This window comes from Protomyctophum parallelum (genome assembly GCF_964188405.1).
Source record: "Protomyctophum parallelum genome assembly, chromosome: 20".
NCBI lineage: Eukaryota > Metazoa > Chordata > Actinopteri > Myctophiformes > Myctophidae > Protomyctophum > Protomyctophum parallelum.
The window spans coordinates 26,223,212-26,367,390 of NC_139718.1; the positions used below are offsets into that span (position 1 = coordinate 26,223,212).

The 144,179-nt window shown below is 43.1% G+C and overlaps 3 protein-coding genes across 4 annotated transcripts in view; 2 read left to right on the plus strand and 1 right to left on the minus strand.

Moving 5' to 3' along the window:
* crip2 (cysteine-rich protein 2) overlaps window positions 1-3,200 on the minus strand; it is a 23,208-nt gene extending 20,008 nt beyond the window's left edge. Inside the window, exon 1 of the mRNA XM_083792083.1 lies at window positions 3,038-3,200. Within this exon, the coding sequence (XP_083648209.1) occupies window positions 3,038-3,080 (43 nt within the window). The 5' untranslated portion in view covers window positions 3,081-3,200. The remainder of the gene's footprint in view (window positions 1-3,037) is intronic.
* A 23,137-nt stretch (window positions 3,201-26,337) lies between these two features.
* mta1 (metastasis associated 1) lies at window positions 26,338-96,057 on the plus strand. Of its 2 annotated transcripts, none has more exons than XM_083792143.1 (18): window positions 26,338-26,540; window positions 38,225-38,292; window positions 46,394-46,487; window positions 57,056-57,182; window positions 59,767-59,830; window positions 60,165-60,282; window positions 62,162-62,264; window positions 66,900-66,999; window positions 68,433-68,621; window positions 71,136-71,210; window positions 71,813-71,871; window positions 72,554-72,732; window positions 74,036-74,187; window positions 76,904-77,093; window positions 80,447-80,536; window positions 81,685-81,837; window positions 94,650-94,804; window positions 95,383-96,057. In XM_083792143.1, exons 1-17 carry the CDS (start codon window positions 26,513-26,515, stop codon window positions 94,757-94,759), a joined length of 1,899 nt encoding a protein of 632 aa, XP_083648269.1. In that variant the 5' UTR covers window positions 26,338-26,512; the 3' UTR covers window positions 94,760-94,804; window positions 95,383-96,057. The 2 variants fall into 2 exon arrangements, with proteins under 2 accessions (XP_083648269.1, XP_083648270.1); XM_083792144.1 differs by having other exon boundaries at window positions 94,650-94,741.
* A 4,882-nt stretch (window positions 96,058-100,939) lies between these two features.
* On the plus strand, window positions 100,940-111,538 carry tmem229b (transmembrane protein 229B; the record flags this gene model as incomplete). Its single annotated transcript, XM_083791664.1, has 2 exons — window positions 100,940-101,103; window positions 110,826-111,538. Exon 2 carries the CDS (start codon window positions 110,915-110,917, stop codon window positions 111,536-111,538), a length of 624 nt encoding a protein of 207 aa, XP_083647790.1. The 5' UTR covers window positions 100,940-101,103; window positions 110,826-110,914.
* Between the last annotated feature and the right edge of the window lie 32,641 nt (window positions 111,539-144,179).

The window sequence follows — 144,179 nt, forward strand, 5'->3', positions numbered from 1 at the left end:
CTCATTGCACAAAGAGCCACTGCCTTATTTTGCCATCCATGAGAGCCAAACAGTTCTATATTGAGCCACTCTCAAGTCTCAACCCAAATTCAAGGTTTTGTTTGGTTGAGCCATGCTGTGATGTGCTGCTGTGCTCTTAAGTGTGCGTTCTGTGCTCTCTCACATGCCATCAGTTATCTGGGTCTGTGACCCAGTAGTCACATGTCACTCGATAGTTCCCAGTGCAATTCCAATAGCAGAGAGAAGTGGGAATGACAGATGTGTAGCCACAATGTGTACTCTGGGGAACTGAAGTTCAACCGTCAATACTGAAAAAGCAATTCCTCAAATACCCTAGACTAGAGATCTTGTTTTGCATTCTTTTAATGCCAGCGCTAAGCCTGGGTTTCTTTTAGGTTTTTTTCTTCCTTTTGCAGAAAATAAATCTGTGAGTATTTTGCGGGTGAAAACATTCCTTGACGTTGGTCGAGCCGTGATTGAAAAGCTGCGAGAGCAGCTGTGAGGGAGGAACGGCAGTTTGATGATCCCACAGTCAACATTTTGCCTTTTAGTGGCAATGAAAGTAAGTCATCTGCCAGCAGCTGCCAAATAAAAGCGACTGACGGAAAATAATAAAACAGTTCCTTAAAACCTAAAACAATTTCCATCGTAGACGGTGGCTCACCGCTGCCGTTTGAAATGACGTTCATGCAGTAAGCTGTGGGGTGGAGTTTAGCGCCTCACCCTTTAATTCAGTATTGGCCAATGCCAGCTGGTCGGGCCAGGTGCGTATTCTGTGGGGCGGGCCTTTCAACGCTCTATATAGCACAGCATGAGTGCTTTTTTAAAAATAATTCTCCACAAGGAAAGGCACAATTTTATTATAAAGTTGAGGAATAAGACTTATTAAGAATTATGCCAAGAAACACACGTCTTAGTTCTAGATCAATAGATAATTTTACATCATCAATCCTTGAATCCTGACTTCCATCAGTCCAATCCCTTACAGGAATAAGCCTCACTTGCTTCTGTCTCCCTCTCTCTTCCTCCGGAATCAGGAAAAGGAAGAGTGAGACGTAGCGTAGGAGATTTGTGTAGAGCTGCTTCCACAGTAGCACTCTGGAATTCCTCAGTGACATCATGGTGATGATCTAAGCTGTGGGCAGTAAAAAATGTCCAAACGTCCAAATGACTCCCTCCCTGACCCCACCCATGCCTCATCGTAGCCACACCTTCCCTTTGCGATGACTGAAACCTTAATAACACAGCCTCTTTTACTCTCTTCACCATGTCTCTGTCAGTCTCATCCTCCCTATACTCTATGACGTCTGAGGCTAATTCTACAGTGGGCCAGCCAGCATCAACCCTGCTGCTCAAGTGTGGACTCAGCCCAAGGCACGTTCCGCCACAACACATTTTACACCCTAGCTCTGTAAAAATAACTTCCAATGAAAGATCGAATTATGTTATATAAAAAAGAGAGAAAAAAAAAATAAGCAGAGGAGTTATGACTCACTTGCTGGTGCATTGCTGTGAATTAAGGCCATAATCCGTACATTTATGTTCTCTCCCGAGTTGATGGAGAGAGATAATTGCAACTGTAAAAGTCTGACTAGGACTAAAAGAGCCAAAAGAGAATCGGCCCGACAAGGGAGATAATGTGCTTATGAACTCCAGACAGGGCTACGTGTCAAACAGTATGTCTCCCACCCGACATCAGGGGTTCCTCAATGTAGTAGTTAAGTAGGGAGACCACCTCCAACCACTTCAGATGTGCTGGTGATATTGTTTTAACACACTCTACCATACACGTCGGTTAAAAATAATGTTTCATTCAATAAAAGTAGTTACAGATGGAAGCTTACAAATGGTAAAAGAGGAATAAGTAGCAAAACGCTTTGCTATTGCAGGAGACTAAATCTTAATCTTACTTTCCGTGAACATTATTATAGCTCAGTGACTAGTGGGACCCACTGGATGAGCAGCAGCTGTGATGTGCACTCTGTGTCGTTGCCTCTTATGTAATAAAGGCTTCTCATCCACTCTCATAATTGATTTTGACCCCATGACAGCTCGCTGTGCCATGAACTGTACGGATGGATGACCGTTGCTGGAAATAATGAATTGTTTTTGATTACGTGTTGAGGGCATAAACATACAGTAAGCACAGCTGATCGGTCAGGGTTCAACAAGGTTACATTTCAACATACTACTCAAGACAATGTAGCCCATATAGAAGAGCACCTGAACACACAATTTATAATTAAATAGATAATTACTTTAACAGATCATTAGACCAATTATTATTATGGGAAGTTGTATTGCCACTGACACAGATAAGAGCATAACACCGTTACTTACCATGCTCGTCTATGAGTGGGCAAATACAGCATATGGTATTATTGCACTCTTGGCAAGGGTACCCACTACCCAGCAACTCCCAGTGCCAACTGTCATGCTTGTGAATATGCCAAAAACAACACATTAACTGGTATAGCACCCCCCCCCCCCCCCCTTATCTTATAAGCCTTTTTTAATATAGAAACAAATCTAAGGCTTTTGGGGTTGGGGGATTTAGCCCCTATATATCTGTTTACATTGAGCCAGCACAACTCTCCAGACAGAGGTTGTCTCTGTGAATCATTGACATTGAAGGTTTTGGGTTCATTCACTCTTGTTCTAAAATAATACATAATCCAAAGAATGCTGCGAACGTTATTTCTGAACATTTCCTTGAGTGAATGTGGCAAGCAAGGTTAGGGTACACATTTCCCCCACCATTTGTCACATCGACCGATCATTTAGCTTGATGCATTCAATATTGGGATGTTATGATGATAGTCACAAGGTATGCAACGAGAAGTGTGAAAACCACCACAAATTTGCAGCCTAGATTCAGATAATAACAAATAACAAGTTAATATGTTAAACAATAAGGCAATATCTAAAATATTGAGGTAGATAGATCGTCCACTCCACAAGGCAAGTGACGTTTTGCTACTCAACCAGATAAAGTAATTTCAGTGCTCTAGTAGTGAAAGTGAACAACATCACTTACCGAAGTACACCGTCTTCTCACACTTGGGACACTTCGATGACATGTTGCAATGTTTTGGTCGAATGAAACAAGTGAACTGTTTTGTTTACTATTGCAGCAGCTTCCACGAGGCTGAGGCTCTCTGTCTGTGTGTGACTGACTGACTGACTCTGACTGACTGTCGAGCAAGTGTTCTCTCTGTTGTGTCCCAGTTCACACAGGAGCGGGGAAGCATCTCTTTCAGATCATCTCATTTGCATAGTCCCTCCCCGCCACGCTGCCGGCAGAGCGCCCTGTCATCCCATAGTCCGTAAGGATGGACCCGAAAGACAGCTGCTCTGTGATTGGTTAGAGTTAGAGGCTGTCAGGAAGCCTTTGGAATTTGGATGTGTGCATGTGTGTAAGGCTGGTGTAAGGGTAAGGTAAGGTATACAGTTTTTGCTTTCTCTGACTTCTTTTACAATTTAGTTTGATTTATTTTTATTACCAACCTCTCAAAGTGCAACTACACTATTTATAATTCACAAGTTTATACAATCTTACCAAAAGTAACTGTCTTCTTATACCAAGTTACCTCTGAAAACGGTCTATGGTTAACTCAGACTACAGCAGGGAGTGGATTGATTGATTAATATGTTATTAACAGTTTATATAATGGGTACAGGTACATTTCAAAGAAAGTAGTCCAGCCAAAATATAGTCTAGGCCTATATCAATTTGAGGGTCTTTGATATGAAAAGGTTTTGACAAGCACTGAACTACAGCAACCATTTTCATATTAAAAAAGTGTGTGTGTGTGTGTGTGTGTGTGTGTGTGTGTGTGTGTGCGTGTGCGTGCGTGCGTGCATGCGTGCGTCTTTGTATCAGTTTATCTAGCAGGATTTATTATGCTGTTGCTGGTCATGATCAGTGGTTTAATGGACGTCGGTACATCGTTCACGTGACGTCTGCTATTAGGGAGACTAGAGGCCTTGTCCACCACCACCATGGTCCCTGGCTCCCTGGTCATGGCATTGTCACAGAGATACTTGAGCAACAGTGTGGACACGACTTCCAAAAGCTCCTTACGTCAAGTCGCCAATGTCCTTTTGACTGTGTGATCCCATCTCCTTGCAGCAGCATCTCAGGTAAAATCGTGTGTGTGTGTGTGTGTGTGTGTGTGTGTGACTCATGTATGCTATACTTGACACACCATTTTACAAAGCATACTGTACCATAATTTGTTTGGTCTTTGAGGATAATAATGGTGTATGTATGTATGATTATATACAGGACAGGGGTTGATATAGGATATGACAGAGGCTGTAAAGACACAAGGATGCTGATGAAACGTGTGTGTGTGTGTGTGTGTGTGTGTCTGTTTGTGTTCCATATATGGAGACACTAGATACTAGATATAACGGAGATATCTAGTGCTGACATCAGGTCAATGTAGGAACCCCTTTATGGGTATAAACGAGGGGTACCGTATGCCATTGTGACATCTTGACAAGCACCCAGTCGAACTCTATATAAAGAGAAATTTAGGGAGAAGTTAGCAAGATTTGCTATACGCCCCTCGAGAGAGACTTCATCATATGTCCATGACTCCTTCGGCCAATCGGGGATTGTGAATTTTTGGCTATGCAATACCCGTTGTACCCGTGTCAGAGTACCTGTTAGACCCATCTGTCTGTGTCCTTTTTTACCAACACAGTCAAATATGGCCATAAGAACCAGGTGGCCAAACTCACCTGTTGCAAATTTCACCATGTACTGTACATCTTCATGGTTTGACTTTGAATAATGATTTCTCTGTCGGTGAACCATGCCAAATACAGTTATGGCTGCTCAGTACATCGGTCATGTGTATACACCATGTACACCACCAATTTCTCTGCTTGACTTGATAATCTCCATCCCAAGCTTGTCTGGAGCAAACTGGAAGAAGTCCAGGAAGACTTTATGCATGCACCACATAGTGTTTGATGATCACCTTCTCTTTCTGTGCCATGTGAATAAAAGTATATATTTAATTTCTGAAAGGGAGGGAGCTCAGGGAGGTCCATATGTCTGACTTGGCCTTAGTCGGCATCGTCTATAAGCAAAGGCATTGCAGGCATACTCTATGTCTGAGGAAGGCAGAGCTGGAGTGATGGAGCAGCTGAAGAGCCACTCCTTTAAATGCCTGTATCACACCCGCAAAAACCTCCTTGTTACCAAGTGTAGGCATTTCTTTACCACATTTCAGCCATACTGTTGTTTACTCGGATTCACCAGATATTCTTTAAGTTCTTTAAACTTTTCTTGTCTGCCCATGATTGCTTGGCTGGACAAAACACTGCAGCACATGCATGAGTCATTGGAATATATGCTATTTCTTTCATCCTTTCACAGAATAGGTCATTTCAAGATTCAAAAATACTTTTATTGTTACATCCCATACTTTACAGACCTACAAAAGTTATGCCATATTTTACAGACATACAAAAGTTATGCTCCTCAACTTAATTAACACTTAATTCATGGTGAACTCATACACAAATTCATCATGCGGGTAAGATACCCTATGATGAGGCGTGATTATGAATCCCACCAACGTTCTAGGATAGACCTTGTGTCTAATTGGCTCCCGGACAAGCATAGTTCAGGGTTAAGGTTAGGTTTAGGTATAGTTTTTTTTTTTTTTTTAAGATATTTTTTTGTTGCTTACGCCTTTTATTGGTTTTTGAAGGGACAGACAGTAGGCTGACAGGAAACGGGAGAGAGATGGGGGAAGACATGCAGTAAAGGCCGTGTCGGGCTCGGGAGTCGAACCCGGGCACACTGCGACTGGATTACCAGTCGGGTGCCCAGACGGTTACGCCACCGCCTGGGCCAGGTTTAGGTATAGTTTTACTGAAGTTATATTTATTTAGTTTCTGTGTTAAAGATGGAGTGCCACCATTTTTTTCCACCCTAAAACATGATCATCAGGTATTATTACAATATAAGGGGGAATAACTTTTTCCAAAAAGTGTACAGTATTTGTTAAAATCATGCTTTTATGTGGACATGCCCACCAGTTCATTAAGTATGCCTGGTTTGCCTGGTGGGTGGTGATGGGTGGTGATCCACCTGAACTGAAGCCGCACCCACAGCTGTAGTTGTATGATAAAGGGGGAGGGGTTCAGGGGAGAGGCTGATAGTGTGGTGTCACTATATTACTGTTTACTTCATTGGCCCGTTTGACTGTCAAGGGTTCAGCCTCCAGGAAGAAACCCTAAATACAAAGTCAATACACCATTGCACATAAAAACAACTCCAGGGTGTCTAATGAAGTACTGTCACCTCATAGACACATGAATACAAAAATTGTGGCACTCCATCTTTAAGGACTTCAGTGTTCTGTACCAAATTTGTATAAGTGTTACTACAAGGTGGACAATGTTGTGTCCCAAAAACCAAGTAGCCTATCACAACATGACTGCCCTCGGCTATGGGATCTACTGTTGAATCTGCCCTTACTCTCTCTGGACCTTCCTGCGGTCACTCACAACCAACTCAGACGGGAGAGCACTCAGACGGCCAGTAGAATACTTTCCGGGGGCACACCCACTTTCCTTTTTCCTAACACGAGTAGGCAGTGTTTAGTTGAGTGACAATGCGCCCTTTCACAATGAGTGACCAGTAGGAATTTGTAGGGAAAAGCGAGACATTGAAACGTGGCTGGTGTAGATCATCTTTCTTATAGACTGCCTCCTCTTGCGTCTTGGCATTTAGACCATTTACCCACACAGAGTAGGGAGTATCATGAATTAATAAATTCCAGCCACATTACTTGTCATGATTTTCTATTGCCTAATTAAAGTAATGAACCAGTTGCATCTGTACTTTTGACATGATGAAAGAGAATATGACCCATTCACATGACTATCAGTTGTTCCCCGAGCAGTGTGCTGGATCTTACCATAGGGTCTTGTGAGTGTACGTGTCACTGAGGTCATTCTTTCACACATTGGTGCTGCTGTCTGTCTGCTTGGTGACAAAGTGCAGGTTCTGGTTGTACAGCAACGGACACATTCTTCTGTTATTTCCCACAGCTGTGTGTGAGTGTCCCGCCTGATTAGGCACCGGCTACATGCCTTTGACCATTTCCTCTTTATCTCTGCTTAGCTCACTGTTTTAAATACCTGTTACGTCTAACCGTCAACTGGGCAGTGGGCAGACTATACTGCAGAGGCTCTATTTAGGGAGGAATGTCGTGTGTAGTTTATTGTTCATTTTTAGGCATTTGGTGGGGGATGCAACCTCATAGGGTTTAAGGGTCTTGATCATGGGCAATTTATTATGTGACTATTAGTGGACACATATTTGTTCAAACACGTGATGTTTTCATCACTGGGCCATTACTTGAACCATTAAGTCACCCAGTGTACACAGCCATGTTTTTCAATGCAATTCTGACTGGTATAGTTCAGTTAAGTTCAGTTTTATTTTGGTCAAAAAGCAAAGACATTACATTACATGTATTATTATTGTTATATATATATATAATTTTTTTTGAGACCAAAAGGGTTTAGGCTGAAGCCAATGGCTTATTGTGCCTTATCGGGGGGGGGGGGGGGGGGGGGAGAGTGGGGGACATAAAACAGACAGAGAAAAAAAAACAGAAGAGAGAAGGAAAACTAAAAAACTAGACAAAAAAACAAACAACCAAACACAAAAGAGAACACAAGGAAAAGTAAAACAGAAAGATACACAGGAGAAGACAGATTTGATCACACAGAATCCAGAGTCGCACATGAGAAGAATGTTATATATATATGATTATTATATGGTTATTATATTACTTTGTCATACTAATATGATTTAGTAAAAATACTAGGTTTATAATGTTCTATACTTATCTATAATGTTAGATTTATACATTCTTTTAAATGTGTTAATTGAGCCGCACTTTTTCAATTCATTGTCTAAGCCGTTCCATAGTTTCACACCTCTTACGCTTATACATCTCGCCTTTTTGTTGATTCTTGCCTTAGTCCCCCTGAATATGCCGAATCCCCTGAGATTGTACCTGCTCTCTCGAGCCTCGAACAACTCCTGGACACAGGGCGGAAGCAGTCTGTTATGTGCTTTATACATTATAACTGCTGTTGAGAGGTCTACCAGATCATGCAATTTTAGGGTGTGAGACTGAATAAAAAGTGGATTTGTTGGTGTGTAATAATCAGCGTGATTTATAATTCGGATTGCTTTCTTTTGGAGAAGAAATATGGAGTTGATGTTTGTTTTATAGTTGCTCCCCCATACTTCCACACAATAACTGATGTGCGGAAGTACGAGGGAGCAATACAGTAAGTATAATGATTTCTGGTCCAAAATGAGTTTCATCTTATACAGTATTGCGATAGTTTTAGAGACTTTGGTTCTTAAATTGTTTATGTGTGTATGCCAGTTAAGTTTGTTGTCAATTATAATTCCTAGAAATTTACTGTCTTGTACTTTTCGACATCGGCAAACTTGATTTTGATCTGTTTGTCTATTTTCCTGTTTCCAAATATGATGAATTTGGTTTTGCTTAGATTTAGTGACAGTTTATTAATATCAAACCATTTTTTCAGAGTTATGAGCTCTTTTTCTACTGTGTCCAGGAGCTGCTCGAGGCTCCCCCCTGAGCAGTACAGACTTGTGTCATCCGCGAACAATACGCAATTTAAGTTTTCCATTATTTCACATATATCGTTTATGTACATTATGAACAGTTTTGGCCCAAGTACAGAGCCTTGTGGGACTCCATATGAGATGTTTTGTTTTTCAGACTCAACATTATTCATACATACATGTCTACATGTCTGTTGCCTAGGTAGCTCTCCAGCCATGCATTTGCAGTTCCTCGTATACCATATCTTTAGGAGCAGGCCATGATGTATGGTGTCAAATGCCTTGCTCAGATCAATAAAGACTCCTACAGTATATTCATTATTGTCAATTGCTGTTGATATATGTTCTACCAATTCCGTGACTGCCATAGAGGTGGACCTGTTTGATCTAAAACCATACTGGTGATTGCTTAATAAGTTGTGTTTTTCTATGAAGTTATCAAGCCTTAGCGCAAACAGTTTTTCTAGAATTTTTGAGAATTGTCACAGCAGAGAGATAGGTCGGTAGTTTGTGAAGTTATATTTGTCTCCATTTTTGAGGAACTACTTTAGAAGTCTTCATACTGTTTGGGAAGACCCCAGTTAAAAATGATTGATTGCAGATGTATGTGAATGGTGCAACTATACAATTTATGATGTCTTTAATTAGTGCCATATCTATGTCTGTACAGTCAGTTGACTTCTTGTTTTTGAGCTTCCGGACAATTTCCAGGATTTCACTTTCGTTTACAATCCTGATGAAGATTTGGATTCTGTTTTATTATACTTTCATTTAGACCTTCACTATCTCTCTGCTCTGGGATGTTTTTTGCAAGAGCAGGCCCGACATTTACAAAGAAGTTATTAAATTAATTTGCTATTTCTATGGTATTATTTATAATAGTGTCATCTTTAATAAAATGATTTGGGTAGTTGTTACTTACCTGGCCCTTTTTAATGATACTATTCAAAATCTTCCATGTAACTTGGATGTTACTTCGGTGCTGTTCCAATTGTTTATGATAATATTCCTTCTTTTTATATATAATAATATATTATAATACTAATTTATTTATTTGTATATGTTTTATATCTACTTTCTGCCTCCTTTGTTCTATGTTTCATATATAATCTATATAATGTGTCTATATAGTAGTAGCAGAACAGAATGTTCTTTAATAACATACTGTAGGAACATCATGTTGCCAGGAAACATTTCAATATATTTGTATATAAATGTTATATATAAATAATATATATTTGACTGTAGATCTAGGGGCTGTCTGCCTCCCTCAGCGATAACCATGTCTGTTCCGACGAGGCCTTTACTTTTCACCTCTAACGGTTTGCTGTGGTTGCACGTTTGCTGCCAATTCAGCTGCGGAGATATCAGAATCGGGCCCAGTGCAAGCTAAGGGAAGGTCAAATGCCCTATAAAGACAGACATACAGGGGCAGGGTATTGAGACTGAAGAGCCATCGTTTTCTGTAGTCCTCGCTTCACTGCACACAGTGCTCACACAGAGATAGGGGGAAAAGAAAGTGGTGATCACACGATTCCTGTTAGTAGCCATATTACTCAGAGGTCTAACTCTGCGTTAAAACACACTTTTGTGCGGCTGTCCCTCTGTAGTTGTTGAAAAAGAGTACGATGAATACAAAGTTAGCAAAAACACACTTTTTCAGTTTACACTTACAAAGAGTGTGCAAAATGGATGATGAGATCTGAGGATGATGAGGATGGATACTGGTAGCAGTAGGCTGCTCTGTGTTTCTTGATGCTGGTATAAGGAATGGGCAGATCCACGGGCAGATCCACGACATTGAGAGCATAGATATATATAAGAAAGGCTAGATAACATTAAGCAGATAAGCATCCTGAATCATAGCCACGTTGATAACGTTCGTAATAAACCAACCCGTTTGTAATAAACCAACCCGTTTGTAAATCTGTCAAGATTTGAGTGAGTTATGACTATTTTTGTTTGAGCTGCCATAGAACATACTGTACTGTAGCCCCAGGCCTGGCCTTGAACCACCTAGCCTTTATATATGTTGATTGATTGAGAGTGCCTTTCTCACTTTACATTTCAATTATATTTCACATGATTTTCTCTTACAGCCATTTACTTTACTGATGACTGTTTCAAACACTGTTCCAACATCCTCAGTGTTCTGTACAATTACCCAAATAATCCGTAAGAGTCCCATTTACAAATGATAAATTAACACAGGGTTCACTGCTGCTCCAGTAGAGCTACATCAGACAGAATAAGAGTCTTGTGCCAGTCTTTTTTTGTTTTGTTCCAGAGGCGTATTAGTATTCTGTAATATCTGTTGTAGTTAGAATAGGAAAATGTTCTTGATAAATAACATCATATACCATCTGCTGAATACCTATTCAGTTCCTATAGCATCTTTTAGCTTTTTTGTCCTGGGCCTCACTTGAATGAAAAGCCTCCCCACTCACTAATACCATGTGACCATGAAAATGGAATGTGTCTTATCCGATGCCCTTCTGGAAAAGGATCCAATTGCAGTTGCAAAGAAGGAATATTTCAAGTTAGTTTACACTATATGGACAGTATGGAGTTCCGAGTTACGCTATGCTATGCGGTATTAACATGTGCTCTACCAATTTAGTTATACAGGACTTTGGCACGGAGAGATGCTGGTTTAATTTATACTTAGTCATATGTATACATGTGACATGTATAATTTAAGTTTATGAATTCCTAGCACACCTGCCTTCAGACACTCCTCACCCCAGTAGCCATTATATAATCCATAGGGGCCAGGGGCCTAACAGGTGCCAAATCTCCCTCAGCTCCCAGACAGTGACTGATAGATATATTTGGTCTAGTTTGTGGGTGAATGGCCTTTTGACCTTTTGACCTTTTAATCTAATTGCCCTGTGACTGACATTTGATGTCCGGCTGTCCCACTGACGTTAAAATAGTATGGTTCTGGCCCTGCCGGAGTCTCGATAGTAGCCCTTTTCCCTAGCCAGCGTTGGTAGATAAGAATTGTTTTGTTTTCGTTGGCCAAAACACCCAGCCTCTGTGTTTTTGCCCTTGAAAGTTAGTATTCGCTCTAACAGACTGGTAAACTGCACTCAATGACGTTCTGCCTTGTCACCTGATTCCACTAACTGATATTCATATCAGGACTATCTCTGCCCCGTGAGATATTTTCTGTATGCAATATTCAGTGACGTCTTGCATTATCTGTCCATTTGTTAACAAATATGTTTTTTAACCTTGTTGTTCAACACATTGTCCGGTGTATTGATTACGGTATGCTATATCAACCATGTTTAATTGAACATGGTCAGAGATCGTTGTGAAACGCTGTCCGGATGACATGTCTTCTTCTCTCCCGGAACAATGGTGAATATATCTGATCGAACCTCCCTCTAAGTTCTGCTTGTCTGAGTTCTCTTTCTTGTGTCCGTCAATTCATTCTAAGGTATATTGGTTAACTCTGTTATACTCTGACTTTTACTCATCTTAGCCTAAATGGTTTTTATATCCATTTCTGTAAAGTTACAAGCCCTCTGCTTCTATTCTGGTAAAGAGTATTTATGGTACTTAGATTACTTTCTAGAGTATTTATTCAGTTCCGGTGCTCCGGAGTTCTTTCTAGCTCTAGCTCTCAAGCTATCGATCCTAAGCTATTGTTTAATATTATTAATACAGTCCTATACAGTCCTATACAGTCCTTACATAGTATCATTATTTTAAAGATGGATTCCATTTAAAATTATCCATCAGTGACAATCCAGCTTCTCCACTTTTGTTTCCTTCCTCCCTCCCTCCTGTTTCCTTCCACCACCCCATCCTCCCAACGGACATTCTCACATTCTGACTTCACAGATGCAAATGCAGGCATAATCCACGTGAGCCATGTGACACTCTACATAGCGTTTGCTCTGAGGAGCCCACATAACAGCCAGCCTGAGAGCACTGCTTGCTGATCCTTTTCAGCCAGCGGGCACAAGTATGAGAGACTAGAGAGGCTACCAGATAATTTAAGGCAGATTGTGGGGTTTTGGGACCTGTGTTTAACTGTAGAGAGACATAATTTAAAAAATCCACAAACAGTCGAGGAATTTCTAAACATCTAAGTGCCCACGTACGGCACGTGACTTGTGTGCGTGGTGTTTATGTATGGAATGCAATGCATGTGTGTGGTGTGCCTACATCATGTGTGTATGAGAGAGATCAAGAGAAAGGGAGACAATTAATTATTCAAATGTTCCCGTCATAAACACTGTAGTGTGTGGTGATGGTGATTGCTTCAGAGACAAAGATACTAGCCTAACTGTTAGTTTTAACTGTGGTGAGAATAGATGTACATTCCTAGCTGGGACCCTGTCATGATAGATATGGTGACTATCTTGACAACTACACAACTGTGTCTACTCCACTTATCAGGAGACTTCAGGGATTGAGTGCCTGGGAGGGAGGGAGGGGGGGTGGTTAAAGTATCTGTTCTTTTGGGCAAGACCTTGACCTTGAGTAGGACTGGGCCAATTTATAATCTGTCTTTGTGTCTCAGTACCATGTCTCCTAAAAAATACTTGATATTGATAGTCTGGCAGTAATTCTAAAGAGAGTATTTTAAGTTATATATTGATGTGTGATTGACATTTTTTATTGACAACAATAAATATATTTTACGCGCACGCACACACACTTGCACTCAAAGGACTACAGTGGAAATAAGCTCTCAAGCTTTATCAATTGTTATCAATTTGTACCTCTAAAGTGCTCTACAAATAAAGTTGAAATAGGTTAAAACACAAAAAAAGCTCACTGAGAGCTTTTGAGTGCAAATATGTGTGTAAACGGAGTGCCACATGTTTAAGGAAAATGGATATTGGAGCTGCTACAACTCAACTCGTTGATGGTTATTCAGCCAGATCTTTATATGAAGTACTTGAAGAAGAGCTAATCGGGTTAACCCATTCCACATAACCTCTGCAGAGCAAACAAAGGGATGGTATTGGTAAATGATTCTTATCCTTCCTGATGAACCCTTGAGTTGATCCATGAAGTTGTTTCATACAGTATATAGAGGCTAGATTTAATGTTAGGTAGTCATCCTGCTTGTTTGTTTTCTGTACAGGAGGGTAAGCCTCACAATCCAGGCGTGTAACTATGGGCTCTGTATGTATGTACAGTACCCACTGGGGCTGTGTGTGTCTGAGATTCCATCTAATGTAATTTTGAGTGATGTGGGTACTGTATATTGTTTCACTCAGCAGACGTCTTGCAGGCTTCTCCAGGGAGGTTCCCCCCTGCCCTCTCGCTGACTGCTCCCATGTCTTATCTGAAAGACTCTATTTTTAGTCAGACTACTTATAAATATGTCATTTTATTTTCTACTACACCGTTTGTTTTACAAAGCTTATGCAGGGGAAACTGAACATGTGACATGCCGTTTCCAACGGGCCCTGGTGGAAGGAGGGTTGGGTGGAGGTGGCAAGGTTTTGATCTAGAAGGTTTACTTTACAGCATATCACAAGCTCTGTGATCTTCCCTTCCACGGAGTTCCGTGTCATGTTTCACGTTTCGCCCCGGCTCCTTATAAGGCATGCTAGTAGACCATCATCACACTTTGTTTATTTATAAGCTGATAACTATAATTAATGATAGAATGCAAGGGCATTTGAAGGTCGCTGAACTTACTTACTTTATACTTACTTACTAGGTCACTGAAGCATCCAATATAATCTCAGAGGAGCCATTATTATTGCAACGTTTAACCTTCTAGTCATCTAGTATGATTACACACAGAAAGTCCTTGTGGTTTTGTCCAGCTGTTCAAATGTCCAATTAATCAAGGGTTTTCTTTTTTTTTTACAGTGGCATGTTGTTAAAGGGTAAGTAATTAGTACTCAATACCCCTGATCAGTGATTAATTGCTCTAGAAGACTCTGACTGACTCAGCCAAAGTTAACAGTAGTCTACTAATCGCACTCCGCGTAAGCATCATTTTATACTGCGCCTCTCAGCAAGCGACTCATTTAGTTCTGCCAAATGCTGACAGCGTGTGAGCCCCAATTACACAGTTTGTATGTAGAAATGGTATCTCAGATGATCACGCTGTGAAGATTTGATCACAAAACATAGTTTTGCACACAATACCTTGGGAGAGCTGCAGCTACTTTTAGCTAAAGTGGGGTGCAGAGAGGGATTTTGTCACAAGTAGTACTTTCTACACACATTGATGGATGCAAAATCCTTTGTGATAATTTGACTATGTAGAGATGCATGAAATCAGGGTTGGTGTCAAAAGCTTGTCATCAATACCATAGAGAGCGGACATCTCATTGCCTGTTTTTTCTGATAGGAACTTTGGTCGTTGGTCATGGTGACAGGACTTTTCCAGCATGGCACTTTAGGGTCCAGAATTAATTCATAAAAAAAAAAAGGAAGGATCAACATTGGAAAGTATCTTTAGCTCAGACTCAGAGTCAGACAAAGGCTGTCTGTTCCTGCCACACAAAATTACCCTGCAGTGCTTGGGACCAAGTCAAACATGTCTATATCCACATTTAGCGTTTTAACAATTTTGTTCCACTTCATGTAAAGAAGAACCTGCAGTACACCCTGAGCAGGGTCCACTGGTTTGTAATTAGGCCCTAGCGCTCAACTTGAGCCTGTGGTGCAATAGAAAAACAAAGCCTTGTTGTCCCAGAGAGGTGCTTACAGGTCCCATCCTGTTATTAGGAGGTTATGATTATAGGAGACCCCTGCCTGCCTCTGTTCCTTGCTGGATGATGAACCATTTTGTCCACCAATTACAATGGCAATCCCCCAAATTGCCAGTGACTTTTAATATTGTACAGTGGTACACCTCATAACCAACAACAGCCAAAGTGGATGATAGAATAGGCAACCACAGCATTAGTTTATTGTCTGGACATTTGTTTATCTACCCCCTTGGCTGGTGGAGACTGCTCTTCTGCTGCTAAATCTTTGTGTGGAGTACACTATGGGCTCCATCTTGCCATGCCATGCTTTATCCACAAGTAATAAACATTTTCCATGAATTATGCATTTAGAAGCTTCCTTCCACTATGCGTAAACGTTATCTTGTGGCCACACAACCCACTATTCATTTTGTCGACTCCTATATTTGCGGGTGGAGGTGTGTCTGTAGGCGTGTTGATGCGCTTTCCCTATATTTGCTATCTTATGCACACAGGTTTAGGACAACAGAAAGTGCTTCCTCAAACCACCCGTAATGCGAATTCTGTTTGATAAAAGAATGCGCTTCTGACTCTGAGACGGTGAGACCTGAGTTGGAGCTGCCTCGGCTTGAGTCATGTTGCACAATATTCACAGCTCAGAGGTCTCGTTCTCTCGTAATTCTCTGTGATTGGAATTTTACTATAATCAGCAGTGTCAATTCCTTGTGCTTATTGTGTTTAATTGTCTAGTCAAAGAAGTTATTATATTTGTGCCACAGTGCATTGTGCACGATCAGTTTCATCATCCTGTTGCGCAGCAACTATTTAATGGATTAAAGTAATATAAAATCCACAATAATCAGTAACACGTAGCTGATACTTGTGTCAACCAAATGTGGTTTTATTTAAAGACAAATGGCTAGATGGTAAGGAAAAAGCGGGTGTCGTTTCCAATGTTACTTCCCTCAGTTCAGTGCAAGTCTGTTTAATTTTCCGAAATTTCGTTTTCGCTTGATACTGTTTTGTAGAGAGGCAATAGACAAACTATGTCACAGGTTGTGACTTACTGAAATGATTAGTGTTCTGGGTGCATCCTCATGATGTGACTACTGAAATGATTAGTGTTCTGGGTGCATCCTCATGATGTGACTTACTGAAATGATTAGTGTTCTGGGTGCATGCTCATGATGTGACTTACTGAAATGATTAGTGTTCTGGGTGCATGCTCATGATGTGACTTACTGAAATGATTAGTGTTCTGGGTGCATGCTCATGATGTGACTTACTGAAATGATTAGTGTTCTGGGTGCATCCTCATGATGTGACTTACTGAAATGATTAGTGTTCTGGGTGCATCCTCATGATGTGACTTACTGAAATGATTAGTGTTCTGGGTGCATCCTCATGATGTGACTTACTGAAATGATTAGTGTTCTGGGTGCATCCTCATGATGTGACTTACTGAAATGATTAGTGTTCTGGGTGCATCCTCATGATGTGACTTACTGAAATGATTAGTGTTCTGGGTGCATCCTCATGATGTGACTTACTGAAATGATTAGTGTTCTGGGTGCATCCTCATGATGTGACTTACTGAAATGATTAGTGTTCTGGGTGCATCCTCATGATGTGCGTGGTAGAAAAAAAGAAAAGAAAAAGACAAACGGCAGGGGGGGGGGGGGGGGGGGGAGGGCAGCACGAGTGAGGCTGTGTTGGTGGAGCTACTGGACACAAAACAACCCTGCCTCTGTATCAAATATGAATAGGCTATATTTCAAGGCAGCAACGTGGTCCATGGCCATGGACCATATGCAGACCGCAACCATCTTACGATATAAGTTAATGGCAACTTCCCATTGGCAGCCCATTCATCCAAACAGAAAGGGAGGAAGGTCCTATCTGATTGTATTAAACAACGTCAAACTCATCAACATTGCAGCTGTACGAAAAGCTTGAATTGTTCTCTTTTTATCTTTTAAGTGTTTGTTTCATAAAAATCCACCGTAGACATGTCATGAGCTACTTTGTGTCCTTGCAGGTGATTCTTTTTCTAAGGCCCAGGCCTCACGTATATGGATCTTTTGCTAAACGGATATTTCCGTCCTTCGTTTTAGAAAAAAATCCCTGCCCATACGACAGAGATATCTGAGTCTACACACAAACGCAGAAATGCATTGAACACAGGATAAAATCACTGCAGTAGAAGGTTTCAATTGTAGGCTATATTATATTTGATTTTATATATACACTTCCAACTGCCAATCATATTTTTAAGGAATAAGTACCGCATTTTAAAAGCCACCTAAATTGTGAGTGGAAGTGGAACATGTTTCTTTCATTGTCTGTCAGCATGTCACACTATGTGCGTAAATCTCCAAATCCCGACTCTCGACTTTTCTCTCCATATAATTAAAAAATGATACACTTTAGACTTTACCATTGCTCTGGCGACTTGGCAAGTCCTGCACAGCAGGAATAGCAGAGTCAGACCTATATAGAAGTGTCCACAAGAACCACTTGTGAGCTTGTAGAGTGGCTATATTTTCGAGGTGTATAATAAATGTCACGTTATAATGTAGGCTAATAAAAGTTCACACGTGCACTTCGGCATGCAGGCACAGTGACAAATGCAGTCAAGGGTACGCCCTTTATTACCTAAACAGGACTACAGGAGAGAGCCATATATGCGCACGGCGACCCACTGTATAGCCTACCGGTACTTTCTTCTCACCATTCACACCTCTCTCTCTCTCTCTCTCTCCTCCATGACCATGAAATGGAGAGCAAAATACAGCACGAGAATATAGTTTCACATGGCTATGCACACACCACGCATAGACTTGTTGTTGCAGGTGTAGCCTTTGGCATTTGGCCTGGTCCTTATTTGATAGGTTAATATCCACAGTTTATCTGTAGCGGTCCGGCAATTAACCTCAAGCTTCGCACTCTGCACCAATACAAATTAAATCACCAGTCCGCACTGGACTAGTAGGCTGATATATTTATTATTGGATGCAGCAGAGCAGAGCCTTTGCTCGCTGCAGTTGATGCAACATATGATGAGTTTTAAAGTTGTTAACAGTGATATATAAACATGAACAATTGGATAGATAGACGAAGTTTCCGCATGCAGGCACAATTAAGCTGCATTTCTCACCTAATTATAGTAAAAATGATATGCACTAATAAGCGGTGACATCATCGTTTCTCAAAAGCTCTGTTTCGCATGATTACACAGCTCCACTGATCCGGATATTTTCGAAATTCTTCTTCCGTTTCCAAAAACCTCCGTTTGAGTGGCCGAAAATGCTGTTTCAGCCTGTGTGGCTGAAAGGCCCAAAAGCACAAAATAATGTGCGTTTAGCAAAAGATCCATATACATGTAGCCTGGGCCTAAGTGTTGCAGTTTGGAAGTGCTCGTTAGATATCACTCAACTGCCCTGCGTACCACCTGTTTTGAATTTGCACATAATGCAAGAGACAGCAGGACATTGCTTTACTAAAAACGAGTGCTTCCAAATTCTGATGGCAAGATGGCCGTGGTCTGCAAATGTGTAAATCACTGGGCATAATGTTAAATGGATAATGGATCTCTTAATGCATATGCCTATGCATAATGTAAAGGGTAATGGCGGTGTTTTAGGGACTTAGGCTGTGGCACAAGATAGCAAATTTTACGGGGCCACACCTCACACAATACTAAATCCCCAAATTAAGGAAAAAGGGCCCCTGCCGCAAGATGGAGCCCTAGATCTGTTGACATTGCAGTAGAACTGTTGAGGGTACAAATATTCCCACTTTGTTTTATGTGTATGGAAAGTGTACAAGTTTGTGTGGAATGATCAATTTACGATTTATAATTCAGGCATTTACACTTTACAGTAAGCATTCACTCTTATCCCGAGTGACTAAAGAGCTGAGTAAGCAGAGTAAGCACCCTAAATTGTCACCAAACAATTAAGTCTAGTGCAAAGAGAACAATGTAGTGCAAAGAAAATACTATATCAGGTAAACAAAAACAACATCTGTCTAAACAACATGCCATCTAAATGGCATTCTTGTTGAGTGGTGCAACCACATAGACAGCTATGTGTGTCCCTGGCTGTGTCCGTGGGTCCCTGGGTCTGTCCAAGCACGGAAATAGAATCACAGTAACTCTGTTATTTCTCAACCGTTTTGGACATGGGGCGGCTCGCCAGAACCGGCCCGGCCCCCTGGCCGCATTCCTGTGGGTCTGGAAGTTCCGGGGACCCCCACACGGAGTTGCACCACTGAGTTCACACAGGTGTGATTTTCTCCCCAGTTTAGTCAGGTTTTATTTGCCAATTCATTCTTCCACAGCATGTGACAGCATGTTGTCACAACAGCATGTTGTCACTGCTGTTGTTTCCAACTGACTCCAGTGAGGAGCTGAATCAACATTGACAGGTTCCGCCCTAGCCCGTAGGAATAAATGCAGTGATATCATATCACCCTCCCGCCCGTTTCCCCACCCCAGAACACCAGCCAATTGACGCTTGACAAAGTCGTATGCACCACGGTCGAATGATCTTGAATCGAACCTACAAGTTCTGTGGTGGTGTAGTCATGGTCAAGAAAAAACTAATTAAAACTAGAAAAAGTGTGCTCCTTTTGAGCACAGGTATCCATCCACCAGGCCAGGTTTGGAAGACTGTCATATTGCCAATTGTAATGGAATATGAGAACACTGGTATGACCTGATGATCACATGTCTTCAGAGATAATGTGTGCTGATTTGTGTGAGTTTTGGACAAAATCAGTAGGAGAAGTAGCAAAAGGTGTGAGTTTCCATAACACCATAACCAAGACCATAACAAAAACGTGAATAAGTGGCAAACCTATCTGATTACTAAACTAGCATCTATAAAGAAATGGTGAGAAGAAGGTGAGGTGGAGTCTGAATAGGTGAGTCTTCAGACTGCATTGGAAAATTGGATGTAAATGGTAAATGGTGCATTTATATAGCGCCTTTATCCAAGGTGCTGGATGTGAATCTGCAGTTCTGACTGCACAAGGGAGTTTATTCCACAGTTTGGGAGCCAGGAGGGGAAGAGTCTAGGATGTCAACTACTCAATGTGATTAGTTTATTGATTTGAGATGGTAGTCTCATGGACCGGTATACCCACATTCCATGCACAGTATGATCCTAATAATACCAGTAATTTGATACTATTCAGAAACAGTTAAGTCTTCAGTACTAGAATAGTAGAATTGAGGCTTCATTTGTGCATTTCAAGGGAATGCTATTCCTAAATAGCATTTCCTTGAAATGCAATTTAAGGTTTAGTCAGAAATGCCATGTGTTTTATTTGCACAATTAAAGACCATACTTTCTAATGGTGGGAATGATGCAGTTGGTCATTTCGAATCACTTATAGCGCTTAAAATAGCAACATGGCTCCACTTGTTTGGGCAAAAACCTCTCTGTGCTATTTTGATCGGTCAGCAGTTTAAGTGATTAATTTCAAGGTTTCATTCCAGTGGGTACAAGATAGAACTATATTGTCATGAATGATTGTCTGTTTGAAAGAGAGGGAGGGAGAAAGAATGAGAAAAAAAAGAAAAGAGAACAGGAGAGAAAGAAAAGACAGTAGGTTCATGTGCATACATGACCACCCTGAACTGAAGACACATACTAAAGAATGCTTCATAAGTTGCTGAGTATTTGACTTCTATTGTTGGCAGATCTGGCTCAAAGGCATCAACCAATAGAATGACAAACACGTCATACAGACATATGTATACTTTCTGGTGCCAGTTGCCATTCCACTGATGCCTTCTTCACATTCAGAATGCTGTGGTGCCAGTTGCCTTTCCACTAACTCCTTTTTTCTTTTTTACATTCAGAATGCTGTGGTTTCCCCACACTCAGTACTCGCCCCTCTCCAACTGCCAGCGAAAATTGAGAGGCATTTGGAAATTGACCAGCTGTTGCTCAGATGAACGCGTGCGTGGCTCTCTCCTGGTATTCTTGGCACACAGTGGTCCAGGAGTAGAGGGTGGTCACTCAGTAGCAGGATTCCCCTACTGGGCGGGGCAGATGGAGACACTGTTCCTTGGCTGCTCGGGTGACTAGAAGGGGTGTCTTTCCGGTTGCCACATACTTCACTGTCTGCCACTATGCCTTGTGCCGTCTCTACTAGGCCTCTGTGCCTCTTGTCTTACTATTCATGCATTTTCATTCAGGGAAGGTCAGAGTATCAATAGCCCACATGTACCGGTACACGACAGTTAATCCCTTTGGATTAAGACTATCATATTCTTCAGTGGCTTTTAAAGTGTGGCTGTTTCCAAGAGTCGGGGGCCAGGCCATGTAACACCAGTTATTGTGCAACAGAAGACTGTGCCAAATGAATTCTTCACAAAGCATCTCTCAATACAATGGCTGCTCTGTTTCAGAACGTTCTACAGAGATAATCAAGTCATGGTAGCTTACACACCTAAACTACCTGTGTTCATCTGCACAGACACACGCATGCTTTGAGGAAGGGTTCAGACATTGGTAGACTAGGCAGGGTTCAGCCCTATGTTCCCTAATTTAGGCTTGAGGCTGGGGTTGGTTTGGGGTTAGGTTATGGCTGAGGTTTAGGTTTGAGGGAACAAAGGACTGATCGATGGAACATATTACGCTCCCAGTCAAAACTCAGGCAGACATGCAAGCCTGTACCAGTCCAACATTTCTCAAATTAATAATATAGACAGTTGCAGAGAAACTGATGCTATAATGAGGGATGTTTGGTTTAGGTCGCGTTCTGATGTCTACAGGCTAAATTTATGTCAGTTGGCATGGAGTCTAAGCTCTGGGCGTCTGTCTGAGAATTCATAATGATCCAATTACCCAAGTGTCATTTCCGCCATTAAGAACAGACCACTTTTTAATTGCAAAATTGCAAAAAGAAGTCTTGAACATGAGTCTTGAACATGGAGTCTGGGACCCCTAGGGGGTCCTCAAAGATACTGCAGGGGGCCACCAAATCTTTGGGTGATAGGAACGTTTTACATTTTAATTTTTTAACCCTCACACTTAAACCCACTTGAACCCTCACATCCCTATTCTGGGGGCAACATTAGCCCCTGTCTGAAAACACACATTTAACATGAATCCAATATGTAGTGTGTGGGTCCCTGCTTCATTTCTATATTAGCTGATATTAACTGATCCTTGGCCTGAAAAACGTTGAAGACCCCTGATTTAAAGGGTGCATAATGGGGAAATGAAATAAATGTGTCAATAGCGCCATCGGCTGGTGAATATAGGATGTGCTCTTTTGACGCTATCATAACTGCAGGGTTTTTGACACGGAATAGGGTGTTTCCTGCTTCAGTTTGGTGTTTGATCTTAATTTGTAGGGGAAAACAAATATTTGAGCTAAAAGCTATGTTACATCGCATAGTAATTAATTTATCTGGGCATAGTGTCAAATCAAGTGATTGCCTGTACTTTGTGTATAATGTATCATAAAAATCAAACCAACAGTGCCCCCTGCAGTCAAATATATGAAAATGTAGATTTTGTTTTATGAATTATACCTGGCACAATAATAATAACATTAATATATGTGTTGTTTCTCACCAAGCAAGGAACAACATGAAAATAGAATTTGTTCAACTTCATTGCAGCCAACATTGGTTTGTAATCAATATGGTACTGTAGTATTACTATTTTATGAACATATACAGTAGGTATATATTGTCATATGCATTCAGTACTCATTGCAGAATTACTGTAGAGATGCCCCAGTAAGCTGTGTTGAGTAGATCTGAGTGGCTCCTGGAGTGAGAGGATAAATTGCTATTATGTGCACTGTATATGAATCCCATGGATTTGGAGGTTTATTTTCCAGTCAGAATAATACAGTAGCTCTGCATGAGTCAGAATATGGCATACAATTCCAACAAACAGCACAAGATCTGCTGAAACATCATTGCCCACTAACCTGGCTGACATCGGTTTCGTGGGCGGTAGGTAGACTCCATGTCAACGTGCCTGCTGCATCAGCCACAGAACGTTGTCACCAGTTTGTTAATGAAACAGGGTTTGGGCACAGGGACAAACTGTAATTGGGCAATTTTCCTTCTTTTTTTTCTACTGTTGGTGTACCCAATTGCACCCATGCTTGTCTGACAACATGCTATGAAAGGCAGGTTATTCTAACAATAGTCCCATTATTCCAATATACCTGTGTGTGTGTGGCTGGATTTAATCACAAGCACCCAGTGAGAGAACAAGAACACGAGGAAGCCCAATCAAAGCAATGAAATGGTTTCTTCTTGGCTTCCGTGAGCTGGGCTTTAATTGATTTCCTCTGCGTTTGTGTGTCTCCTGTGCATTTATCTGCTAGACGGAATAATGGAGGAGAGCTAGTGGGAGATGGAGATAGAGACTAAGCGAGAGACATTGATAGAGAGTTACTGGAGAGAAAGAGAGAAAAAGGGGGAGAGACCCTTAGTAAGAGAGAGAGAGGCCATCAAAGGTCATCCACCAGCACTGTAACCTAATCCAGCCTGGACGAGTCTCTAGAGTCAGAGTGTAGACAGTCCTGGTTTACAGGCCAATCCAGCTCTATGGATTGGGACTCATTAGGGAGAACACCTGCAGTGGCCTGCCTGCCTGTCTTCTTGACTATACAACATCTGGCAGAGGGGCAAGTGAATTCAAAAAGAAACATCTGCACAACAGCAAGCAGCCATAAGCAAACAAACAAACAGCCCATATACTGTAGTGCACTCATGCAAAAACAAGGATATATTGCTGTGCGTGGGCTGATCAGACTGTATTATGTTTTGGCATTTGGCATTTCTCTGTTTATTGATGAAGACTGGTAGACTATTATTTGTATTTCTTGTTGTGGAAATCATTCATTTTGTAAGACTGCATGGTTCAGAAAACATAGGGTGAGTTTCTGCATACACACTAGACAACGTGCTGAACGACCAGTGGCAAGTCAAAACATCCGCCAAATTGCAACATTCAGTATATGCTAACATTCATTCATGTGCTAATTGTTATGTCATCTGATACATGCCTTGTTGTAAGTCTATTTAAACATAATATACAGCACATGGCAACAGTTGAGAGGCATCTTCCATTAAGTTATTGCAAAAAAATATAGCCTATGATCACCGCACGCACAGGAGCTGAGCTGAGCAGCGGAAACATTTGCATCTTCAACCGCTTTATCCGTAGTCGGGTCGCGGGGGCAACAGCTCCACCAGAGAGCTCCAGACTTCCCTCTCCAGAGCAACATTAGTGTCTTCCTCCTGGGGATCCCGAGACGTTCCAAGGCCAGGGAGTCGATGTGTTTCCTCCAACTAGGTCTTGGTCTGCCCCGGGGTCTCCTTCCAGTGGGAAGTGCCTCGAGGTCCTCCCTAGGGAGACGCCCGAGAGGCATCCTAACGAGATGCCCGAACCACCTAAGCTGGCTCCTTTCCAGGTGAAGAAGCAACGACTCTACTCCGAGTCTCTCTTGCGTGACTGAACTTCTCACCCTATCTCTAAAGGAGATGCCAGCCACCCATCGAAGAAAACTCATTTCGTCTGCTTGTATTCGCGACCTTATTCTTTTGGTCATGACCCACACTGCAAATGTAAAAAACTTGAAATAACTATACTAACCTTTATGCCCCCCCCCCCCCCACACACACACACACACATGTGCGCATGACACACACACACGGCACACACAACACACACACACACACACACATGAGCGCACACACACACACACACACACACGGCACACACACACACACACACACACACACACACACACACACACACACACTGAGACAATATAATTGTTCCTATGCTGCACAAGAGTCAAACACTCAGAGTGCACACCACACTTGAGCAGCAGTGTACATACTGTAAGTACCACTGATTGGCTTACAGTGGTCATGTGACAGCAGACTGTAGTCCCCTGTGTAAGGCCGTGGTAATTGAGGCTTCCATATGGTATAGATCAGATGAAGCTTTCACCACAGCATTCCTCAAGCATGGAGGCTGTAAGCCTACATCCACATTGAAAAACCCCAGCTAATCAAACAGCTTCCTCTGGGGGAGACTACAGACCCCAGATTCAAATAATTTATCATTTGAACTGTATCTGTCTCCCTCTCCTCATCTCTGTGTCTTTCACTTGTCACTGTCATTGTCATCTTTGTCATTTCTTTGTCTCTCTAACCAAAAAAGTTAAATAAACACAGGCCAAATCTGTTGAACTCAAAATAATATGACCGTCTTTAACATGTGATTAAAGAGAGAAACCACACACAGGGTTCAGTTAGTCATTGTTGGGACATGCAATGTTACTTTCTTTAATAGCAGATTATGCTCACTGATGTAGTAGCCTGGGTTTTAACTGAGTAGGTGGTTATAATAGGCTAGGTTTGTTCCAACCTCATGCTGATGCTGCTTGAGTCCTGTGTAGGCCTATGTCCATATTACAATTTAATTTGATAAGGCTAGGCTAAACTGCACTACCACTTCAAGTGATCGCCTGATAAGACTAGTATGTAGGCCTATTGCAGGTTACTCATACTTTCAGTGTGTCTACATCAGGAACAAAACAATTTGGGCCTTGGACATTTGATTTTTGTCTTTACAAAAATATTGGAAAAATAAGCATAAAAACACTGCTAAAATGGTAATACACAAAATTCTACATTTGAATTAGACAGAAACAGTGGCGTTTTGATGTTTGAAATTGTTTTTACAGTTAGAAAATGTGGGGCTGAACAGCGTTGCTTTCACATTTAGGAGGCAGAGCGGGGAGCCGGGACGGGACAGAGAGAGGATGCTGCTGGCTGAACAGTGCCCCCCTTCCGCTGCTCCGTCCCCACTATTCCTCTCTCTGGCTGGTCCACAATCTTCCAGTGGAAACGGGCTTTGTAGTTGCCAACCGCGTCCAAATTTCCGCGGGTTACGTTGCGAACCAGGGCCGCGCGAATGCGCGATATAATAAAGGACGACGGGGCACCAAACTTAGGTAGTACAGGAATATAATATGTGCGCTGTCTCTTTAAGATCCCTTGGCTAGTCTGCTTCGTATTGATCAATCCACCATTTTCCAACACAGAGCGGCAGTAGGCAGTGGTAACACACACACACACACACACACACACACAGCTCCAGTACCCCTCTACCTGGAGACGCCAGGACCCGGGTCAGTCATGGCAGCGAACATGTACCGGGTTGGAGGTAAGGGGGACAACATTTCAGGATCTTTCCGTACTCGCACTCGCCATGATTCGTCGCTGGGCTTTTCGCAGCGGGGTCTCTATCCTTCCTCTTTTATTTCCTAAAGCTAAAACAACCTTGTGCTTTCAGAGAGGATGATGATGGTGACTGTGTGAGGAGGAGGATGGTGATGAAGAGTAGTGGTTCGCTAACAGAACCCCGTGGGTTCTCTTCTCGTTTTCTCTCTCTTTTGTGTTTGTGGTTTGTTTGGACGCGAATACCTAAACGAAATGCTTTAATGCATGTGCTAAGAAGGCGGCCATACAAAAAAGTAACAGCACATGTTTTCCCCTCAATATTAACCTTAAGTGAACAGTGTGCACAGCTTCTAAAAGTTTGGCGTCAGCTTTGGCTACACGCTACTGGTGGTACTGGTCGGATTTAGGTTACCCAAGTCTGAGCAGGACAGGGCAGGCCAGGCAGGCAGATGCCCACCTTTAGGTACTAAGCAAAAGAACTGCAGAAAAGTTAGGCGACCCCCCCCCCTCCCCATTTACCATACAGTATATATAGCCTACTTTACTTACCTGGTACAGCTAGAAATATAAGTTTGCGAGAATAATTCTGCAAACACTCAAATTAAGTTGTTGACTATTTGCCATGCATTGTCTTGAGCAGTCTTTTATTATTATTTATTTCTGTGATTTTGAAACAATAACAACAGTTAATTTCTAATGAAGATTTGACCCTACTTGTTCCCCCTTACCACATATAAGCATATACTGTTCTTATTATGCTTTTCTGACTCACTTCCCAGCTACACTATGTGTAATGGTTTTTTAATGTCATGAACACTGATAACAGTTGTGTAATAGCTGAAACTAGAAAAAGTGCCCTTCTGGGCACAGGTCTCCACCAGGTTATCCACAGATCCGTGCAGTTAGAGGTAAAAACACTTTGCGGCCAGTTATAGCGCCACCTTGAGGCTGAGTTGAAATTGTTCATGTGGCATTTCGTCCTCGGCCTAGTGGGAATGTGGGTGCACAATTTCACGGAAATCACGCGATGTGTTCATGATTTGCAGCATTTTGTTTGAAACTGAGCACTCCTGTGAACTTTGGAAGCCAATCTTAACCAATCAGGATGGAGTCTGATAAATCTGAAAGACCCGTTTCGTTGAATGGCTCTAGAGAGACTGTGTACCAATTTGCATGATGTTTGGACAAAATCTGTAGGTGTACTGTGCAAAAACTTGTTTTGCACAAAGCGGCCTCCTGGTGGCGCTATAACAGGCCGTTCTGGAAAGTTTGGGGCAGAGGTTCATGGTTGGCATCCAGGGAGTGTGTGTGCAAAATATGGCATCGACCGGGTTAACGGTGGCCGAGATTAGCTGTTCACGGACACACGGACGGACGGACGGACACGCGGACGGACGGAGTGCAAAACATACTCTCCCCACATGCCTTCGGCCTGGTGGAGACAATTAGGTGGTGGTTCATTCTAGGGGAGCTGAGAGGGTGACTTTAACTCACCTGGTTCATTCTGATAGGAGAAAGGACCAGAGAGGTCTTGGATGTCAATACAAATGGCTGGTGGTATGTTTTAATTTCAAAGCTGAAAGATACATAGTACTGACTGATATCACATCACATGAGGTTACAATGAAGATGTTTTTCTTTCACTTTGACCATGATACATTGTCAGCGTCACCAGACAAGTAGGAAGCGAACATGTCTTGTCAACATGGGAATTGCCTCAGGATGTAGCCAGCATAAAATGGACAATATGTGGATATACATGATGTGTTTTTTTTGTTTTTTACCAATCTGTTATCCTTGAAATGTGACAGCCAGCTAATTGTACATTCATATCTCGACTACAGAGGAAGTAGAAGACTTATACATTTTATTTTAGATGCAAATTCCTGGGGGTGCTCGCTGGACTAGCGGTCCAGGAGCATGCCACATAGGCTCTGGCCTGACAGCGTGTTGCGTGTTCAAGTCCCGTTCATGACGACCTTTGCTGCATGTCTCTCCCCTCTCCCCCTCCTTCTTTCCTGTCCATCTTCACTTCAACTGTCAATAAAGGCAGAAAAGCTAAAAAAATTATAAAAAAGTTTGTGGAATGACAGACATAGCCTGCAGTTAGCCCCATATGTGCCCTCTCCCTACGCTCATTCTGTAGCTCCGAGATGAGGTCACACCCTGGGCCCCTCCCACTGTGGTTCAGAAACGGCGCAAGTTTCCACAATACACGCTTCTTACCCTTTTCGGCACAATGAATCCAAAATGTGAAGGGGCAGAAAGGGTTTACACTAATTCAACCTTAACAACGCCCAAGAAAATCCAACTAGCGATTTGAACCGAGCCTTTACGTCCCGTCTTTTGTCAGTCGCTTCCATGTTTATCAAGGAAGTTGTGCGTGTGCGCGTGCATGTCGAGTGAACTGAGTCAGTTTGAAATTTTCGACCAGGGGAGGTGCCGGGGAGGCTTTTCAACTTCCTTGAAAAACATGGAAGCGACTGACAAAAGACGGGACGTAAAGGCTCGGTTCAAATCGCTAGTTGGATTTTCTTGGGCGTTGTTAAGGTTGAATTAGTGTAAACCCTTTCTGCCCCTTCACGTTTTGGATTCATTGTGCCGAAAAGGGTAAGAAGCCTGTATTGTGGAAACTTGCGCTGTTCCTGAACCGTGGTGGGAGGGGCCCAGGGTGTGACCTCATCTCGGAGCTACAGAATGAGCGTAGGGAGAGGGCACATATGGGGCTAAGCCTGCAGTGAAATGGAGAAATAGTGGAACGTTTCTTGGCAATACAGGTTGCATGAACCCTACAATGATCTTAATCTTAACACACAGTTCATTCAAATGCAAGATGGCCTTGCCTGAGTGAGAACGGGTTGGGTCTATGGACAGGTGGGGAATTAACACTTGCCTCCAGTCAAATTGGTGCTACATTTTGGTTCTGGCTGGCCAGTTTGCTGGCAGGTGAGCAAGCGTAGTTTTGAGGTCATGTTCCGTTCAAAAGATCTATTTAGTGTGGGACTCTGCTGGCCTGTATCTTATCCACAGGGATTGGAGGATCTGTACCACAGTGGTGAAAATAATAAAGCACCATTTAGTCTATGAGAGGTGTAGGTCACTCTATTTATAATGCGACAGTTTGACCATTTTCTGACAACTGGAGTTCAATTAGTGCTGGGATTTATGTCAAGTACTAGATCTAAGTTCACTTGTTCGTGGCCATGCTGGCATGCTCCACCTCAGGGCATCCCTTCCTCACAAGATAATTAATAAAGATTCATATTTTTGAATAGCCTAATCTTTCAACAGCATAAATTATGTAGTCAGAATTGAAAGTCATCTCTAAACCTCAGTTGCTTCCCTTGGAATTCACAGTAGTAAAAAATATAGTTTAGATATGCTATAACATGAATATAAACTATGTATATTTGATATTTTTGAGGGGCGACAGCTTTTGTCCCCACATCTCATATTTGCCATTGACAATAAAAGGAGAAATAAATTACATCATATGTGCCTCAAATATGACGTAAATTTGTGGCAACACAAACATTAAAGGCCATTGACAATGAAGGGAAAATTTACGTCATATGTAGACGAGCAAATCGGCTAACCAATTGCATAAATTCAGTTGTTCATGAGATGACGTATGATGTATAAATGATAAGAGCACCCCGCACTAAACATGGGTGTGATTAAAAGTAACTTCAATTTGTGAGAAACTTGTACTAATATATCCACTAATAATTTCACCCACCCTTTTACACTTTTACACAGCAATTTATAGCTGATGTTGAATTGTGTGATTTAATTTTATGCTTTGTTTGACTGTACTGATGAGAAAAGGGCAGTACAACACATGCTTTTTTTTAGGGGTGCTAGCCCCTCCTATACCCAGCTTTCCGGGTTTGTGTGAACACAAACACTGGCTTGTGATTGGCTGATCACCACATAGCGATGATTTGATTGGTAGTGCAAAGTACATATTGAAGATAGAAGTGAGAGCAGAAAATTGAAGACGCCAAGTGATTGGCCGGAATTACATTTGTGATGATTTCATTGGCTGAGAATGTTGTGATGTATGATGAATCAAGAGCGCCCTTCACTTCACACAAGTGTGATTTCCTTTTTTATTTTTTCAATACTGGCACAGTTGACAGTTTGGCTTTCTTGCAAAGTTTTGATAGAATTAATTGATTCGACAGGAAAGGTGACATTGTTTTGACATACACGACAGGAAAGGTGACGTTGTTTTGAAATACACTGACTGTATCTAAAATCTACAATAGCGGTTTTAGGCCATTCTTTTTAGGCTATGTTCAATTGGTCGATCTAATTGAAAGGCCACAAGTAGGCAGGCACACTGGCACAGGCCTCTTGTACCATAACGCAAAATCATCTGGTACTCAGAAGATCTCCAAGACTTGATATCATGATGTTACATGACAGTACTACTTTAACGTTATGCAATCAGTCATACAGTAGGACTTAGGCTTTGTTCTATACCAGATAGAAATACTGTTATGCTCCAAGATGCACTGCAGGTTCCCTGGTCTGGCCCTCCACTTCCCTGCGATCTGGCTTTGGCGGCTTGGCATCAAGACAATGCAGGCTCTTCTAAAGATGGCTGACACTTTGCAAGTCAATGCTGGATCATCGTAGAAAAGCAGTGACTTCCCTTGTGGGTGAAGCATGGACAAAGGCTGGCTCAGTAGGCCTTGATGTCTTTGTTTCACCGCATGGGCCACAGGCGATTCTTCCGGAGCTTGTGTGGCGCTTGTTCCTGAGCCCAGTGCTTTCCCTCCGTATACAGGGAAAGTATTGGTTACACAAAACATGTGAGTTTTGTCATCTCCCTTGTCAGAGCAGAAGAGAACCTCGATATGCGTGTCACTAATGGCTGCAGTAGCTTTGTCAAATGACCCTTCATGGAGGTTGAACAGTTGATCTACTACAGTTGGTCCTATCAAACATGTACCACACCTGCATGCTGACTGGTGCTCATTTCTTAACACCTAGTTGTTGTACTGTAATGGAGTAGCCAAGACTTGCGATTGCTTGCAGACATCCTCACAACAAGTAGTATTGTTTGTGTGTGTGTGATTGATTCAAGACATTAACTGGTGTTAATACTGGGGGTTAATTATTTTTGCTTTACCTACAAATGTACAGGTCTATCTCAATTAATTAGAATATTGTGTAAAAGTTAAATTTCTTCCGTAATATAATTAATGTTCTCAATTCATTGTGCATAAAGTGAAGTATTTAAAACCTTTTTTAGTTTTAATCTTAATGATTATGGCGTACAGCTCATGAAATTGAATATTTTACGAGACCACTAAAAATTATTTTTTTAAACGAGACATGTCGACCATCTGAAAAGTATATTAATGTAGGCAGTTAATACTTGGTCTGGGCTACTTTTGAACAAATTATTTCATCAATGGGGCGTGGCATGGTGGTGATCAGCCTGTGGCACTGTTGAGGTGTTATGGAAGCCCAGGTTTGCTTTGATAACAGCCGTAATTTAATTTATATTGTTCAGTCTTATGTCTCACACCTTCCTCTTGACAATACAACCTAGATTCTCTGTGGGGTTCAGGTCAGGCCAGATGGCTGGTCAGTTAAGCACAGTAATACCATGGTCAGTACACCAGTTACTACTAGTTTTGGCTCTGTGGGCAGGTGCCAAATCGAGCTGGAAAGGAAAATTAGCATCTCCATGAAGCTTGTCAAAATTCTGAAGCACAATGTACTAAAAAGATGGCTGTGTTGAAACCATTGTTAAGTTTTCACGGTCAGTGGATCAACACCATAGCAGATAACATGGCCTAAGTCATCACTGTGTTTTGTCATGTCCAGAGTCTCAACACACACTGCTGGAAAAGGAAGATCATCATAGTCCGGCAGCCGAGGTGGACGGGTGGGAAATTTGGTATAGACTTTTTTTTTTATTGGCCTAAAATATTGTCTATATACATACATTCATGAATCCACTTGCTGACCGGCTGAAAGTATTGGGCAATTTTTTATAGGGGTTTCTTGTGACCCTACCATTAACATCCTATGGCAGGCAAAAATGTCAAAAGTAGCATGTGACATGTCAAACTAGGGGGTTTTCATGGTTCTGAATCCATTCTAAGCATTAGTTTAGCACAAAATACACTCCTTGGGCTAAAAAAAATAGTCTAGAGTAGACATGACAAATGTGATGAGGTCGGCACATTGAGTGTGTATTTTGTTCAAAATTTAATGGATTCAGAATCATGAAAAACCCCTAGTTTGACATGTCACATGCTACTTAAAGCAAAAGGAAAATTTGACATTTTTGCCAGCCATAGGATGTTAATGGTAGGGTCACAAGAAATCCCTATAAAAAAGATTGCCCAATACTAAGAGCGGGGCAGCAAGTGGATTCATGAATGTATATATAGACAATATTTTATAATTTATACCAAAAAAAAAAGACTATACCAAATTTCCCACTTTAAACAAAAGAAGCCTGTCGGCTGCCGGACTAATTTTGCAAGCCGCCTTTTTAAATGTTTGTTTTTTAAGATTTTTAAATCTTTGTTTTAAATGGTCCCCCAAACTGTTCACACTTCACACCTATCGGCCGGGGGATGCGCTGTGAAAGTTTAACTTTTTGAATTATATTACGGAAGAAAACTTTTACACTATTCTAATTAATTGAGATGGACCTGTATGTACCCAAATTTGAATTTGTATTTTGTATTTGCTGCAGTGCCACGTCCTATTTTGAGAGAAACGATTTGGATTCTGATCACTTTGAACTTAAAGAAAGCACTAGAAATGCTCTGAGAGTCGCCCGCTTGGCATTGCAATTATTCCTGTTCAGTCCTAAAGTGCAATTTGAACAAGAACAAGTTGCATTACTGCTGCTGCAGCACTACTGCAGGAAAGAATGCATGGCTGCACAGTAAGATCGTCAGTGTTAATCTAAACCTTTACACCCAGGAGTTAAATTAAGACTGTGGACTTTACTGTGGGAAGAGGAGGCACTTATTACAGTGACTACCACTAGTATCTTGCCTCAACCCCTCTTTCCTCTCAAAACAAACACCTCCAAGTAGTAAACTGAAAGACTCTGTGACGAGGGTACATGGGTAGGTGGATCATTCAGCACTAATTCTGAAGTAGAAAACAAACCATATATCTTGACGATAACCATTGTCTGAAGTGAGATGGCCATGTTATGAGTCAGCCGAAATCCATGTGAGGAAATGGTAGAGAGCTAGTTTTGGGTGCAGTGATGGCCTTAATCTACAAACAAGACAGGTGGTGTGTGTGTGCAGCTCTATCTAGGTTGAACAGGCTTGTGAGGATGGAAGCGAGTGGTATGAAAGTGCGAAAAAGAGGTGTGCGATTGATTCAGCAGGGGATTGAATTACCTGCCCATTGCCATAGTAACCTCCATCCATACCATGCCCATGTCACACGGAGATGTAGTTTTTGTCCTGTGGTTCTTGCACGCAACAGGAACATCTGTGAATGTGAATGTATGTTTGCGTGAAGGTGGGTGCACACTTGTGTGCACCCACCTGTATTCATTTAGGCTTCACTATGTGCCAGCATGGCCAACTTCGGTATAGTTTACATCATGCTGGCCTGGCACATAGAAACACCTAAATGAAATTAAACTCTCCCAGAACCGATGTGCTCTGTTTTACCCATATAATTATACATACCTCAAAATATCTGCTGTGATAATGGTCTATTGCCTAAGTTTCTCAAAGTCTTGATTAGTCTTTTAGTTTGAGGCTACACATTAAAATACCTAATGTTAATTTTAGTCAATGCTGAGGATTGATTGTAGCCTGGCTCCAGCCCTGAATCGCTACCATTAAAAAAATATGTCCTCATGGCGATTCAGATCTGGTGACTTTGCCTACGGCGGCGTCAGTCAAATCTGATCACAGCAGCTGATTGGCCATCAGCCCTGTCACTCGACAGCGTCAAACAACAAACATGGCTGCCCCCACTGCGGTAACCTCGCGACCGTATCAATCTGGCTATTAAATCGACCTATGATAAATAGTTTCTTTACAGAAACGACAGGTTTTCTAAACGTCATCCGACATATTTTACCGCTTTTGTTTACATGCTAGTAGCTCTCATTGGCTATGTTTGTTTAGTTAGCAACCGGGTTAGCCATAGCCACATGATTGACAACGTCATCTGCTTTCCTACTATTCTGATTGGTTGGTATGAACCAACTGCCGAAGACTGCCGCTTTGCCCTCCCCAGAAACTGCTGCCGTGGGGAGGGCTTTCAGTCTGAATAATGAAGTGAAACAAAATGAAAATTCAGACTGAGTGTCAGGCTAGATTTATTGTGTACCCCTGTCATTTCAAAGGTATACAATACATGGCCCATTGCAGGGCAGATCTCTCTAGTGCACTCAGTGTACATAAGAGGTTATACTTAGCATTTTTAAATAAACTCTTGATTGTTATAATAATAATAATAATAGATTTTATTTATAATGCACTTTACATTCCTCAGAATCTCAAAGTGTTACAGTAGACAAAAGCGTAAAACGGCACGCAAAAAGCATAAAAGAACGTCACACGATTAATAACACAGAATTAAGCATCAAGGAAAACAAAACGGTTTTGAACCGTGAGGGCATGGGTCAAGGAATAAAATCTGTGGATTTAGAAGAAAGCCTTGTTAAAAAGTTAGGTCTTTAGTACTCTCTTGAAGGAGTCTATTGATTGTGGCGCTCAAGTGTGCTTGGAGGGTATTCCACAGTTCAGGGGCAACTGCGCAGAAGGCCCTGTCACCCATGGTGCGCAGGTTGGCCGTGACGGGGTTGAGGCAGTATGTGTTTGAGGTGCGGGTAGAGGGTTTCAGGGAGACTAATTCCTTGAGGGGGGTGTTGTCTCATTCACTCCATTACATTCACGTTTAACTCTTCTCATTCATTAATTCATTAATTCATTCATTAATTCATTCATTCATTCATTCATGGTCTATTTTTCTCGTATCCTTTTTTTTGTTCAGTTCTCCAACTAAGCCATTTCTCTCTCGCTAATATCTCTGTGTGCGGCCCAGGCCGTAGCGTAACGGTCTGGGCACCGGACTGGTGATCCAGTCGCGGTGTGCCGCGGGTTCGACTCCCGAACCCGACACGGCCTTTACCGCATGTCATCCCCCCATCTCTCTCCCGTTTCCTGTCAGCCTACTATCTGTCCCTTAACAAATCAATAAAAGGCGTAAGCCGCAAAAAAAATATCTTAAAAAAATATATATCTCTGTGTGCCTGCTGACTTGTCTGTCTGTCTGTCTGTCTGTCCGTCCGTCCGTCCGTCTGTCTCTGTCTCCCCTATTCAATCAGCACACATTTTTTTCCCTCATTCTCATCAGCACCCCTGTCTCGCTCTCGCTGTTTGTCTGTCTGTCTCTCTGTCTCTCTGGCCTGGTTTGATCTCACCCGGCAGACTCCCATCTTTTGGGGCTCAGCAACATGCCTTGATTGGCTCTCTCAAAATTCGACTGCACTGTGATGTCACAGGCGCCGGGGCCTGCCGATTGGTTGAGGCTGGCAGCGGGGGATGGGGGGCACAGTGAAGGCTGTGGGCACATGCAGACAGAGATGGCGGGAGGGCTGGCAGGAACGGAGAGACTGAGTGGCGCTGCCTAGTGCCTACAGGCCTCTCACTCACTCTCCCCCCCACATATAGACTCCCACTGTCTCTCGCTCACACTCTCTCCCTTTTGCTCACCACGAGGCTTCAGCTTTTCACATGGTGGAAACTCAACACTCATACAACCCAGACTCGATTCTCTCACACATACACAGCCATTAGCTTGCTGCTTCCCATATACATTTGTTTGCTGTCAGAAGGACTATAAGAGTGGAACTTCTCTAACTGTTAATTAAGAAGGGCTAGACTGTTTTTGTATCAAGTGCCAGTCGTAACTTGGTGTGTGTTGTTAGAAAGAGACGATGGGGATAGGCACCACTTCACCAAAGAGAAAGGGTGCATTGATGGTCACGTTTTCTTCGCACCCATTTCTCTGGTTTGTCATGAGCCCCAGTCCCTAAGATTGAGCGTGAAATTACCATTTTCTTTTGATCTGGGTACTTATGAACACTGAGAAGGTTGAAAGCGGAGCACGTCGGAGGATATATCTTCACTTCGCTCCCCAGTATCGGCATTGCTCAATTTCAAGTTGGCCTATTTGGCATTCATCATGTGGGACCGAGACGTCATGTTGGCAGCAGAGTCTAATGACAAGTTAATACAGGGTAAAGAGTAGGCAGGCATGCACTGATGAGCTCTCCCATCTCCTTCTCCCATTGTCTCTCTTTCTCTCTTAGCAATGTCAAGGGTAGTGAATGTGTCCATTTGTGTATCGATGCAGACATGATGGAAGTTATACTTTTACATGCCCACTCAGCTGAGCCGGAAACGTGACATAATGTAGGATTATAGGATATATTAACATCCGGGTCGGATTTTTGCAATGGGTTGGACTTGATGGCTACCAGTTATCCCAGTGTGTTGTGCTTGCATGATGACCTCGCACAGCATACGGCAAAGTTCGTTGTAATGAAACTGAGGAATGGAGACTAGAGCAGAGAGGCAGGATCATGGAGAATTCTGTTCCTCTGTGCATATACGTATGTATGCTTGTACACTACCAATGCATTGTGCATGCATATACTGTATGCGTTTACCCTTTTTATCTGAAGACCTTGTTTATCCTCTCGTTTGCCATCACAGTTCTTGTGAGATCTCGGGCCCGGGGCCTTGTGGGGGGTGGGGCTGGCGGGGTTTGGGGGGGTAGGGGTCTAGTGTGAGGGGAGGATATAGCTGCAGCTCCAGGCAGCCTACCAAGTGTGGTGTATAATCAGACAGTGCTCAGCCAAGATGCACGCAGGGCTAAGGCACCCTACCAAGCCTGGGGTCTGTGGGGACGTCCTGGGGAGGAGAGCTAAGCCTCCAATGGGCCTGGAGCAGTGCCAGTGGTCATGCACGCGCTCACACACACGCAGTGCAGCTACATTGCGCGCACGCACCAACTCACCCAAGGGGGTGCAATGAAAGGAGGTAGAGGACAAAGAAAGCATGTGGACCCAATGAGGAAATACAAGGCTACACTGTGAGTGGAGGGTTTGACGAGCTAGGACGGATTGGTTGGTTTGTGTGTTTTATTTGCGTGTCACTGTCTTGCGTGCTCACTCTTCCCAAACATCTTTCTGATATTCAGACCTCCCAGATGAAACTTCTGGCTATGGAATTAGCCTAATCAAGTCAAAGCCAACATTTGGTGGATGTCCGTAACTGCTTTTTCCTCTGCACTAATTGAGCTGTCGCAGTTTTGTTCCAACAAAATCAGCGCGGCTGGTTGGTGGTTGGATAACCTTCTAGTAGAGCCTGACCGATGCCAGATTTATGGCCCGGTCATGATTTTGGAGAGTCCACAGATCACCATTGTTTTAAGTTTAACCAATATTTTGTCAAAAGGCTGAGAGGCGCAACACACCAGCTCAGCTGTATAATTGCCAATACCTTATGTTGTCAAAAAAGTAAAATACTGGCCAATATCAGCCTGGCCTATATATCAGTCTGGTTCTGCCTTCTAGAATGAATCCTGACTGGCATTTTTTTCTTCTCACTCTTTCTGCCTCTTTCTCTCTCTGTTCCTCTACAGATTATGTTTATTTTGAGAACTCGTCCAGTAACCCCCTGCTGATCAGAAGGATAGAAGAGCTGAACAAGGTGAGTGTGTGTGTGTGTGTGTGTGCTATACTTGTCAAATTCCCCCACAAGTATAATAGAATTTGAGAAATAGTTGTTGAGGACCATTTCCCTTGTCATTTATTGATTGATTGAATACTTTATTAGTCAAAACTCTAAACGGCACATGGTACAGTCAAACATTAAGGCTAAAAGGATAACGCAAAAAGGTCCTGTACCACGTTTCCATTGTGGTACATCACAAGATACAGGTTAGGATTAGCATTTACAGGTCGGGGTAGGAGTTATGCCTGATTTATACAGTACTCCATTTTTGAAAATAGCAGGTCAAAAAGCTCAACGCGATGCACAATGACACCGCCGTGTTACAGGTCAGGGCTCAGTGTCAAAAGGTGATGCCTCTTGGTTCCGTATCGATGTCTCATTTAAAGCGAGATAAAGGGTTATTTTGGACGGGGAGTCATGTTTTCTTCTTATTGTGGGACTTGAGTTCCATTGTTTTTTACACTTAAGTAAAGTTAGCGAACGTTGTGGCAAATCTGGGATAGAAATTACCACTAGCTTTTTTTTCACAGATGTGTTCATAAAGGTCACTACTATCACATAATCCATTTGTTTCCCTTGGGAAACTTTGTGATAGCTGCTGAATGTTGGGGTACCATTAACAACTTATATAACGCAACATTCTCATTTTCATTACCAAAGAGGTCTAGGTGTTGTTTTGCGCGAAGGCGCATTATTGGCCATTTCCCCTACCTTAAGCCCTCAATTAATTGAATTGAATGGGGCTTTGGGGTGTTATGCTAATTCGCTTATTTCCATCGCTCAAAAATCAATATCCTCTCTTCATAATGTAAATAGTATCCCAAGCGGCACACTTTATTACTTATTTTGATGGAAATAAGGGAATTAGCACAAAAACCCAACCCCCATAGAGGGCTTATTTTAGGGGAAATAGCCAATAATGCACTTTTGCACAAAATAACACCTGGACCTCTTTGGTGGGGATGGGGACGTAACAACTACAAATAAAGGTAAGAAAGCTTTCTATCATGGAATTCTCCTTTAAGGAGCATGTGACATGCCAAACTAGGGGTTTTTCATGATTCTGAATCCATTGCAAGCATTGGTCTTGCACTAAAAACACTCCTTTGGCTAAAAACGGCCATAGCTGTCATCACAAATGTGATGAGGTCAGCACATTTGGGGTGTTTTCCGTACAAAACCAATGCTTGCAATGGATTCATGGATTGCAAAGCATTTCTTTCCCAGATTTGCCACAACCTTTTTTTTTGTGGCTTTTTCTGCCTTTTATTGATAGGTTGAAAGTAGACTGACAGGAAATTGGGGGGGAAGACACGTGGCAAAGGCCGTCGGGATCGGGAGTCAAACCCTCGGCACGCCGTCAGGCTGGCTCAGCAGCCTACAGTAGGTGCCCAGACGGTTGAGCTAACCGTCCGGGCCAACCGTCACCATCTTAACACTTGGTCTACCATTGGCGTAGATCTACGTCAATTAAAAGCAATGAATACATGTTATGCTTAACACCAATGCCGTAATTGGCAATTGGTCTTTTATAGTGCTTTTGATTGATTAAGTCATAATGCTACTCACGTTTGCAATTGCATCGGGTTGCGAGCTGGTGTTGTCAATAACACTGGATTGTGCCATCTTGATTGCCGCCCGTGCCCTTAAACAAGACTCTGCGGTTCTTCCTCAGGCACCTTAGTGAGTGTCAGGTTTACCACATATGATGTGTGTGTGTGTGTGTGTGTGACTGTGTCCTATTAATTATAATTATGATGCCCTAAACTAGCAAATTGTGTAGGCTACTTTTGTCCCTTTATGGGTAGATTAAATAACTACCTTTAGAGAGAGGTGTGGACTTTAATTGAGTATTTCTTCAGACAAGAGGGCCTAAGACATGCCCTCTATTAATCCATTTAAAACGTGTTTTCTAGTGGGTTTTATTGCTCAACCTGTCTTCTCAACAAAAAATAAGCCTTTTTGTAGCTTTGGTTTTTCTACTATTTGCAAATTGCAATGTAGTACAATGTAGTAATGAGTTAATGAGTTAATGAGTTAAGCAATGTAGTACTTAACTCCCCCCTGCCTGTTTAAAAACTCAGCCAGTTGTGCCCATTGAGCTCATTTAATTATTGATGTATTATATGTATCTTTAAAGCAAAAACTCACACCCGTGTGAAGTGAAGGGCGCTTTTATCATCCTACATCATCCATTTATTGTCAATGGGAATGTATGTGTAGGACAAAAATACAGATTTGCTCAGACACGTATGACGTAAATTCTCCATTCATTGTCAATGGCATTTAATGTTTGTGTTAGGACAGAAATCTACACTATAGCTGAATATAGGATGGGCTAGGTCAGATCCGATACTCGTATCGGAGATCGGCGCCGATCCAGGCTAAAATTCTAGATCGGGTATCGGATCGGTGGCCGATCCATTATCCGATCCGATCCGATAATTATGTGTAATTACAGTATGAAAACAACTCTACCTCCTCTGTGACACAGCAGTGTAGTATTGACAGTATAACATGTGGAATGCAGCCAGGCTAGCCTGCGCACACATTAACCTGGTCTAATTGTTGCATAGTTATTTAATAAATAATTCAGTGCATTTATATCTGTGTTTGTTACATTTTGTTTTACAAAGTTGGGAAAGTAATGTTTAAGTCAAGCCTTGATGTTGCCTTACACAAAATAATGATTCCAGACTCCACACAGTGAGGCATACAGCTTAATAGGTTATTACGTTTCTTTGTGGGGGGTATCGGATCGGTACTCTGTATCGGCAGATACTGGACCCCATGTATCGAAATCGGTATCGAATGCCAAAAAGCCGGATCGGTGCATCCCTAGGATGGGCTAGCGCCCCTCAAAAATATTATGGGGTTGTGATATGAAAAAGTTTGAGAACCCCTGCAGTACAGAATCAGGATAAGGCAGAATCAGATTACTACTCATTGTAGTAGCAAAAGCATCTGGGAAGGTATCATGTTTGCATCCATGTTCCGTTTCATGTGTCGAAGGCATGGGGAGAAAGTATGTTTTTTTTTTTTTTTTTTTTTTTTTTTTTTTTTTTTTTTTTTTTTTTGCGGCTTACGCCTTTTATTGATTTTTGAAGGGACAGACAGTAGGCTGACAGGAAACGGGAGAGAGATGGGGGGATGACATGCAGTAAAGGCCGTGTCGGGTCCGGGAGTCGAACCCGCGGCACACTGCGACTGGATTACCAGTCCGGTGCCCAGACCGTTACGCTACGGCCTGGGCCAGAAAGTATGTTTTGCACTCGTCCGTACATGCGTGTGTGTGAGTCCGTGTGTCTTACAAGCTAATATCCGGCACCGTTAAAACCCGGTCGATGCCAAATTTGCACACACACTCCCTGGATGCCAACGATGAACCTGTGAAAACACTTTTTCACACTTTGTCCAAAAATCCCGCAAATTGTTACACACTATCTCTATAGTCCTGTGTTCAAGACGGATCTGTCCTATATTTCATATTCCATCCTAATTGGCTAACATTGGCTTTGACAGTTTGCAGGATTGGCCTGTTTTGAACAAAAAGCCTCCAATCATGAACGCAGCGTGCAATTTGCGTGAAGTCTTTCACAGACCTTCCTACTAGGCTGAGGAATATATCCCACCCTTTTCACATTGGCCTGTTATAGCGCCACCAACAGGTGGACTTTTGCAAAACAAATTTTTGGAACAAAATGCCTCAAATCATCCAATAGCCATCCAAGGCGTAAGAAGAAATTGCACCTTTTTCACCCTTTTCACATTGGCTTATTATAGCGCCACCAGGAGGCTACAACCTGACCTGCCCTAGTGGAGACCTGTGCCCAGAGGGGCACTTATCTAGTTGATGTTGTTTCATAATGACTCTGATGTGTGCTGTTTGCATGGATGCTGACGCTAGTCACGCTACCACTCATGTTGTCATCTTGGCGACACGGCACAAATGTGACATGAAGCTCGGCCAATCAGTTAAGCAGACGGATTGGGTTAACAAACAGGACCAGCTAGATGTGTGGTTGTGATTTTGTGACCATCTTGCTATTAACATTTCCGTGGAAGTCTTAAATGCGTTGGAAATCTTTTCAGCTCAATCAGCTGCATATGTGACTTTCAGTCACTGAAAATGTATAATGTATGGCCTTTTCAGGATGTTGATGTATTTCTGAGAATGTAACATAAGGGTCGATACCTATTACCTATCAATCATTTAGCTGAGGAACCCCCTCAAGGACACCTGCTGGCCCCGGACTCATGCCCAACAATCATACTACATTTTTACTTAGTCACTTGCATCAAGTCACCTGTTCATTCTGATGTTAATGGTACTGTAACTGAACCTCTTGGACTTTTCAGCATACAATACTTGTATACTGACTGAGTTGCAGCCACATCACTTTCTGTTTTGGAGGAGTAGGTTGTTGCATTCATGTACATTGACCTATTAACATAGCCACTGATTGTATATACTAGTTGCTGAGCCACAGCAAACACACACCCGCTCATAAACGGTTCCAAAACACACGACCCGAACACATACCCGCATGCGTGACCCGTCGCGAACACAACACACACAGGACTCGTCCTGTCCATGCATTGTTGTGATGTCTGTAGGGTGCAGATGCATGTCTGCTCAATTGTAGCAGAACATGCTAACGCTGACGATGCTTGCAACACACGCACACTACAGTACTCAGCCCAATGAACACACACACACACACACACACACACACACACACGGAAGTGGGAGCTGCTGAGGGGGGAGGGGCAGCTGTTAAACTGACACACACACACTATACAGCCCAGCGAACAGACGGAGACATGCACACAAGGCGCACATGGCCACGCATGCACGGTAACGGCGAAAACCACGGCCATAGACTCTGGGGCTGTATTTTGCGCGTCTTAAGTACCAGGTCTTTTTACTTAACTTAAGACCTGGAGGCGTGGTCAATTCTCTTTGGCCACTCAGAATAGCCAAATGGCATTGATCACGCCTCCAGGTCTTAAGTTAAGTAATAAGACCTGGTACTTAAGACACGCAAAATACAGCCCTAAGAGTTTCCAAAATTTGATCGTTCGTCAGTGTCTGCACATGGTAATGGGCATTCACAACTTCAGATCAATTGCTGAACCGACAGAGTAGAATAAGTGGTTTAGCCCATTCAGGCCTGACGTCGAAATAAATAAAAAAGTTTTCTAAATCATGAAAATTTGAGGCATATTTTAACGATTTTTCAAAAAATAGCAGACCTACAAGTTCATAGCGTGCCACTCGGTGGCGCGCTATGAACTTGCTTGCTTGCTATTTTTCAATAGCTAAATTTTAACATAATTTAGGGGGGGGGGGGGGGGTTCCCGCCCAAAATGGGTTAGACAGAAGGACAGACAGAGAGCGGTTTATTGTTTTATAGTATGATGATGGCACATTTCAAGAACAAGAGTGTGCTTGACATAAAACATGAACTCACTCGCTGCCAAAAATGTCTTGGGGCGTCTTTTTTCCAATGGCGCTCGTTGCCAAGAACATCTTTTTATATATTTATTGGTTCAGAATGGTTTCTCTGATGTCCACCATCTGGAAGCATCCCTGTCGCTGGGTAATGCTCGGCTCGCCCGTAATCGAGGCTCAGATTGAGATTTTACTTCCTGTTCATTTTGGGGTGAATCTGGGAGTCTTCAAAATAAAGGACCCACATACAGTAAGGTGCTGCGCCAGAGTCAATGTTGGCAGCAAATGAGTAAAAGAAACAGGACATAGTATTAGATGGAATAGTGTAGCACAGATCCAGAATCAGATTCATACCCAGGACATCACAATTATTATTTGGCTGAACACAGAGTGGCCCTGGCTGTGTATATTTGCCTAAAGTTGCCCATAGCAGAAGTGCCGGTGTCTCATTTTACAAGATTGTAGCAACAGTTGGAGACATGTATCACTGCTGGAGACATCCACTGTTAGCATCCCTGAAAGCATCAGTTGCTGGGAAAATAATTAAATAAATCACAAATCTGCTTGTTTGCTTGCAAGTGCAATCACAACAGGGCTGCTGTCTGTCATTACCTCTGCCGCTTACAAACAAGGAAATGTTATTATAATGTTATTTAATTGATTTGATAGGAAGATGATATAATAGAATTTGATACACATCTTCATTCTCCAGTGGTGACAACTAAGGTATGTTTATACATATGCATTTAGATATGGCATTAGGCCCTTAGAGTACAGTATGTCTCTTCTGCCCAATAATAAATATAGCTGCTAACAGCAATACATTTGCGAGCTATGCAATAGAAACATAATGGACTGAACTTGAGAGAAAATATATTTTGCGATGAGCATTGGAAACAGCTGAGCAGAGTTCTGAGGGGTTGTGGATATTAAAATGCATATTATGATGTTTATAATGGCAGATTTTCCTGACCTGAGGGATCGTGACCTTCTGTTTCCCTGGCGTCCTATGTATTCCGCTACAACAGCCCTGTTTAAATAAGCTGAACAGCATAAAGTGTTGTCTTCTGTCATGCGCCATTCCCCTGTTAAAATATGTCAATTGAGTGCTATAGCCCTCTACCCTATTGCTGAGTTTTGAAAAAAGAACAACTGCACAGTTAAGCCAGAACTGCAAATTAAGGAAGAAGAATAACCATTACAATAGGGGTCCATGCTTGGCTCCCTAATAATAATACACTTTATTCATAGAGCACTTATTCAAATTAAACGTTATAAAGTGCTTTTCATAAAACTGAACAAAAACCAAACAATATAATACTCTCAGCCTTTTCTCCTGTGCCTTAAAGGGACACTTCACCCTTTTTGCAAAAAAAATATATGTTAATGACGTTTAGAAGCTTTAGATCACTTTCCTGTTTATGTGTGTAATATGTGGTTTTAGTTATTTTAGATTTTAGCAGTGAGCCTGTTGTCTCTGATGTTATGGACACTGGTCTCACTACCTTCCTGGACTACAATTCCCATAATTATTTGGTGCACTGCTCCTCCTTGCGGATAGGGGAAGAGCTGTCTTACTGAGACATGTAGTCCAGGAAGGAAGTGAGCCCAGTGTCCATGACATCAGAGACAACAGGCTCACTGCTACAATCTAAAATATCTAAAACCACATATTACATACATAAAGCCCCCCAGCAAAGTGTTCTAAAGCTTCTAAACGTCATTAACATATATTTTTTGCAAAAAGGGTGAAGTGTCCCTTTAAGTTCTCTATGCCATGTCCCTAGCAGTCTTCTCTCAATACGGAAAAAGTGGACTGGCCTGCCATCTTTCCGTTTTGAAATGTATGGAGAGCTATCGACGTGAGAAATATTGACTTTAAATATTCATTTTGTCCATTGCCTCTATTTTTTATTACGGTCATCACATATCTCTCATAATACTATGGACTGAGGGATACCAATCTGGTATTAACTGTGGTAATCTGGACAAGGTACTCAGATTATAGTATAGTTCTTAAAGCTACAATCAGAGTTGTGTATCTTTATTTTATATAAAAGAGGTGGAAGATATAAGTTCACACATCGCTTGTAGGTCTATTTTTTTATTTTATGTTTGAATATTTTAGAATATTTTAGCCCTTTTTTTGTCCTTTTATTTATGTCTCTGTGTGAGCAGCTAGAGCCTGGGTCAATTTGGCTATATTTGTACGCTCTCAGAGTTCTATTAACATTCAACATATTGCAGTGAGCATATGTCTATATTCAGCATGTCCATCCAGTCTCCAGTACTGTACATCTGTCTGTCTCCTCACTGGGCAGTGGGGACGCCTGCTTCCCTCCACCCACCACACTAGATGTGAATAGGCCTGTGCACATACACATTGTACCACACTGTTCTGACCACCGAAACACTATTGATTGTGATTGAGGGACTTGCTGTAGCCTAGTACTGTGTGTTCACACAAACTCGAACCCACTAGCCTCCGCGCGTGCGTGTGTGTGTGTGTGTGTGTGTGTGTGTGTGTGTGTGTGTGTGCGTGTGCGTGTGTGCGCGCGCATGCATGGATGTATCCCCCTTGTTTCCATGGTAACGCTGATTGTCTCTCTCTCTGTTTTCCAGACAGCCAATGGGAACGTGGAGGCCAAAGTGGTCTGTTTTTACCGGCGCAGGGACATCTCCAGCACACTCATTGCCCTGGCAGACAAACACGCAAGTGAGTGACTAACAGCCCCGCCCCCCCCTTTAAAAAATATTGAGCCAGCATTTAACACATTTCACCACCAGCATTCATTGATTAATTCACCCGCCAGGATTCTTTGGTGAAACCCTTATTTTTGAAGGATCCACTGGAAAACCGGAACCGGATGTAGACTATAGCCCACGCGGCACAGTGTAGCCGCGCGTCATAGCCGCACGTCATAGCCGCACGTCATAGCCGCACAGCAACACCCACAGGACGAGGTGCGCTACCGCGCGGCTGGCCAGCCACGCCCACGGATTCCCGGATGGAGGCAACGCCTGGAAAATAGAACAGCGGCGTATTGGAGCGTCAGGCGAGGCCAGCGCACCTCTGACGCCGCCGGTGTGTGATAGGTTCATTGAAAACAACGGAGTGTTTTGACGCACGGCATTCACAGACGGTGTGTGTTGGGCTTAACAGTGTGTGTTGTGATGGATGCTAATATATACTTTCACTTAGAGAAGACGTAGCGCTACCGCGACCGTCGGTTCAATGGCTGTGGGCCGTTGAATAAAGCAGATTTTGTGAATGCACATGGAAATCTTGCTTACGGTACAATTTCTGTTTACTTCATTGCCTAGCAACCCAATGCTAATGTATGTAGCATTACGACAGCTATCAATAAACCACTGAAGGAGACGTCAACGGCGGGGAATGTGATACCTCTTTCTTTGCTCTATCATTGCCCTCATTTAGTATTATAGGATCTATGAATATGTAAAAGTTTTAATCCAGAATTTGGGTTATCCAATCAGTTGCCAATACCCACAGAGAACATCCGAACAGAAATACCAACCATAACACGCCAGCCATAGATCACAAGCTCACGTGTCGTGTCATGGAAGGAGTGCTTGTTTTGTATCACTTAACATCCCTGCATAGTTTTTCATGGGACTAATGAGTCTGACTCTGATTGGCATTCGGCATGCGTCAAACCTGGATTGTATCTAAGATGAGATCAGTGTTAATGCTTTGTAGAAATGCAGAGTGCAAGAAACTATTGGGAGCTCCACAGGCTTCAAAATCAGCAGTACAAACAAAAAGCATGATTTAGAGTATGGGGAAGCAGGTCTTTCACATCAAGACCCTCCAAAACTTCATCCAACAACAAATCCCGCAAGTTTTTGAGTGGCCCATTGAATTATGTTCCCATTGTTCATTGCTGCAGTGAAATCCGTCCCAATCGGACAAGGTACAAAATTGATGAAAATGTAGCCTACTGTAATGACATTTCTGCCACTGTGACCAGCCACTCAGGAGGCTGGCCTGGTAACAGGGGCGGGGCCAAGAGTGAGGGCAGGGTCTGAGGCCCCTTTGAGGGAGTACTATGGATCTTGGTAGGGAAAATATTTGATTAGTGACTCAAGGCAACTGCACGGCATTTCCACTGATCTATAGCAGAACAGAATTGTTATTGTTTCTCCGACCGTGAATATAGTATCTCCGATTGAGAGACCAATGCAAACCGTATATTTTGAACAAAGGCAGACAGCGATGTATCTTTCGTCACTGACCGTTGTTTCCGTGTTGTTGTCTCTCTGTGAATAGAGAGACAGAGAGATAATCCAAGTGCGTGTTCATTGGGTACTTTTACTTTCCTTTTCAACACGGAGCGACAGACTGCTGGTTGTAGGAAAGGCCTGTTGTGATTGGCCAGTAGTCGCAGACTACAGTACTTAGGTAGAAGACACAGAGGTAACTCCAGACTACAGTACTTAGGTAGAAGACACAGAGGTAACTCCAGACTACAGTACTTAGGTAGAAGACACAGAGGTAACTCCAGACTACAGTACTTAGGTAGAAGACACAGAGGTAACACCAGACTACAGTACTTAGGTAGAAGACACAGAGGTAACGCCAGACTACAGTACTTAGGTAGAAGACACAGAGGTAACACCAGACTACAGTACTTAGGTAGAAGACACAGAGGTAACACCAGACTACAGTACTTAGGTAGAAGACACAGAGGTAACACCAGACTACAGTACTTAGGTAGAAGACACAGTGGTAACGCCAGACTACAGTACTTAGGTAGAAGACACAGAGGTAACGCCAGTGGCGTATCTCGGCCAGAAAGCACAGGCGTAAACACCACTTCCACATACTCTGTGTGTGTGTGTGTGTGTGTGTGTGTGTGTGTGTGTGTGTGTGTGTGTGTGTGTGTGTGTGTGTGTGTGTGTGTGTGTGTGTGTGTGTGTGTGTGTGTGTGTGTGTGTGTGTGTGTGTGTGTGTGTGTGTGTGTGTGTGTGTGTGTGTGTGTGTGTGTGTGCATGTGTGCATACACTTTCTTTGTTTAGTGTATGCGTCACTCTGTGTCGTAAGTGTGGGTGCGTTGCGTGTGCTGATCAGCGGTGCTCGGGAGAGGTTCCTGTAGCGTTCAACACATTGCTGCTGCACCACACCTCTACATCATGGATGTAGTCTGGACTCCTTTTCTCTGCCCAGATAGGCCACTTGTTCAAAGAGAGAATGAGAGACAGACAGACAGACAACTGAAAATCGTTTGGTTGGGGGTGGGGACGTGAGAGGCCCCAATGGACTGAGACTGAATCGAGAATGGCTGGAAAGAATGAGAGGGTGCGGAAGAACGAATGAGTGAGTCACAAGCAGGGGAGAGAGAGTGTGTTTGCGTGTGTGCGCGCGCACGTGTGTGTGTGTTAGTTCTCAGTGGAGAGAAGCCCTCCTGACTGCAGCAGTTCTTCTATCAGGACTGACTGCAGACAGCATCCAGCCAGAATGCATGCACTATGCTATGTTCAGTGTGCGCGCGCACACACACACACTCCATATGCCTGCAGACAGCATCCAGCTAGAATGCATGCACTATGCTATGTTCAGTTAACCTGACGCTGCCAGATCCAAGAAGCTTGCTACACACATTTGTTTCACAGCTTATTGGGATCTGGGATCTCGGAAGCCAATTCGATGACGGGGCTGTTCCTTTTTTTCAAGATACTTGGTAGATGATTGGATGGGACCGTCTGTCTATCACCGTGTGGGCGTGCAAACACAACCAATCACAACAGCCGCTTCTATATAGCGTCACATCCGGTTTCGCACATATCCCACCCTTAGCTCACGCTGATTGGTTCGAACCGGGAGCGGTTCGGTGTTAGCTCAACCCCCTGAGCGATCTCAGATGGATGCTGTCTTGGGGAACATGGTTACTCAATACCGCCCCCATCTGGCAGAGTCAGGTTAATGTTTAGTGTGTGTGCGCGCACACGCGCACACACACACACACACACACACACACTCCATATGACTACAGACAGCATCCAGCTAGAATGCATGCACTATGCTACGTTATGCTATGCATGCACTATGCTACGTGTGTGTGTGTGTGTGTGTGCGCACGCACACACACACACACTCTCCATATGACTGCAGACAGCATCCAGCTAGAATGCATGCACTATGCTATGTTCAGTGTACACACACACACACACACACACACACACACACACACACACACACACACACACACACACACACTCCATATGACTGCAGACAGCATCCAGCTAGAATGCATGCACTATGCTATGTTCAGTGTACGCGCGCACACACACACACACACACACACACACACACACACACACACACACACTCCATATGACTGCAGACAGCATCCAGCTAGAATGCATGCACTATGCTATGTTCAGTGTGCACTGTGCGCACGCACACACACACTCTCCATATGCTTCCTCTGCAGTGCAAGCAGCCTATCAGTCTCTTTGGCCTGCAACTGTCCACGGTTTGTTGGCCCTTTTTTGTTGTGCTCTCCTCCATTCTGCAGTATATTATCCACTCGTGAATGAGGGTATTTGATTTGATTTTATTAGACGTCATGCAAGAAAAAACAAGTTGCATCATGTTCATCATGTTCATCTAGGAAGAGTCAAGATTAACACACATCTTCATTGTGGTCCTTGGTCTGGGACAAACTTACATTGCAATCACAATGGCGTCTAGTAGCCAAGGCCATAGATCATATTATGCTGTTATTTTGGGTTCAATATCTAGTTGGCTGATACAATATATTTAATATTTGATATCTGCTACTGGGGCGGGGGGGGGGGTGGGAGTTCTCTAGCAAAATGTAATTTCACCAGTGAGATCATGTTGGCCCAAAGCGAAAATGTGTGACTATTCAGATCATAGGTTTCACTCTCTCCACTGTTCTATACTATACCTATAGTATGCACAGTTACATTTAATCTAACTAACAAATCTTATGTGGGTCCCTTTATAGAAAGTATTTTCAAATCCGCAGCTTAATGCCTATCAATTTGGTGGCTCTTGACATTAAGACGTTTGAGTAAATCTGGTCTAGGCAATTAAACCCATTAACCCAACCACTTGAACCTGTGTGGATGGTGGGCTGTATGTTGGCTCTTCTTGGAGTGTAATGTGCTGCTGTTTGCTTGATTGCGTTCATGTCTCTATTTGCGTTAACATGTGTACATTTTGTTCATTGGGTGTATTTGTCTTTCCAGCAATGTGTTTTGTGTTTGCATGTCTGCATCCTTGTGTGTGTGTGTGTGTGTGTGTGTGTGTGTGTGTGTGTGTGTGTGTGTGTGTGTGTGTGTGTGTGTGTGCGCGCGCGTGCGCAGTGCACGCACGTGCATGTGTGCTAGATATACGTTTTTGTGTGTGTGTGTTCACGACCGCAGTCACAGTGGGGGCCTGGGATCTTATCTGTAACTATCTGGCAGCAGGGGAGTGGGAGACCACACAGCAACCCTGCACAGTAAGAACCAGAGTTTGACATCAATTTAACTGTGTGTGTGTGTAGAGATGTAAGGGTCCATGAGTTGCAAATGGATAAATTATTTCTCAGGATTTAAGAACCACCATGCTTATCTAATGAGGACTGTGTGAGTTAATTGTATTGTAATGCATGCACAATGTTGTGTGTGTGTGTGTGTGTGTGTGTGTGTGTGAGAGTGTGAGTGTTCTCCTTAGCACTAGGCTATCTATCCTCACGTGTAGAATACGTGCATGCACAGCGGCCCCAGATTGGTGGTAGTGATGTTAACGGTACATCCCCATGCTTCGGCGACTATATAAAACGGTTCTTCTAGTGTGTTTTCCATATGGACCGCTTAGTTCTGCCTATGCTCTGCCACAGCACGCAGCAGTCGGGCCACGGGCTTCCAGACATTTGCAATATGTGAAAAATGCATGGCAGGAATGGCTGCACACCGCATGGGTGTGGGCTGTATCCTGTCTGTGTTTCTGCAGCCGCAGACTCTCTTGCCACCAAGGACAAGCAGAAGAGGAGGAGGGGGTCGGTAGAAGTGGTGACGATGAGACTGAATCGTTTTTGTATGCGTGTGTGTGAGAGAGAGAGAGAGAGAGTGTGCTTGTGTATGCATGGTGAACTTGGGTTTTTTGCACTGAGGCCTATAGCAGGAATTGCTCAAGCGTCTATTTTAATTCTGTTCTGCTATGGATCAGTGGAAATGGCGTGCGGTTGCCTTGAGTCACTGATCAAATATTTTCCCTACCAAGATCCATAGTACTCCCTCAAAGGGGCCTCAGACCCTGCCCTCACTCTTGGCCCCGCCCCTGTTACCAGGGCAGCCTCCTGAGTGGCTGGTCACAGTGGCAGAAATGTCATGTCAACCTCCCTTGCACCTCCCCTCAGATGTTTGAATTAGCTATGACTCAAACTTTGTCTATTTTTGAGGCATGGCTCCTAGTTCCCATAAACAAAAGACAACAGTGTTGCCAACTAACTGATTTATGAAAGTGCAACCAGTTATCAGGTTGAAGCATGGTCTGTGAGACAAAACACCACAGTGTGGAGTGGAAATGTATAGGTGAAAACATTTTGTCAATCTTTAGGTTGCATTCAAAGTGACTTGCTCCTCCTGGTGCACTGACAGGCAGTGACCAATGACGTCAGTGACCAATGACAGTCAGTGACCAATGACGTCAGTGACCAATGATGTCAGTGACCAATGACAGGCAGTGACCAATGACGTCACATAACTATGACGCATAACTCTTACACATTATAAAATGTAATTAAAATATTGAAAGATTGTATACACAATCTGTGAAAACAAAATGCATGGAGGTACTTCCTTGGCCTACTGGCGGCGTGCACAAGATATTTGGCACTGATTGATCCAGCTGTTTGTAAGATTAGCCCTGGGCAAACAAACACTCACACAGATATGTGTATACACACACACACACACACATATGTGTATACACACACACACACACACACACACACACACATGTGTATACACACACACACACCCGCACATATACGGACGGCGGTGGCTCAGGGGTAGAGTGGCCGGATGGGAACCACAAGGTTACCAGTTCGAACCTGGGCTCCCCCAGAGTTAGTGTCGAAGTGTCCTTGAGCAAGATACTGAACCCCTAATTGCTCCCGATGTGCAGGTTGGTGCCTTGCATGGTTTCCTCTGTAAATGCCTTGGTATATAAATTTACCATTTATACCCCGCGCACACACACACACACACACACGCACACACACACACACACACACACACACACACACACACACACACACACAACACGACACCCCATTTGTAGATGGCTCACATCCTCCAGAGCCACACTGAAAAATAAAAGAGCAAAGCCCATGCACTCATGAGTTCCCTGTATACACCTTTTTATCTACTGACAACTTCAGGGAGCTCTGATGAAGGTTCACATGGGATTAAAACGTCAATAGAGGAAGAGGTTCTGTGAATTCTTGCTTCACAAAGAAAACTGGTTAATTTAGAGCGGTAGACAGACAAACACACATGCTTCCCGGGCAGCTCAATATGCTATTCTCGCAAACATTTATGTAACATGTTTACCTTCGTCCCAGTGAAAACAGCAGCCAATGGTTTCTGCAACTGAACAAGGGAAAACTGGACAATCCTCAACTCAGTTTCACATCTGGTGTAGACAAGGTCATATCTGGGTCACACCATTAGGGATGACCTTAGTGATGATGATGTTAAAAGACAGTACTGTAAATTGTATGCACAAGCCAACATGTCTCGTAAATTTTATGTGATGTCAAGATCGCCCTTTTTTTAAAGCTTACTGTACACCAGGGGTTCTCAACGTTTTTGGCTGGGGACCCCCGGAAATGCTTTGGCCATGTCTCGCAAAAATAACCTTATTAATAGAGACAATATATAATAAATGAATACTTAAACCAGATATAAAGTTTATGCATGCACCACGTACTATGTAAACTCCATATTTCCATTTTCCAGCCATTCAGTTGCAAAAATGTATGTTTTTCTTTTGTTGCTGTTCCGGTTGTGTTGTCCCCTGTGTTGTTTTTTTAATGGACCTATTATGGTCTGAAATAAAGATTGATTGAATGTGTTTTCACACAGTTAAATCCTCAGTGTTGATTTACCCATTTTTAATGCCAAATTTGCCAATGTAACCAAATGGATCCTTAAGGGTCCTTTGCTTACATTTGTACACTCTGTGCCAATGTAACACTGAGGATTTGCAGTTGCACGTCAATCAAGCAACATCATTGCTGTCCCATTTCCAAGTTAGTGGACATATGCTCTAATTACACAAGTAGTACGTTCTATGGACATACTGCTGTTACCAAAAAAATACGATAATAGAGGGAGCACCTCTATCGATCGGTTATCGGACAATCTTCACTCCAAATGACTTGATCGGTGATCGTCACCTGAACTGGAGAAACCGATCTTTTACACCATTTAAGTGGTATAAACGTCAATCAGATATATAGTAGAATATCGTTTTCCATCTTTGTGACAGGCCTAAACATTCTCCCCTTCCTCCCCACACACAGGAACAGCTTGACGTGGGTTTTGACATACTAGAGTGGTACTCGTTGGGCACTGGCCTACTTGGAACGATGCAACTTGTAAATGCATGCCCCACCCAGTTAATGTCTATCTCTTTTATGCCCATATATGGAGTTATTTGTCAGGCATTCCCAAATATTGAGTATATGCAGATGACATAAGATTGTGATGTCGGAACAGGCTAGCTCCATATATGGAGATGTCCATAACCTGGGCAGGGGCCGTGTCCAGAGCCCGGGAAGAGGCTTTTGTGCCTCCGATGGACTTGACACCGGGCACTGCACTCCCTGTGGTGGTGTGGAACGCATGTGTCAAATTTGAAGTCGGTGGGGCGAACGGTTCTCGAGTTATATGGATTACAGGCGTACGCACACGCGTACGTACACACAGAGACGTGGTGCATTTATATTAGGATAATTATTTTGGTAATATTTAAAATTTAAGTTAAAGATCGGTATCGGCCGATCGTGAGAAAAACAATCGGTGATCGGGATCTGTCCCAAAAATCCTGATCGGAGCACCTCTAAACGGTATGAACAGTGGACATGAGTGAACCCCTCCTGCCATCTCCCGGTGCACTGTATCCTAGAGGTACCACCTCCTGATTTACTGTATCATGGAGCTCCTGCCACCTCCTGAACCCTGATGCTGCCACCTCCTGATGCACTGTATCCCGGAGGGGAAGTCATTCAGTTCTAGTAATCACGCTCTCCTTGCCTCCTCTCCTCTTCTCTCCCAGACCTCGGGTCTCCCCTTTCCTCTCTCCCTCTGCGTTCCCTTGCCCTGGCCCAGTAAGGCGACTCATTCATCAATAATTGATAATTGGTTGGGACAGGTGAGATGGAGAGGCAATTTGTGGAGAGTATGGTGTGGGTGCACTGCCAGGAGATTGTCTCAGAGAACAAGAGAGGAGGAGAGGGAGGGGGGGGGGGGGAAGAGAGGAAGGGGCTGAGGAAAGGACCAGCTGGGGTGAGAGGGTGAGTGAAGAGGGTACAGGAAAGGGGCAAAGAGGTGTGTGTGTTGGGGTGTTCCAAGGACTGTCTAAAGAGGACAAGAAGCGAAGACCGTACGGGCGACGCCATGTTGCTCACATGGTGCTCCATGGAAGGAAAGAAACATGCGCAGTTGCAGACCAAGGAAGCTGAACGCGGAAGTGTTGGCTGCATAAAGCCCATTGCGCATGTTTCTTTCCTTCCATGGAGCACCATGTGAGCAACATGGCGGCGCCCTTACGGTCTTCGCTTCCCGTCCTCTTTATACAGTCCTTGGGGTGTTCAAGGAAATGAGAATGGGGAAAGGGGGAGATGTCAGAGGCTTCCTGCTACATGGCCCTGCCCTGGAGGCATACATGTACTGTAAACACACACACATACACACACACACACACACACACACACACACACACACACACTTTATACTGCATTCAGACACACATGGCCATTAGACTCACCCATGAACTGTGACCCCATCCCCTGTTATCTACCTCTCATTTTACAACTCAACACATTCTCCCCTCTGGACCTGCTATTACCTGTCATCGCCTTTTTTTTCTTTTTCTTTTTCTTTCTACGTTTTAACTGACCCGTTATTTTGTGGAGGAAAATGGAAGCAGCTTGCGCTGTGGTGTGTGTGCGGGTGGGTGGGCTCATGCTGGGCAATGATGGTGTGTGTCTGAGCGAGTGAGCGAGTGAAGGAGTTTTTATTGATTTTGGTTGCACATCTCTTCTCCCTGAAAATCCCTTGATTGCTTTTGTTCTGCTCCCTGTCTCCCTCTCGCTCCCTCTAATGAAACTCCAAATGAATTGGAGCACGCTCTGACTAGTCTCTCTCTCTCGCTCGGTCTCTTTCGGTTTCCACAATGCTCTCCCTTCATGATTTCTGTCTTTTTCTGGTGTCTGTCTCTGTCTGTCTCTGTCTCTTGCTTCATCCCCATTCCTCCCTCTCTCTCTCCACTCTCGATTTGTCTCTTTCTGAATCTGATTTTGTCATCTCCTTTCTCCATCTCCGTCGCGCTTCCTTTCCGTCTCATCCTCTATCCGTGTGTTCTGTCTCCTCCGTCTTCCTCTCCTTTAAAGAGGAGGATGAGATGTGTAGGCTACCAACAGAAGCTGAACCTGTTCTCACCCCCAGTGACTCAGACACCTGACTGACTCATAAAGCTTTACCTCCCAACAACAACAACCAACCAGCATAGGGCTGTGAAGTTCTGTTCTCTTAAAGTTGTGTTCTGTTCTCTTAGTCTCTTACATGTGTGCTCCGTTTTCAATAAGTGCTCTACATTCAATTGTTTTCTTCTGCTGTAGGCGTGTGTGTGTGGGTGTGTTTGTGTGTCTGTATGTATAGGTGTGTCTGCTGCTTATAGGTTTTCCGGTAAAAAAATTCCCCCCCACCTTGGTAGCCACAGAAACGTCTCTACTTTTGCTTAAAAGAAAAGACATTTCATGCCATTGCCTGGCCCTGTATTTTAAATGGTCAAATAAATATTTCATTAAGGAATATAATATGCCTTTTGTATTCTTTCTGTAAATCAGCAAATAGTAATCGTCCAGCTTAGACCGCTCTCTGCCTCACCTGGTGGAGCGAGAGAGCGGCGCACACACACACACACACACACACACACACACACACACAAATGTTTAAAAACATGAAAATGTGTTGGATCTCAACGGTATGTTTGACTGTTTGACCCTTGAACCCACCTAGGGGAACTGGAGGAGGAGATGGAGAACCCAGAGATGGTGGACCTACCAGAGAAACAGAAACATCAGCTCAGGCACAGAGAGCTCTTTCTTTCCCGGCAGCTTGAGTCCCTACCTGCAACGCACATCAGGTAGGTGTCCATGTACAGTACTGTACAGTAGTCTCCTACCTGCCACACACATCAGGTAGGTGTCCATGTACAGTACTGTACAGTAGTCTCCTACCTGCCACACACATCAGGTAGGTGTCCATGTACAGTACTGTACAGTAGTCTCCTACCTGCCACACACATCAGGTAGGTGTCCATGTACAGTACTGTACAGTAGTCTCCTACCTGCAACACACATCAGGTAGGTGTCCATGTACAGTACTGTACAGTAGTCTCCTACCTGCCACACACATCAGGTAGGTGTCCATGTACAGTACTGTACAGTAGTCTCCTACCTGCAACACACATCAGGTAGGTGTCCATGTACAGTACTGTACAGTAGTCTCCTACCTGCCACACACATCAGGTAGGTGTCCATGTACAGTACTGTACAGTAGTCTCCTACCTGCAACACACATCAGGTAGGTGTCCATGTACAGTACTGTACAGTAGTCTCCTACCTGCCACACACATCAGGTAGGTGTCCATGTACAGTACTGTACAGTAGTCTCCTACCTGCAACACACATCAGGTAGGTGTCCATGTACAGTACTGTACAGTAGTCTCCTACCTGCCACACACATCAGGTAGGTGTCCATGTACAGTACTGTACAGTAGTCTCCTACCTGCCACGCATCACACAATGTAGGTTTCCATGTATTGTCATGTGCTTAGTCAGATGAGTGGTGAGTGCATAGGGCCATAAGCCACGTCATTGCAGCATTGGTCAAGACTGGATTAAAAGTGGGCAACTACCCCTGGAGTGGACCCCCAGGAGTCGCGTGACTATTGGGTTTGGCGAAATTTGATTAGATTTGATTAAATGCAAATGTGTTTGGATAATATGCACCAATCATACAGGCCTAAATAGTGGCATTGCCTTAGTTATTGTTCTTGAAGTGGTGTCAAGTAGAAGTAGAACAATCAAAGTCAGACAATGAACCCAAAAGTAAAAGCTCACCTCAAAACATACTCCTGCTGCTGTATACAGCATCACAATAATGGTAAATAAATCTCATCATGCTAAAATGTCTACATGTTTATGGCCATATAGTACCTATACAATAGGTGAAATAAGAGTGAAATAGCAGTCAATATGAGGTTGGTCAAGTTTGTTCATTATCTAAAAGGATGCTTGATAATGTCCACATGTAGCCCTTTGTTACAAAATAGCTGTGGAAACCTGGTTTTATTTACTGTGCAGGGCTTACATCTGGTCTAAATCCCACCCACTGTATGCACTAATTTCCATACACATACATACACGCACACAAACTGTTTCCGTATCCTCCCCACAACGGATGGTGATTTACTTAACAGTACTAACTAAGTAGCACTAACAGACGTATCTGTTCAATGTATTACACACATGCTGTCTATAAAAACACAAACACTGTGCCTATGTGTCTATCTCCATGCCCCGGGGAGCCATCCAGAAAATGTAACACTGTCTCTCTCTGTTAACGACGCACACAAACAGAAGCAACCATGTCTAAGACAGAGTAGCTAGGTTAGCTAGCTAGCTTCGAGAGAACACACACACACACACACACACCAAATCAGATGATGTGTTTTTCATTATCCTACAAACTAAAGAAACTCCTCCTATTTGGCGTTCAAAGGCCTCAAGTCCAGGGTCTTCGAAACAGGGGTTTGATTTATCATTTTGCCAAATTATATTTGCTCCGAGCTGGAAGTGGTGTGTCTAATCAGTTAAATAATTAAGGCCTATTCATAGTCTGGATTTTCGGTGGCGAGGTGACCACCGCTCCGGTGGTGAGCTGACCACCGGAGCTGAAATAACGTTGAGCGGTGGTGAGTAAAAACAGAGAGAAGGGCTGGAGCGGTGGCGGTGGTTTGCTCTTCACCGCGGCTCGTGACGTCATGTTGTAGTTCGGTGGTCACCCCACCACCGTAAATCCAGACTATGTATGAGCCTTTAGAATTTGAAACGGGAGCAGTTGGTGTTGGTGAAACAGACTGCTGATTGCTTGACTGAGTCAAATAGCTGGAGCTGCTCTGATCGGAACACAAAATCAATCTCACCACGGCAATCTAGAGAGATTGACATGTAAAGTCAACTCCCAGACGGTTTTACCTGAGAGTAGCTGCTTTCATCTCTTTCTACTTATATAATACTAATAACCTGCCGACCGGACCATAAGCCCATGAACTGTCTGATATTCTGTATTTAATGTCTTTCATGTCTTTCCTTCCTCTGCTTTTCTCCCTATATCTTTCCTTGGCCTCCTCATTCGTTCCTTTTCTTAATCTTATTTCCTGCTTCCTTCCCTCCTCCCTGTCACCCTTCCTTCCTTCGTCCATTCTTCCATTCCTTTTCTCAATCCTTCTCCCCTTTCCATCGCTCCTTTTTGCTTAATTCTGTTTCTCTCTGTTCTTGCTTTCCTTCTTTCCTCCCTTCCTTCGATCCTCCATCCTTCCCTTCTACAATTTCTTCCCATATTTTCTTCCACTTGTTGCATTGTTTCTTAATTCCTCCTTTTTTGCTCCCTCCCTCCCTCCCTCCTTATGCCCTCCGTTGCTCACTGTGATTGGCTGATTCCAGGGGGAAGTGCTGTGTGACCCTGCTAAATGAGACGGAGGCTCTGAAGTCTTACCTGGACAGAGAGGTATGCATGTAATACCAACTCCCCATCTGTATTATGCAGTGGCGTCTCTTCATTTGTAACAATTTGTATTAGTTTGTAGCACGTGTGTGTGTGTGTGTGTGTGTGTTTGAGAGTTTGGAGAGTCTCACTGGCCGATGAATTATTCAGCGTGTTGACCCAGAATGTTCTTTTCACGCACAGTAATGAGGAGACAGGAGACTAGCAGAGTGGGAAAACACACACACACACACACACACACACAGTCACACTTTTCTCTACTCCTGCAAATATCTCTCTGTCTGTCTGTACGTCCTCGCATGTTTAAAAAAAAATCACACCATCTTTATTTTCCCAGGATGCCTTCTTCTACTCGCTAGTGTACGACCCTCAGCAGAAGACGCTGCTGGCTGATAAGGGGGAGATACGCGTAGGGAACAAATACCAGGCTGACATCACAGACTTCCTAAAAGAAGGTATGTGTACATTTTCTACAAGTACCGAAGTCCTGACGTCACTTGCTTATCCCCTGGGTTGCGGAAGTAATTTCTCTAGAATCATCATCTTAGAATTGTCTTATAAAAGTTGTGGTCGAAATATAAACAAACTGTCTCTGCGATATTATTAGGGAGTTAGTAGACGGTAGTTAGTCACTCATATTCTTTTTACTGGTGAAAATTTAACTTAATTCCGTGGCAGTAACCATGACTATTCTCGCCGTCAGTTTATTCTTCATATCCATACGAGTGAATCCGCCGGGATCATTTGTTTATTTTTGGAACACAAGTCTATGGGAAATCAGAATGGCGGAAACCCAGGTAGCATGTGTAAATTACGTCAGACCTTGCGTCCCCAGGAGTTGACTCTGTTGCATGAAGATACCATGGAGGTTTATAAACCGCTTCGAGCATAATGGCGTATTGGTACTACGTTAATTTCTTTGTCTCTTTTCTTTTCTTTTCTTTTTCTCTGTACTCGTTCATGCTACTTCCGTGTTCCATAACAGTGACATCACATGATCACTGTCGAATCCTTGGCATCTTTATCGCAGCCTTACTGTAGTTTCAGCACCTTTTTCCCCCGATGAAAGTAGAGACTGACGTCTTTCTTTTGAGATATTTGGTCTTTACATAGTCGTAGAACAAAATATTACTATAATATAGTTTAGATGTTCCAATTCTGAATAATTAAGATAGTTTTCTAATGGTATTTGTACAGTTCTTGTAATGCCAGCATAAAATGAAGAACAGTTAAACGTTTAAATGTCAGTTCACCTATACAGGTGTACAGTGGGGTTGTGGCTCTGTACAGATATGAGCGTAACCTAAACCAGTGCAAACAATATTAACAGTGCAAGTCAATATAGTGAAACAGAACAGTAGTAGAAAGTTATCAAACCCAGCTATGACAGTCAAAGCCAAACCATAATATGCAAATGGTAAAGTAACAAAATTAAAAAAAGTAAGCGAGATACCATGGCAACTGAAGCATTCCAAATGAAAAGCAGATAATATCTATGCACTTCACATATTCTGTGCTCCCAGCTTTTTGGCTGAGAAGGGATCTACTAATTCCTCTTGTCACCCTGCTTGAACTAAACTAGTTCCACAGCACTGGGACGTATTATAGGTTATGTATATACAAGTAGGGCTGCAACTGTCGATTATTTTCTTGGAGATTTTATCGATTACAATCTTTTTGAGCAGTGCATACTGCTCCAATGACTGGCTTTGTGTGTCTGTATGTGTGTTTCACAAAAAAAATAACTAAGGTTGAAAATTCTATTAAGTCAACAACTGTGTTTGACACCAAAGGCACCACTCACTTCACATTATGGTGTGATTTTTTTTTCTTTTTTTTTTTACATTTCTTAATTTTTTCTTTAATTTTGTTAATGAATCGACTTTGTGGGCTTGTAGATTTGTAGGCTATTTCTGCCTTTTTAATCGATTTAACGATTATTATTTTATAATATATTAAATTGATTAGATTGATCAATCGTTGCATTCCTATATTCAAATGTTTGTCTAAAAAACTGACAATTTAGATCAGAGGTGCTCGCCTCAAGGTGACGATGGGATCGCATATTGTTAATGGGAAAAAATAGAAACATTGTCTGTTTTGAGTCAAATCAGTTCATTGGGGAGGTTTGTGTAATTGGAGGGAAGGATAGGTGTCACCAGTTTGATTTCATATTTAGGCATGCGTCTGTTTCGGGTTATATTTAGATTGCTGTTAGAGTAAGGGCATGTGGAATGAATGTGGAATGAATGTAAGTCAACAACAGTGTCTCTCTCTCTCTCTCGCTCGCTCTCGCTCTCTCTTTCCCCCCCCCCCCCCCCCCCCCCCCACCAGGTGAGGAGGATGGCAGAGAGCTGTCTAAGCTGGAAGAGCGGGTGTGGGACCCCAGCAGTGGTTTGACAGAAAAACAGATCGAACAGTTCTTAGTTGTGGCTCGGTAAGAACCAAATCATGAATCTTAACTACTGTGGGGCAGACAGGCATACCTCCATGGGCCAAGGCTCCATGAGCAGTCAGAAATGCAGGGTTTTTATTTTCCCCAAATTCCAAACTCCAGTACAGATTTGACAGTGCAAAAAGGCATATAGCAATAATAATACTGGACAAAAATGTAAAAATGACATAATGAATATGAACACCTGAGCATACACTAATGAACAAACCCCAACTGGATAAGAACTCTCTTCAGGCTATACCTTGATCACACAATGCCCTGTAGCTCTCCCTCAGGGATGTTATCTGTGTTCCTGCCCACATCTAACTAACTAGTCTGTCCCTGCAGCCTCCCTTAAATAGTGGATCCTACCACAGGACACGGAATCAATTAGCAACATTTCCTCTCAATAAATACTTTCTTTTTTTTGTCACTTAAAATTTTTACGAATTTTTGAACAATACAATAGAAAAAGAAAGAACTAGAAAAAGTGCCCTTCCGGGCACAGGTCTCCACCAGGTTATCCACAGATCTGTGCAGTTAGAGGTAAAAACACTTTTCGGCCAGTTATAGCGCCACCTTGAGGCTGAGTTGAAATTGTTCATGTGGCATTTCGTCCTCGGCCTAGTGGGAATGTGGGTGCACAATTTCAGGGAAATGACGCGATGTGTTCATGATTTGCAGCATTTTGTTTGAAACTGAGCACTCCTGTGAACTTTGGAAGCCAATCTTAACCAATCAGGATGGAGTCTGATAAATCTGAAAGACCCGTTTCGTTGAATGGCTCTAGAGAGACTGTGTACCAATTTGCGTGATGTTTGGACAAAATCTGTAGGTGTACTGTGCAAAAACTTGTTTTGCACAAAGCGGCCTCCTGGTGGCGCTATAACAGGCCGTTCTGGAAAGTTTGGGGCAGAGGTTCATGGTTGGCATCCAGGGAGTGTGTGTGCAAAATATGGCATTGAAAAACTTGTTTTGCACAAAGCGGCCTCCTGGTGGCGCTATAACAGGCCGTTCTGGAAAGTTTGGGGCAGAGGTTCATGGTTGGCATCCAGGGAGTGTGTGTGCAAAATATGGCATCGACCGGGTTAACGGTGGCCGAGATTAGCTGTTCACGGACACACACACACACACACACACACACGGACACGCGGACGGACGGAGTGCAAAACATACTCTCCCCACATGCCTTCGGCCTGGTGGAGACAAAAACACATATATTGAATTGAATTGAAAACTTTATTTCAGACACAATGGGTGAATGGGTCCATATACAAACAACGGGGAAAAACATGACAGTAAATACAAAACAACAACACAGAGATATCAGGCTATTTTCACTCCAGGCAGTCCTTGTCAATTAAAAACATATAAACATTTCCAGAAACATGAGGAGTAGACTGTGTCACTCTGTGTGATCCCCGTTAAGGCCATAATTAATACATTCTTTGATTCCCTCAGTCTACACATGAATCTAAGTATATAGTACAAACAAATTCCTAGGCATTTACAAAAATATTCCTAGGCATTTACTGTTGCTCCTCATTCCCCCATTCCCTTAAATGTTGTCCATTTGGACCATTTGCCCTCCATTTGTTCTTCCTGCAGTCTCAGACGGTGTATCAGTATCTCCATGAGATGTATCTCCTGAATCAACTCCTCCCATTGTCCCTGTGTTGGAGCTTCCATCTGTCCCCATTTCCTTGTGATAGATTTCTTTCCTGCCGCCAATATTATATTAGCAAACAATCAGTGAACATTTAAATTCCAACACCCAAGTTTAAAACGATAACCATTTTGCATGTTACAGTACAGTTCCATGTGTATTTGTATGTAAGGCACGGATTTCCCTGTGACAGTGTGTATGTAAATATCATTATAAAATGTTTTTACACACACACACACACACACACACACACACACACACACACACACACACAGAGGAATTGTGACATTAAAACGGCCTCAGTAATCCGGGGATTAGACATTTTCCCATTGCAAAGTAACTTTTGTTGCTAAGCAATATTTGCCAAATGTCTTCTCATTGGCTGAACATTTATTATTTGCCTGGCAACAATACATTATTGAACCATCTATGAGGAAACATTGCATATTTGGGACATCACTGATTTCTGCAAGTTTGACCCTACAATATACAGCTCCATCTCAATTCATTAGAATATTTTGTAAAAGTAAATTTTCTTCTGTAATATAATTCAAAAAGTGAAACTGTCATTTATTATTCATTGTGCATAAAGTGAAGTATTTAAAAAAAAATGTTTTAATCTAGATGATTATCGCGTACAGCTCATGGAAATCTCAATGAATTTGAATATTTTACGAGACCACTAAATTATTTTTAAACGAGAAATGTCGACCATCTGAAAAGTATATTATTAATGTATTAATACTTGGTCTGGGCTACTTTTGAACAAATTATTTCATCAATGGGGCGTGGCATGGAGGTGATCAGCCTGTGGCACTGTTGAGGTGTTATGGAAGCCCAGGTTTGCTTTGATGACAGCCATAAATTAATTTGTATTGTTCAGTCTCATGTCTTACACCTTCCTCTTGACAATACAACCTAAATTCTCTGTGGGGTTCAGGTCAGGCCAGTTGGCTGGTCAGTTAAGCACAGTAATACCATGGTCAGTACACCAGTTACTAGTAGTTTTGGCACTTCTGTGGGCAGGTGCCAAATCGATCTGGAAAGGAAAATTAGCATCTCCATGAAGCTTGTCAACATACTGAAGCACAATGTACTCTAGAATGTACTATACTACTATAGAATATATGAAAGTTTCACTTTTTGAATTATATTACAGAAGGAAATTTACAAAATATTCTAATTCATTGAGATGGTAGGGTCAAATTGCAGAAATCAGTGATGTCACACACACACACACCTACACTGTGTATATATTGTATTATGTCTTTATGGCCCCTTTTCCACTATGGGGTGGAACCAGAACCAGAACCAGAACTTTCCAGGACCCAGAACTACCAAGAACCATGTGTAGTTCCAGAACCAAGTTCTGCTTCCGTTTCCATATAACCAGAACCCAGAACCTGTTAAGTCTGCCCCCCCCCCCCCCCCCCCTATTCCCCCACTGCTGAGTAGCTTGGCCGGCAGGGCCCCCTCCCCCTTGGCACGGCCGGGGGGGTCCCGGAATACAGAGATATTCATGTTTAAATAATGACTGGTTATTATTCAACAGTGGTGGAAAGTAGCTATGTATATAGTATTCTACTTAAATACATTTCGGCCATTTGAAAATAGACAAACTACAAGCTCGATGAGACACGTGAGCTTGTAGATTGTCTATTTTCAAATTTATTTGCTTTATTGTACTTTTTTAAACCAATAATATGAACATATTTTTATATGCCACATGTGCCACAGCTGTGGCAGCCACATGCCACAGCTGTCACATATATTTCTTATACATAATAGATATACTGTATATGCACATACTGTAGTTTATATGAACATGGATATATGCAGAATACATTATATATAGGCTATATTTGCCGATATGGATTTCCTTTCCATGTGGGGAGTGGGACAACAGTAAAACACCCGTTTTAAATGCATTCGACCAGTTGTTGTTTACCTGTCTACAATATTTTGCTTAAACTGCAAGAGAAAAATATATCTCATATGGGCTATAGCTCATATGATGATAAATGATAGCCCACCTTTTGAATATAGCATTTAACATTGTGTGGGTTGCAAATATAGTGCCTCTTGAGCAGATTGAGCAAATTGTGCCATAACATCCAGTCCAGTTGTAATGTCAATATCAAGAAATGTGCAAATACAAATCATTTAACCGTTGTGCTAGTTGAATTTAATTCTTCCAATGTGTAGTATTGTGTACTGTATTGTACTGTATTGTAGCACATTTCTAGTAATGATATGCCTAATGCCTTGCCCTGAAAAAGAAAGAAAATTCTGTTCTGGCAATTTAGAATAGATTATATGGCGCTCTCGCGCGCGAGCACACGCACGCAAACACATACACGCACGCACGCAAACGCAAACACATACACACACACACACACACACATCTGCAGTTAGCCTAGCTGTTAGCTGTAGTGTAGAACAACAACTGCAAGCAAACAACTCGTCGCGACAGCTTTATGGCTCTCTCTCTCTCTCCCTCACGCACACACAAGCTCTGTCTCTCCCTCTCTCGTGGCCATAGTGTTTCTGTGTGCTTTTCCAGGTTATTTTTCTGTGTGTCCGCTGTCGCTGTGTCGCACTTAGGAGTTTAAAATGTGCGCTGTTGTGTTGTGTGCGCTTCTCCTCGCTCCGGTCTCCTCAGTGCTCAGAGTGCTGTCACCTCAGCTCGACCAATCGAGAGCAGCAGCGCTGCTGGCCCCGCCCATAGGTTCCCAGAACTCAGCGTTAGTACTACCTCAAAAGCAGGGCCGAAAAAAGGTTCTGAGAACCTGGTCTGAAACCGTGCCGTACCGCGCTGTGCGCTGTGGAAACAAACCCAGAACTAAAAAAAATAGGTTCAGGTTCTGGATAGTTCTGGTTCCACCCCATAGTGGAAAAGGGGCCTAAGTCTGTCTACATTTCTCTCTTTCTTTCACTCTGTCTGTCGGTACTGGTCTGTCTGTCTCTCACAGTTCAGTAGGTACGTTCGCTAGGGCCCTGGACTGCAGTAGTTCGGTCCGGCAGCCCAGCCTTCACATGAGCGCTGCAGCAGCCTCCAGAGACATCACCTTAGTAAGATCAATTCTCTCTCACACACACACTCTCTCTCTCACACACACACACACATGTGCACTGGAGTTAAGTCTGAATCACACCGTAGGTGAAGAGCACGGGAGAGAAACTGGTAATCAAGTGAAATGCTTGTAGCTTGTGTGTGTGTGTGTTTTACTGATTGTCAAGGGTTATGTCTGGTTATCCTTAACAAGTGATCTTCACCAGGCCCTTGCAGCCCCGTGTGGGTCCATTCTGCCCCAGTTCTGCTTCTCATATATAAAACATCCAGGAGAGGCCTCCAAGCTACAGACATGTACTGTACACACACACACACACACACACACATGCTCGCGCGCGTGCGCGATGCATGCACTCCCTCTCCCTCCCTGCTAAGCCTTACACAGGGGATACACACAAAGACTCCACGACTCCAAGTTGTTATCCAAACTCCACAAACTGAACAAATGAAAACTTGTCATACTTGCCATAATTAGTCTAGAGAATTGTGCTGTGCAAAGGAGAATAATAGATTCTGTTTACAAGAACCCAAACCCATTTATACATTACAGGGAGTTGGTGACTGGCAGCCAAATCCCTGGTTGGTTGGTTGGTTAGATGGGTGTCTGATTAATTGATTTCCAAATATAAGGACATGCCAGCAAAGGAAACAAGTTCAGGGAATAAAGACACAGGGCCCTATTTTGCGTGTCTTAAGTACCAGGTCTTATGACTTAACGTAAAATGTGGAGGCGTGGCCAATGCTGTTTGGCCACTCAAAACAGCCAAACAGCACAAACGCCTCCATGTCTTAATTTAAGTCATAAGACCTGGTACTTAACACGCAGCCGGCCGTAGAAAACGGTGTTAAATTAATCGTCTAGCCTGCCAGAACCGTAGCTACGTTATATTCTTTCCATGTTTCTAATCCATGTTTGATCTGATCTCATCGTTAGCCACCGCAAAACAGTCCAAGTGGGACAGTGGCCGCCGCCATTTTGAAGATGCACTTGCATTCAATGGTCCCCTTTAAATGGCTGTATCTCCAAATCGGCCCAATGAATGTTGTTTCTGGTGAAAACAAGGTTTTTCAACGGCCGACAGTAGGCGCTGTGATACTCGCGGTCGGGTTTTTCCACCACCGAGCGAGAGAAGAACATTTTGTCATTGTAACATGCGATATTTGGCTCTTCAAAATAAATGTTACGCACGATAAAACCGTGGCATATTAATGTTAAAGCTGGCGGCAAAACGGTTAAGACACACAAAATAGGGCCCACAGAGTCTTAGTAAAATGATCTGTTTTGTGCAAAACACGCACAATAAAATAATGTGCGAAACATGAAGTGCAAAAACAAATTCAAATGTCAAATATAGGTCTAATAAAAAAGGGAGAGCAGTTGGGCAGCAAAACAGTTCCAAACCTGAGGCTTAACGTTCTGTCCTGTGTCTAGTTCCACGCCATGGACACACTCCACACCACGGGCTACGACATGACGCGGGCCATCGCAGCACTCGTGCCCCAAGGAGGGCCTGTCCTCTGCCGGGACGAGATGGAGGAGTGGAGCGCAAACGAGGCCAACTTGTTTGAGGAGGCGCTGGAGAAATACGGCAAAGACTTCACCGATATCCAACAAGACTTTGTGAGTGGCAAAAGCTTGACAAATGTTGATATATTAGGGATGTCAATTATTGATTAATTCATTAATTGATAACCGTATCGATTCATTAACCGGATTAGTTGGATATGCAGCGTCTTTAAAAAAACATCTGAGAATCTTAATTTCCCTCAATGTCTAACATAAACATCTACATTTTGCTGCTGTACAGAAAGAATACAAAAGGCATATTCTATTCCTTATTCCAATATTTATTTGACCCTTTGAGATACAGGGCCAGGCAATTGCATCTTTGTATGAGGAATACATTGAAATAAAATGACAAGTGCAAGTGAGCAGTTAGGAGTTAGGTGTCTTGCTCAGGGATATCTCAACACATTGCTGGGGCCAGGAATTGAACCTGGCACCTTCTGCTTCCAAGGCGGGTTCTCTACCCATTCAGCTTTAGCCACACCAACAAATGGGCTCGCATGCTGTGTGGAAAACACGGCATTGGGACCCATGTGTATCCTTAACTGGATCAGATGCCTCCAGGGCTTGCCTCATGTGCCTCCTTGTCACCTTCTCTCCCTCACAACCTTCTACAAGGTCTATAAGAACATGAAAAACAAGCAGACTGCAAGTATATTTTGCTCTACCACGGGGAGAGACTGGAAAGATGGGAGAAAAACTGTGATTTGACAAAGTGTCTAAACTAAAGTTGGATTCAGACCTGTGACATTGCGAGTATATTACTCCTGTGCCCACTGAGCCACCACAGCACCCATGTTTGTAATGGTGGAGCTGACTTCAGGATGTTTAGTTATTCACTGGAAGGTAATTGCAGTTCGTGAGTGCAGATGCCAGAAACCATAGAATTATGCTTCCACTGCAGCAAACTTTTGCCTTGCAATTGAGGCCCTTAGCTCTCTCTCTTGTGTTACAACTGCTGCAGTAGTTTCTAGATAGGCGGCATGAAAAATGAGGATTGTGCATGTCAACTCTTAGGATATTTTACGCTCCAGACAAATGTAAGAAAATCCAGGACTCTCTGAAGCTGGACAAACTGGTCTCTATAGAATCATTGAAGGCACTACTTGAAGATGCAACACATAGCGACTGTACTTGTTTTTTTGTAGCTCCAGTGTATTCGCATGAGGTGTTCTTTTTAATATTGCTATCTCTATCTATATTTAATCTTATGTAAAATTGTATGTATTTGTTGTTTTGTATGTGTGATCATGTTGTACTTTTTTTTGTACAAAATAGAACATGCTCTCAATGGTCTTCCCTGATTAAATTAAGGTCAATAAAAGACAAATAATAAATTCCTGTCCCTGTGGAACAGGGACATGACAGTTGTCGCTGTCAGATATTTCTCAGTTTTAAAATGCAAGCGGAAGACAGTGGGCCGGATCGAACTTAGATCCTTTCCTTCTGAGAAGAATGGTGCTACAGCAGTAATTTATTTTTTTATTTTTTTTGGTATACCATTTAAGACTGCCTCTGCTGCCACTATGTGCCTCACTCTGCCACCTGGTGGTCGGCTGGCGTCGGTGCAGCTCAGCAGGTTCAACCCAGGCCATGGCTCCAAACAACAGAACTCAACCACCGTTATGGGTGGGGCCTCATCTGGCAACCTGACAGCCCTGTTGACTCGCTCAGACTTCTTAGAGGGAACTTTTACAATGCATCCTTAGAAGATTAAGTATAGATTTTACAAGTGCAATAAATGTACAGGAATCTGCCTTGATGACATTAATGTGGAGACATGAGGGTTTTTATGTCATGTCCTGCACTTAAACATGGATAACAGGAAAGGGACGGTGTGATGCATGATTACATGGACCACAGACTATACACATCACCAATAATACTTGCATAATAATATACATAATCCAGATCAAATAGTATCTGGATATATTATACTCTCATTGCATACATAGCATCCCATACCATGTTAGATCAAGTGAAAAGTAGGTAATGATAAAATAATGAAAACATTTAAGGGGAATAAAATCGGCAGAATAATAGTAATATTTTCCTGCTTCAGGGTCACCATGATAAACTCCTGTACATGCAGACATATCTTCGTCACTCGTTTTCACGTTTGTTACTTAGGGTTGTATTTTTTATGCTAAGAAAGTAATTTAGATGGCATGTTAATTAAACAGATGCTAGGTTAATTGTTTTACCTGCTATCCTATGCATTAATTTCAAAGTACAGATTGTTATTTTTTATAGACAGTTGTCTTGGTAAAATAAATTCAAATTGATTTTTTGAAATAATGCACTAAATTGATGCGCGTGAGCTTGTAGATCTGTTATTTCCTCTTAATTTTGGATTGTTGGTTTAAATAATTGATTAAACGGATTAGTTTAACTGTTGCACCCCTACAGCAGTTGTACTTTTAGAATTAATAGAGTGCTTTTTATTTTATTTAGAGAGCTTTCTTTTTTTATTATGCATCCACTTACCATAAAACCAGAAACTTAACGTAGGTATAATGTTTGCCTCAGAACCTGAACTCAACTGCTGTTCTCGCTCTCTTTCTCCAGCTTCCCTGGAAGTCCCTCACCAGCATCATTGAGTATTACTACATGTGGAAGACCACGGACAGATATGTACAGCAGGTAACCTCATGCATACACACAGGCGTGTACCTTAGTAACTTATCTCGCGCAGCCATTACACTCGACAATTACGCAGCAACAACGACACCTCTCCTCACCCTGTCGTCCCTGAGACACGATAAGTGTCTCCCCTTTACCTCCCAATGCCGCACGTTTTACCCATGGTTATTAACGGGAAATAAGTGTAACTTAACAGTGTGGGAGTGATTAAGGCAGCGAGTGAGGGTGGCGGGGGGGGGGGGGGGGGGGGGTTTTGACTGACACCTGACGGTCAGTCGGTGCTCGGAGGCCCCCCTGAGGGTGGAGGCCCGTTTCAATTGAAAACTGGTGAAAGGCCTCCTATGACTGGAGGTGGAGTTGCAGTGGAGCTGCACGTGCACGTGTGAGCTCAGCCAGCCAATCCGTGAAGCTGAAGGGAAATTGGGGCCTACACACTCCACTAACTGACACACTGAGCTTTGGTGCGTCCTCCACATACAGACATATACGGACAGACATATAGACACAGACATCTACCTTTTCGTGTTCCTTGTACAGGTATCCATGGATGGATGGCTCATAATGTAATCTCTAATTACTGTTTTATTCTGTTTCTGGTCCAGAAACGGGTAAAAGCAGCAGAAGCAGAGAGCAAGTTGAAGCAGGTCTACATCCCTAACTAGTGAGTACCTACCTGACTGTTGGAGAGATATAGTGTGGGTGTGTGTGTGTGAGGGTGTAGGTCAGTGGATGATGTAAGGTATCCTAGATACATTCCTCTATACAAAATTGATTAGATTAGTTTTCATCAGAGGATATGGATATCATACTTTCACCATACATTTGAATATTATAATTAAATACAATTTGTATTGAATATGTATTGACTCTGTATGAGCAAACATGAAGCACATTATACACAACATCAGACACATGACTGGATACCTGGATAAATTGGTAGTAAACGTTAGAAAAGCACAAACAATACATTTACCCATATAAACAGTCAATTTCTAAAACACAATTTCAATGGAGAGGATCTACCTCAGTATTATAACACTTGAATTACTCAAGTAAAGAGCATATTTTGAACCAGGGGCATATACTGTACACTTGTACAGTACGTTTGAAAAGTATTCATAAATTTTCTCAATAAAGATTTGAAACAATATATTTGAATTATCTGTTCAATTTGTCAGAGCATCTAAGCATTCATGAGCGATCCCACTACAGTATAGTCAACTAAACACTGCTGTTAGTCTGACTGAATGTTATCTGTTCCCATGTCGTATACGACATGGTATTCTGCTGAATCAGCTGTCTGTGTCGACTGACCCAACCCTGTCACTGCCAACCTTCCGCAGCAACAAACCCAACCCTAACCAGTTGAGTAACAGTATTAAACCAGCCCTGGTCAATGGAGCAGCAGGACCAGGAATCCCCCCTGGTGGTCCCCCTGGTCCCCCTGGTCCCCCTGGTCTCCCTGTGCCCCCTGGGCAGACAGTGACACCCACCCTGGGCCGAGCCTGTGAGAGCTGCTACAGTAAGTCACACAATATACACTCTATTATATATACTGTATGATACCTGTAGGGCAGGGGTTCCCCAAATAGCCAGAGACTCTGGCTGCAAACCCCTATTGGGGAAAAAAACATAAAAAAAATGTATACAGATATATACACGTGTGCGTCCGTGCGTGCACGCGAGCATGTCAATTTATATTTTTACCTATGTATATATTTTTCCTCTCCTTTCCAATTGGCCCCTTTGGCGCCCACTGGTGGTTCTGGCCCCACTTTGAAAACCACTTTGTCTAATAGGGAAAATGCAGGAAAAGAAACCCCAATTTGCTTCACAAGAAATCATGTAGAAAATAAAACATAGTGTACTTAATCGTGCACATAAATGGAAGCCAGCAGCTCCCTGATGCAACTATACCCACTGTCACTTCCCTGTTCCTCTTAACACCCAATTTAACCCATTTAGGCCTGATGTTGAAATCTAAAAATAATTTTCTGATAAACCTCATGTTTCTATGTCAGTGGTTCTCAACCTTTTCATGTCAAGGAGCCCCAGAATGTTCTGTATTTGGCTGCAGACCCCCACCTGAAAATATGTTGTTCCATTTTCCTAAAATAGCAGACCTGCTACGAGCTTGTATATCTGCTATTTTTCAATGGCTAAAGCATAACATAATGCTTAAAACACCAAAAGGGGTTCCCGCCCAGAATGGATTAAATCTCATGGCACCAGGAATACATGGGTAATTGTCGACCAGTAAATAATAAATAACCAGGTCAGTCTTGGGCAAATTCATACTGCCTCATGCAATTGTGCCATTCGATGAAAATAAAAGATTTTCGGACTGTTGAATATAAATAATTTTCATCGAGCGAAGCGACCGTATAACAAAATGGGAATTAGAGTCGCTGAGTGGCGCTTTGAAGAAAAGGAGCAGTAAATGTCTGGAAATAAAGAGGATGGGATGAGAAGCAGTGAGCCAGTATTATCTGCCCTGCAGCACAAGATTCTATGTGCTAATTTAGGTGGCTGTAATTAATTCAGCAATGAATGATTAAAGATTTGGCATGTGTTTTGCGCACACTCATGCGAGAGCGTGCATGCGTGTGCACGCATGTGTGTGTCTGTTTGGTTGATGGTGACTCACTGGATGGATGGATGGATGAATCACTCTTATCTGTATGAAAACACAGGGACATGTTCACCCACAGTCAGTCTCCCAAACGTGTGTATGAGCGAACGGCTGTGTGTGCATGCATGCATGCATGAGTACATTCTTGTGCATGTAAATGATTCTGTGTGTGTGTGTGTGTGTGTGTGTGTAGCCAGCACCTCCTACCAGTGGTACTCGTGGGGTCCTCCCAACATGCAGTGTCGTCTGTGCGCTGCCTGTTGGACCTACTGGAAGAAGTATGGAGGGCTGAAGATGCCCACCAGACTGGATGGAGAGAGGCCTGGACCCAACCGCAACAACATGGTACACACACACGCACACACATACACATGGATTAAAGTTCTCAGTTGCCATGAGTGATTTCAGTCTTTTTTATTCCATAGAAGCCATCATCATGTCTTCTTTGGAGGCATGTTGCACGGCTAAAATATGCTCTCAATGCGTCGCACATTGAGATCGTGTAGATTGTCTAATTTCGGTTATTATTTTAGAGCATTTGATGATTTGATTTGATAAAATCTGTAATAGTCTCGGTCGGATATCTCATAAGAAAGCAATGGTTAAAGCCTCAACCTGTGATTTCCTTAACCTGGTTGAACAGCAGAAACATTCCTAAAACATAATTTTACATATTATGTCGATTGTTTAGAAATCGGCGCTAGTGTGTGGGGCTAGTGTAGTGTGCTTTCATGATGTCTCGTAAATCGCACATTTTGGACTTGGGTCATGCAAACATTTTCAGTCGTGAGATTTTATTTTGCTTTAATCCATGCGTGTACACACACACACACACACACACACACACACACCTTTCACCTATATACTGTATGCATATACACACACACACACACACACACACACACACACACACACACACACACACACACACAATATGCATGTACACTCACAGGTGTGTGCTCACATAACCATAACCCCTAACCTGAACCCTCTCACCCACACTACCACAGTACATTACTACTATAAACTCTAACCACACTACCACAGTACATTACTACTATACACTCTAACCACACTACCACAGTACATTACTACTATAAACTCTAACCACACTACCACAGTACATTACTACTATAAACTCTAACCACACTACCACAGTACATTACTACTATAAACTCTAACCACACTACCACAGTACATTACTACTATACACTCTAACCACACTACCACAGTACATTACTACTATAAACTCTAACCACACTACCACAGTACATTACTACTATACACTCTAACCACACTACCACAGTACATTACTACTATACACTCTAACCACACTACCACAGTACATTACTACTATACACTCTAACCACACTACCACAGTACATTACTACTATACACTCTAACCACACTACCACAGTACATTACTACTATACACTCTAACCACACTACCACAGTACATTACTACTATACACTCTAACCACACTACCACAGTACATTACTACTATACACTCTAACCACACTACCACAGTACATTACTACTATACACTCTAACCACACTACCACAGTACATTACTACTATACACTCTAACCACACTACCACAGTACATTACTACTATACACTCTAACCACACTACCACAGTACATTACTACTATAAACTCTAACCACACTACCACAGTACATTACTACTATACACTCTAACCACACTACCACAGTACATTACTACTATACACTCTAACCACACTACCACAGTACATTACTACTAGACACTCTAACCACACTACCACAGTACATTACTACTATACACTCTAACCACACTACCACAGTACATTACTACTATAAACTCTAACCACACTACCACAGTACATTACTACTATACACTCTAACCACACTACCACAGTACATTACTACTATACACTCTAACCACACTACCACAGTACATTACTACTATACACTCTAACCACACTACCACAGTACATTACTACTATAAACTCTAACCACACTACCACAGTACATTACTACTATAAACTCTAACCACACTACCACAGTACATTACTACTATACACTCTAACCACACTACCACAGTACATTACTACTATACACTCTAACCACACTACCACAGTACATTACTACTATACACTCTAACCACACTACCACAGTACATTACTACTATAAATTCTAACCACACTACCACAGTACATTACTACTATAAACTCTAACCACCAGTCTGAAATCTCAGCCTTTTACTTGAGGATTTATACTTTTTTGCACAAGCCTTTCAACAAGAGTAGGTTGACAAAAATGGCATTAGCAAAACAATAGTGTTAATCAGATGTGTTGGTGGAGTAGACCAGGGGTTCTCAACGTTTTTGGCTGGGGACCCCCGAAAATGCTTTAGCCCGAGGGTTGAGAACCCCAGGAGTAGACAAATCAAAGAATCAAAAACAACTGCACACCGTCTTCACTTTCGCGTAATAAATAATGTATTATTAATAATTGTTACATGTTTTTTATTCTTTAATTTCTAAGCATCCCATCTATATCTATAAATACACCAGGTCTTTGTATGTATGTACGTAGACTACGTACACCCACGTACGTACGTACGTACGTATGTGTGTACGAACCAGCACAAAAGCCTCTGCCCAGGTTCTGGCCCTGTTCACCACTTTATCTCCATATATGGAGCTGGCCTGTTCTGACATCTGTATAGACTCCATATTTGGGCATGCCTGACAAATAACTCCATATATGGGCATAAAAGGGACACAGACTGGGTGGGGCATGCATTCCAAGTAGGCCCGTGCTGAAACGGGCACCGCTTTAGTAACCAAAAAATCTGCTGTCAAGCCACACTTTTCTTTTTTTTTGTGAGAATTGACAGTTTGGCAATTACATGAAGCCACTTTGGCTTATACACTGGATTAATATACTTTGGATTATTAATTCCCCTTTTGGCTCCGGGCCTTCAACGTGATTTATTTCGGTTGTTTTCACCCCCCAATTGAATGTACGTGTCATTGATCTAAATGCATCTTTGTTGCACGCCACTGCGTCTCTCAGAGCCCCCACGGTCTTCCCATGAGGCACGGCGGCAGCCCCAAGTTTGCAGTGAAGACGCGGCAAGCCTTCTCGCTGCAGACCACGCCGCTCACCCGGGCGGCACGGCGCGTCTGCCAGGACATCATCCGGCCGCGATACCTAGCCAGGCACCCGTACCTCCTCGTCAACACAGCCGCCATCAAAGCAGAATGTGAGCATTATCACACATTTGGGCTGCAGCAGTTAATCCATTTTTACCTGAGATCAGATTCTATAAATGTCTTCTACATCCTGACAGTTTTCTGAAAATCTTTCTATGTCAGTGGTTCTTCGATTTTTCTAAAATAGCAGACCTACAAGCTCGTAGCGTTGTAGATCTGCTATTTTTCAATAGCTAAAGCATAACATAATGCTAACACCAAAAGGGGTTCCCGCCCAAAATGGGTTAATCCAAGTAATAGATTATAAAGAAAAGTTAAGATTTTTTTTAAACTAAATATTATGCTCTTTTTCTTTTTAGCACAAAGAACAAATTGGGTTGCAATGGTTAACCAGTTGCAAGCTGGCATCCCTATTTAGAAAGAAATGTGATCTACAAGCTCACAACGTATCGCATCGAGATATTTGATACGGTCTACAGTTTCTAGCAAAAATGTAACTAATTCAGCAGCACTAACATTATCCTTTTCTCTCAGTCAGTTGATTCTTCATATCCATATGAAACGGACGGGATGATTTGCTTATTTTTCAATCACTGTTCTTATATGAGGCGATCTAAAATCCCCCTATATGGAGTACAATGCAAATAAAAAGTACATGAACCCGTGGACTTAGCGCCCTCTACCGATATTGACGTCAGACTTCGGTGCTCTATATTCCCAGAGTAATCATGTTCAGTATGGGTCTCCCCATCTTTCCAGCTTGTTTAGTAATTTTAGTATTTTCTGGTCGGGAATCCAATTTGAAGGAATGAGAAGTGATGAAACAAACATGTTACATGAGCAGACAAAATTGAAACAAGCTGATAAATGTGTTCTCTCACGATACTCTCAACAAGAAGCTGTCACACTGTATTTAATAACTAAAATATATAAATAAATTTCATTTTAGCACGAGTATCGTGGGCAGACACTCACAAATACAAATTATGTTTAATAATGTTTAGAGATGTTGCTAAAAAACACATTTATGTGGAATGGTTATTGTGAATATTGAGAGTGCCGTGATTTTTGTATTTTTCCAGTTTTTCATGTATTTATATGGTGACATTAATTAGACCCCTCAGGGTTTCTTCCTGGAGGCTAAAACGTTGACAGTCATATGTACCAATTGTACCAATGAAATAAATGGTGATTTAGTGACACCACAATATCATCCCCCCTCCTAACCCCTCTCCCTTTATCAAACAGCAGCTGTGGGTGCAGCTTCAGTTCAGATGGATCACCACCCATCACCACACTTAATGAACTGGTGGGTGGGTCCACATAAAAACGATATTTTAACAAATACTGTACACTTGTTTTGAAAATAATCTTCCTCCTTATATAATAATTATACCTGATGATCATGTTTTAGCATTTAGGGTGGAAAGAAATCACGGCACCCCATGTTTAACAAAAACCTTCTTTTTTCTTGTTAAGATTAGTTTTTGGCATTTCTGCCTTTTATTGATAGTTTCAAGTGAAGATGGACAGGAAAGAGGTAGAGAGAGGAGGGGAGAGACACGCAGCAAAGGTCGTCATGAACGGGACTCCAACAGAGCCTATATGTGGCATGCGCCTTGGCCAGCGGGCACCCCAAAACCTTCTTGTTTTAACCAAAAATATAATTACTGCACCTTTAATGAGACGGATGTGTTCAATTATAAGTAATGTATTAAAAAGAAAAAGTGTTTATATAATACATACTGTATATACACGGAAAAAAAAAAAACTAATTGATAAAATAATCGCTAAGACAATTAACCATATTAGCATTGTTACATTGAATACCATTTATCTGGATGCATGTTTCTGATTTTAGAAATTCAGATGCCGATGCTTTCATCCTGAACAGGATGAACTTTCAACATTTTACTTTTACCTCTCATTTGTCCTTGTCCTGCTCAAGCATTTCATTGGATTCTCAATTTGCAGGCAAGGCAGACGGGCAGAAAATCATGCTGAAAGATAGAGATGAGACTTCAGACTAAGCACAGTAGTCCCCAGATCACTGTGGCACCTCTCTTGTAAATAATGTCATTATATCTTGTAATATGAATACATTAAGGTTATAGAATGGGAAGCAGGTAAACTTTTGGCCTGAAGTTTGGAGTACAGTTCGTTGTAGTGTAAAGAAATTAGGAAATATTTACTTCATTTTCTATAAGGGAACAATAGCTGAATATCACTTTTAAAGCACTTTAGATACCTTTATTACATAAATATGTTTATTATTGTAGTAGTAATTAGTTACTGTTAATACACACTGAAAATCTTTTTAGATGGGTTCCATTTGTAATTTTGTAATTGTGTCAGAGTTAACCAAGGATTTTATTATGCAGGTAAAAATAAATACATAAATTACAAGCTACCTAGTTATGGAATAGGCTACGCTTTGATTAAGTTGAGCTGTAGAATGCATTTAGATGGACTGTCTCTTCAACTGCCTGTTTGGACTTGTTCAGATCGAGTGGTTTGCAGTGTGCTTCATGAGGGAACAATATCTGAATATCTAAATGCGCCACGTCTCTGTCTGCGTGCGTGTGCGTGTGTGTGTGTGTGTGTGTGTGTGTGTGTGTGTGTGTGTGTGTGTGTGTGTACGGTTGTAATGCATGTAACTCGAGAACCGATTGCCCCACCAACATACAGTATGGGCACAAAAGGGCACAGACGGATAGTTAAAACGGGTGCTATCACAAGTTGACAACGGGTATTATTAGATTCCCAAGTTGCATCGTTCTCAAGTAGGCCGGTGGCCGACGGGCACGTACAGGTCTAGTCACTTTTAAAGCACTTTAGATGACAACATGCAAATCACTGTACACACACAATGTCTGGACCTGCAATTCCACCAAGGTGGAAAAATTGTAACAAGTTACTTTTGGGGAAAAATGTAAATATATTACTCAAAATGTTTATATTACTCGTTAAAGGAAAAAGTTATAATATGACATATTACAGTAACGCGTTACCTTACTGCCCAACACCAATTGTGCCCTGTAGGACGGAAATATTACCATTTTATTTTGTTATGTCATCATAGCCTAATTAGCAACTGCATTGTAAGGATTTAAATGGTTAACACCCTGGTCTATTCAGAATCAATGACAGTTATTAACAAGCCATCGTCGCACTGTGAGTGTGAACAAGTCCGCAGGTATTGAAAATATTAGAGGGGGGCCAAAAAGTTTGGGACCCCTGACCTACAGTACACTTAATGTGTAATGTTTTTTTCTTCTCATTATTTCTTAAGTACATGTACCTGTATGAGTAATTATACTATACAAGCACTATATTCCTTATTCATGTCTGTCTGACTAATTAGTTATTTGTTACCGGTGGTAATGATAACTCTTTTCTACAGGTGCACTGCGGTTGCCGGATGGACCTAAAAAACCTGTGCCTCTTAAACCTGTGGATCGTAAGCCTCTGGAGTCTGTGGTTAGATATCTAGGTAAGAAGTCAAACAACCTCTGCATCTGTCTCTTCATCATGTCTCTTTTCCATTAAGAAGTCTAACCCAAAACCTTCCAGAACCTGAAACTTCCCAAAACCTGTGAAGTTCTGTGATTATTATTTTTTGTTTACATTTCCCTCCCCTAAAGGGGGAATTACGTTAAAAATATTAAAGTATTAGTTGTGGTTTCTCAGAACTCTTGGCTAGTAGTACCACCTTTGGAACAGGAACGAAATTAAGTCCTGAGAACCAAGTTATCTGAAACTGAAGCCATAGGGCATAGCAGTGGCAGCCGTTTTCCCCATAGAGATTGCTAGAATATTTGTGTGTGATTCTGTCAAAAAACATTTGGAAATTATATTATATCGTCGCTGTAGGCTAGAGTCCAGTTAATTTAGCATTTATCTTGCTAGCACTACGGTCGGTCGTCTGACAGTCATGTTTCAAGGTTCTTCTCTCGCTAGTTCTACTGAAATTGCAACTATGCTAAGTTATTGTAATATTTAACGTCCTGCTTGTTATTCTAGGCCTATTTAAGCTATTTAAGCCTCAGGGCATTTATTCACGCGTTGTGAAGTTTTCAAATATCTTTTGACAGAGAATCAAATGTTTTATGGTCATGATTATGGTCAACAAATCCAGAACCTGTGAAATATGTTTCATGGCACGGCACGCTTCACTTAATTCTTCATTCTCAAAGCACGTTTCAATCAGCATATTGCAATATAGTTTTATCTAGTACGTATATATATTTTTCTCTCCTGATTAATTGGTGGGAGGGAATGATAATGGTCAGAACAATAATCATTAAATTAAATATTCCTTCTGGCTATATTTTTCAATGTTTTATACTACTTTCCATGTTGTATGAAGGTCATCCATTATTTGAAACGGCAAATCATTTTCTTTGCCCTGTGTGTTGGCAATGTCTGAAAATGCAATATTGCGAAGGATAGCTGGCATGAAACTGATACTGCTTCGGTTCCAGTATCTAGAAATATTACACCAGCTGAGTGCAAATATTATTTGTTGCTCTTTTCTAAATGCATTTCCACTAAAACTCCGCCCCACCCCCCGGTCTCTTTTCTCTCTCTCCTACCACTCTCTTTCTGTCTTGCATTACATTTTCCTATTTGGATTCTCAGAAGCACACCCTCGCCCGATCAAACCAGACCCCCCCCGCGGACCCTCCATCTCTACTGGCAGCCTGACACCCATCAAGTCTACCCCCATCCTCAATAACGGTTCGCCTACCATCCTGGGCAAACGCACCTATGAGCAGCACAATGGACTGGATGGTGAGACACACACACACACACAGCTGAGGAAATGTGAGATAGAAGAGTATGTTTATTGATATTTCTGTGTACTGTATTTGAGGCTTTCTAAGGTTCTGAACTCTCATTAATGTCAAAGTGCTCCACAAACACTCCTAAACAGATTGACGCATCACACTAGCAGTGTCCAGTAGACCTACTCAAATTGAAGCAGAACTAGTCTTACAGGTCATTACTTGACCAATAAAACACTATCAAAAGAAGAATCAAGGCCAAGGGTCATATCTGATTTCCTTTTTTTTGCCAAAACGGAGGTCTCCGTCCTATCAAATAATCCCGCGCATCGACCCAGGACGGAGATTAATCAAAAGACGGAACATTACGCGTTTGATAACAGTCTACAGTATGGGATTGGATGACGTCCCAACCGGAAATTACATCAAATGTTGCCCAATGTGGTCCATTTTAATGGATGGGATGAAGAATCTTAAAACTCTTTAACTCTTGATCTAAATCAATGATTCCAATTCTAACCAAAGATTATGTTCTTGACGGCCCATCACAATCCCGTCGTTTGTCGCCTTAGAAGTAATCACACCTCCAGTGGTTGGCGATCCCCTCAGGGGTCTTTTGGCTACATCTAGCTACATCTAAGTGTAGCACCTTCCAAGATGGCGCCGTGCAACCTTGAAATGGGCTCTGAAGCAGCAAATCGTGGGGAGCACTGATTTAATGGTTCCAAATAAGCTGGGCGCAGGGCGTTAACTAATTTACCCCCGTACCACCATCTGGTGGCTGAATTGTGTACTCCAGGACTGCTGTTCATTCTTTATGAGGGACCCTATTACTTTGAAAGCCGTAACAGCAAATGTTATTTAGTACACCCAAAACATAGATTTTGTAACCGGAGATCATATCGTTTAGAGAAATGAGGCGCAATTCAAGCTTGTTTTGAACCAAAAAGAAGAATCTGTGATATTACAATTCTAAAAACGGTGTTCCCATAGACAGCATAAGACAGTGGAATTTTAAAAATCGTTTATTTTTCATCGCACCCGAACCAGAGTGTGGTTGTTACGTGATATAATGCACAACAACCAAGTATATATCGGGCATTAACCAGGCCTTGTGTGTTTCTCTTTTGGGTTAAGTCCCATTTCACCCTCTAACTCTGATCCAAAACTTTTCTTACTAGCTTTTCGTGTCTGTACACGCACATCCATGTCTCAGTTACGAGAGACCAGGGAAAGAAAGGAAGAAAGAGAGGGGGAGAGAGAGAGAGAGAGAGAGAGGAAAAAAATCTAGGAGGGGAAAGAAAGAGAAGAGGAGTGAGAGTCAGGGAGATGGAGAGAGGCAGAGGATCAGGTCGGCCTGGCTGCGTTAGCTGGAGGCTACAGTCTGTGTTGTCATGGTAACAGCGTAGAGGAGGAGGAGGAGGACTCTGGAGCCGGATGAATGTATCCTAAGTGGGGGGTGGCAGCCCTTCTGGCCTCCTAGCCCAGCCCCCCCTGCCCACATTGGACCCAATCTGTGATCAAAACCTTGCAAGAGGAGGAGCCTGAGTGGGCTAGAGGTGAACCAGTTGTATACTATATTGGGAACCAGGAGCTGGCAGTGTTTCCTCTGACATAAAAAAAAAGTATTTGCACATGCAAACATGTAACACTACAATAATGCATTGCAGCAGAAGGGATCGGACGCATTTCGGCCCCAGGCTGCAGCATTTCGGACACATGTGGGTGTGATTCTCATTAAACGGCAGCTAGTGACCTGCCGGTAATTGGCAATATGATGATAAAATCATCATAAGGGGTGGCAGTGTCTCAGTAGGTAGAGCATGCCATCTGGGACTCAAAAGGCCCTTGCTTTGATCCTTGACATGTCCATGTTTCATGTTGAAGTGTCCCGAGCAAGACTCATAACACCTAACTGCTCCTCCGTGCACTCACCCGAGAAATACAGGAAAAAAAAAATCCCCTCTGGCCTGGGACCAATTACAGCCTACTTTTAGTATTAATGTTCCAGGTTTCATTTTAGGTTTGTGTCCGGGTAGCTCTGTCGGTAGAGCTCTTGCCTTAGTACTAGTGTGGCTTGGGCACGGCAAGTCAGGCGGGAAGTACTTGGAGCTGCGCATTGTTACAGGGACAGACTCCACGTGTTACCGGCTAGGACAAATAAAGAGGATAGAGCACGGAGGTGCGGCCAGGGCTCCTGCAGGAGGTTTTCACATGTGCAGTGTAAACAGGAATTGCGATGATGGAGTGTTCCAGCAGAGGTGCTAGAGGTGCATGAGAGTTGCTGACCCTGAACTGAAATAATAAAAAAGAGAATAGTACAAAGTTGATTTTGTTTTCATTTAAAAAGGTATATCAATTTCATAACTGTGGAAAGAATGTTGTGTATAACAGATAAAGGACAAGTACATTTACTAAATGATAATGTTTTTGTATATTTTCTTTTGTGGATTTTCCATGTGTCAAACTTTTATTTTTGTGAAATGACAAAGGAACATGGATACTGTTCATACTTAAAATAGTATGTTTATACAGAGTAAGTACAGAATAAATAAATAATCTCTCAATCACCTGGTAATGACTGTGACACAGTACTCTGGCTGAAAGGTCAGAAGGTCAGTCCTTGCAACCACAATGTTTCCAGCCAGACAGGTCTAGTCCAGAATGCCACTTAAGCACTATATACTTTGTTGTACAACAAATAGCAAAAATTGTTGACCTACAAGCTTGTAGATGTTTGGAAAATTTGAAAGATTTAGAAAGCTTTTGCCTATAATGCCATGTTGAAAGTGGTTATCACTTAACATACCTACACCCGCACAGTATCATTGGTATGAAGTGTAACTGAATATCGCTGTTTTAGTATCCTCACTTAACCCATTAACCTGAGTTTGATTCTACAAATGTTATGTTATGGTTATGGCAAAACTTAACTTAAATAATAATCACTTTATTCAGCTCTTTTGAATGCATTAATTGCATATACTATTCGGTGATATATTTTCTGCCTATTTGGGCCGAAACCGAATAGGCCGAAAATGCATTTTTAGCCATTTTCTGCCGAATATTTTCTGCAGACGAATATTCGGTTCATCACTACATTCAAGTGCTGTGGATGATATAAAACATTTGAAAAGGGAAGGGTGACTGCTGTTTAATTCTCAACTGTTCTGGATCCCATTATTTACAACACAAGTTATGAGCTTTCTATCTAGCACCTCTGCTGGAACACTCCATCGCAGTTCCCGTTTACACTGAGCATGTGCAAACCTCCTGCAGGAGACCGGGCCGCACCTCCGTGCTCTTTATTTGTCCTAGGTTACCGGCTGATACCGCAAATAAGCCACTCCCAACCTACTTCTTCATGGAAATAATGCTGCTGCAGGATCCTAGTGTCCATTGATATTTTGGAATGAGTCTAAGATAATATACATAAATAAATTCATTTCTGGTACCAACTGTACTGTATATGTAATTTTGCAACTTTGATTTTAGTGTAGGTAAGTAGGTGCAGACACTCACAACTCACAAGGCCCTTAATCTTGTAATCTTGTAAGAGTTATGAGTATTTTAACATGCAATACTGGGGTCTTGCAGCATTACAACATTGAGAATCATATTGTACTGAAGTAAGGAATCAATGAATTAACCGATTGGTATGGTGTGAGTTTTGGACAAATCTGTAGGCATACCAAAGTGTCACAGCCATGTGAAGTGAGGGGTGCTCTTATCATCTCGAGGAGGGATCTAATTCTAATCTATTAAAGTCTAACTCATGTTGCTATGATTAGGTGATGTAATGATGATGTAAAACAAACATTAAATTGTCTTTATTGTTAATGGGATTGAACTAAAAATAAACATTAAACCTGTATATAGGAGGGGCTAGCGCCTGAAATGGTGGAAAATCTAGTCAGGCAGAAATGGGAATGGCCTATATGAGGAGTTTCATCATGATACCAAGGAATCCAATGGGGGAAAATGTGATTGTACGACCTATGGCACTTGACAGGCCAAAACGCAAGTTCGTACGTACTGTACGTCTAATCCACGTATCTCAAGAACCGTTCGCCACACCGACTTCAAATTCGACACACGTGTTCCACACCCCCACAGGGAGTGCAGTGCCTGGTGTCGAGTTGGACAGACCCGCGGTTGTCCAGAACCGCCACAAAAAGCCTCTGTCGGGCCACAAAAGGCCTCTGCTTGGGCCAGACTCCATATTTTGGCATGCATCCATCAGGATGCAATTTGTGGGACGCCTGAAAAGTCCTGGCAATGAGGGACTGTCCCACGCAAAGGGGGACATCTGGTCACCCTATCACTAATGTAATACAGCAGTATTGAAAGCAGTACTTCATAGTGCCACCAGAGGGCAGATTATATTTTATTTGATATAAAGTACATGGCATAAAACCCTGATTTATTTGATTATTTACTGTTATTTTTTTAATCTTGGAATATAAAGTAAGCGAAAAGAAGCTCAAAACTATACTGTATGTACACTAATAGACTGTAGACTAGAGGCTGCAATACCAGCATAGAAAGAAAAAGTATTGCACATGTTGAAGGTTTATGCATTTACATTATTTCTTGTACTGTCCTGGGTTGAAAATCCTAGAGATCTGCATGTGAAAGCCAGTGGATCTTGTTACTGGAATGCAACTATTACATATTCACCATATCACAATTATTTTGCATAATCATTTTCATCCGTCAGTATGAATGCAGCTGAATCGACACGAATATATTATTTCCATCAATATTACGGTCTTTTAATCACTTTTATCCGAGTGTCAATTTTTAAATACATTTGGTTATAGATTTTAAAAGACTTTCAAAAATATCCAAAATAGCTGATTTACGAGCTCATTGTAAATTTGTACTGTAGGTACTAAATGTCCTCTGTATTGTGTACTGTAGGTACTAAATGTCCTCTGTATTGTGTACTGTAGGTACTAAATGTCCTCTGTATTGTGTACTGTAGATACTAAATGTCCTCTGTATTGTGTACTGTAGGTACTAAATGTCCTCTGTATTGTTTACTGTAGGTACTAAATGTCCTCTGTATTGTGTACTGTAGGTACTAAATGTCCTCTGTATTGTGTACTGTAGGTACTAAATGTCCTCTGTATTGTGTACTGTAGGTACTAAATGTCCTCTGTATTGTGTACTGTAGGTACTAAATGTCCTCTGTATTGTGTACTGTAGGTACTAAATGTCCTCTGTATTGTGTACTGTAGGTACTAAATGTCCTCTGTATTGTTTACTGTAGGTACTAAATGTCCTCTGTATTGTTTACTGTAGGTACTAAATGTCCTCTGTATTGTGTACTGTAGGTACTAAATGTCCTCAGTATTGTGTACTGTAGGTACTAAATGTCCTCCGTATTGTGTACTGTAGGTACTAAATGTCCTCTGTATTGTTTACTGTAGGTACTAAATGTCCTCTGTATTGTGTACTGTAGGTACTAAATGTCCTCTGTATTGTGTACTGTAGGTACTAAATGTCCTCTGTATTGTGTACTGTAGGTACTAAATGTCCTCTGTATTGTGTACTGTAGGTACTAAATGTCCTCTGTATTGTGTACTGTAGGTACTAAATGTCCTCTGTATTGTTTACTGTAGATACTAAATGTCCTCTGTATTGTGTACTGTAGGTACTAAATGTCCTCTGTATTGTGTACTGTAGGTACTAAATGTCCTCCGTATTGTGTACTGTAGGTACTAAATGTCCTCTGTATTGTGTACTGTAGGTACTAAATGTCCTCTGTATTGTGTACTGTAGGTACTAAATGTCCTCTGTATTGTTTACTGTAGGTACTAAATGTCCTCTGTATTGTGTACTGTAGGTACTAAATGTCCTCTGTATTGTGTACTGTAGGTACTAAATGTCCTCTGTATTGTTTACTGTAGGTACTAAATGTCCTCTGTATTGTGTACTGTAGGTACTAAATGTCCTCTGTATTGTGTACTGTAGGTACTAAATGTCCTCTGTATTGTTTACTGTAGGTACTAAATGTCCTCTGTATTGTGTACTGTAGGTACTAAATGTCCTCTGTATTGTGTACTGTAGGTACTAAATGTCCTCTGTATTGTGTACTGTAGGTACTAAATGTCCTCTGTATTGTGTACTGTAGGTACTAAATGTCCTCTGTATTGTGTACTGTAGGTACTAAATGTCCTCTGTATTGTGTACTGTAGGTACTAAATGTCCTCTGTATTGTGTACTGTAGGTACTAAATGTCCTCTGTATTGTGTACTGTAGGTACTAAATGTCCTCCGTATTGTGTACTGTAGGTACCAAATGTCCTCTGTATTGTGTACTGTAGGTACTAAATGTCCTCTGTATTGTGTACTGTAGGTACTAAATGTCCTCTGTATTGTTTACTGTAGGTACTAAATGTCCTCTGTATTGTGTACTGTAGATACTAAATGTCCTCTGTATTGTGTACTGTAGATACTAAATGTCCTCTGTATTGTGTACTGTAGATACTAAATGTCCTCTGTATTGTGTACTGTAGATACTAAATGTCCTCCGTATTGTGTACTGTAGATACTAAATGTCCTCTGTATTGTGTACTGTAGGTACTAAATGTCCTCTGTATTGTGTACTGTAGGTACTAAATGTCCTCTGTATTGTGTACTGTAGGTACTAAATGTCCTCTGTATTGTGTACTGTAGGTACTAAATGTCCTCTGTATTGTGTACTGTAGGTACTAAATGTCCTCTGTATTGTTTACTGTAGGTACTAAATGTCCTCTGTATTGTGTACTGTAGGTACTAAATGTCCTCTGTATTGTGTACTGTAGGTACTAAATCCTCCGTATTGTGTACTGTAGGTACTAAATGTCCTCTGTATTGTTTACTGTAGGTACTAAATCCTCTGTATTGTGTACTGTAGGTACTAAATGTCCTCTGTATTGTGTACTGTAGGTACTAAATGTCCTCTGTATTGTGTACTGTAGGTACTAAATGTCCTCTGTATTGTGTACTGTAGGTACTAAATGTCCTCTGTATTGTGTACTGTAGGTACTAAATGTCCTCTGTATTGTGTACTGTAGGTACTAAATGTCCTCTGTATTGTGTACTGTAGGTACTAAATGTCCTCTGTATTGTGTACTGTAGGTACCAAATGTCCTCTGTATTGTGTACTGTAGGTACTAAATGTCCTCTGTATTGTGTACTGTAGGTACTAAATGTCCTCTGTATTGTGTACTGTAGGTACTAAATGTCCTCCGTATTGTGTACTGTAGGTACCAAATGTCCTCTGTATTGTGTACTGTAGGTACTAAATGTCCTCTGTATTGTGTACTGTAGGTACTAAATGTCCTCTGTATTGTTTACTGTAGGTACTAAATGTCCTCTGTATTGTGTACTGTAGGTACTAAATGTCCTCTGTATTGTTTACTGTAGGTACTAAATGTCCTCTGTATTGTGTACTGTAGGTACTAAATGTCCTCCGTATTGTGTACTGTAGGTACTAAATGTCCTCTGTATTGTGTACTGTAGGTACTAAATCCTCTGTATTGTGTACTGTAGGTACTAAATGTCCTCCGTATTGTGTACTGTAGGTACTAAATGTCCTCTGTATTGTGTACTGTAGGTACTAAATGTCCTCTGTATTGTGTACTGTAGATACTAAATGTCCTCTGTATTGTGTACTGTAGGTACTAAATGTCCTCTGTATTGTGTACTGTAGGTACTAAATGTCCTCTGTATTGTGTACTGTAGGTACTAAATGTCCTCAGTATTGTGTACTGTAGGTACTAAATGTCCTCTGTATTGTGTACTGTAGGTACTAAATGTCCTCTGTATTGTGTACTGTAGGTACTAAATGTCCTCTGTATTGTGTACTGTAGGTACTAAATGTCCTCTGTATTGTGTACTGTAGGTACTAAATGTCCTCTGTATTGTGTACTGTAGGTACTAAATGTCCTCCGTATTGTGTACTGTAGGTACTAAATGTCCTCTGTATTGTGTACTGTAGGTACTAAATGTCCTCTGTATTGTGTACTGTAGGTACTAAATGTCCTCTGTATTGTGTACTGTAGGTACTAAATGTCCTCTGTATTGTGTACTGTAGGTACTAAATGTCCTCTGTATTGTGTACTGTAGGTACTAAATGTCCTCTGTATTGTGTACTGTAGGTACTAAATGTCCTCTGTATTGTGTACTGTAGGTACTAAATGTCCTCCGTATTGTGTACTGTAGGTACTAAATGTCCTCTGTATTGTGTACTGTAGGTACTAAATGTCCTCTGTATTGTGTACTGTAGGTACTAAATGTCCTCCGTATTGTGTACTGTAGATACTAAATGTCCTCTGTATTGTGTACTGTAGGTACTAAATGTCCTCTGTATTGTGTACTGTAGGTACTAAATGTCCTCTGTATTGTGTACTGTAGATACTAAATGTCCTCTGTATTGTGTACTGTAGGTACTAAATGTCCTCAGTATTGTGTACTGTAGGTACTAAATGTCCTCTGTATTGTGTACTGTAGGTACTAAATGTCCTCTGTATTGTGTACTGTAGGTACTAAATGTCCTCTGTATTGTGTACTGTAGGTACTAAATGTCCTCTGTATTGTGTACTGTAGGTACTAAATGTCCTCTGTATTGTGTACTGTAGGTACTAAATGTCCTCTGTATTGTGTACTGTAGGTACTAAATGTCCTCTGTATTGTGTACTGTAGGTACTAAATGTCCTCTGTATTGTGTACTGTAGGTACTAAATGTCCTCTGTATTGTGTACTGTAGATACTAAATGTCCTCCGTATTGTGTACTGTAGGTACTAAATGTCCTCTGTATTGTGTACTGTAGGTACTAAATGTCCTCTGTATTGTGTACTGTAGGTACTAAATGTCCTCCGTATTGTGTACTGTAGGTACTAAATGTCCTCTGTATTGTGTACTGTAGGTACTAAATGTCCTCTGTATTGTGTACTGTAGGTACTAAATGTCCTCTGTATTGTGTACTGTAGGTACTAAATGTCCTCTGTATTGTGTACTGTAGGTACTAAATGTCCTCTGTATTGTGTACTGTAGGTACTAAATGTCCTCCGTATTGTGTACTGTAGGTACTAAATGTCCTCTGTATTGTGTACTGTAGGTACCAAATGTCCTCTGTATTGTGTACTGTAGATACTAAATGTCCTCTGTATTGTGTACTGTAGGTACTAAATGTCCTCTGTATTGTGTACTGTAGGTACTAAATGTCCTCTGTATTGTGTACTGTAGATACTAAATGTCCTCTGTATTGTGTACTGTAGGTACTAAATGTCCTCTGTATTGAGTACTGTAGGTACTAAATGTCCTCCGTATTGTGTACTGTAGGTACTAAATGTCCTCCGTATTGTGTACTGTAGGTACTAAATGTCCTCTGTATTGTGTACTGTAGGTACTAAATGTCCTCCGTATTGTGTACTGTAGGTACTAAATGTCCTCTGTATTGTGTACTGTAGGTACTAAATGTCCTCTGTATTGTGTACTGTAGGTACTAAATGTCCTCTGTATTGTGTACTGTAGGTACTAAATGTCCTCTGTATTGTGTACTGTAGGTACTAAATGTCCTCTGTATTGTTTACTGTAGGTACTAAATGTCCTCTGTATTGTGTACTGTAGGTACTAAATGTCCTCTGTATTGTGTACTGTAGGTACTAAATGTCCTCTGTATTGTGTACTGTAGGTACTAAATGTCCTCTGTATTGTGTACTGTAGGTACTAAATGTCCTCCGTATTGTGTACTGTAGGTACTAAATGTCCTCTGTATTGTGTACTGTAGGTACTAAATGTCCTCTGTATTGTGTACTGTAGATACTAAATGTCCTCTGTATTGTGTACTGTAGGTACTAAATGTCCTCTGTATTGTGTACTGTAGGTACTAAATGTCCTCTGTATTGTGTACTGTAGATACTAAATGTCCTCTGTATTGTGTACTGTAGGTACTAAATGTCCTCTGTATTGTGTACTGTAGGTACTAAATGTCCTCTGTATTGTGTACTGTAGGTACTAAATGTCCTCCGTATTGTGTACTGTAGGTACTAAATGTCCTCTGTATTGTGTACTGTAGGTACTAAATGTCCTCTGTATTGTGTACTGTAGGTACTAAATGTCCTCTGTATTGTGTACTGTAGGTACTAAATGTCCTCAGTATTGTGTACTGTAGGTACTAAATGTCCTCTGTATTGTGTACTGTAGGTACTAAATGTCCTCAGTATTGTGTACTGTAGGTACTAAATGTCCTCTGTATTGTGTACTGTAGGTACTAAATGTCCTCTGTATTGTGTACTGTAGGTACTAAATGTCCTCTGTATTGTGTACTGTAGGTACTAAATGTCCTCTGTATTGTGTACTGTAGGTACTAAATGTCCTCTGTATTGTGTACTGTAGGTACTAAATGTCCTCTGTATTGTTTACTGTAGGTACTAAATGTCCTCTGTATTGTGTACTGTAGATACTAAATGTCCTCTGTATTGTGTACTGTAGGTACTAAATGTCCTCTGTATTGTGTACTGTAGGTACTAAATGTCCTCTGTATTGTGTACTGTAGGTACTAAATGTCCTCCGTATTGTGTACTGTAGGTACTAAATGTCCTCTGTATTGTGTACTGTAGGTACTAAATGTCCTCTGTATTGTGTACTGTAGGTACTAAATGTCCTCCGTATTGTGTACTGTAGGTACTAAATGTCCTCTGTATTGTGTACTGTAGGTACTAAATGTCCTCCGTATTGTGTACTGTAGGTACTAAATGTCCTCTGTATTGTGTACTGTAGGTACTAAATGTCCTCTATATTGTGTACTGTAGGTACTAAATGTCCTCTGTATTGTGTACTGTAGGTACTAAATGTCCTCTGTATTGTTTACTGTAGGTACTAAATGTCCTCTGTATTGTGTACTGTAGATACTAAATGTCCTCTGTATTGTGTACTGTAGGTACTAAATGTCCTCTGTATTGTGTACTGTAGGTACTAAATGTCCTCTGTATTGTGTACTGTAGGTACTAAATGTCCTCTGTATTGTGTACTGTAGGTACTAAATGTCCTCTGTATTGTGTACTGTAGGTACTAAATGTCCTCTGTATTGTGTACTGTAGGTACTAAATGTCCTCTGTATTGTGTACTGTAGGTACTAAATCCTCTGTATTGTGTACTGTAGGTACTAAATGTCCTCTGTATTGTGTACTGTAGGTACTAATTGTCCTCCGTATTGTGTACTGTAGGTACCAAATGTCCTCTGTATTGTGTACTGTAGGTACTAAATGTCCTCTGTATTGTGTACTGTAGGTACTAAATGTCCTCTGTATTGTTTACTGTAGGTACTAAATGTCCTCTGTATTGTTTACTGTAGGTACTAAATGTCCTCTGTATTGTTTACTGTAGGTACTAAATGTCCTCTGTATTGTGTACTGTAGATACTAAATGTCCTCTGTATTGTTTACTGTAGGTACTAAATGTCCTCTGTATTGTGTACTGTAGGTACTAAATGTCCTCTGTATTGTGTACTGTAGGTACTAAATGTCCTCTGTATTGTGTACTGTAGGTACTAAATGTCCTCTGTATTGTGTACTGTAGGTACTAAATGTCCTCTGTATTGTGTACTGTAGGTACTAAATGTCCTCTGTATTGTGTACTGTAGGTACTAAATGTCCTCTGTATTGTGTACTGTAGGTACTAAATGTCCTCAGTATTGTGTACTGTAGGTACTAAATGTCCTCTGTATTGTGTACTGTAGGTACTAAATGTCCTCTGTATTGTTTACTGTAGGTACTAAATGTCCTCTGTATTGTGTACTGTAGGTACTAAATGTCCTCTGTATTGTTTACTGTAGGTACTAAATGTCCTCTGTATTGTGTACTGTAGATACTAAATGTCCTCTGTATTGTGTACTGTAGGTACTAAATGTCCTCTGTATTGTGTACTGTAGGTACTAAATGTCCTCTGTATTGTGTACTGTAGGTACTAAATGTCCTCTGTATTGTGTACTGTAGGTACTAAATGTCCTCTGTATTGTGTACTGTAGGTACTAAATGTCCTCTGTATTGTGTACTGTAGGTACTAAATGTCCTCTGTATTGTGTACTGTAGGTACTAAATGTCCTCTGTATTGTGTACTGTAGGTACTAAATGTCCTCTGTATTGTTTACTGTAGGTACTAAATGTCCTCTGTATTGTGTACTGTAGGTACTAAATGTCCTCTGTATTGTTTACTGTAGGTACTAAATGTCCTCTGTATTGTTTACTGTAGGTACTAAATGTCCTCTGTATTGTTTACTGTAGGTACTAAATGTCCTCTGTATTGTGTACTGTAGATACTAAATGTCCTCTGTATTGTTTACTGTAGGTACTAAATGTCCTCTGTATTGTGTACTGTAGGTACTAAATGTCCTCTGTATTGTGTACTGTAGGTACTAAATGTCCTCTGTATTGTGTACTGTAGGTACTAAATGTCCTCTGTATTGTGTACTGTAGGTACTAAATGTCCTCTGTATTGTGTACTGTAGGTACTAAATGTCCTCTGTATTGTGTACTGTAGGTACTAAATGTCCTCTGTATTGTGTACTGTAGGTACTAAATGTCCTCTGTATTGTGTACTGTAGGTACTAAATGTCCTCTGTATTGTGTACTGTAGGTACTAAATGTCCTCCGTATTGTGTACTGTAGGTACTAAATGTCCTCTGTATTGTGTACTGTAGGTACTAAATGTCCTCTGTATTGTGTACTGTAGGTACTAAATGTCCTCTGTATTGTGTACTGTAGGTACTAAATGTCCTCCGTATTGTGTACTGTAGGTACTAAATGTCCTCTGTATTGTGTACTGTAGGTACTAAATCCAAAGGCTTGACCCCGCAGTGGGACATCATGGCCAAGCGGGTGAGTGAAGTAGGACGTCCTTCGGCTCCCATCCAGGATGAGGTACATGAACTTGACTGACCACTCTGTAGGATGACCTCTATTACAACCCCCCCCCTTACCGAGGTAAGGCCATACTGCCGCCAAAACTGTCTAGGAATGGAGAGATGGTTGCTGTGCTGTGTTGAAGCAATGCTTTACGGTCGGGAGCAGTCGGTTACTTATTTGTCCCATTCTGCATTTAAAATGGTAGTTATGGTGAGCTTAGCTTATACTGTCAATACATCACTCCCAACTCCTGAAATGTCTCTTCATGTAATTGGGGACAAAACCGGTGGTCTCCTAGTAATTGCCATTCTTATTCTTCTGCCATGAAATCTGCCTTCCTATGCATGAAAATGGACAAAACTACACATACTGTAGGTCCAATCCTTTGCCAAATGTCCTCCGCTGGTATTGGTCTAATAGTCCTGATGGATGGTGCCACACTGGCAACAGTAACAGCATAAAGTTTAAAATTGCTACCACCCTGAAATGTTCCCCCAAAATTATCGTTTTTATCCAGACAGTCCTGCTGATTTAACCTCCTGTATTTCTATTTTCTCCTTTTTCTTTTTTGCCTCCTCAAAATGCCCGTCCCCAACTCTTACCTTTGACTACATAAGATCTCTTTTTAATCATGTCTTGTTTTTATCTCCTCCCAGAGGGGAGGAGGATGGTAAAAGGCGTGTTCCTGTCAACCATGGCTGACGGCAGCTGAAGGAAGCGGAAAGATGAGACTGCAGCGTTGGCCACTTCTGTTGGCCAATAGCTCGCCGTGAGTCTATCAGACTTTCAATGATCAACCAATCATCTTTGGAAATGGAAAAATCAAAACTTTGGCTGTGGCCAATCAGAGGACAAGCCTGACTGTACAGGACTGTGTTCATTACTTACATTTCTTGTTATTACTGTCATTGTAAAGTTATGATTATTGTTATTATAATTTCATTTGTTTGTTTTTTTGTACCAATTATAACTCAGATGCTTATCAGTTAATTGTTGAACAAAACGATGAAACTTGAGAAGTTTCATGAAAATGCTTGCAGAAGCCCTGTGGAAAAGGGTGGAAGGACTGTAATATAAGCCACTTGCATCTCTGTTGTTTTTTGTTTGTTTTTTTAACAAGGTAAATTACGGAGGAGTTGAGCTTGTCTTCTGTTCATTATGGATTTTGTTTTGAATGCTTTATGGGATTCTTCTGTTTTGTGAGCCGGCCCTACTCTTTGGCCTGAGAGGTTTAACTTATTGAGAAAGACTTGCTGTTTTTTCTACCTTTTTCACAAGTAATGCATCTATGCTTCGATGATGTAATTAAAAAAGATAATTGATCTTCCCTCTTCTGTGGGCTCTGTGGAAAGATACTATGTGTCAGGACTTCTGAATTTAGCTTTTCTAGTGGCTCTAGATGTTTGTGCTCAACACACCTATGTCTCCTTTGAATACACAACAATGTCTACAAGGTTATGGTAAACATAACAAACACCAACATTTAACAGTTGCCTCAATGATGGTCGCTCTGTAATCGATCCTGAATGTTACAGAGTTATGTAACTCGTACATACAAATGATCTCCCGGACGGCTGAAGCTGTGCCCAAGGTTTTACAACCTTGGGCAATGACAAATGCTGAGCGATAATTTGTTCATCACATACTGTAACTGTATTTATTCACAGAAACATCAAGAAAGTAGCGAAATATTTAACTTGTTAACCAGTGTCCCCCAGAGGTCTCCTTTTTCCCCCTCCTCTATACCAAATATATTCACCAAAAATAGCCGATCTCCAAACTTACAGTAGTATGTCATGTTGCAATGCATTGTGACCTTGTACATGGTATAGAATTTTGTGACTGTCTGAATATTCGCCCCCTGAATAGGGACACAGACACTACTACACTAGTATAGGGTTCAAGTGTCAACAAGGAACTCGTTGGCAATGGGAAACAAAATGGCAGATTCCTTGATCCCGTGTAGGGAGGCAGGTGCTGCTGGTGGGGCCTGCCCATAACAGCCATTCTGTGAACTGTCGGTTGCCGTTTTCCACTCTGTGATTTGGTTCCTTTGTGCCCAGATAAACTCAGAATTCGATCACACTATCTGCAGCAACTATGTTTGGCAGGTGCTTTTAGGCCATAGTTGACATGTTGAGTTCATTCTGCAGCAAGGTTACTCTTAAGTGACTGTTAAGCGCACTGTGGTGCTTCAGCTTGCACTGATTGGTCAGCGAGCTGTGTTTATCAGGCTATCTGACCAATCAGGCACATCACCCTGTTGGTTCTTTTACAGTAACACCCTCACCTGGAACACATACATTCTGAGTTTATGATAATGATATTTTGCAATTCTGTTTTAAACCAAATTGTTCTCCATGATTCTATAACAAATGGGTTTGTCTTCTAAATGTACCATTTGATAGCCAAGCGCACATGTGGAAATCATGAAAATATGTTGTGGACGACATATTGGCCAATGTTGCCCTAATAAGTGCAACATGACTATTTTCCCAAAATATTGGGTTCGATTATTCGTTCTTCCTTCGGCGGTAATGCAGTTTTCAGCTTCATTCAGCGGATTGAGATGGTTATGTTGATGGTTAGTTGTCCTGCTCAAGTCAGGGACAGTTTGACATGTACCGGGGGCCAGGAGGCGTACCGGTGACCTTCCTATTACTAGATGGCCTCTCTACCCACTATGCTATGGCTGCCAATAATGGTATAGAGTGCTTTTCTTGCAGTGGGTTTGGTTTCGTCATGTGCATGGTCGATGGGGAACACTTGAAAAGCAAAATGATACGTTGTGATCACCTTAGACTATCCATTTTTATGAGGGCCTGTGGAAAATGTCATCCTGAATCCATTTCAGTGCCTAAAGGCCCATTTGAAATATCAGGCTATTGAGCCAGCCTTGGCATCCAGCTAACATCATTATCGTTCTCTTCAAACTACTGAGTGACCATTTGTGTATTACTGAAAGGGACATTGTCTATTGGAAGACGTCACCTGATCTAGACAGAACCGATAATAGCTGACGATGATCACTCGGAATTTAAATTTGTTTGGTAACATAGCTATTAAGATGCCATTTAGTTGTTGATCTAATTGATCTTTATCTGAAGTGCTTTCAGTCCAATTGATATATATAACAATTGAACCCTACCCTGACCTTGGGCAGCTGGTAATATGGCTGTGTCATATTATGACGTTTACATGGTTGAATGATTGTGTATAAATGTACTGTACTGCATCTTGCAGACTTGCACTTACATCCTTGGCTTGGCTCAAGAAACAAAACTCTTAAGGTCACCGACACCAAGTACTGTTATGGAAAATGAATTTGATCATTTCCGAGTCCTGAAATGTTTGGAATTTGACATATTACCATATTATGGGGGACGAATATTCTGTGTTGATGCATAATTTGTGTACTTTTATACTGTCTTTCATTTTATGAATTGTCATAATGTGACTATATGGTCACTATATGGTTTAGTTGACCGTGATATTGCCTAGCTACTAGCCTGCCAGCATTCTATTTAGTGTCAACTAAAATAATTTTTGTGTGAAAATATTTGTTTATGTGATTTTGAAATGGAAAACGGAAAGTAATCTGCCTAGTGGAGATGCAGTCTCTTCCTTCCTGGTAACATAAAAGGCTTCAGTATGAATGAGGTCACAAAACTATCTCGGGGAGTCGGTGTGATGGTAGCTGACCGGATAGACTACTAGAGCATGGCCTGCATAATTTAGATTGCACGGTGTCCAGTTAGATTCTGGCCACAGTGTGTAGCATGTCCGCTCTACCCTCCCCCAATGTCTATGCTGTCCTATCTGAAGCATAGAAGACAGAACTACATAAAACTGGATCAACCAACCGCACATGCCAAATCTAGCTGTACTTACAAAATATCTATTAATCAATCAAGTAGTTGTGAAATCGATTACAACAGGTACCATTGTTATAATGACCTTACCTCTGCAACGGAATAACTCGAACCGATGACCAGACTTTCATGAAACGTGGTGGGCGAGAACAGTTTGCTCACCCAAAGACACGATTAACCACCTTCAACCTTCCCTAATTTGGGCATTTCATAGGTGAAAAGTGCCCAAGAAATTAACAGAATCTTCACAGCATGTTTTATCGTATGATGAAGTACTGTAATATGATCTGGGGTTTAACTGCTGGTTTGCTTGGGTCAAAAAGGTTGAGGTCCAGGTCAAAATCAATAACTAGATTTTCATGAAACGTGGTGTATATGATCAGTAGGCTGTCCTGAAGAGATGATTCACTTTGAAAAGGTCAAAGAACAAGGTCACAGGGCGGGTCAAAATCACATTTTTCTATCTTTCTATCCATATTTTGTTGCATAAAAGTGCAGTGGAGAACATTTATTTCCATGATGTTTCTAATTTATCTGAACATAGTATGATGTTAAAGGGTACAATTGCTTTTCCTTATTTTCTGTCATGTTACACACTCTTAATGTTCTGTGTTGCTAAATTGCTAGCATGGTACTACCTACTAGTGGTTTGAGCTTCCGTTCACCCATGTAAACCACATGAACCATTACGTCTCAATTCTGGGCATGCCAATAAGTAAATATTCTACAAAAAAAATTGAATAGTCAAGGAAAAAAGCAGATTCTTAAGGGGATCCATTCAGTATTCTGATTGGATGCCTTTGTGATGGCATTTCTAACTGGATGACAGACTACAGTATGTACATTTAAATTGCACATACAGTATATGTAGATTCTGATTGGAAGGCTTTTCAATGGTAGTTTTTGATTGGATGTTAATGTTTTTTTTGCGCTTTCGCCTTTATTTTATATTTATAGAGTGATAGACAGTAGGCTGACAGGAAATGGGGGAGTGACATGCAGTAAAGGCCGTCGGGTTCGGGAGGTGAGCCCGCGGCACACTTCCAGACTCTGACTACCGGCCACGGTGCCTGGACCACTGAGCCATGGCCCAGGCCAGATAGGACATTTTTGTAATAGAGATTCTGATGTTTAGACTTTTTTAACAGCGATTCCAATGGGATGTCTTGTAACAGAGTCTTTGATTGGATGACTTTGAAACAGTGATTATGATGGGAATGGTTTTGTATCATTGATTGTGATTGGTTTACTTTGCAACTGAGATTCTGATAGAATGGCCTTGTGAGGCCTCATTCACACGTATCAAACACCAATCACCAAACAAATGTTTGGTCGTCACAATGCTTTTCCAATGGGAGTCACATGGTTTGACCAAACATTTTTGTTTGATCGGGGGGAGCGGCAGAACACCACCAGCAATCAGCAATCAAACACAAATGTTTGATCAAACCATGTGACTCCCATTGGAAAAGCATTGTGGTGGCCCAAAAAAACGACCAAACATTTGCTTGATTGGTGTTTGATACATGTGAATGAGGCCTAACAGTTATTTTTAATTGGATGGCTATAAACCGATTATGATTGGATCCATTTATAAAGGTGATTGTGATCAGAAAGAACTTCTGCTTCTAAGTTTTTGTGGTGACAAGGCGGTCCTTTTTCCAAAATAGAGGAGCGCTTGAGCCGTCATTGTCATTGGTGTCAAGTGATATGTCCAGACTGAATTCTCACTCGAAGCAAGTATAATGTGGCACCTCTCACTTGCTTGTGACACATGATATCGACAGGTCACAGTTCACACCACTGCACACTCCTAAAATATTCATCCTCTGAAAGGCTAGTAGTGACAATAAATAGGAATTGGAAGGATCACTTAAGTGGCTGACCCCTCAGACCTATACTTGGGTAGTTCTAAAGTCTTCTGTTGGAAGGTGCACATCCCTGTATTATTGGCTCCAAAATAATGTTTGTGTGGACGAATGCCTCTTGCCATCGTCAGGTTATTATTGGACATCTCAGTCCCGATTGGCAAAACTTCTTCCACTGCTGTCTGAAAAAGAATCACTTTGATTAGTGGGCTCTGATCTGATTGGTCACCCACAACTCTGTGAGCGAAATGTAATTCAAACAGATAAGGTCCACACTCAGGGATATACTCTGTGTGTGTCAGTGTGTGTGTGTGTGTGTGTGTGTGTATAATTATTATTTTGTAGATTTGTCTGGTTTTAATGCTAGTGGCAATGAACGGGTTAAGCGATGCGAGCGCTGTGTGTGAGGACCTAGAGTGAGTGCGCCTCTCTGAGCATGTGCTGTTGTCTGCTGCAGTGAAGTAAAATGTGTACATTTTTCATCGGCGAGCAGCGAGTCTGAAGAAGCCGGTAACATCCCGGGCGGACAACAGACGAGTCAAGTGTCCTGACTGCAGCATATCCCACCGAAAGTGACACATCTTTCAGCCCGCATCTCCTGGAAGCCACTGCAGGTCACCCAACTCAAGGAGTCAAGGTAATATAAAACAAGAAAAATAAATACAGAAATTGTGAAAATGTGCTGGCGATTATTAATTTCGTCCCGTCCCGTTATAGCCTACCTCTGTTGTTGCAGTGTTGCCAACTGGTGATTGTTGGAAGTGGTCGTGGATGTGTGAATGTTTAGCACCGGGCAGCTATTTAAAACATATTTAAGTTATGATTTAAAAAATATATTATTATTTTCTTTTTGAATATCGCGTTGATCCGAGTTTAGGTAAAATTTGATGCTGGACTGACGATTGTTGGCCACATGGCATCTGTGCCAGTGTCACTATTTTTCCTCGTGCGTCTCACTTCTGCAGACTTTTAGTATGCTATATTATAACCAACAGGCTGCAGGTAGCATCACAAAATTGTCTCAATATTCTAGACATCTGGGACTGGCAGACTGGCATAGTACGTAGGCTACGGTACCAAAATACACCTGTTATAGGCTAATAATTGGATGACACCTATAAGAAAGAACTCGGTACCACTACTACTCTATGGGGCAAATGGCCAATTTGTTAGAAACACGAGTGATTAATAACTACAGACCTAATTCGTTACACAGCCCCGTCATTTTGGTTGTTGCTTCTTGAAGCCGATGCGGTGTAATTAAAAGGGTAGCCCTAGTCCTACTGCACTGCTCAACAGCTCCACTGGAGGGACCGAGGGAGGGAGGGAGGGTGAGAGAGAGAGGCATCCGCAGCGGGATCTCCCAGTCCCAGGCATCATGGGTCTGCTTTGCGCACTGCAAGCGTCGGTTGCCTGCAGTACATGGGACCAGTTTCCTTTCCAGGACGAATTAGGATGACTTTGACTATTGAAAAACACTGTTAGTGTTACGGAGTAGTCTGCGTATGTCACGGTATGTGCATATATCTGAAATACCTTAAAACAATCATAACTTTATTTTGCTGTTAAATAGACATGCTTTCATATGTTGGGTGGTCAGGAATTAGGATTGGACTCAAAACCCCTCAGTGATCCAATTCCACTTGACTTTCTACAATTTGCAGTATTATCCATTCTTGCAGAGTAGCCTTAATTGTGTTTTGTGTCATTGACACAATAATAGGACTAGTATTTATAACTATATAGCCTACACCGGGATTCCTGGAATTGGATCCCTATAGGCTCAAGATGGGATATTAGGGCAAGCCGTTCTGTCCTATAGTAGCCTACTACAGTACTATGAATCAACTCTTTGCCCATCTGAAGGCTGGATAAGCAGATTGTTGCTATTATTCCATACTGCATTTTCATTTGCATTGCCTTCATTAATGCGACAAAAGGCTAAATGCTTTACCGGGCATGCTAGAAACATCTCTTTGCTTCACAATCACAATGTCACAGATAGAGCTACACACATATGTGTGCTGCACATTCCCACAGTTCCTATTTCATTGTGGGATGTTGACAAAAGAATAATACCGATACTGAATGATATATATTTTTGTGTGGTGCAACCACTCCTACAACCAGCAATGTCCGTGTACACCTACCTATGTGGCCACCTATGTGGCCATGAGCACGAGTATATGACTATAGGGTACCAGTAGGGGGCGCCAGAAACAGAGAGAGCGATAGTGTTACAATGTTGCCTGCTAATGAGGGGGGGGGGGCACAGAAATACTTCAGTGCACTGTGCTTACACATGTTGCGACCTTCGGTCCGTGTTGAGGTTCTTAATCCACTGTTTTTCATTAAAACGTCTTTGTCCTACTGTCCAGTTGGGATTGTGTTGAAGTCCAGCGCCTTTTAGAGCTTCAATGCCGTGAGCCATGAAATATTGAACCAACCTTGTGGTTGTCTTTTTTGCAGTGTTAATAGAGCTTCAATGCCGTGAGCCATGAAATGTTGAACCAACCTTGTGGTTGTCTTTGTTTGCAGTGTTAATATTGTATCTGTGTTGTCCCAGCCTTGTAGCTATTGTTTTACCCGTTTCTCCGACATATTGTAAACCACATTTTTCACATTCGGTTCTCAAAATTCCTTTTTATTCTGTTGTGGCTAGTCTTCTCTGTGTGGAATAACTGGTTATCAGGGCCAATTTAGGGCCTGGATCCCGCACTCTTATACTTCTAAAAAGGTATTGTGAGCTTTCCGGAGGAATGTCCTAGTGTATCCTCTTAGTCTGAGAGCATTAAATAGCGTTTTACAAGCTATTTTGAAATCACTTCTTTGCGTGCAAATCCTATGGAATCTTAGTAGTTGTGGGGCGGGGGCGGGGGGGGGGGGGGGGAGCTGCACCACTCAGTTCACATGGGTGTGATTCTTCTTAGTGCTATTCAAATTGTTTTTACTTACAAAAAATAATAGCTGGTTTAGATTAAATTTGATGAGATGTTTGACTGATTGTCAAATACGCTGTGGACACTACACTGGTCCATCCTATCGGAGGAAGATGTAGGCCTACAGCTCCCCGTTGCCCCAGCTGGGCAGGCAACATTGATTATTACACATTGTCAACAATAATAATTAAAGCTCTTTTTGCCTGATGACAGATTATCCTGCGTGTACCGTACTTCCTCTCTGTCAAAGAAATGAATGATGTGGACCATGTTAGAGTAAATCTCTTCCATTTAGCTTGCTATAGAAGACGCTACATGACCCACATGCAATTGGTGCCAGGGGGGCTTAGCGCAGCTACGTCTTAAGGTCTTTCATTAAACACAGAGGGTTCAAAGGCTGTTACACTGTCAAATCCTCCGTGTTAATTTGACTCTGAGAGTTTACCCTCAGAAATACAAATGGACAAATGAACACAGGTGAGTTTGCTGTATATGTATAGGAGAGGCCGAGGGGAAGGATGAGAGAGAGTGGAAGCAAGAGAGAGTTGAAGTGATAAGATAAAAGTGCTGAACATCAGAATGAGAACGGAATAGATGGAAAGTATAGAGAGGGAGAGGGGGGTGAAGGCAGAGGCAAGGTGTGAGACTCATTCATAGTCTGGATTTTCGGTGGTGAGGTGACCACCGGAGCTGAAATAACGTTGAGCGGTGGTGAGTAAAAACAGACAGAAGGGCTGGGGCTGGGGCGGTGGTTTGCATTTACTTTAAGCGTTAAATAGCTCTATATTCTGATAGCAGTCATTGCTACTGTATAGTGTTTGTTCTGTAATGTTCAGAAAACAGGTTAGGACACCAAAGGTATGCAATCGAGAACTCATACAGGATAGACTAGATAGACAAGTGAAGTTGGAAGTGGTGACACAAAGAAGTGAGCTAACACAGTTGGAAGTGAAACTATAAAATTGAAATGGGTCTCCCAATTAGATGAAATTGGCAAACTACCTGAAAAGATACTTTTTATTTATGAAGGAATTGAAGAGACACTCGGTAGCAAAGATTACTATCAGAATAGTAATACAGTAGTAATAGTAATAGAGCTTTAGGCCCCTATCAACCGTGCGTACGCCAAATTATGGGTGCACGCCGAAATTACCGAAATTCACGTCTGGTCGGAAGCTGTCGTACGCTTTGTCCTCACCTGTTTTTCTGTCGTAGAACAGCGGAGCAGCATTGTTTGACCAGCTGAGAGGCTGTCACACGCATACCGGTAGCCCCCCCGACCCCCCCCCCCCCATGACATATCGAGAGGCATTTGCAGTGCTGCAGCTTTAGCTTTTCTTTTCGCAGATAAGTAAGTCTACAGCCATGTCTTTCTCACGTCTCGTCCTTTTAATTAAGGATAAACCCGACGCACTCGAATGCCACTAAATGTGACATGCCGACAGTGCCGAGGCAGCAAAGTGGGGACCGCATCTTTTTTTTTTCGTCGGAAAATCACGGGGTGCCAACTTAATTCACGGACCTCCACCACTACAGCCTACCACCAGTACCACATAAGGTTTAGGCTGCGAGGCATGCAGTCTAATATACAGTAATGTCATAAACGTCCATGCAGGTCACGACAGTGACAGAGACAGACAGAACAGGAGCGGAGGAGGAGATGCAGAGTTGCAAAACAGCATTTGTCACAGGCTGTGCGTTTCCAAACTCATTCCAATGACGTGAGCAATGTTATTTAATTAATGCTTCACATAATCACAGGTTCAGGTTTTCGTTCACTAATCTTGTTGTTTATTAAATGAATAAACATTTTAATAATTGCATATACAACTAACACACAGTGACAGTTGCTTGCAAATTGCATGTGCATGTGCGTCTGTGTGTGTGTGTGTGTGTGTGTGTGTGTGTGTGTGTGTGAGGCGGTCAGCAAGGCAAGGAAGGCTTGACTTCAGACTTGACTCATGTAACTATGGTTTCCAAGGTCGTACTGCAGTTGTTCATGTCGCAAAAACGAGGGCGAGGCTTGATTTCATAGGGCGTGCCAGATAGATTTCAGCCGTCACATTTATTAACGTCGGAACGAAATTAAGGAAGGATCAGCTGTTTGCGATCACTTTATAAATGGCGTGGCGACGTGGGTGTACTACGAAACCTACACTTGAATATGTGGCAGATTTTACACTCAATTGATAAATGAGGGCCTTAGCCTTTTAACAAAAACAGAAGATGATTGGGGGAAACACTGAGGATAGTTGTAAAAGTATGAACATGTACACAGTGCTACTGTATGTACTATACATTACATATTCAGTAATGGACTATGGACTAGGCTATAATTAGAAGCCTTCTCTTGAATCTCTTCAGATACTTCTCCACCCACCTATTGTACTACACTGAAAAACAAGGTTGAAAAGCTGTTTATAGACAGATGCCAGGTCATTATTGACGTGGCATCCTAGTGTTTATAGTTTCAATGTACAGATTATTGATATTCTTTGGATATTCTATACTGATAGGTTCTTGGGTTACTTATGATCCTAGATGACTATTTCCGTCTAACAGCAGAATATCTGTACAATGAAACTTAGTATACACTATAGAGTGATATGTCTACATAAAATGCTGTCTAAATTCGCAGTAAAATCCTCAGTGTTAATTTATCCAGTGTGTACAAATGTAACCGCTCCACAGTATTCTTCTGTGTTCATAAAGTAAAGTTTTTTAGAGTAAATACAGTATATAAACCCATTGTGCTCATAGTGAAGGGTAAAGTGACTTAATGGACTCCCCTTAGCACTGCAGCATATTTTGTTTAGGTTTTCACCTTGAGGACATGGAGAGTCTGCCTACTGGAGCGTTATATGAGCTTGTGTCAGCCACGCTGTGCGAGGTCCTTTTAATCCTGGTGCCCCTGAGGAGGGTGCCCTCTATACCCTGTGTTGTATTATCCATCTACTCTCTCAATAGTTCGCTCTGTCTTGTCTGGCTGGCTATCTGTCTGTCTGTCTCTCAAAATCACCAAAATTCAAACTGCTATCACCAATCTGGGAAGTTGTCAATGTCAGAGTATGAAAAGTTATTGCAGTGATGCGGATGGGGAGTGGAAGTTTCAGGTTGCCAATAGTTCCGATTTCTAGAACAGCTGTGAAAATCCAGCCAGGCTGTAGTGCAGCTGATACTCAACAGTCCCCAGGTGTGAATGTGTATGAAGTGACTGTAAATGAGGACATTGCTTAAAAATAGGCATTTATACTTATTATGTTTTTCCTATGGAATCCATAACATTGCTTGATAATAATTATCCAGAAAAGGATAGACAATGGATAGATATTCACACTTTGGCCTCCTTCATGAAGAAGTTCTGTATGGTGTCTGTTCCTATTTTATAGATTACTGTTCTAGATACAGTATGTAATAATACTGTGAGAGGTGACTGACCGAGCCTAAATGCCATTATTTCCCTTTTTATTTTTAAGATTTGTGTTTTTTTTCTTTTAATGCCTTTATTGACAGTGAAGTGAAGTTAGACTGGAAAGAGATGGTGAGTGACATGCAGCAAATTCCCACTTCAACTGCGAGTGAAGATGTACAGTATGTAAATGACTAGGCTTTCAGTGCAAAATGAGAAAGGATCATTACATGTACAGGTACATCTGGTTTTGTTGCTGCATGTGATTGTGGTTGCCAGCAGACAAATGGCATTTTCAAAAACTTGGCTTGTGAATAATAGGTGCAGCAAAGGTGCCTAAACGATATCCTCCCCAGCCAACACATCAATTCCAGCCACGTTTGTGTGATTGACAGCTTAACCAATACTATCAACATTGTGCTGACTGCTGATGTTGACAGTCTGTGGCCATATCTGCTACACTCTGCAGATGGCAAAAAAGGTTAAGAATCATTTGCACGTACTGTATAGTATTTGACCCAGGATTGGTCCCAGGGGGAGGTGGTGCAGGAGAGATGGATCGCTGTCTGGGGTGAGAGCCAGCTTGCTGTCTCAGGAGTAATTGTCCTGTCTTTGCCATTGATCGCAATCAGTTTGTTGTACAGTATGCTGGCTGATCATGCTCTCTCTCTCTCACACACACACACACACACACACACACACACACACACACACACACACACACACGCACGCACACAGTCCTGACCAAACAGCCTAATGAGTAAATGTAATCAGTCACAGCAAGCAGTTCCTCCTGTACATAAGTCAGCATCCTGTCTGGCCCTGTCAGTGTTGGGAACACTGTTGGCCATAATGTCACCTATTCACTGTTCGTCCCTCATGGAGGCCCCCATTAGCTTGTCCCAATAGGGCGCAGAGTGGTTCTTTAGAAAACCAGAGCAGCGTGTCTGCAGGATCCATCAGCATCCATTTTCTTCATCCTCCATGGAATAATGTACCTCTTATACAGTAAAATCCAGGTGGTAATTTTCCGCTACGGGTCCATTTATTTCCATTACATGATATGACTTGCGCAAGCAGATCTATCAAGTACTATGATCGGCTGGGTATGTATGTCGGTGTGCTCTCGTTGATTTGGTCACCATCAACAGCCAATAATACACCACCATTCTAGGTGACGAAGTGAAAGAAGGGAAAATAGGGTGTTGTGAGCTTGTAGATCGTCTCTTTCCACTAATTTAGGTCCTGGGGAAACAATATTTATCTTTTGGGTTGAGCTAAAAAGCATGGTATAGTTAGTATACATCCTCAAGGAAACCAACAACATCAAATTCAGAGGAGCACCCCCAGGCACGTCACTGATGCCCAGGGTTTTTTTGACTGGCTAAGGGTGAAATTTTTACTGAAGATGTTTACTAGACTAGTTTTACTGTCCAAGATTTCAAACCGACCAACTCTGACCTCCATGGGGTAACCTTTGATACCGGTGGATTGCTCTGACCTTCATTGGGTAACCTTTGATACCGGTGGATTGCCCTCAGAGTGAGATCTATGCCATCGCCACCGTTCCTGGGCCACAGGAACAGGGATTATTATCATAATGTGAGGTCTATGATGGGTCAGTTCTCTGGTGTAATAATAAGTAAGTCACAGTGCACAGCTGTCAGTGCTGTAGCTACAGTAACATGGCTTTGCTGTATGATATCATTTTTACTGTATTGTCTGCGCCAGGTCGAAGGCAGGGACAGAGCTTGTTTCTGCGTGTATGTGTGTGCGAGTATATACACGCGTCTGTCTGTCTCTCTCTGTCAGAGTGGGGTGACGATAGTTAAGGAGATCAATACCTAGGAAACTGGTGGGTGTGTGTGTGTGTGTGTGTGTGTGTGTGTGTGTGTGTGTGTGTGTGTGTGTGTGTGTGTGGTGTGTGTGTGTGTGTGCGCGCCAAGGGGGGATGCTATAACAGTATGAACAACAATGGAAGCTTAACATTGTGGGCGTTGCATACGCCATGGTGTGCCGGTCAGCGAGGCAGACCAGGACACACATTTACACCCTGCTGTAAATATAAACAGAGGTGTTGATGTTACACCGGAAAAAACAACACACTCCTAGTGGGACAAGTCCGCCCATGACTGCTATAGATAGACATCATGTGACATGTAGAGACTACAGTATATCAAATGCCGTAGAGATGCTGCCGGTCCTCAGTTGACCTGTGCGCTTCACAATGTTGTTCATTCTTAATTTGTGACAGTTAACTGGAAATATGTTTTGATATACCTATATATTTTATTCAGAATGTGTACGGTCGCTGTCAGGCAAAAGCCTCCTATCTCCGTATTCTAACTTTTTGTGTTTTTTGTAAATTAGTACTTTACTTGATCATTATTATTTAGCAGATCTGCTACTTTTGATGTTTTGAATTTGAATCCTGACAAAAATGACAGTTTTGGTTTCCACCTAATAGAGACGATATAAACATATAATATATAATGGGAATATATCAGTAAATGGAATGTAGTATACTATCATATATTTCTCTTCCACATAGTGTAGGGTGTTTGGCAGTGGCTAGAGTTACACACCGTGAATGGTCTTTAGATATTTTATCCTAGATTTCTCGTCACAGCCAGCCAGCTTAGCAAATCGACACAAGCCAGCTGAGAGGGGGGATTTGAGTGACAAGGACAGGGGTTAAAGAAGGTGTGTGTGTGTGTGTGTGTGTGTGTGTGTGTGTGTGTGTGTGTGTGTGTGTGTGTGTGTGTGTGTGTGTGTGTGTGTGTGTGTGTGTGTGTGTGTGTGTGTGTGTGTGTGTGTGTGTGTGTGTGTGTGTGTGTGTGTGTGTGTGTGTGTGTGTGTGTGTGTGTGTGTGCACGCGACATAGGCAGTGGTAGATTAATGGAGTAAAAGTGGTGAGGCTTGTAATGAGGATGAAGAGGCTGGGCCCCGGGGTCAGAGAGGATGAAGAGGCTGGGCCCCGGGGTCAGAGAGGATGAAGAGGCTGGGCCCCGGGGTCAGAGAGGATGAAGAGGCTTGGCCCTGGGGTCAGAGAGGATGAAGAGGCTGGGCTCCGGGGTCAGAGAGGATGAAGAGGCTGGGCCCCGGGGTCAGAGAGGATGAAGAGGCTGGACCCCGGGGTCAGAGAGGATGAAGAGGCTGGGCCCCGGGGTCAGAGAGGATGAAGAGGCTGGGCCCCGGGGTCAGAGAGGATGAAGAGATTGTAAATCAATATTGTCGGCCCTTTTATGCCCATATATGGATCTTTGTATCTGTCTGTCTTTGTCCCTTTATGCCTATATATGGAGATCCCTGATGTTATCAGTATATGCCCATATGTGGGTAACACGGTCGGATCTGTGGTTCTGGACAACCGGATCTCCATATAGGTAAGGCCTATGGGTATATCAGTCGCATCGACAATTCTACCAAACAGTGGCCTTGTGGTAGAGTGTCCACCATGAAACTGAGAGGTTGGCGTTCAATCCTCAGCCGGGTCGTACCAAAGACTATAAAAAAGGGACCCAAAATGGCCTCCCTGCTCAATCAGGCCTCCCTGATCAATGGGTTGGATTGGATATTTACTTTATTTAGTCCCCATATATGGGGATATCCGACTAGGACATTGGGCTATATGACATGTCTAGTATGACAATCCCTATATTTGGCCCGAGCCGACCTAGTGCTGATATCAGATAGATGTGGTAGAATGGGTAGAATCTAACGATGGATAGATCTAACTGGCTTAGTCATCGGGACAAACATAGTCGGAGAATATATAACAAGGGTCGGCTTCAGGGAGAAGGCAGACGTCGAAGCATCCTGGTTTAAGTTCTAATCGGACACCACTGCGGGGGTCCTAACCTAAGTAATCAGCAATAGCTTTGAGCTATTTTATACTTAGATTAGACTATTTCACAGATCAATCCTCACTCGAGCCAAGTGAAGTCAAGTGAGTTGAAATAATTCTCTATTATGTTGCTTTCTCAAATAATTTCTTTCTTCTCCCTCTAGGCCTGCGTCTCATTAGTGGATATCAAAACTTGGAGAGACCGGGAGAGCGAGAAGGAGAGAGAGGAAGCTTGAAAGAGAGAGGAGGAAGGATGGTGTCAACCCCCGTAGAGACCCCCGTGCCACTGCCGGCCCTGTCCCGGTGGTACCTGTATGCCATCCACGGCTACTTCTGTGAGGTCATGTTCACGGCGGCATGGGATTTTGTGGTCAACTGCAACTGGAAGTTCCCCGGTGTCACCAGCGTGTGGGCTCTATTCATCTATGGCACATGCATCCTCATTGTCGAGCGCATGTACCTGGGGCTCCGCGGGCGCTGCCCCGTGCTCCTGCGCTGCCTCATCTACACGCTGTTGACCTACACGTGGGAGTTTGGCACGGGCCTGCTCCTGCGCCAGTTCAACGCCTGCCCCTGGGACTACTCGGAGTTCCGCTACAACTTCATGGGCCTGATCACGGCCGAGTATGCCGTGCCGTGGTTCTGTGCCTCCTTCATCGTGGAGCGCTTCGTCATCCGCAAGACGCTGCGGCTGCGCTTATACGGGGGGCCTGAAGATGGCTGGTCGCACTGCTGCTCGAGTGCCGACGGCGCAAGTGGAGGTGGCGGGGGTGAAGGAGGAGGTGGAGGTGGGAGAGACTTGGGGGGAGTAAGGAGGAGAGGGGAGAGGGAAGGAGAGGCAGGCACGAGCACCAATGGTTTCCTGAAGGTGGAATGAGTGAATGCACCAACGGAAAGAATCAAGGACACACGCAAACGGAAAACGGCCTTTGTACTGACCTCTCCATCCCCGATTCTGCCCCCATCCAGCCTCCCCATATACCTTATACAAGGTGCTATCCTACTATTTCCACACAGGGACAGACACAAGGCTGCTGTGTGTAGAGTCGAAGCAGTCTACAAAGGCTGTGATCACTCACTGTGTCCTTGAAAGTCAACAGAGGTGCACATTAACACCATGTTACCTTCTTTGCTACATTTCATCAGGCGCTTACCCCAGTCCAATGCTGGGTTGTCCCGGATTTGTGGGAAGAGGAGACCTTTCAGTGTTATTTTAATCAAATCTCATCTTCCCATTTTACTGCTAGGGTGTTGGGATATAATACCCCTGTTGCAAAATATTTTTTCTTCTGCAATATTAAAAGAGCTAATTATTTTTGAGAACAGAGCTACATTCTCAGTTGGCTAGTTCAGGAAAAAGTTAAGGTTCTTTCAGGCAGGGAGTGAGTGACGCAGGCGTTGTCGCCTGGATCAGCGACAGGTCTGCTCATGAGGGACGCAAGCATAGCGTGAAAAAAAGCTCACCACAATCCAGATCTACTCGTGTGCACGAAACGAGCACGCGTGCGACAATTCCACAGTACCGTGATCCAGGCGACAATGCCTGTGTCACTCGCTCCCCGTCTGGAAGGACCTTAACACACAGTTATTTATCACTAATTCCTAGTACTGTAGTTATGTAGCTATAAAAATGCTTTTCAGGTGCTTATCGACCACCATAAAGCAATGCAATGTGTCCTTTTAATGTCATGAAGAATGTTTTTCCATTACCGGGCGAGGAGGGGTCTTGAAAAAGAAAACGCATGAGAAAACGTGTCTTCCAGAAAAAAGCATTTAGTCTGTCTTACAATGGAATTCATTCAGTTGTCCTTTGTCATTGATGTACTCTTAATGACTCTCAGCTTCCCTGCAATGACAGGGAAGATCTTATGTTGATGTTGGTATTAAAGAATGAGTCATTATAAAGCAGCAAAGCCCATACAAAGTATGAAAAACATTAATAAAATGCATTTTGCATGTATTCATTGAAAACATAAAAAACACATTTTGACAGAGTTTGGCGTTATGGCCTATTTCTAGGATAGGCCAAATAAATATAGGCCAAATAAATATATAAATATATATACGTTTACGTGTGAAACTTACAGTTTCATAGTGACTCATGCTTGTTTCCATTTTGTCCAGTGTCTATGCTAACCTACAGTATGTCTATGTACCAATATCAGTTTCCTTGTGTCAACCTGCCAGTTTAATTTCAATTTAATTGAATTCCAGCTACACTTGATAAACAATCACTTTAGAGACTTGTTTATTCAGTTCACAGTTTCATTCGACTGTGGCTCAGGAGGTAGAGCAGGTCGTCCAATGATCCATGGGTCGGCGGTTCGAATCCCGGCTCCTCCTGTCTACATGTCGAAGTGTCCTTGGGCAAGACACTGAACCCCAAATTTCTACCTTGCATGGCTTCCGCCGCAATCTGACCCCCTTTCCACCGGTTGATCCCCAATGGGAATCTGTTCAGTTATTTTTGGTTCTTAGTCCATGAGCCAGAGCTCCAAAATTGGTGGGAAAAACTAGACCTATATTAAATTGTTTATAGGATCAATACAAGTAAATTAATACATGATAACCCTTCCACAGTAGTAGCTTTTTCATATTTTTGATTATTTTCCTACATAATGCCTCATTTGCATATTTAAAAATATAAAATTTGTAATACAATAAATCATTGTCTTTGTGTAAGTACTCAATTGGGGAAGTTTGAAGTTTCATGGTGATAACAATCTAATATAGGTATGGTTGTGGTTATGGTTTTATATGTTCCAAATTTGGAGCTCTGGCTCATGGACTAAGAACCAAAAAGAACTGAACTGGTTCCCATTGGGAACCAACTGGTGGAAAAGGGGCCTCAGTGTATAAATGTGTGTGAATGGGTGAATGTAATGCACTATGTGAAGCGTCTTGGATAAAGGCGCTATATAAATGCACCATTTAGGCAACATGAGAGAAGTGCAAGGTTGAAAAATAGATATGATTTCCTAGGTTGTTGGTGACATAACATCCATGGTACTGTAGTCTGACTGACATTTGAGATAATCTGTAACGGTGTCACCGGAAACACTGAGTGAAGGGTTCAATCTGTATCACAGGGTGTTTCTCTGCTGTAATTCTTAATGTCATGTTTTATATATATTTTATTTTTAATATAATTCTGATTGTTTTCATGTGTGAGATAGTGATTTACCTTGCAAAAAGTAGAAGAAAAAGAAGACAGATCCCTGTCTGTAGAACACATCCCTGTGTCCTTTGTATTCTGAACTACTAAGGTGACCACTGACCATCATTGGAGACTGATTACCATAATATCATGCAATTCTTTACCAACCAGTCCAGGTGGCTGTTTTGGACAAATACATTAGAAATGGTGGATCCATGGTTGGGTAAGCCAAGACATCATTCACAATGTATCAAGGTGTTTCCACCTTGTGGATAAATGCGATACTGCGGCATGCAGGACTAAAGGTATATTTTCCAAGCACTGTGTTAATTTAACAAGTATGTCAAACTTTACCTATAATGGTGGATTTGTTATGCACCAACTAATCAAGCATCAAGATCAATCAACTTCATTAGGATCTAGGGGGGGGGAAATATTTCTTCTCTTTTTATGATGAATGTCCCATTGTTAGTAAATGTAAATTGTCCAAGTCATCATAGGCTAAGCAATGGAGACCACTGAGCTTGCAATGACAGATATTAACAGATCTCAGTGCATCTCATGACCTGTGATAGTTTGAAAAGGTGTCAAAAGGTAAAAGGACAGATACTCCTACATGCATAAGTTCTATGTTGCTTACATGCATGTGTGTTAACCTCCTAATATCACACAGGTGCATTGTATACTGTAATTGTATACTGTAACCCCCCCTTTTGATTTACATCAAAAGGGCATGTTTGGTTTTAAGATGTTGATATTCATTTTGTACTCCTTAAGACCCCAAATCACACCTTGGAAAGTGTTTTTTTTTACTAAGGGGGGGGGGGGGGGGGTCATATTTTGACAGCAGGAATTGCCTGTCATAATTTGACCCCCCAGTATTCGGATGTATTAGGATGTTGATATGCATTCTTCAGCCAACACTCCCCACTGACAGGTAGTTACACACTGCTTGCTTCAGCAGACAGAGTTTGGTTATGGGTCTGTCCAATACGTTAGTTTTGGTCTGCACACTAACTCGTCTCACTGTACCATTGGAGTTTGGTAACGTTTTTATTACTCTGCCCATGATCCAGGAGTTTCGAGGGGCAGCTTCATCCATTATCAAGACGATATCTCCTGGCTGGAGGTTTCTCTGTGGCGTGAGCCTGAAGGAGTGGCAGATATTCCCTGGTCCATCTGGTCCAGAATAGATCGGCCATATATTGTGTCTGCCTCCAACGTCGTCGTGCATACTGATCGTCTTAGCTGAAGACTCCAGGTGGAATGCTGGGTTTGGTTTTCAGTAGCAACAAATGGTTAGGCGTTAAGGCCTCCAAGTCGCTGGGGTCATCTGACGATTGTGTAATTGGTCTGTTATTGATTACTAGACCTGTACGTGCCCGTCGCAGTCGGCCACCGGTTTACTTGGGAACGATGCAACTTGGGAACCTAATGATATACATTGCCATAGCACCCGTTTTAACTGTCAGCCGGTGTCCCACATGGAGATCTGTGTATGTGACTGTGAAGACTGCAAACTGAAAAGTGTACTTGGCAATGAATTGGGCCCACTGGCAGAGCCTGATTGGCTGAGCCTCAATTGGCTGAGGCAGAGGCTGGAAATTGCACAGGTGAAAGGAGTTGGCCTCATTAGGCACACTGGCAGTGCCTGGCCCAGGTGAAAGGAGTTGGCCTCATTAGGCCCACTGGCAGAGCCTGACCAGAGCCTTTTGTGGTGGTTCTGGAGAACCGTGGGTCTGACCGACTCGATACCTGGCACTGCACTCCCTGTGGGGGTGTGGAACGTGTGTGTCGAATGTGAAGTCGGTGCGTCAAACGGTTCTCAAGTTACGTGCATTACAACCGTACACGCACACTACTGATAGAATCCATGTTGGAAACCTTTGACATAATAATACAATAATTCAAAGGAATTGGAGATCTCCAACATTGCTTTCCTCAGGAGCACAACGTTGCAAAAAGACAGATCCCTGTCTGTAGACCACATCCCTGATTCCCTGTATCCTTTGTAATCTGAACTACTAAAGTGACCTTCATCATTGGAGACTGAATACTATAATATTATCATACAATTCTTTACCAACCAGTCCAGGTGGCTGTTCTGTACAAATACATTAGAAATAGTGGATCCATGGTTGGTAAGCCAAGACATCACAATGTATCAAGGTGTTGCCACCTTGTGGATAAATGTGATGCAGCAACATGCAGGACTAAAGGGCTGTATATTTGCCCTTGCCGGTCACTGAAGAGTGTAAAACTTGACCTATAATAACGGTCAATTTGTACACTCATGAATTTGCTATGCACCAACTAATCAAGCATCAAGATTGGTATCATCACACTTATGCATGTAGGAGTATCTGTCCTACCTTTTGACACCTTTTCAAACTATCACTGATGGCCAAGATGCACTGAGATGTCTGTTAATATATCTACCCTCTAATAATATACTTTATACACGATTGATTCATTGATTGAATGATTGATCGAATACTTAACAGTTTGCAGAAAAAAGCACAGCTAAAGTACAGTTCAAATACATGGTCTGCTATTAGTATTTAAAACCCAAGAAAGTCCAATGGCTTGTTACCATTGGGATCCTTCATATTCAATTCATAGGAAACAATGATATGAAATGAATTAGCATAGTAGTAAAACGTTTTCTAGTAAAACATTATGACAACATCAATTCGTTACAACAACATAAAAACAGTTTTAAAGGTAGGGTAAGTGATTTTCTTTGGTCAAAATAAGTGTCTCCATATATCTCTCAGGATGGGATACCATACCAATTTTATCCAATCAGGAAAGAGAACTCAGTCAGGATACAGATTAAACAAGTGGAATTGTAAGTGATGACACAAAGAAATGAGCAGACAAAATTGGAAATGGCTACTTTCTCCTGATTGGCTGAAATCTTGTCACCTACCTGAAAATGTATTTTCTGTTTATTAAAGAGCTGGAGAGACAGGGAGACTCCACAAACACTCTATAGCAATGATTACTATCAGAAGTGATTTAATTTAACTTAACTCTCTTTTTTTAACCCAAAAAACCTTTAAGTGCGTGAGCATAGTGCTCAGCAATGTCAGCATAGATTTGCGTGCTGTAGGCTAGCACGTGTGCCTCCAGAAAGCCAAAACTGTAGTGCTGCAATTTAGCCACAAGATGGCTCCCTTTCACTGTCAAATAACTGGTAAATAAGGAATCAACGTCAACTAAAGTTTAACACGGGCCTAAACATTTTGTCTGTCAGTGCTATGTGAGAGGCCAGGCTATTCTACTACACAAGTAGACAGCACAGCTGGGCGAATGTTGTCTATGAATATGAAACAACATACGTGGGACAATAAGGTATGTTGTATGTGTATGATGAAAACATAGCATGTTCACCATTTCCTGTTCTGACTGTTGACGTTGTCGACTCAAGCACAGCGTTGGCTTCAAACTATATTCGAGAAATAGTCAAGTGCACGTGTCAGCATGGTAAAAATGTGCAGGCTACTCAAAACACACACACACACACACACACACACACACACACACACACACACACACACACACACACACACACACTTGAGCAGAATGAGTAAATGGTTCAATTGAATGCGTTCTATAGTAGCAAGTCCTTCATAAAAAGCTGCCTTTATTTTACGGAGCTATGTGTGGGTGCCTATGGGTATGAGCACGAAAATAGCATGGTTGTTTTTCACCACCTGTGCCCAACCTAACACACACACAAACGCACACATAACTATATATTATATATATATATATGATGATTTTCGGGTCACTGTGCCAGTACAGTACAGTGACAACTGACAGTACAGTAGAGGGACCCCCACACGGTTAACTCTGTCATTTCTCAACCGTTTCAGATGTGGGGTGGCTCGCCCGAATCGGCCCGGCCCCCTGGGTGCGTTTCTTGGGGTCTGGATGTTCCGGGGACCCCCTCATAAATGAGGTAAAAAGGGGGGAAAAACATATAGGCATACAGTGAGGGGAAAAGGGGTGGGTGGGGGGTTCAGATTGTACGGGGGCCAGTTTCGAATTGCAGCCGTCCGTAAGTGCCCTTTGAGAGCGGTTTTGAAGGAGTCAAGGGATTCACATGCCTTAATGACAGTTGGTAGGGCATTCCATATTTTTGTAGCATATAAGGGAAATTATTTAGTCCCTTGTTTGTGCCGAATCTGGGTTGCACATGGATTGAGGAAGTATTTAGACAGGTACAGTACATGCATGGGTATCTTGGTAGTTGGTAGTGTATCGAATCTTGTGGACGGTCTGGTCCACAAGATTCTGTACTCTGTCGTCAACCCTGAGGCGCGATTCACAGGCCTACGCCTTTTAGAGGCCCAGTAGCCTGACCAGTTTGTTTTGGTAAGTCTGGAGCCTTGTTTTAAGGGCCTTTGAGGTGTTGTGGTACCAAAAGGTGCATGCATAGTCGAAGAAACCTTGTACGATGGCTCCTGTTATGGTCTTCAAGGTGTTTTTGTTGACCAGTGAGGAGATCCTGTATAGAAATCTTGTTCTTTGGTTGACATTTTTGATTACGTTGGTGGCCATTTTATCACCGGAAAGATTTGCCTCCAGGATGGAACCTAGGCTGAATATCAACTAAACCTAAAGGTTCTATTTAAATGTACAGTACCCCGAACCCATGTTGTTGTTCTTTGGGTGTTTTACGAGAGAACAACAACCGGTCAAGACACCACACACAGCATTATGTCATCGTAACATCTGGTTACGGATATTTGGCTCTTCAAAATAATTGTTGAAAGCGGTAAACCGCGATAAATAGATGAATTAAACCTGGCGGGCAGTGGTTAAAACACGTTCTCCTTCTTATACTTAAAATAAAAATAAATCAAAACGTCACTCCTTTTGCCTGCCGACCCCCCCTTAATCCAGGGCCTAAACCAGTGGTTCTCAGTCCAGGCCCTCAGGGTTCATTGGGGGGGTTTCCATACTGACCATTAGGTGGTCTGTAACTCTTGAGAGTGTACAAATGGAACCAAAATGGACTCTTGTGGGTCCATTTGGTTCCATTTGTACACTGTAAGAGTTATGGCCTATGGGGGTCCTTGAAATTAAAATATTTGAGAACCACTGATCTATCCCTTTATACTGCAAGCATAGACATGTAAGGTAGACGTCTCTTCCGTCTGTATCTCGAGGGAAGGCAAGCTTTCCCGAGATTCCTTGCGAAGCATAGCAGAAGCAAAGCTAAAGCTTGCCAAGCTTCCGGGTGCGTAACGGAAGGGGACGTTTGGTTGGTAGACCAGAGGCTTACCAAACAGAGAGAGAATCCGAAGCGCGACTCCCTCTTTCCCAACGGCACTTGCTTTGACAATGTAAATGGAAGTCCTGGAAAAGACGTGCTGTGATTGAGCCTGTGGTCACTTGAGTGGCAGCGACGCAGAATGCCTTCAGCACTTCCGCTTGACTTTCTCCTCCCGCTGGAGACAGGTTGCTCCAACCAACTGCAGCGACTAAATGAGGCATCTATATTTTTTAATATCCATGACTGCAACTGTTCCCATGTGGTCATCACCTGTGTGAGTGATGGGTGTGTCCACCCTCTGCTATTGAACCTGTTCTGGTCCTGCCTCCATATACTGTCACCACAGAAACTTCCTCCAATCAGTGGACTGCACTCCAAATATGGAGAGAATCACAACCTTGGTAGTTGGTACTATCTGGTTTGAACAGGAGATAAAGGCAAGGCAGCTGCGTGTGTGTGCGTGCGTGCGTGTGTGCCTGCAACATGCAGCTTAAGTTTCACTGGGTTTTCTGTTTGACTTCATTGTTCTCCATGGCAGCTTTCCAGTTTGCCAAGCAGGAAGTGTAGACGTATAGAACTCCAGGGATTAACGTGCTGGTGCACCTACAGCATTTATATACGCTGTCTCTGAAGTGTATAGACTTATGGTGAAACTGAAACTGGACCTGTGGGGGTGTGTGTATGTGTGAGGGTGCTGCCTTCTGTGTGTCAGACCTGGGTCCATATAGCCGCGAGCGTGTGCGTGCGTGCGTGCGTGTGCAATGCATGCGTGCGCGTGCATGTGCGTATGCATATCTAAAGGGCCTATACTTTGTCCTGAATACATGTGAGACAGATGAATGTCTGCTTGGCAATAGAGAGCAGTGGTGCAAGTGACAGCGGTCATGGCGCATTTGCTGAGAGTCGGCATTGAGGGGACATACATAGGTGATGGTGGGGGGGCGTGGGGTGAAGGGGCGGAGTGCGGGGGGGTTGACTTGGTGAATAGGTCCCATCAAATCGAGAGGGCGAGACCTTTACATTTGCATCTCCGCTGAATCGCGGGGGGCTGCGAGGAAATAACACTCCATTGAGTCAGGGAAACAAGTTTGACGTGTGAATGAGCGAATGCAACACCGGGCCTTTTGCTGAGATCACATTCATGCCCTCGCAGTCGGAGAGAGAGAGAGAGAGACTGTATTTTGCCTAGATCCTCATCCTGCTGGAAAATTTGGGCCATTTGAGTCACACTTTCCCTGCTGCCTATGCTGTTTGGCAGTCAAGCTCTCCTATGCAGTCAGGGTTGGACCATTTGGAATGAACCGAATGGCTGCTAGATCACGCACATTTCTTCCTCTTGACCTTAATGTGTTTTTGCACTGCTCAATTTCGCCCATTCAGCGTTCCAGCGATATTTGACCATACCACCATGCCATTTTGTCCTCCTCCTGGCTCCTGCCAATGACAATTTCCATTGAAATCAGAACAGCAATGTTAAGACAGCTCCTCTGACAATGTTGTCCATCAACATGGTCCAAAAGTGAGTTGACGAGACTCAGGCTTTGTGGCTGCAGTGTGTCAGTAGATGAGGGGGTCTTGTGTCTCTGTCTGCAGTGTGTCAGTAGATGAGAGGGCCTTGTGTCTCTGTCTGCAGTGTGTCAGTAGATGAGAGGGCCTTGTGTCTCTGTCTGCAGTGTTCCAGTAGATGAGAGGGCCTTGTGTCTCTGTCTGCAGTGTGTCAGTAGATGAGAGGGCCTTGTGTCTCTGTCTGCAGTGTGTCAGTAGATGAGAGGGCCTTGTGTCTCTGTCTGCAGTGTGTTAGTAGATGAGAGGGCCTTGTGTCTCTGTCTGCAGTGTGTCAGTAGATGAGAGGGCCTTGTGTCTCTGTCTGCAGTGTGTCAGTAGATGAGAGGGCCTTGTGTCTCTGTCTGCAGTGTGCCAGTAGATGAGAGGGCCTTGTGTCTCTGTCTGCAGTGTGTCAGTAGATGAGAGGGCCTTGTGTCTCTGTCTGCAGTGTGTTAGTAGATGAGAGGGCCTTGTGTCTCTGTCTGCAGTGTGTTAGTAGATGAGAGGGCCTTGTGTCTCTGTCTGCAGTGTTCCAGTAGATGAGAGGGCCTTGTGTCTCTGTCTGCAGTGTGTCAGTAGATGAGAGGGCCTTGTGTCTCTGTCTGCAGTGTTCCAGTAGATGAGAGGGCCTTGTGTCTCTGTCTGCAGTGTGTTAGTAGATGAGAGGGCCTTGTGTCTCTGTCTGCAGTGTGTCAGTAGATGAGAGGGCCTTGTGTCTCTGTCTGCAGTGTGTCAGTAGATGAGAGGGCCTTGTGTCTCTGTCTGCAGTGTGTCAGTAGATGAGAGGGCCTTGTGTCTCTGTCTGCAGTGTGTCAGTAGATGAGAGGGCCTTGTGTCTCTGTCTGCAGTGTGTCAGTAGATGAGAGGGCCTTGTGTCTCTGTCTGCAGTGTGTTAGTAGATGAGAGGGCCTTGTGTCTCTGTCTGCAGTGTGCCAGTAGATGAGAGGGCCTTGTGTCTCTGTCTGCAGTGTGTTAGTAGATGAGAGGGCCTTGTGTCTCTGTCTGCAGTGTGTCAGTATATGAGAGGGCCTTGTGTCTCTGTCTGCAGTGTGTCAGTAGATGAGAGGGTCTTGTGTCTCTGTCTGCAGTGTGTCAGTAGATGAGAGGGTCTTGTGTCTCTGTCTGCAGTGTGTCAGTAGATGAGAGGGCCTTGTGTCTCTGTCTGCAGTGTGTTAGTAGATGAGAGGGCCTTGTGTCTCTGTCTGCAGTGTGCCAGTAGATGAGAGGGCCTTGTGTCTCTGTCTGCAGTGTGCCAGTAGATGAGAGGGCCTTGTGTCTCTGTCTGCAGTGTTCCAGTAGATGAGAGGGCCTTGTGTCTCTGTCTGCAGTGTGCCAGTAGATGAGAGGGTCTTGTGTCTCTGTCTGCAGTGTGTCAGTAGATGAGAGGGCCTTGTGTCTCTGTCTGCAGTGTGTCAGTAGATGAGAGGGTCTTGTGTCTCTGTCTGCAGTGTGTTAGTAGATGAGAGGGCCTTGTGTCTCTGTCTGCAGTGTGCCAGTAGATGAGAGGGTCTTGTGTCTCTGTCTGCAGTGTTCCAGTAGATGAGAGGGTCTTGTGTCTCTGTCTGCAGTGTGTCAGTAGATGAGAGGGCCTTGTGTCTCTGTCTGCAGTGTGTCAGTAGATGAGAGGGCCTTGTGTCTCTGTCTGCAGTGTGTCAGTAGATGAGAGGGTCTTGTGTCTCTGTCTGCAGTGTGTTAGTAGATGAGAGGGCCTTGTGTCTCTGTCTGCAGTGTGTTAGTAGATGAGAGGGCCTTGTGTCTCTGTCTGCAGTGTGTTAGTAGATGAGAGGGCCTTGTGTCTCTGTCTGCAGTGTGTCAGTAGATGAGAGGGCCTTGTGTCTCTGTCTGCAGTGTGCCAGTAGATGAGAGGGTCTTGTGTCTCTGTCTGCAGTGTTCCAGTAGACGAGAGGGCCTTGTGCCTCTGTCCAGGTGTGTCAGTAGATGAGAGGGCCTTGTGTCTCTGTCTGCAGTGTGTTAGTAGATGAGAGGGCCTTGTGTCTCTGTCTGCAGTGTTCCAGTAGACGAGAGGGCCTTGTGTCTCTGTCTGCAGTGTTCCAGTAGACGAGAGGGCCTTGTGCCTCTGTCCAGGTGTGCTCCCTGGGGTGACATGGTAACATGGCCACATGCTGATGCTATCAGCTTCATGTCTCAAGGCGCATGAAACAAGAGCACGCCAAAAAGTCGCTCGCCAAAAATAGCAGTCCGATCTACAAGCTTACATTGAGATTGTATTGTGTTTTTTGCGAGCGTCTCCATAGCATGGCTTACCGTATTATATAAGGCTGAAGAGAACGCCTCGCGCAGATGTGTTGAACCCGATCACATCAGTCATCACCTGTTTGAATCCATATTCCGGCATCTGCCCGAATGGTCAAATGACACTTAACACTCTGGCATTGCTCGTGCAGTACATAAAGCCAAAATGCACATGCGTATGATTTTAGTTCTTGACAGTTTTAAATTGTGTCCCAGATGTAACATTCTGCTCCTCCAGCAGCGGGCCCGCCACTATGTGAGGCTTATCTCCCGCCAGGTCTTTGCATAACGAGCAGGAGGCACTGGGGTTTCCCACGCTGCTTTGCATGGTTGTGTTTCATGGTAAGCTAATTGTTTGAAACAGTCCCCATGTCGAGGATGAGGTATCACCATTTCCTCCCATGCTATAAATCCTACATTGTTAAACTTCCAAAATAAAGTATTATTGCCCTGATATTTATATGGATGGAAAGCTGAACAGCATGCTAAACTGTTTGATGCAGTGTAGTTATTAGGAGGTATGTTGAAAGCATCTAAGAAGTGTCGTGACCTTTAAGAGTTTTGAACCAGCTCACAACTAGCTGGAGCGCACCAGAGGATGACGGATAGTGCATGGTAAATCTGTCCAGAGACCTATGTTGCATGTTTTCCACCCCTACCTGTCTCTCTTACGCTTTCTAAAAAAAACGAAACCTCAAACTGTGAATGTTTAAATTAAACATGCGCAGAGAGTAGAGCGTTTGCATTTGAATCACAAGGTTCCGGTTTTGATACTGGTCACCACCAGTACCAGTTCAGAATATGAGCCAACAAATGATCGTCAATTTGTTGGGTGAAATGTTAGTGTGAAATACAAGTCGGCACAATATGTCAACAAGGAGGGCGGATGAAGAGAGCTTTCACAATCAATCATTGAAGTACCGGTAGAACATATCCAGGCCTGGGGTCAACGGAAAGAACCTGCCAGGAACAAATGTTCCACCCTCCCATCCCCTATAAATGTTTGGCTGTGACATTTTCCCATATTCAAATTCAGTTAAAACTGTTTGCACTATAAACAAGCACACTTCAAAACCCCATATAGCACATCAGATAATAGGCAAATCTTTTACAATTTATTTTGTGCTCTCATAGACCCTTTTTCTCTTCCCCCTCTCTCCACTCAGTCCTCTCCCTCCACCATCCCCCCCCTCTCTCTCTCCAATGTGTCGTTTCTCTTCTGGAGGAGTCCAGGACTATTAACTGCATCTCTGCTCTCCAGGTACTCGGTAAAGCGTGAATTATGGTAATGGCTCCTGGCAGGAGAGAAAATAAGAGCAGTTACTAAAATTAATGGCTGCAGCTCCTCTTGCGGTGCAGGGGTACACAGGGGTGGAGTGTGTGTGTAGGCACTGTAGGGTGTGTGTGTGTGTGTGTGTGTGTGTGGGGGGGGGGGGGGGGGGGTTGATCTGAGCACATTCAATTCAACTTGGATCATTCTTTCACGTTCGCCAGTGGTACCTCCCTACACTTTGCTGTGGGATATGTATGTGTATGCACTGTACAGTATGTACTGTACAATGCGTATGTGACTGTCTATCTGTGTGTACATGCGTCGCTTCTGCTTAATCTCAAGTCCAGGTCACTTTCCACTTGGAAAGGTCGCTTTCAGGTTTTGGGCACCGATCAGAGCGTCCCTTTTGCCTGGCGTGTGGACCATGCCAGCTTCGCTTCGGTCCCACATCCCAGCAGCCCCAGCCTGCGTTGTGTCTTACCATGGTCCACTGGGCTTCAAACAGACGCCTCACTGTACTGGAGCCATTGCCTGTCCTAGTTCCCTACTTTGAAGTGGGAATCCTTGCACTTAGCACATTCTAACGTCATCCCAGCTCGGGTTTGATGGGATCCAAATGCAGCGGGGGCTGACTTGGCCGTGGGAGACCATGTTGGATCAGCATTCAGCACAGAACCAGACATTCTGGTCTCGCTATCTCTTGTCTCTCTAGCGAACACAGACGTTCTTGCATACGGCCTGTCTGGGGATTCATAGGCTGCTGCTAACTGATTAGGAAGTCTCTGTTATTTTGAATCCGTCCTTTCCGTTTACACAATCTGGTAATGGTGGAGACTGTCAAATATGAGACCGTACATATGGCTGCTGTTATGACTAAGTACAAACTAGATGTTTAACTAAACCTTGACAATCCAAAAGGACATCGTTTGCATAAAAATTTACAAACAGGCGGGTGGAAGTAAACTGCCATGATGAGTACATTTCAGTAATTTATTACCAAACTGTATTTAACAACATTTGTGTGCTGTCAACTGTCAAACACACACACACACACACACACACACACCACACACACACACACACACACTCAAACAAACAGAGATAGAAGTCACTATCAGAAATCCTCCAGGCCAAACTGCAGGAGCCACTTGTTGCATAAACCTCCGTCATCTCCATTAACCATCCCAGGGAGGGCAGTTTGAAATCATGTTTTCCGACTGTGGGAGAACGGCTCAACTGTAGAGAGGGAAGCGTTTGTGTTTTCCATGCGGAGCATCCAAGCCGCACTGGCAGCAGTGTTAGTGGTGGTGGCAGGGCCTCTGACACAGGCCCCTTGAGCCACTCCACCATGCCATTAGCTTGACTGACTGGCTGTGGCCGTGTGTCAGGCTGCCCTCTGTCCCCCTGTGTTTGGGCCTCTGTCAGGGGGGCTGTTTGCTCTGGGCCCCATGCACTCCTTCCTTGTTCCTCCACTCCGCTCTGAGCAGCTGTGACGGCTGCTTTACCCATGGGTGCGGGCTAAGGGACTGACTGACTGCTAAGTTAGCCCAGATGTGGAGGAACCAGGCACACAGTGACCAGGCTGTGTCCTCTTGCTTATCTATCAACATTTTATCCACACCAACAATGACATTATCTTATGTGGTGTGGTCCCTAAAGGAAATTGGACAGTCTATCCTGTAGTATGTTGTCTGTCCTGTAGTATGTTGTCTGTCTCACTTACTTGCTAGCCCTCCCCCTATCCACAAGAAGGAGCAGTGCACCAAAGCATTATGGGAATTGTAGTCCAGGAAGGAAGTGAGTCATATATATTTTTGCGAAGTGTCCCTTCAACCATCATTAGACCCTCAATTGGCTTTACAGTATCTACAGAGCATTTTAACAGGTTCATCTTTTACATTTCTATTAATAGAGACTTGAGCCCCTACGGTTATTTTGCTAGCTGAACTCCAGACATACAGTAGTACGGCCCTCTGTCTGAGGGGCCCCGGGGCCCTTGGTCTGGTCTGCATGGGAACCCTCTCTACAGGAGGCCTATGGTGCTGCTGCTGTTTGTGCAGGTGTGCACAAGTGTGACGTCTGATTATGAAACATGCAGGACGCTCTGAACATTTGTTTTTTCAACCATTTGGCCAGGGGGAAAAAAAGAAAGCCCCTCCCCACTTGAGAGTCAAGGAAAACAGCTTGATTTCCTTCCTCGGGTCCAGAACCCCCCGCAACTCCCCCCCCCCCCCCCCCCCCCTCCACGTTGCCACCACCCTACTACCCCCCAGGGTGATGGAGCAAAGTCAGTGGCTATTTATAGACCAGCTTTTATGTGCGGACTGACAGCTGACATACAATGAGAAACATTAAGCCTTTGTCAACCTCTGATCTCACAAACTGCAGACGTGTGAGTGTGAGTGTGTGTGTGTGTGTGTGTGTGTGTGTGTGTGTGTGTGTGTGTACTGGTGGATACCTCCCTATGGGTACCAGTCAGCTGTGTACTGGTGGATACCTCCCTATGGGTACCAGTCAGCCAGTATTCTCCAGAGACTCTTATTTACAGCACTATTGAACTGTAAATTATATTAAAAAACAACAACATATGGATAGCAGCAGCAACCAATTAAGGGCCAAAAAGTGAAACTTCCACACAGCGTGTAAAATCTGAAATGTTAATTTAACTCTTTGTTTAACCTTTTAAACACAGTCAAATTAATGCTCAGATTTTACTGTCCCAGGCCTGTTTTTTTTCCGCTTTCGCTTTTTGCTTGTCTATGAAAATGGGTCAAGTAGTAAAAGAGCGTAATTTTGCGTAGGGGGAGGGGCACCCCTGCCTGCATGTGGCTGGGTCTGGCCTGGTGTTGATCTTGGCCCAGTGCACGCAGCACGGCATCATGGTCTGTGCAGTGAAGTCCTACATACTGTGGCCCTCGGGGGAGCCTCTCCTTCCTCCCCAACATCCCCTCCTCTTCCTCCCACCTCGTACACCCCACGCCACACTCTGTCCTCCTTCCCATCATCATCCTCCCCCTGCATTTTATGAAGCAGTTAAGTTATTTTACATCAATGTCTACTCTCCCTAACAGCCCCCAACACGCACGCATGCACGTACGCACGCAGCCACGCACGCACACACAGTGGTGCACAAAAATATCCAATCTAAGAGGTTATCACAGCAAGTGAGACTGTAGATCTGCTATTTTCACTACCAAAATGACACCAACTGCAGGTGTAATTATGACAAACGATATACCTCAATTGTCTTCACACAGCGTGGAGGAGGAGGGCAGTAGGGCACCGTGTGCTACTTTTTGGCTAGAGAGAGCGAGAGAGAGACAGGGAGAGAGAGAGAGAGAGAGAAGGAGGCGAGACATGATGTGACCTGCTAGGCGAGCCTGCAGTGTTTGTCTTCATGCCAGTTTAACACAGTGAAAAGGCACTAATAGCAGCTAATCCCCATCCATCATCACCGTGCCAGGGCCCTTCCCTCCGTCCTGCTCCCGGATTGGCTGAGAAGTCCGTGTGGCCAGACGGCTCACAGAGTTCACGGCAGGTTGTGATGTAACGGCGGCCATGCTTTACCTGAGGGCCTCCCCTTTGTCTCTGTCCCTGAGCTGGCTCTGATGGGGAGGTCAGAGTGATTGATTTAGCCTATGAACACAATAACACACCCCCAGCCTTTCATTTGCACTCGACAGAAATACTATTTCTTCCTCCTCAGTGTATGCTCTAGTTGTTCTGACTTGTCAATCAAATGGGTAGTTAGGCAGGCACGTATGCACAGGCAAACGCACAGACACACACGCACACTCGGCACACACACACACACACACACACACACACACACACACACACACTAGAGCCCTGCAAGCCTGTCATGTCAAAACTGCGGTATCATAACGGCTGGTCCGGGCCTGGGCTGAACTCCACAGACCGGGCCGGGCCAGGCCCAGGGCCCATATTTAGGGCCAGTGCAGGGCTCTCTCACTCACACACACACGCGCACACACACACACGTAATATAGTGACAGATGGAAATGTAGGTTGTGTAAACTGGAAATGCAGGTTTTCAGGGCTTTGCCAGTCACAGAGCATCAACTTTTGTGTGAATGGTTCGTCCAAAGCTTGTGTGAGTAAGCAGGTGTGTGTCATTGTCTGCTTGTTCATCGTTGACCTCATTCTATAACTGGAAAACCAGTGTCAGGCTTGCACAGAGCAGGCATTATCAGGTCTACACAATTAATGAGTAACGAAGCTGCAGGCCTGACAATACATGTAGGTTGGCAACATTATAGGAACTAGTGCTGCTATTGTTGCATCCAGAAGTCTTTAAACCACATCAATCTTATAGTGTGTCTCTATTCTGGGGTCTGTGATAATAGCCAGTGACGTCAGTTCAGCAATAGCTAAGGTATGGCGAGTTCACGTGTGTGCGTGCATGCGTCGTACGCGAAAACTTTGCAGTTACGTGCAGTTGCCTTTGTTTGCCTATTTTCCTCCATTTTTGTGCAGTCATTTGTTTGGCATATTTTCGTATTTTATGTTTTCCCCTTTGGAGCCAAGGTATGGCAGCTGCCATAGCTTGCCATACCCAATTGATGCCACTGATAATACAAGGTCACAATGTGTCGCATGCATGCTGTAATGAATCAGAGTAGTGGATCTCAGCTGGCCTTCTCTGGGCCTTACATTTGACCCGCTCAAAGAAATCACTGATGGAAATATAATAAAAATGTGTACACTCTCGGGATTCAATTAAATGAACCTGGGACCACCGATGTTCGGGAGTTGGAGGAAGAACCACACCAACCCTGCGTGTCGATCGCGGGCGCTACTTGAACCCATGCAACCCGCTCTGACAAGTGAACACTCAGGATGTTACAGACCGTATATACAGTATAACACCAGATCTCTGGGTTGTTGTGTCTGTGACCCTGTGAGAATGACTCATGATGACTCATGCTTAGATACTGACCCACTGCTCGAGGATCACTGCAGTAGAACATCGTTCTACTTATCCTCGTCATCCCTTATCATACTACGATGAGTAAACTACAGTATAGGCCAGTGCTTTCCAAATGGTGTTTTTTGTCCGTAAGACAAATTTGTCCGCAAGACAAATGCAGGGTTGCCTTGGGATATTGTAACAGCCACACATTATTGCAATGGATATTTAAGTTGTATATAATAAGTAGTATATAAGTAAGTATACAAAAACATGGAGGAGGAAGTGGTTCCCTACGCACCATAAGTGCTGAAGGCCAGTCTGAGCTCCAAGAGGTCATGGGGGCAGTGGTTGTGGACTCACACACTTCTAACCCCCCCCCTCTCTCTCTCTCCAGCAGGTGCCACCGTGTGACCTCCACTCCGATGTGGGGTATGTGAACGCGTGTGGACCCCAGGTTCTCTGGGGAAGGGTGTCGGATCACTGACGGAGTGGGCTGTGATCTGGCCGGGTCCCAGAGGAGGAGTGGAGGGGGGGGCCAACATGTGCCAAGGGTGACAGACCGAGCCAGACTGGTCACTTTTCCCACCCGACCGGGCCGACCGCCCCGCCACCCTTTGATGTCTGCTACTCCTGCCACATGCCTGGCGCTATGTTGGCGACCACCCATATCTGAAAAAATGTCCCGCCAGGTTTGAGATTTCCCAAGAATGTGCCCCACCGCCGGCAGAACGGCCCCCGTCCCATCTGGCCACCTCCATACGTGGCACTCCCTACAACAAATGGTGAGTGTCAGATTTTGTACTTTGTGTGGTGCTGTGTGACATGCGCGTGTGTGTGATTTGTGTGTATTTGCAGGTCCATATGTATGCGTTGTGGAGGAGTGTGTATTTTTCTTTGTATTTGTGCCCTGCATCTCTCTCTCTCTCTCTCTCTCTCTCTCTCTCTCTCTCTCATGCACACACACAATATGGCGGCACACAAACTAACACAGTATTTGTGTGCATATACTAGGTATGTTTGAGAGCATTTGGCTCTGTGCCTGGTATGCAGTGTTTGTGTGTGGCCTGGCCATACGGAGTAACCGATAGCCCAATGTAAGTTAATTCCAATGTCTGAATATCACCTACATGAAGTCACATGAGCTCAAAGGTAATGGGGCTATACCAGCAGCTGCTATCTCCCTTGTTATCTTATCTCATGTTATGTTCATATGTCGTAGGAGCTCCTGTACCAGAAAGAATCCATCGCTGTATGTATCTCAATAGTCCCCAGTCTGTCATATGAGCCTGGACGTACGCTAGCTTACAGCAAGACCTCTGTCTCACTTGTTACCTTATCCTACGTTGCCCATACGCGCAAAGCGGGCCACCGCGGTAATCTAAAATGAATTGGACACTGTATATCCCTCAGTCCTTCAGTACTGTCTGTAATTTGAGCAGTATCTCACCCTGTTATCCTATGCTATCTCTATGTGTGACCGGACCACTGTAACAGAATTGAATTCAACACCGCAAAGCCCTCGGGCCTTGGTTCTAATCTTGCATCTTGTATCACCTTCTATAGGTAGGTCCCTGTATGGTGTGACTCAAACCCAAGTGTGCTTGCAAATACAACACAACGCTCTCGTACCCGTTTCCCGCTCAGCTGAACGATAAGATCATGGGGTGTGTCTCTTGTATTTTTTGTCAGACACAGACATAAAGAGACGCACAGGCGTGCACGAGTGCAAGCACTCACATTATGCAGAGTTACAAAAAAGGTTAGGTAAATATGGGTCAATGGCAGTTCGGTATCGAGGGGTTATCAGTGGTTGTTTCCTCTGTCTTTTCCTGGTACTTCAGTTTGAAAGACTTTAACCTCAGTTCCCTGTTACTTTATCAGGCCAGGGTTTTTGGCTCGCCGTCCTGTTCTTTTATTTTTTTTACTTTTCTTTTTCTTTTTTCTTTTTTTGGCTTGGCAGCAGGTGATTGGTGTGTGTTTATGGGAGTTTGTTGGAGCAGATGTGGAGTGTTAGGGGCCGTTAACGTTGACGATAAAGAAAAACACCTTGCTGTTTGAGCAGATAAGAGCGTTGGAGGGAAAGAGGGGACACGCCTGCCTGCCGTCTGGGTGCGATGCTGTGAGAGCGCACCTGTCAGTCGTTCAAACCTACAGTAACCTCACTTATTGACTGACTGACTGACTGACTGACTATAAGGAGGTCAGAGGACTCACGCTGCAATGCATTGTGAGTAGAGATGTCCCGATACTGTATCTGTATAGGTATCGGTATCTGCCCTTATTTGTTATATCGTGTCATATCGGTATCGGTGAATATGCCAGTCTAACCACAGATCCGACACAGGGGTAAGGGGTTGACACTATGGCAGGTAAATAAAATGATGGGGCATGTGGAGTTTGCTTTGGAGTTGCCCAAACTGCAAGTGCACATTTGAGTGAGGAGTCTGCTATAAACACAACATGATATATATATATATATATATATATATATATATATATATATATATATATATAGATAGCTATAAACACAACACAAGATCACAACACTGGTATCGGTATCGGTATCGGCTAACACAAAAATGGTGGTATCGGGATCGGATCGGGAACGAAAAAAGTGTATTGGGGCATCCCTAGTTGTGAGCATGTAGCATGTGAGCATGTAGACTAAGTACGCAATTCTCACATGGGTAGTGACACTACGATACATAGTGGATCTGCGGTATGTCACCAATCTCAAGTGAATAGATGTATTTGTACACATCGCACAGACAAAAGCTCACCACAATTCAATTTGGGTGATGTGGGTGTGCGTGTGAGACTCGCACAAATGCGCCCACTTGTTGCTGCGCCTGTCAGAGTGCCCGTGCGTGCCCCCTATCCGATCGCTCCCATCTTATTGAAAATGTAATACTGGGCATGTCAGTCACTTCCAGAGTGAAAAGCTTAAATCAGGCATTAGTACCAGCGTGGTTTGGATTTCCAATTCCGTTGTCCCTGTGTCACATGTATTAATGTTATTTTTATCTGCTAAAGTGGTTTTACCTGTACTATTGCCAACTTAAATCTTTATAATCGTTATTCTTCTTATTTATTTTCTTATTATTTTTTACATCCAGTATTATCAATATCATTCACTTATATTGCATTGTTGTTGGCACTGCAGTCTTGCAGAACATGCCACGCCAACACTGAACTCTGCTGTGCGTGTCGAGTTTACAGCAAGAATATTTCAAAATCCAGATATGAGTGTTAATTTCAACCTGTAAAGGGTACTTTATTTTATTTCTGGATTGTATATAAATTTGTATCGAGTCATTGTCAACTGGAAATCATTCCAGCGCTCTTTGAAAGTGGACCTGTACCAGAACCATACCAAGCCATGAGTTGACACAAGGAAGAACCATACCAAGCCATGAGTTGACACAAGGAAGAACCATACCAAGCCATGAGTTGACACAAGGAAGAACCATACCAAACCATGAGTTGACACAAGGAAGATGGAAAACATGCTGTGCTATGCCAGGATGGGTACAGCATGGAAACATGGGGGAGAGAAACATTGTTACCAGTCAGTACTGACTGACTGACTGACTGAACGATTTAATGTCTTTCTAAAAACAAGGCCTTAGCCTAGCTTAGTCAGCTACTTTTCAGCATTCATTCATTATTCAAGATTTCAGCATTCTTGTCCTAAGGAATGGGCAGAGCCTACGGCACCAGAACGATACAATGAACGCCTGAAGGTTTACCCAATTGTTTCTGAACAAGCATTGATGCTCCTGACCATGGACTGACTGAATGTCTTTGAAGAGACAGAGGCCAATTTCCTGGCTGTCTCAATGTAGGTTAAAGCCTCTGTGGTGCTGTACTTAATATCCTGTTTGCTTATTGTCATTTTTCTACATTTTCTGTTTCAGTCTTTTCTCTCTCTCTCTCTCTCTCTCTCTCTCTCTCTCTCTCTCTCTCTCTCTCTCACAATGTCTCTCTCTCTCTCTCTCTCTCACACTCTGACAGACACAACAGTGGTAATACTTAATTGGAATGAACCAGCTGGTGACACTATAGGGGTTTGTATAGGGTGTGACTCACTGTGTGTGTGTGTGTGTGTGTGTGTGTGTGTGTGTGTGTGTGTGTGTGTGTGTGGGTGGGTGGGTCAGTCGTGTTTGTGTGCACGTGACTCAGAGCAAATTTACCCAGCAGACCAATGTGCACATCTGTGAGAATCAGACTCTCACTATTGTGCATCTGTCTGTCATTCTTGTTTTGTTGTGGCTGTGTGTTTGAGTCATAGTGTCTAGTGTCGTGTGTGTGTGTGTGTGTGTGTGTGTGTGTGTGTGTGTGTGTGTGTGTGTGTGTGTGTGTGTGTGTGTGTGTGTGTGTGTGTGTGTGTGTGTGTGTGTGTGTGTGTGTGTGTGTGTGTGTGTGTGTGTGTGTGTGTGTGTGTGTGTGTGCGTGCATGTGTGTGCGCAGAGTATCAAATCACTTTACTTCACTACTTAACCACACACACACACACACACACACACACACACACACACACACACACACAGGTTTTCTTTTTATTGTCAACAATACCGATCGAGTAAAGTGAAATTGATTGTGCACTATACCTCACACAACGAGGTTGGACCTCCATGTGATCAGTGTTAAAACTAAACTACATAAATAAAATAAATATTAACACATATACTGCGTTATAAATCAATATCTAACTCCCGTTCCCTGCCGTTTTTTAAGAATCACAGCGTCGCAATTGTAACTTAATTTAATGAAAATCCACCTGAAAATAGTCCCATCGTTTGTTTGAGTCGGGGAACGCACCACCGCGGCAATGCAAGGAACAGATCAAGCAGGAAGTGGCCGACACCCACCGTAGGCAATGCATTGAGCCTCGGTTTCCCAGAAGCCTTAGGAATCGAGCGCCAGTGTTTTTTCCTCCGGTCAGGTGATCCAAACGCGTGATGTGTCACGGATGATCGACGGAAACCCTGTATGTCTTTAAAAGTTATCAAAAACTTTTGGGTTGGCGAAAGGGCCTTTCTGTGTGGAGTTTGCATGTTCTCCCCGTGTCCCCTATGGTAGGTACCCTCACAAAAAACATGCAGTAATCCTGGTCACTAAAACTGCCTCCCCCTGGCCAGCCGGGGCGCCTGATGGAGGGGAAAGGAACTGGTTGGAATAACGTGTTCCTTCCACGCGCTACGTCCAACCAGGGAAACTCCCCCTGTCAGGTGTAAAGGAGCAACTTGGACACTAAGGCATGAAGGAAGCATGAGTTCAAGTCCGTTGCTCTCCCCTTGTCCCCCATATATGGGGACTAGGTTGGTGGAGGGTGTGTAGAGCCCAGGATCACATTAGATGATTGACACAGGGGTGAAAAATGGGTTACAAAATCGTGGGATAAAAAAATATATATAAATTATATTTTTTTAATCAAAAAACAGTAAATTAAACATATGAAACAAAAGGCAGGTTTAGCTTGTTCTGCAGGGAAAGACTATGGGAAAAAAGACGGGTTCCACAGTCAAACTGTTAAAACACTAAACTACATGATGGTGCATATCGGTCGGCATAAAGATATCAGCATACATGGCTTCAAGTGCAAAACAGAACAGTGATTAGCATAATCTAGTAGTCTGTTTACAGTAGCCCCAGACAAGTGGCCATGTAGTCCGGGCAATTTGCTCAGTTCTTGTTCATAACAATTTGCAATTTAGGCATTTATCATATGCTAAATGCCTAAAGCGATGCCCATAGCGATTTACAGTAAGCAAGGAAAACACAAGGTAATACAAAATATTCATCATATTGAAAGAGCGGTAGGTTTGAATCCCAGGTAGGAGATAAAATGTACACATTGCAGCTGATGGTGTACAAAGTACAAACGTAGCCAATTACAAATGGACTTTACTGTGTTGTAGAGATGATCACTTACCTAGCCCTTATTTGGTGAGGAGGGTGATTTTGCTTGTGTTTGAGACTAAATAAGGCTATTGGTAATATGTAGTGAACAAATTCTCACCTGGGCGTTTGGCGTTACCGTGGCCTGCTCGGCATGCTGTGAGCTTGTTGATCAGCTATTTCTGTGAATATTAACCCCAAAATAGGGGCCTAGTGTTCATGTGGGGTGGGGTTATCTAATGTACACCACAATTATTGTGATGTATTTGTTAATCACAAAATAACATTTTAAAATAACATTTCATGATTCATAATCTTCCTACAGTGATTGTTTGAGCTTTCTGGCACTCACCATCTTGTTGGAAGCTACATTATAAGGCCAACCGCTCTCTCGGGCCAGACTAGAATAATCATTGAAATATAAATATTTATTAAAAGGCCTGACTCATAAATACTTTCACACCAAGACTGCATGCACGCACGCACGCACGCACGCACGCACACACAGTAAACTTAGCGGTACTTCCAAATCATGCGTAAACAGTACAGAATGTTTTTCATGTCCCTGATGGCCACTATTTGTTCATCCAACTATTGCACCAGCAGAATCTAACCAATCAACCAGCAACCAACACCAGATGGAAGCAAGATGCATACAAAAAATTACAACACAAGACTATTTTCTTTTTCAGCTATACACAATTACATTTTCCATTGAGGCTGCCAGCAGAAAAATTACTTTTTTTTTGGTCTCACTTTTAAGAAACTAGAGCGAAATAAGTTATGCCCCCAATATATTCAGTTTTTTTCTCTCCAACATTTCCTGTCAGAGACAAGGTGTAAAAACAACCACCCTCCTGTATGGTCCCCCCTCACACCTAATGTGGCTTAATAGCTGCTTTAAAAGGTTTTTCTTTTTTCTTTTTACAATAAAGCTCACTCCTCACTGCAGCCTGCTCACAAACCTGGACTAGCTGGCAGGTTGGATCGGGTGATTGAGTCAATGCTCGCATTATGTTCCCCTATACTGCAGCCAGGCCTAATAACCTGCAAAACTGGCTGGCTTGGCTGACTGGTTGGGGGGAAAGGACCCCACAGTGGTAATATGTCCCATAGGAAACCCAGCAAGGAAATTCACACACGCACGCACAAGCCATCTCAGTCCACAACCTCATATACAGTATTTCTGCAAGCACATAATATGAGAACCATACACTACACACATGCTGTGACTGTATGGGCATTCACTTCCACAAACTATGCAGTTTATGCCACGCACGCACGCGCACAGGGTACAATAGCAGACCCTAGGGAGGGGACACTGTCTGTTTTAGCTAGGTAGAGTGTAGTCAGTACTCTGTGTGTGTCTCTCTCTCTCTCTCTCTCTCTCTCTCTCATCGTTGTTGGGCAGAAACCTCATATCTCCATATTTCATGTCGTATGCTTTTTCGTAAATTAATCGTCTACTATCCAGAATCACATGATCTGCTTGCTCTGTGAGCTATTTGTAACATTTCTTTACCGTAAAGGTGAAAGTAGTTAAGAAGCGTGTCTGTGGCTTTTCTAAATGTTGAACCAAAATTGTTGACTTTACGGCACATTGCGTCCATCGTTAACGCCGGTTCTGTTTATTTTTAACATACAAGGTTCCTAAGCCGACAGTAACGATGTGACATTTTGGGCGGGAACCCCTTTAGGTGTTACAAGCATTCTGTTATACTTTAGCTATTGAAAAATAGCAGATCTACAAGTTCATAGCGCGCCACTCGGCCTGCTATTTTTGAAAAATCGTAAAAATGCGGCACAAATCTTTGAATAGTGTATACAGTATATTCTTTCAGAGCGAAAGTCTTTTTCATTTTGACGCCAGGCCTAAATGCAGGTTAGAACACGTGAACGCTATACTGTGGCAGGGCGTCTGCGTCTTCTCTGTGAACAGGACAGTCTCGGGTATAATATGCATACAGTATGTATATATATATATATGTATATACATATTTGGATGTGGAATTGTGGCTGTGTGTAATTACAGCACAGGTGTGGTATAATTCACCTGTCTGTCGCATACAGAATGATTGAGTGTTGGGTTGATTATATAAGGTGAAGTAAGTGTGTGTGTGTGTGTGTGTGTGTGTGTGTGTGTGTGTGTGTGTGTGTGTGTGTGTGTGTGTGTGTGTGTGTGTGTGTGTGTGTGTGTGTGTGTGTGTGTGTGTGTGTGTGTGTGTGTGTGTGTGTGTGTGTGTGTGTGTGTGTGTGTGTGTGTGTGTGTGTGTGTGTGTGTGTGTGTGTGTGCACGGCTGCAGACGAGTGTGAGTACAGTAATTATAAGGCCGTCACTTCTGGGCTCTATTAAATAAAAATGCTCTAAGAAATTATATACGTTTGCATTGCTGGTGTGAACCTGTATGCTCCATTGTGTGTGTGCGTGTGCCAAACAGTGCAGTACAGGTCACCACCAGGGGGCAGTAGTTCCCAGAGGTCTGTCTAGAATAGATGCTGGTCATGATCATAGCTCTTTGTCTTTCCTTCTCGTCCTCCCTCTGCTTCTCTCTCTACAACCCTCCTTCACACTTTATAATACTCGCTCACTCTTTATATATCTTTCCTCTGTTTTTTTCTCTGTCTCCATCTCTCTTTTTTTTAAGATCGTTTTTGGGCTTTTTGCCTTTATTGATAGATTTACAGTATAGTCTGACAGGAAAGGGGGAGAGAGATGGGGGAAGACACATAGCAAAGGTCGTCGGGACCGGGACTCAAACCCGTTACACGCTGTCAGCCTAGGTGCCTGGACCGCTCGACCCATCTCCCTCCCTCACTCTTTCTGTTCTTTCTTCCCCGACACATACAGCATCACAATCTCTTTAGCTGTTTAGCGGCTCTTTTGTCAATAATGTAAAATATATATATAGCCTATATTTGAAATGCACGCAAGCACGCACGTGCACGCGCGCACACACACACACACACACACACACACACACACACACACACACACACACACACACACACACACACACACTCTTCTTCACACATCTGTTTATGCACTATCAGTGATATTTGCCCCAGAGAGAGAGAGAGGAATGTTTCGGAAGTGTGCGTCGAAGAAGTGAATCGAGTACAGTGCGAGGATGTGGTTAAGCGAGTTAGTTCACAGTTCACACATTGTCGTAGGAGGGTTTGATCACTAAGCAGGTGAGAGATGCAACAACGAGAAAAAAAGAGAAAAATACCTATTTGGCACGGGTCTTGACTATATCCTTGTAGGTGAAACCAAGTGGACTTCATGTGGTGTTGATTTAGAAATACAAGATCACATGCTGAGATGAGAGTGTGTCTGGCCAAAAACGGTCATTTCTCCGTCAGGGGCTATGGCTTAGGGGAACACAAAAAGCCAGGGAGGAATTTGTCTCCATTCAGTTGTGTGTGTGTGTTCAGTTGTGTGTGTGTGTGTGTGTGTGTGTGTGTGTGTGTGTGTGTGTGTGTGTGTGTGTGTGTGTGTGTGTGTGTGTGTGTGTGTGTGTGTGTGTGTGTGTGTGTGTGTGTGTGTGTGTGTGTGTGTGTGTGTGCACGCCTATTAAGATCTAGCCGTCGAAACGTGTATTATTACATATACTATGTATTAACCACTTAAACCCTGTATGATTTGTTGGCCGGGGTCCCACAGGAGTCTATACTTGGTCTCCTCCTTTTTTCCCCTCTCAAATCTCTTAGACAAAAATAAGCGATTTACAAACTCACAATAATGTGTCTCATTGTGGCATGTTGTGAGCTCGTCCATCTGCAGTTAGAATATTTGTCTATTATAACATGGCCAGAATAGTATGCTAGGATTTATGGGGTTAAAGTTGGGGACAGACGGACACACACACAGTGTGTGTGTGTGTGTGTGTGTGTGTGTGTGTGCAGTCTGCAGTCTGCACAGTCACACAACCTGAGATTTGATGTCAGACAGTTTGTGTGGGCACACAGGCCCGGCCATGCTGGGAGGGTGATTGCTCAAATGGGTGGGGGGTGGCGAGGGGCTATAGCCATTCCCCGCTGGATATGGTGAAAAGTGCAGTGCAGCAGAAACGCATTCCAAAAAAAGGGGGTGGGGGGTGGGAGTGGAATTGCATGGGTTCCACGACTATCAGGTTCTTTGGCCAGGCCGCGGGTTTGGCTCTGACGAGGCCTTAATGGCAACGAAAGAGAGAGAAAGTGTATAGATGATTAGTAGTGAAGTGGCCAAAACCAGAGAAAAAGTGTTTTTACCCCAACTTACTTTTATTTTTTCATTGTTTATAGATAAAATGCTCGGCCAAACCATTAAAAGGAGGGGAGAAAATTCACAGCCCTGGAGAGCTAAGGAGTAACCCAAGAAAAAGCAATTTAGTGTGAGATGCAAAGTGTGTGTGTGTGTGTGTGTGTGTGTGTGTGTGTGTGTGTGTGTGTGTGTGCGACTGTGTGTGTGTGTGTGTGTGTGTGTGTGTGTGTGTGTGTCTGCAGCCAGCGCTGTACCTGCTCTGACTGCTGATGAACTTGGACCAGTGTCCTCTGGGTTGGGGCTGAATGGACTCAGTCAGTAGTACTCAGCTGTCTGATTATGTCACAATCGGTTGGAAAGTCTAGAAGCAACAGTCAAACACTCTGTTCAAACATTCTGCTGATCTGTTTCGGTTAATTTGCATTCCGCTTTTTGAAGAACGTCTGTCTATGACATTATGAATATGAAGTAGCAAATTAATTATATTAAAAATATAGTGGTGTCCTTGGGCAATTTTCTTCAGACTCGTGTTTGCTCTCAGAACCTGTATTTTGTAAAACAAAGATTGAGATGCATTAATGGCATTAAAATAAAGTCCTAAATGAAGAGGATTGTGGCTTTCATCATTTTTTTGTCTTCCCACGATGCTGGCTGAGCTGAGCACCTTTGCTAGTTGCTGAATGTTAGCTGTCGCGCTCTCTCTCTCTCACTGTATCTCTCTTTCTCTCTCTCTCATTCTCTCCCCCTCTCTCTGTCTCTGTCTCTCGCTCTCTGTGTGTCCTGTCTCTTAGAACCAGAGGAATCTATTGAGTGCGTGGTCGCCAGGAGCAACAGGCCTTTGGGTGGAGGAGGGGCCTAGCGCGCCCTCCCCTCCATCACGTCGGCTTTGCCTTTGGCTGAACGCTGAGATTCTTTCACAGAGGCTTCTGGTTGCCAAGAGAGAAGCTGGACAAATGTATGTGGGCTACAGCGAGTCAGAAGGGGGCTTTTCATCCCCAACCACCCCCCCTGCCTCTCTCTCTCTTTTTTTGTTCCTTTTTCTTTTTTGCTTCTTTGGCCCCTCCCCCCCCCCCCCCCCCCCCTCCCCCCAACTGAAAAGATAACATTGATTTGCGGCAATCCCGTTTCTTCTTGCCTTGGACGAGGGCTGAGACAAGGCCTGATCAGACAGAGGGCTGAGACAAGGCCTGATCAGACAGAGGGCTGAGACAAGGCCCGATCAGACAGAGGGCTGAGACAGGCCTGATCAGACAGAGGGCTGAGACAGGCCCGATCAGACAGAGGGCTGAGACAGGCCTGATCAGACAGAGGGCTGAGACAGGCCCGATCAGACAGAGGGCTGAGACAGGCCTGATCAGACAGAGGGCTGAGACAAGGCCTGATCAGACAGAGGGCTGAGACAGGCCTGATCAGACAGAGGGCTGAGACAAGGCCCGATCAGACAGAGGGCTGAGACAGGCCCGATCAGACAGAGGGCTGAGACAGGCCTGATCAGACAGAGGGCTGAGACAGGCCTGATCAGACAGAGGGCTGAGACAGGCCCGATCAGACAGAGGGCTGAGACAGGCCTGATCAGACAGAGGGCTGAGACAGGCCTGATCAGACAGAGGGCTGAGACAGGCCTGATCAGACAGAGGGCTGAGACAAGGCCCGATCAGACAGAGGGCTGAGACAAGGCCCGATCAGACAGAGGGCTGAGACAGGCCCGATCAGACAGAGGGCTGAGACAAGGCCCGATCAGATATGGAGCCGTGTCCTATTGACGTATTCACTTTCAATGCTCTCTGTGCGCGCACCTCTCTCTGAGCCTCTTTGTGTTGCGCGTGAGCGTTTGGCCTACGTTCCTCATTCAAGGGACAAACAAACGTCCTGCAAGCAAGTTGGCGGTGTGTGTGTGTGTGTGTGGTGGTGGGGGGGGGGGGGGGGGTCTGGAGCAGATGTTGCATTGGCCTCGGTCTCACTTCCTTTCACCCGTTCCTACACTTCTTCTTTCCGTTCCTCTTTTTTTCCTTCTCTGACTGACAACGAGTGTCAGAGTGGTGAGGGCCTGTTGTTTAGTGTCAGAGTGGTGAGAGCCTGTTGTTTAGTGTCAGAGTGGTGAGGGCCTGTTGTTTAGTGTCAGAGTGGTGAGGGCCTGTTGTTTAGTGTCAGAGTGGTGAGGGCCTGTTGTTTAGTGTCAGAGTGGTGAGGGCCTGTTGTTTAGTGTCAGAGTGGTGAGGGCCTGTTGTTTATTCCACAGAGGTCTGTTGTTGTTCTGGCCCACCAGAAAGGACGGCGGAGACATAAATCCAAGGCTGCAGACACTACGGGGATGGATGGACGGACGGACGGACGAGGACAGCTTGTACTGTTGGCTCTGGGCTTTTTAAGTTCTATGCATTTTCTTTGCTGTCCCTTATCCCTTATGTGTTTCTGCCTGGCTGGCTGACTTTTTCTGTCTATTTGTTCATGGCTGGCAATCAGCATAATCACCCCCATGGGCAAGAATGTAGTTTCAGGACAGGACTGACTGAGGGGTTTGCCATTACCGTCGGGGCTTTGAAAACTGTGGTCAAATCTCTGTGGGTATCAGTACAACTTCAACATAAGAAAGGGAGTTGAATTGTATTTGATGTCTCTTTTTTTAGGCAGTGAAAGTCAAAGTGTGTGTGTGTGTGTGTGTGTGTGTGTGTGTGTGTGTGTGTGTGTGTGTGTGTGTGTGTGTGTGTGTGTGTGTGTGCGCGTGTGCGCGCGCTTGTGCTTATTGTCTTTGTGTGTGTGTGCACGTGTTTGCCCATGTCTCTGTAGGCCTCTGTGAGTTTCCTTGTGTTGTTTGTACAGTGTTTTATCCCCTTTGTGTTCCAGTGCTTCCCAAGGCTGGAGAGAGCCCGACAAAGAGGGTATACACGCACAGTGAAATCCTGAGAGTTAGTTTAACTCTGAGAGTATAGATATTTACCCAGACGGGTCCCATTTTCATACTCTCAGAGTTAAACCGACACTTGGCATTTTGCGGTGTCGTCTAGATGTCCCCGATATCCAGATCAGAGCACTTGCCATTGTGTCATTAGATTTATATCACGTCGCCTGACACCACTTTCTTTCTCCCCTGCTCTCTCTTCTTCGGCACTGGCTCTCATTTCACCAAAGACAATGGTCCATCTATCCTGTCGTAGCAAGTAAATGTCAGGTACTGTCTACCCTCTACCTCACCCATTCACTGTATTGCTCTAGGGGAGGAGTAGATGCACACAGAGGGTACTGTATGTAATGTGTTGACGCTGAAGCGAACATATTTACATGTTGTGTATAGTATCATTTTCCTTCAAGTGCAGCAGAGTAGCCCTGCCTGTAGCCCAGAAGCCATTGTCCAAGGGGGATTCCCCTTTGCTGAGCAGTAGATGTTTGGTTCCACATATGGGAGACGCAGGTTCAAATCCAGGTGCTTACACCGCGGTTGTCTGGGATGGGGTTACCTGATTGCATGGGGCGGAGGTCAAAAGGAGGGGTGAATGTAGCGTAGTAGCCGTGCAGAATCCTACTCTCTCTTAAGGGGGTATTCCTCCTCCTTGGATGTAGACATTTGATTGCACATTTTGACAAAGTGGCGCTGTTGTATGGCTTATTAGCCAGGCTAGCGCTGTTGAGCTTCGCACTGTGCACAGGTGCATGATGGGAAGCTGAGTTTCTTTTAGGTGACAATTTAAAGTGGCACTGTTGATCTTCACACTGTGCACAGGTGCATGTTAAGAGACAGTACAGTACAGTACAGTACAGTGCAGTGTACAGTGTCCGACAGCCAATAGTCCGAAAACCAATTGTCCGACATGCCAATGTACTAAGAGTCCGACAGCCAATAGTCCGACAACGAATAGTCCAGCACACACACCCTCACACACACACACACACACACACACACACACACACACGTCTGATTTTTTGTGAAATATTGCACGTATGGACGGGAAGACATTGTGTTTTTATCACAATCATTTGCCTAATGTAAGCTAAAGTGCCCAGTATGTAAACATACATTTTGCATGTATTCATATGAGATTATTAACTAAACACCTCCTCCATATGAAAAAAATGTCAACAGGCCAACCTTTTCCCTTGCTGTCAACACTCCAATTCAGTGCTCCACTTTATTTTTCAAAAGTTAACCATTCTAACCGATCTAGTTCGAATGACTGACGCCTCGACAGAGCAGGAAAATCCTCAGGCCTTTCTCTGCTTCTTATTGCAAAAGGTCAGCTAAATGAAAGGGATATGAATCTAATATAGACGGAGTTGTTGCTCCTGGAGGGACTGACGGCATGTGTTATGTTATATCGTTAGGATAATAATTCCTGCGATATAAGACACCTCTGGCAGCCCTTTCATATTCCCCCACTTGCGTTGGACATCTGGCAGACATACGCATAGAGACTTCATCCATGGTAGAAGGGTAGATGTGTGGGCGGGGGATCGATTCCATAACTGCGGTCTGCAGTGTGTGAATATTTTCAAATCTGGCTAATCGAAAGAGAATATATGGTGCTTTCAGGCGTGAAAGCGGCAAGCACCATATTTAGGTCGTTGAACTTGGCACTGACGTAGGGCTTTCTGAGCCAGTGTCAATGTATCAGCAGTAATGGAAAAAAAGTACTTGCATGTTTTACTTAATAAAATAAAGTATAAAAGTATCACTACTGCAATTAATATAGAACTACTGGTACTTCGTTGCAAGTAAAAGTAAGGAATTCAAAATGTACAAAAGTATTGGCATCGAAATGTACTTAAAAGTATGGCTACCAAAAAGTAATGGGCACGGTGGCACAGTCGGTAGTGCTGTCGCCTCACAGCTAGAAGGTCCTGGGTTTGATTCCCGCTGGGGACGCTGGTGGCGTGTTCTCTCCTGAGCGTCATCGGTGGCCATACCCGAGGCAGGGTTGGCAAAAGGCCCTT

Excerpts from the sequence above, each read along its gene's own strand:
- mta1 (XM_083792143.1), top strand. The coding sequence starts at position 26,513 with ATGGCAGCGAACATGTACCGGGTTGGAG. Across the intron at positions 67,000-68,432 it reads CCTCCAGAGACATCACCTTA|TTCCACGCCATGGACACACT; the intron begins GTAAGATCAATT and ends TCCTGTGTCTAG. Across the intron at positions 71,211-71,812 it reads CGGACAGATATGTACAGCAG|AAACGGGTAAAAGCAGCAGA; the intron begins GTAACCTCATGC and ends TTTCTGGTCCAG.